We start from the raw sequence: 144,179 nt of genomic DNA on the forward strand, positions 1-144,179 counted from the left end.
GTTTGAAAGAAATTGACAGCCACTCAACTGCCCCCCGTACCCCCCAAACACACATTGGCCCACGTGGCCAATTACATCTACCCTTTCATTACTGACCAACCAGTGACAGTCCCCATAACTTTGCCTGCCCTTACGGATATGCCGCCCACCACACCTGCCACAGCCTCCATTAGGCCTCACAGTGCCACTGTATCAGCATCAAAGGCACAGTCGGTGCACGGGTCTTCTTTTCCCCTTCCTTCCACCTCCTCCTTTCCACTCACCATCTACTTGACACACGGAGTCAGCCTCTAGCCTCACCCCCTGCTATCTTCCTCCGCTTGCGGTAGCCTTTACCAGCAAGGCTCTCCAGCGCACATTGCCATGGCCGCACAACCCCTCAGTCCTGTCACCCTTAATGTCAATGGCTTCATCTCTGATGTCAAACATAAAAATATTTGGTCATTCCTAACCTCTTAAGATTCAGACATACCCCTCTTTCTGGAGACCCACCTTTCAGCAAAGAAACTCAAGAGGGGTGGGGGTGGTTTTTAGCGGCCAAAAATCAGCAGGCCCAACACCTGCAGGGTCCAGTGACGCTGTAGACCGCTCCAAGAAATGCAGAATGGCAATACTTATTCGGAAATCACGTCCCTGTGCAGTTCTCCAAACTTGGTTGGAAGAGGGTTGGTACGTGTTCACCAAACTTAGGGTTGGCACAGAGTTGCTTAGTGTGGACTCGATGCCCATAACAGCGACAAGTCTGATTTTTCTCCGTCTCAATCGCCCCCATCATAGAACTTAAAACTTCTCACATCCCACCCCATTCTCACCCCCCACTACCCTACATGCGCCCCCATCACCACTAACATACACCCATCCTCCACCCTGCACTCTCCGCCTACCACCAATACCCTCTTCCTTACCAACAACCTCCCCCCTATGTCATCCACCCCCAACCCGCCCATCCCCACCACCAACACATATCCCACACTAGAGTACGTTCTGGCCTCCCTCCACCAGCTCAAAGAAGACATTCACATCATCAAACAACTACTCTGCACACACTCCAGTCACTCCTCACCCACCACCCTCCTCAAGCTCAAAGAAGACATTCACATCAAACAACTACTCTACACACATCCCAGACACCCCCCACCCGCCTACTCCACCAGCACCACCCCTCCCAACAGGACCTCCACCCGGTCGGCTGACTCTCCTACTCAACGCCCCTCACACTGGATCTCAATCCCCGTTCGAGATCGTGAAAACCATCCCCACCGCTCCTGCAACCGACTATCGGACCTGGACACAGTCACCCTCCTCCGCTCCTACGACCCAGCTCCCCATAACAACACATCCACCACCCTCCGCGCCATTCCAACGATTCATGCAAACCCCCTTAGACCTCCCACACTGAACAGAATTTCTATCCTTAGTAACCTGAGAAAAGTCCCCCTCTCTCTAGAACCCCCCTCCACCTTCCAAGCACCCCGTCTCAAATGCACCCTCCTCAACTGCAGATCGGCCTCTAGGCACTCCTCCGCAATCACTGATCTCATCCTAAAACTGGACCTTGACCTAATCATCATGACGGAAACCTGGCTAACTGAATCGTCTACACCTATAATGGACATACTGGTTCCCCCCAACTACCACATCACTAGACTAGACAGGGTTGGTCAAAAAGGTGGGGGTGTCGCATGCATACACAGGAGTAACCTCTCTGTCCTGAAAGTAACCTCCCCTTCCCTACCCTCCCCAACCTCCTATGAATACATCTGCCTCGATATTATCAGTGAGGGCAAACCGATATGCACTCTTCACGGCATTCACCACCCACCAGGGGACAACCGTACCTTCTCGCAACAAATCATGGATTTGATCTCAACCAATTCTGGTCGACAACTCACACAAATATACCTTGGCGACTTCAACCTCCATTGCAATGATCATAATGACGCAGTGGTAAATAGTCTTAAAAATTTCCTCAACGCCCTCGACCTCACCCAAATATGCGACAGCCCGAACCACGAGAAAGGCTCTATCCTTGACCTTATCATCTCCAAAGAGGACTCTATCCAACTTGAATCTATCCAACCCTGTGACTGGTCAGATCATCATATTGTCACATTCTACATCAAGGAAAAAGTCAAATTGAACCCGGTTCAATCCTTCAAGCCCAAAGTCTGGAAAAGAGACCTGAAAAAACTCAATCCAAACTCGCTACCCCCCCCAACAGCTGCAACCTCCTACTTCCTCCTACCGGCGTCACGGATGTCCAAGCCTTGACTGATCACTATCTCAACGCTATGACCTCAATAGTTAATGAAGCTGCACCTATGCAGCTAAAAAGAGCCTCCACAAAAATGTCCAATCCCTGGTACGACGGGAGTCTCAAGGACAATAGACGGGCTATGCGAATGGCAGAGCACACCTGGAGATCAGCTCCCTCTGCACTGCACCTAAAAACGCTGAAGAAAAAGAGAAATGCCTACTTCAGGAAAATAAAACGGTCTAAATCAGAATTTTTCAGCCGGCAGCTCGACCAAGCCAAAAATCATCCGAGAAAGCTGTTTGAGCTAATCAGAACACAATCCAAGGAACAACCCCAACCACTCAGCACTCTGGACAAAGCACCCTCCAGTGAAGACTTCGCCTCTTTCTTTATCCAAAAAAACGATAACAAAGAATGATCTCCTCATTGACGTAAGTCTTTACTCCAAACCCCATTGCACAGCACCCACTGAACCAAAAAACAATGCCACATGGTCATCCTTTGCCACCTATTCAGAAGAAGAAATTGGTAGACTGCTCAGCACTGTGAAACCAGCCAATCACCTCATGGACCCCCTTCCTGCTAACGCTGTCAAAGACCTTACCCCGTCGCTCCTCCCACTCTGGACTAAAATTATTAACAGTTCACTTCAACAAGGGACCATCCCCGACGCCCTTAAAGTTGGACAAGTCACACCTCTACTAAAGAAACCGACAGCCGACCCCTCTGATCTAAATAATTACCGTCCCATTACCAATATTCCGACTCTAGCCAAACTGTTGGGAAAATGCGCACAAGTACAATTGACTAAACACATTAATCAGTTTGATCTACTCAACCCTTATCAATCAGGCTTCAGAGCAGATCACAGTACAGAAACTGCTGTGACTCACATAATTGACAACGCCCTTCAAATCCTAGATCAAAATGATACCTGCCTCCTCATCCTTCTTGATCTCTCATCTGCATTTGACACCGTCAAACATGAGAATTTACTCGAAATATTAAACACAAGAATGGGTCTATCTGGAACTGTGCTCAAATGGTTTACGTCCTTTCTACACAACAGAACGCAGAAATTCAAGAGTAACAACATGATGTCTTCGCCAATACCTGTATCGCTAGGCGTCCCACAAGGATCCTCCCTTTCCCCAACTTTGTTTAACCTAGTTATGGAGCCTCTCACCACCTTGCTAGAAGCATCCAATGTTCACTTCCACATGTACGCCGATGACACCCAACTGTATCTCAAATTACAATCACCCAAAGACATTATGCTCTTGAATTCTATGATCAGAAGCATGGGTCAAATCCTTCCTGACCGGGAGGTCTCAGACCCTCAGCCTGGGCACTTTCAGAGCCCCTAGGGAGCACTCACCCTGTGGGGTCCCCCAGGGCTCCTCTTTATCCCCTCTTCTCTTCAAACCCTATCTTCGACCCCTTCTTTTTTCTTTGAGGCAGTGGGACGTCACAGTTTTTAATTACGCGGACGACCTGCAACTCATCTTTCCTCTCAATTCCCCCTCTGCTATTCCTAATTTCCAGGCAGCAATGTCCCACATCCTTCAGTGGATGTGTCAAAACCAGCTCAAACTGAACCCTGGAAAGACGGAGCTCCTTCTTCCTGGCAGGAGCTCTACCCACTGGGGTCCGCACTTTTGGCCAGCAGAACTCTGCCCGCCTCCCACCCCCGTGGCCTCGGTGAAGAGTCTCGGGGTCACTATTGACTCCGGCCTTTCTCTCGGGCCCCAAGTGGGGACGGTGGTCTCCTCCTGCATGTTCCAGCTGCGCAGGATCAGGAAGGTGGCTTATCTCCTCACTCCTGAAGCCCTTGTGCAAGTGATCATGGCCCTCGTCCTCTCCCGCTTGGATTTTTCGAACTCTATTTACCACAGTCTGCCTAAAACATCTCTCTCCAGACTGCAATCTGTTCAAAATCAAGCGGCGAGATTGGCCCTTGGGATTCCGAATGGCAATCCGCCAAACCCCTTCTCTTTAAACTGCACTGGCTCCCTGTCATCTCGAGGGCAGCCTTTAAGATCGGCTGCCTCACCTTTACATCTCTATCTGGCTCCTGTCCCGTTTTTCTGAAATCCCTCATCAGGCTCTACTGCCCATTACGTAACCTGAGATCTTCTCACCTCCACCTCTTGTCCATCCCCCCCCATCAAACTTTGCAGATCTGGAGGCCGGAGATTCGCATTCCTGGCCCCTAAACTCTGGAACTCTTTTCCCCTCTCTCTCAAAACCTCTAATTCTCTCATTCTCTTCCGCAAATCCCTAAAAACATGGCTTTTTCCTCAATCCAGCTAAGTTTTTCTGTTCCCTCTGCATCCAACCAGCGCCAGGAAACCCACGCTGTCAGTGCGCTTTACAAGCACCCCTTACAATACAATACAATACAATACAATCCTGGATGGCCGCTAATCATCTCAAACTCAATGCTCTTAAAACAGAGTTCCTCTTGATCTCACCTCCCGCGAAGATCACTACTGCTCAAATTTGGCTTAAACACCTAACGGCACTCAATGTTCAGCCCACCATCATGGACTCAGCAAAATCTTTAGGCATAACACTTGACACCAACCTCAACATGCAGGAACACATCAACAAAGCAACTAAGGGTGCGAACTTTCAGATCAATACCCTAAGGAAACTCAAACCCTTCCTTCCAGCCAAAGATTTCTAAACTGCGGTACAAGCACTAGTCATCCCTCGAATAGATTACGGCAGCATCGCCCTCTGCGGTCTCCCCCTAACTACTACGGCACCCATAAGAGCATCTCTAAACGCAGCAGCGAGACTCATCACTGGATCAAAAAAACTCACACATTTCCCCTGACCTGAAATCGCTGAACTGGCTGCCTTTTGAAGCCAGAATACACTTGAAAATCGCCTGCATGACGCACAAGGCTGTCCACCTGAGCTCACCCGGATACCTCGCTCAGAAGCTGACGATCTCTGGAGGCTCCAGAAACCCTAGAGGCTCAAACAATCTTTTGCTAAAGCCCCAAAAATTCCGCAAGGAAAAAACCTATAAATGCTCCTTCTCAGGAATGGCACCCAGGATTTGGAACTCACTCCCCCCTGAAACCAGGCTCATCTCCTCCACCATACTTTTTAAGAAAGAAGTAAAGGCTATCCTCATGGCTAAATACACTTGAATTATCACTAGGGAAGATTTTTACAAACGCTGAACCATTCTGTTCTACTGATCATTTTGCATTTTGTATGACTCGTGTTATTGACTTACCTGATTGTTTACGCTGCCACCTATTTTTATTTGCATTACCATTGATGTATCTATCTGACTACGCTCCTACATTTACCCTCCCCACCCCAATTGTTATTTACTTACATGTTGTACCCATCGTCTGTAAAGCGCTCTGATATCAGCAAAGATCTTGTTCGCGCTATTTAAAACATTCAAAATAAATAAAATACCAGGAGGCGATTGGAATAGCTCTGGATGCTGTCCTCGACCGCACAGGTCTCATCAATACCCATAATAGGGAGAGGGAGCTCCTCTAAGACCTTTGCAATGATCAGGGCATTCTCGACATTTGGCATCTCCTTCACCTTGCAGACAAAAAAAATGCGTTCCTTTCTGTGGTATACAATTCCCACCTAGACTACTTCCTTACCTCAAAACCCAGTAATCCCAACAGACCTTGAAAAGCCCATCCAGAAACCCGGACTACTAAATACTGCGAGTTGCAGGCTAACTGCCGGGAAACTAGCCTGGTGCCAATTTGATCTCCAGGAGTGGAAAAACATTTCCCAATGCCCTCCAATGTATACTCGAAAGGAACCTCTTAGACTTCCCATTGCTAGTATTCACCAGGGGGAATGGGAGTGAAAGAACAGACTGCCTCAATGTTCCTGGTGCTGCTCTTCAACACACCTCACAATTCTCAATGTGCGAGCTCTCTTTAGGGGGTATTACTCGAATTGACAAGCACCTAAAAAGGAATAACGTGCATAAACAATTGTCATACATATAACTTTCCTCAAATACTATAACTTTGCTTTAACCATACAAGAATAATTATGCAACTTCATTCATATAACCTTCAAGAACTAGCTCCTCTTAATCAGTAGTTGCGATATGGTCCATAGCCTTTTTCCTCTAGTCGACATTAGGCTCCCTGTCGAGAAAAGGGTCACCTTCAAACTCCTTACCCACACCTACAAATCCCTCATCAGACCCAAATACCTCAACGAGAGCATCCTTCCACATACCCAGGAGGAACCTTTGCTCCTCCGCCCTGGCTGAGGTCCCCATCATCCTCCGAAACAGAACAGGCAGGAGAGCCTTTTCCTACATCGCATCCAAGACCAGACGAGCTCCCCGTGAACATCAGACGCTCCCCGATCCAGCACACGTTCAGGAAGGACCTAAAGACCTGTCTCTTAGACTGATCTGGAGCTGCCTCCCAGCGCCTGGAGACCCTCATGGACGAGTAGAGCGCTTTATAAGCCCCTGATTGTTTAACAAGCTCTAACTGTGATGTTCTGACATTATAAGGACAATTAGTTTTGCAAGAGCTAAAATCCCTATTAGATTCTTCCATGCAGGCAACACTTTTCACTGTAATTTAGGAGAATAAAAAACCTTATGTTGCGTTCAGAAAATACTTTCACTGGATATTGTCTGTTGTCAGCTTTAATAACCACAAGTACGTATTTGAACTCAGAAGACGAAACACTACTCTTCAAGAAACGTTTACGATTGAAGTGTGCCGCACAAGCTTTACGCAGGCACGATGAGACCTGGATGGTTGCTCGAATCAATGAAGAGGAGCAGAGCACTATTTGAGGTCTTGGCAGCCATGTTGGATTCCTGCAAATATTTGATTGCCCACTACATTCAGGAGATGGCGAAGGAGAAAATAGCCTAAAGGTATTAGGAAATCTCCAAATTTGGGTACTGATGCATTTCCCTCTAGGGCACCTGATCCAGTTTATGTTCCCAACACTCCCCAGAGAGAAGGCACACCTGCAGTCTTATATGACCACTTACCTCTCAGACATAATTGTTCCGTACAATCGGCACAACTTCTTTTGCCAGCAGCCACGACTGGCAAAACAGCACTGGATCGGACTTGCATCTGATAAAGTTGGGAACACGGTCTTCCCGCAACCAGACAGGGACACCCAACCCCTACGGTAACTACCGCCTGTTTCTCTCTGAACTCCAATAAGATACTTTCCAGTGTCTTAGCAGCCCACCTCAAATGTGTTCTGACACTGATCCACCGTTCCCAGTTATGGTTAGTCTAGAGACCACTTACAATCAGTAAGTAGCACACTTTCTCTGGCTGTCCAAGGATTCATCACAGGCAACCCTGGCCCTTTCACTGGACGCCGAAAAGGCGTTTGACCAAATGTAATTATTTGTTCTGTACCCTACAAAAGTTAGCCATGGGTAAGGACTGAAAAAGTTAGATGGTTCTATACCTCGCCCACACCCCATATCAACTGAAGGTGTTTTTCCATCAGGCAAATTCCCGGTCCATAGAGGCACCCGCCAAGGCTACCCCCTCACAACTGCTGTTCCTTTTCGCAATGGGCCCACTGATGGCAGTCATGCCTCGTACATCAAGGGGATCCCCATCCAAAATGTACCATCAAAACTTTAATATGTTGAGGATATCCCGCTCCCCCTTGGAGACTCCCTCCGGGCAACCAACTTATGTTCCCAGTGAGGTGCATTCACACAAGCACCGTACAATTTCACAGCGCCTCTGCAGGAGTGCACAGCATTTTACGGCACAGGGAGAAAGACTTCCCTACACCTGCTCATTTTTAGGTCTCACCTACGCAGTGCGCATGCACTGCATCGGAGGAGAGCTTTAGAAATCTATTAACTTTTTGGGCCAAAAACGTGCATACTTTACATTGCTTTCAATGGTAACGTGTGCACGTTTGGCGATGCCCTTGCAGGAGCGAGCTTTGAAACCATCTGTGTATAATTAACTTGAAACTAGATGGTGCCCCTGCTCGCTCCTGCAAAGGAAACGCTTTGTGTGCTCTCAGCCGCACTCTCCCTCCCACCCCTACCCCTCCCCCTCCCCATCAGCTGCATATCTCGCATCCCACACCATTTTGCCTGCAGGAGCGATCAGTTCCTCCTTGTTTAGATAGAAAGGGTCAGCTTGCCCGCATTACTGAGTATATCATACGTGTTTTAATTAATCGTCCCAAAAAATATTAAACATGAACTCACAGCTTAGTGGCCTAAAAACTGATCCTGGCACCGGAATATTTTGATTAACTCCTCTACCTCGCTACACCTCTCTACCTCGCTACACCTCTCTACCTCGCTACACCTCTCTACACACCTCGCTACACACCTCGCTACACCTCGCTACACCTCGCTACACCTCGCTACACCTCTCTACACCTCTCTACACCTCTCTACACCTCTCTACACCTCTCTACCTCGCTACACCTCTCTACCTCGCTACACCTCTCTACCTCGCTACACCTCTCTACCTCGCTACACCTCTCTACCTCGCTACACCTCTCTACCTCGCTACACCTCTCTACCTCGCTACACCTCTCTACCTCGCTACACCTCTCTACCTCGCTACACCTCTCTACCTCGCTACACCTCTCTACCTCGCTACACCTCTCTACCTCGCTACACCTCTCTACCTCGCTACACCTCTCTACCTCGCTACACCTCTCTACCTCGCTACACCTCTCTACCTCGCTACACCTCTCTACCTCGCTACACCTCTCTACCTCGCTACACCTCTCTACCTCGCTACACCTCTCTACCTCGCTACACCTCTCTACCTCGCTACACCTCTCTACCTCGCTACACCTCTCTACCTCGCTACACCTCTCTACCTCGCTACACCTCTCTACCTCGCTACACCTCTCTACCTCGCTACACCTCTCTACCTCGCTACACCTCTCTACCTCGCTACACCTCTCTACCTCGCTACACCTCTCTACCTCGCTACACCTCTCTACCTCGCTACACCTCTCTACCTCGCTACACCTCTCTACCTCGCTACACCTCTCTACCTCGCTACACCTCTCTACCTCGCTACACCTCTCTCTCAAAGATGGCTACAGCATCTACGTGGGAGGCAGTGGACTAAGTGGCAGCCGGAGCCTGATAGCACTGCTTGTCCTTTTAATAATAAAAAAGGAAGCATTGGCATAGCCAATAGGTCTCCCCTTTGGTACCTTATATGTGTTTAGTTATCCAGTACAATATCCTTGGCGCAACACCACCAAGAACCTAATGCATACAACACTCTCCCATGTGGATAGAATTTGCACCCATATGTCATTGGTGCTCATGAATTCAACATTTATAGGATACACACTTGGGAAGCTTTTTGACAACTATCCATAACTATTCAACACACGCCTGCCTAAGACGTCACAAGCACGTTGGTGTGGGTGGGCATGGGAGTGGAGATAATGTGCTGCATGGCTAAACACTTAAGGTCCCAAAGTTCGAGACCTATTGGCTATGCCAATCCTTGTTAAAAAAGCAGCAGCATAGAAGTAAGTTTTATTTTTGTGCGTGCTGGAGAAGGAATCCAGTTGAAACAAGATCCTGCTGGGGTCCCGTCAGTATTCTAAGGGGGCCCCCCCAAGGTGGCAACGTGACGAAGCAGTTCTTTAAGTAAATATGTTAATGCATTTTTGTCTCTCTGCGCTTGGTATCGTTTTTGCCCGCATTTCTGTTCCGAAATAATTTCATCACGTTTGAGCGCTTGTTAGCGTTAGAGCGCGCATTGCTACATTTGAAGTTTAATCTATTGTCTAAAGCGGCGATTGTGTTTGTAGGCGAAGCGTCTCCTTAGTAACTTGATTGTTTGAGTGAAGCTTCGGCTGTGCCCCACTTTCGTTTTCTCTCTAGGCGGCCATTTCGACTTGTTTGTTGTTTTCACCCGTGTCTCCTCCCAGACCCCGCCTCCCAGCCGACCCTCCCACGCTCCGCCCCCTCCACACTTCATTTATGCCTGATGCTCCAACGCGCAGCGTCCACGCGCTGCGGCCGCGACGAAGGTGCACCAAAGGTAAGCCCGTCTACGACCGTCCGCGCCTGGATCGCGCCCAGTGCCAGACCCCCTGGTCCTCGTGAAGTCCACCCCTCCCGCATTACTTACGATGCCACCACCCTCCTAGCCCTCAACCCCGGCCGATCCCTCAACTGCGTCCAAGCTGCTCCTGGCCACACCCATGGACCCTTTTCCTGCAACTCCTGCAAGTTCGACGGCACCAAGAACTACTCCTCATCTACGAACACACAACAGATATCCGACCCCAACCACCTACAATGCATCCTGCTCAACACCCGATCGGTCCACAGGCACGCCATTGACCTCTGGAATCTACTCGACACCATCTCTCCGGACGTCGCCTTCCTAACAGAAACATGGATGAACGCCACTTCAGCCCCAGACATCACCATTGCCATCCCGAAAGGCTATAAGATCATTCGCAAGGACCGCACCGGCCACACAGGAGGAGGCATCACTATCGTCCATAAGAAATCCATCCGCATCTCAACCAGCTCAGACATCAATCTCGCCAACTCTGAACACCTTCACTTCCAGATCTACATCAACCCCAAGACCACACTCAGAGGCACCCTCCTTTACAGGCCACCAGGACCCCGCGCACAATTTAGTGAAGACATCACGGACTTCATCACTCCACACGCGCTCCCCTCCGAGGACTACATCCTTTTGGGAGACCTCAACTTTCACCTTGAAAAGAACAACGACCGCAACACCACCACCCTTTTGGACAACCTCGCAAACCTCGGACTTAAACAACTTGTCACTACCTCCACCCACATCGCAGGTCACACACTCGACCCTATCTTCACCTCCAGCAAACATGTTTCCTTCAGCCACACCACAGCTCTCCGATGGACTGACCACAGCAGCGTTAACTTCACCTACAACAAGCCCACATCCAACAACCACCCCCAACCCACTCTGCAAAGAAACTGGAACAAAATCACCATCGACCAGATCTCCTCATCGCTTCTTCAAAAGCCCCCCGCCCACTCCTCAAACCCAGACCAAGCAGCCACCAACCTCACCCAATGGTTATCCAACAGCGCCGACATCCTAGCACCACTGAAAAAACGACAAATCAAACTAGGCAGCAAGAAGACCTCCTGGTTCAACGATGACCTTAAGAAATCTAAGAAACTCTGTCGCTCCCTTGAGAAGGCCTGGAAAAAAGACCCTAACACCAGCACCAAGGACGCCTTCAAAAACGCCACCCGCATACACCACCAACTAATCCGAAATGCCAAGAAAGCAGCCTTCAAGGACCGTCTAGATAATAACGCCCACAACAGCAAGGAATTATTCAACATCGTCAAGGAATTCACCAACCCCTCAGCCAACTCCAACGACATCACCCCCTCTCAAGCCCTCTGCGACTCCCTAGCCTCATTCTTCCACAACAAAATTGCAGACATCCACAACAGCTTCGACAACCAACCCGGAGACCAACCCTCCCAATCCCCTGCAGGAACCCCACCCCACCTGAACATCCTCAATGACTGGAAGCCAATCTCCACTGAGGACACCATCCGTCTGATGAACTCTATCCACTCAGGATCCCCCACTGACCCTTGCCCTCACCACATCTTTAACAAAGCAGACTCCATTATTGCACCGCACCTCCGAGACGTCATCAACTGCTCCCTCAACTCCGCAACCTTCCCGGAAAGCTGGAAACATGCCGAACTCAGCGCCCTCCTGAAGAAACCCACAGCTGACCCCACCGAACTCAAAAACTATCGCCCTATCTCACTCCTTCCATTCCCGGCCAAAGTCATCGAGAAAGCTGTCAACAACCAGCTCGCCGCATTCCTCGAAACCAACAAATCCCTCGACTCCTCACAGTCTGGCTTCCGAGCCAAGCACAGCACCGAAACCGCCCTCATCGCAGCAACAGATGACATTCGAACTCTACTGGACAATGGAGACACAGTCGCCCTCATCCTCCTCGACCTCTCCGCAGCCTTCGACACAGTCTGCCATAGCACCCTTCTACAGCGCCTCAAAAACATCGGAATCCAAGGAAAAGCACTGGAATGGATCACCTCGTTCCTCTCCGGAAGAACCCAGAGAGTCCGCCTTCCACCATTCAAGTCAGAGGCCACTGAAGTCATCTGCGGCGTACCTCAAGGGTCCTCACTCAGTCCCACCCTCTTCAACGTTTACATGAGCCCCCTCGCGGCCATCGCACGCCAACATAACCTCAACATTATCTCCTACGCCGACAACACTCAACTGATCCTATCACTCACCAGAGACCCTAACACGGCCAAAACCAACCTACACGAAGGAATGAAAGAAGTAGCCGAATGGATGAAGCACAGCCGTCTGAAACTGAACTCAGACAAAATAGAAGTCCTCATCTTAGGTTCCTCCCCCTCCACCTGGGACGACTCTTGGTGGCCAGAGGCCCTTGGAAAAGCACCCATCCCGACGGACCAGGCACGGAACCTGGGCGTCATCCTGGATTCCTCACTCTCGATGAACAGACAAGTCAACGCCGTTTCTTCATCTTGCTTCAACATTCTTCGCATGCTCAAAAAAACATTTCGCTGGATCCCTACCGAAACTAGAAAAACAGTCACGCACGCTCTGGTCACGAGCAGACTGGACTACGGAAACACCCTCTACGCCGGCACCACCGCAAAACTCCAGAAAAAACTACAACGCATCCAGAACGCCTCAGCCAGGCTCATATGACATCCCGCGTAAAGAACACATCTCTGATCACCTGAAAAACCTCCACTGGCTCCCCGTCAATAAGAGGATCACTTTCCGGCTCCTAACCCACGCACACAAAGCACTCTACAAAATCGGACCCGAATGCCTCAACACACGACTATCCTTCTACACCCCCTCCCGCCAGCTACGATCCTCCAACCAAGCCCTTGCCACTGTACCCCGCATCAACAAAACCACCATGGGAGGTAGATCCTTCTCCTACCTAGCAGCTAAAACTTGGAACTCACTTCCCACTGACCTTCGCCTTACTCAGAACCACCTAGCATTCAGAAAACAACTCAAAACGTGGATATTCGACAAGTAACTCCCCACCCTTCTTCAAGCGCCTTGAGACCCTCTGGGTATGTAGCGCGCTATATAAATCTTTTGACTTGACTTGACATGTCAACAGGCTGCAGAGGAGACACAGGTTCACTGGTCTATGGGGCCATCAGGCTGATCTTTCAGGCATTATTTTTTTTGGGCTGTGGCCTGTTTTATGGGTTGGCGGGCTGGTTTTTACTGTTGATTTTCCTAATATTACAAGCACTGTCTGCAGTAAAGACAAATGCATGGTGTCCCATACCTTGTAAAACACAAGTCTTTACACATTCACTTTTTTAGCGGTCTCATCCACTGATGGACCGCTTGCTGCCCACTCCAAACTTGAAGGCATATGCATGGCTGCAGTAACATGCATTGGCAAAACCAATAGGTTTCGACTATGCAAGATCTACTGGCTTTGTCAATGTTTAATTAGATATGCTGCACAGCAGCACAGGTTTAACGTAAAGGGAAAAATAGTGCTATGCCGCAGCCAGCATTGACTGCACCATAGCAATTTTTTCTCTAAAACATGTTGCATAGCAGTCCATGCTGCTATGCAGCCTAGTTACAAAAAAAAACCATTGACAAATCTAAATAGCTCTCTCAGGTATGCAAGTGCTATTCAGCTTTAAGCCTTTGTGGTTGACTGGAAGTTGGATGGGTGCACCCGAGGTACTTATCCTTGTATTCATACATCTGGAAGGGATGTCTCCCTTAACGTTGACCAGCTCATAAGAGGAAACCATCGCTCACTACACAAAATGACTCGTGGCTTCTACAGGTGGTGAAAATGGTAGTGGCTCCCTGCTTCAACAATGTCCTGGGCATGCTGCCAATCCTGATGCACATCTCTGTGCTCCACTCTGAGAGGGTAATGGAGTTTTTGTGTGGGGGGGAGGGGGGAGTGAGGGGGGGGGTGCGGTACGACCCCACTTTATTACCTATGGCCAGAGTAGGAACCTGGCCCTACCCCACATTGAAAACTACCATATGGCCCTGCACCAGTTGTCTTCCATGTGGCCTAGTACTGCCAATCAAACTCGCTAGATGAAACTGTAATGCATTACTGTACAGAAGCACCAGCCTGGACATAATCTATTGCTACAAGAACCCGCGACGCAGCCTTTAAACCCCATTATACAGGCTGTGTTGAAGATTTGGAACCATGTTCACAAACTGCATTAGTGTCACGTAAGACAATACCTCCATGCCCGCCTCTGGAACAACGCTGCCATACAAGTAAATGGCAAACCTATGCTCTGGGGCATGTAATGAAACACTGGTACAGTCTCTTTGAACGACCTCAAATCAGCATGCAAGATGGAAATATTTCAGGGCCTCCGGGAGAATTCCGCCTCCCCCAGTCTCAGCAAGGGTGCTATGTGCAACTCAATCACTGTTTATATGGAGTCCGCGTGCCTCCGCAGTGGCAAGTCCCAGTCTCCCTTATAACACAGTAGTTGAAAAACAGGGGCTCCTTCAAAAGTGTCATGTCTGGCTTCTATAACCTATAACCTTCGTGCATAGGAGGTGCAGGGAATGCAGATGTTGGATAATAAGTGGCAGAGACGACTCAGAATAGAAGGAAGAGCCCCCACCAGACATGGGAAATGCCACCCCTGCCCTGGGACCAATTTGGCACCAGAGCAGGTGGGAAATTAGTTACTCCAGAGGCCTGTTTCACCCACAAGCTAGCAAAACCCCTAATGTGAGCTACCTGAAGTGAACAGCCAGAGAAGAGTTACCATCTTTTTTTTTGGAAATATGCACTTCTGGGTCAAGGATATGCCCACTCCTCACAGGAAGTTGCTATAAGGGGGGTGGGGAGGAGGAGAATAGTTGCCCTAGTGGTTGGTAGCCCATTGGCTACTACCTCATACTCTAGTAAAATGCCTTTAAATTGAGTATTTAGGGGTCCCCCCGACACCAGGCCCACAGATTCGACTTCCAGGTAACTGAACAGGAAGAAGAGAAAACACGGCGAGAACCAAGGACCTAAACAGGAACTGGCACCAAACCCTGCTTTGCTGCTTGCTTCTTAACAATTGCAAAGACCCAACTCAACCTGCCGCTGTGCATCCTCCCAAACACTTGAAGGATAGTCCAGCAATTCAACGAGTGATCATCTTCCTTGGGGTGGATGAGACTTCTCCCTGCATCCGCAGGAACAAACTCTATACATCAATATTTTACACCAACAAGGGTTATCAGCACCCCACCATTTTCTTTACAAAAGGCATGTGGAACTCATTCCGAAATAATAAGTCACAAATGATTTAGGAGCGCAATGTATTTTTTTTTTGGAGGAAACTGGTACCAACAAACATGCGGGACCGCGATGGGTTTCAGATTTGCGCCATCTTTTGCCTGCCTCTTTATGGGGTGGTTTGAGGCAGGGCATATCTGTGGACCATCCGGGGTCGCTTGGCAGGATTATATAATGTATTTTGCCAGATATATAGAGGATTGCCTTTTAATTTGGACTGGCAGCGTTACTGACTTGCACCACTTTCTTGGACACCTGAATGACAATTTGTTCAACATGACATTAACAATGACCATACAGCGAAAATTGTATTTCTTGATGTGGAGCTATATGTCGAAAATGACAGTATTAACTGTAGAATGTTTAGTAAGGACACAGCGTGTAATTCTTTGCTGCACGCAGCGAGTTCTCACCCCAAGACACAAATTAACTCTATACCATAATGTTATAAGAAACTTAGGAACTGTAGCAAAGATTTGGAATTCCATGACTGTCCCGTTGATATAGAATGGAGATTTCTAGAAAGGGGGTATGACAAACAAGTTAAAGCAAAGAGTGCGCATATACTAGCTAGAAATTAAACCCTCAAGCCTCGGGCAATTAAAACTACGGATGAACAAGCACCAGTGAGAATGATCACCAATTATTATCCATGGTCAAATAAAGTTTTCAATATTTTGAAATGCCACTAGCACTTAACAGACTCAGTTGCAGAGACACATATCAAAACATCCGAGTCTTGCAGATCATAAAGGAAAAACTATGCGCAATATGGTAAGTCCAACTTACCCTAAGATGAACACATGGGGTTTCACATGGCTACACAAATGTAACTTGGTATCATATAAATGCGGCAATTACAGAAATTGTAAATTTGTCTTGACTGGAATATGTGACTTCCAAAATATTGGATCTAGAAAGTACCATATGAATCAACAGATTGCTCCACTAAATATGTGGTTTACATAATTGTATGTAAGTGTTCTAAAATTTAAGTAGAGAGCATCATTAGGTGCCTAAAAGAACGCATTTCTGAGCACTTTAGAGAGCTCTGGAATCTGGGTGAGAGATATCCTATTGTGAACCATGCGATAGAATGTGTAGAAAGTAAACAACTCATTTAAATTCCATGGTTTGGAAACCAAGTGACCCAAGGGGAGGGAATCAGGAATTGAAAGTACGTCAGGCTGAAGCACGCTGGATTCTTAAGACTACATGCTGTAGAACTAGGAATCAATATCGATAAGGAACTGCAGTATTTCTTAGGTACTTGATTCTGTTTATAATCAATTCCCATCGTTCTTTACATTATTATATATATATATATATATATATATATATATATATATATATATATATATATATATACACACACACACACACACACACATATATACATATATACATATATATATATCAATATGTTCTGTATGGCAACTTTTGTGGGGTCTCTGAATTCTTGAAATACTTTCTTTAATGTTGTTACATTAGGTTTATCTGTCAAGATTATATGACTCATGAGAGGTTGTATACCTCCTTGGAATATCTACGCTGTGTGTTTTAAAATGGATTTGCAAGTTTAAATGTTATACTCTATCAATATATTGGCCCATAATTGGGACGGATAGGAGGGGTTTTCTTTACTCCCTCCTCTGCACCAATTCTTTTCCTACAATACTTGCTCTCTAATTCTTACTGTGGGAGATGGATTCTTTGCTCAGACTAAATGCGGATACACTTATAAGAATGACACAATGATTATGAATGGGTTCTTTGCTCAGACTAAATGCGGATACACTTATAAGAATGACACAATGATTATGACTGTTCTTTCTTACCAGGTCTCCCGAATGGTATAGTCATGTCTACAACTGTTCTTTCCAGTCATAGAAACAGGACTGGTGGGTTTATAGTCGTCTTCCCCAATTTTATAGTCAGTGACTTCCCCCCATAAAATTAATTCATTTTTAATTATTCCCAGTTACGGTATTTCAATAATATTGAGATTTTTACAAATTAAGTTTTAGGTCGCTTAGTTATTAATATTTTGTGGCTTTTCCTCAAATTGTCGCTCGTTTCGGGCATGGATATACAGTGGCCAATGTTGACATGTCTAAGATGGCGTATGTTGATTTACTTGCGGAATAGGTTGCGCGTCGGTTTAGGCGATTCACTCAGTTTACCGTCTTCAGTTTTCACACGATTTGAATAAAAAAAGGCATTTTAAGATAGCGCCAGTGCTACACACCACTGAAGACACGAGGAACACTTTCCCTTATCATAATGCCAGATTAAGGTACTTAGTTAATATAGGATACTAAACGGGTTAGAATTAATTTATGCACTACAAATAAAGTAATTTTCATAAGAAAGAATTATTTTTTTTAACTGATATTATTTAGGATATTACAGTTCTCATTTACTGTGTAATTAGTTCATGGACTCTAATGTCAGCGTTGGCAGCCTGATGCAGTGTGTTTTAAATACTAGATACTGTTTGTTTTGCTTTTTTGTCAGGATATATGGTCTATTGCGACCTCCTTTTGAATTTATGGTTCTGCTAACAACTGGCCTTTTACACTTGGAATTGCTTCCTTTGTTGGATTTGGATTATAAGGTATTGCTCTTAAAGGAGATGTTTACAGCTAGAACCCAAGTTTTAATAAACATTTAATTTTTACCCTTCCTCGTAGATGTACTAGATTTTCGGTTTTATGTAAAATTGTGACTGCCGGAAGGCAGCTTCCTACATAGATGCTCACCTTTTATTATCCACAGGAGTAAGTCAAAGATTTGATAGAGGTTTGCAGAGAACAGTTCAATCATCACTGGACTACATTGTTTTCAATAAGTCTCATGAAGTCTATCAGGTTTAAAGATTAAAATAAGACCCGTTTGAGAGCCCAAACTGCACTCTGCTCCTTGAGATTCGAATCTGGGGAAAAAACAGGTTGTGATGTAGGCAACAAAGATAACTATGTCTATGCAAATGTGAAGTATGTAAAAAAAGCGGGCACAAAAAAAATAAAAAAAAAAGAGTCCAGAGATGATCATTGGTCTCAGTACTTACAAATGAAACTGCATGATTTATTTACTTGAAACTTAACACAACTGCGTGGGTACAGCCCAAGATGCTCAGACACCCACCCATGCAGAAACCACCACTCATATGCAATGAATCGTAACGTTTCCCCAATTGAGACTCAAGTCCAACAGAATCCTCCAGATAATAAAATGCGAAATCTTCCCGTCAGGTTTTAATGTTGTTCAAATAAACAGATCCAAAGATGGCTAGAATTCCCTATTTCTTTCCAAATTAAGACAATCAAATCCGGCAGTGTTGACGTCCTGTTTGTTCACTCCTGTTTTCTCCATCGATGCTTTGCTCATGGTCTACAGGTTGTGATCCACAGATTTAAACAAAAAACATTCCATACTAGACATGATGTAAATAACAGGAAAATCTCCATATGTCTCCCCACAGCCACATTTGTAAAATACATTGCCAACCATAAAACACTAGCCATCCATATGAACGTTATACTCGGAAGGAAAAAGGACAACAATGATGTCACAAAACTACTATGGTATTCTGCAATGATGCACCCTCAGATTAGGCAAGTCCAAAGAAATGACAACTACTGCCATATATAAATATATGTATACACACATTCATTGTATGCACATACATGGGAGCTGGGGGGCACACCTTGCTCTGAGGAGAGTTGCAGTATTGAGAATGTCAGTGTAGTTTACAGATGCCTTTTAGTCTTCAATACCTTCTTAACTTTATGACACTGCAAAGTGAACAAAAATATCACAATAGCGGCTTGAGAAAAAAATGAGCATGGCTTAATTTTGCACTTCACCCCGAGTAACCTCCTTGGGAGCTCGTAATGGATTTGAAATTTGGTTTCAAGGTCATCCAAACCTGAAACTCAAGTTAGGCAGCATAGTTTCATCTTGGATAGCACATGAGCCCTGGAAACAAACACCAATCAAGGGCTGATAGCAGGTTTGTAGAGGGGCAAAGAGCTAAAGATTCAACAAACTGATTGCCATCCAAAATGTTGGTCTTGCAAACCACAAAAAAATAAGCAATCACAGAAGGCAATTGTCACTCAAATGTTCAGACATCCGTAGACTGGTTCACCTGAGGTGTGCAATGCAAGCCATGCTCATTTACTGAGCGCTTAGAAACATTTCTTTCCATAAACAGTGGGATTTTAATCAAGACAATATTCAAAAGTGAGAGGAGCCATGTGGATTTAAGTCCTTGTCTAACTAAAAGGAATATGTTTTCTTTACCAAATAACACACCTGTGCTGTCCAACAAGCACAATCGATCCACCTTGGTGGCAGTGAATACTAATAAAATTATGGAACTTTCAAAGCCTGGGGTAGGGGCCTCCATATGTGCTGTAAGCCTCATTGCTTATTTGAAGTAATACACAATTTACTTCACCAGGCAAGAAAAGACCAACACTGGAAGAGATGCAAGGTCCGATAATGTTCCATGAATTAAAACATTACCTACAAGAGATTTCAGAAGCAAAGCGGACGTCTAATTGTACGTAAATGGAGGGATCGCAATTAAAACAAAAACAATTTTAAAAATGCAAAAAATGCATTTCACCATCTATTAACCCTTAAGAATAAAAAGTCACCATCCTTTAACCCTGGCAGCATGCAAACATTTTAATGTTCACATAAAAATGAGCTCTGTTTTGCATTGTAGTTCATAAACACTGAAAATTGGGAGATTCAGGAGGGCAGTTTTGAAAACAATGGTTGAGATCTCAATAAGCACTACATTAACCTGAGCAGAATCAGAATGTGGCTGGTTTGATTTCTCTTGCCTCCTGGCCTGGGAGTAATACTTTCAATGGTCGCTAAACAACTGCTTAGCCTGCACCAACCTATCTACTTACAAAAGCAGTTTAAAATATGAGGGGCAGCATCAGGGCCTCCATCTTAAGAGGCACTGTAGTGTTACACATTGAATGGGATGACTCACTGCAAGATTAATGCACGGCTGAGAGGAATTACTAAAGGTAACAGGCAACAAGCCATGAAGATTCCGGACCTGTGCATTTTAAAACAACGCAAAGAGATGTAAGGCCGGTTGTCACCCGGGTCCATTAGCTTTCAGATATCTCTCAGAGGTGAGGACGGTGAGAAGGGATTAGGCAAGGAAGGGTGAAAACCCATGATTTTACGGTTTCTTCAATAGCATTGTGGTGCAAGCACCCGATTATTGTTTGACGTACAGATTGCAAACCCCCTTGCAAAAAAAATAGAATATCCCAAGTCCGATAAGCATACTGCCAAAACAATATATGTTGTAAAGAAAAAAAATCCAAGCTTATACAATAAGATCCCTTGTCCTTCAGTCCCGCCCCCCCCTCCCTCCCAGGTACTCGATTCACAGTGTCGAGTTATCTTTTCATTCCCGCCTGGCTTTTGTGCAGCGTTGCCCCAAATACTTAGGGACACAGTCTTTTTTATTTATTTTTTTAAGTTCTGTAAATTTCAGTACTTCACTCCTGGAATAAACTCCTTGGCATCAGGATTCAGATTGCTTTTGCTCTGAAAAGAGGAAAGAAAAATCAATTAGCTAGGTTGAGTAATTCTACTACAAATCTATTTCTTTGTATTTTTTAATAGATGCATCTTGAGAATGTTTTATCAAGCAATATAATCTATGTGCTAACAATTAGTAAACAAAAGTAAATTTTCTTTAAAATAATTTTGAATCCGCGAATTCTGTATACACATTCCAGCTTGATATTGAATTATTTACCCTTGCAAAGTTGTAGGTGTGATGGTGAATTCTGGGACCCTAAAATGGAAAAATGTTCAGTTTGAGATGGTTTGTGTAGTAAAAAAATACAAAAAGGAAAAAAAAAACTGATAACTTGCTCTTGTATCATCTGATCTTATTACCTTTTGCTCATCTATATTCACATAACTAATAATAGATTTGGTCACTCATTACTGTGAGATCAAGACCAAGCCACTCCGGACACCAACCTCACACCTTCCCACCAAAATGGATGTGGAAAGGTCATATATAGCTTAACCCAAAGCCCCAGAAATATAGTCAACACGATAACTAAGAACTGCTGCCTTCATGGGGCCAACGTAGTCGTATATGTGGACCTAACATGTATAAAAAAAAAAAGACTGCACGAAAAAAATATCTTGTAGGCTTTAAAATGGGTGCAGGTTTATATAAAAGAAAATGAACAAAAAAAGAGCAAGCTATCAATGTCTTTCGACTTCAAACTCTTCTAAATAATCCTGGCAGTCTATTAGAAGCGGGCTATTTCGAGGCTAGGACAAATACTACCATTCCAATTCTTGCCGTTAAACTGTTTCAGAATCTGTAGAAAGGTTCAAATTTAGTCCATCAACACCTCAAGGAGGGGATACTGCAGATCGAATCTAAATTACACAACCCAAATAAATGATGATCCTTTATTTGGGCTAACAAGTTGCTTCCATTATTCAAATCATTAGAATCAAATACTGGCTTTGTAGCCAGGCTTCCTATTGCAGGCGTACTAAAGAAAGGCAGTCATTAACTTGCTGCTAAATACGACCGGATAAGATACAGAGGGGAAAATATTTGCTAAACTACTATCATGTGATAGTAATTCTGGATAGAACAAGCCATTATGTCCTCCCTACCAGACAGGTCACAGACCACATTGTGAAACCACTGTCTTGGCGTTGATAATCCCCACTATTTAAGGGAAGCAGTGTTATACTACTGCTGTGTGCCTCTCACTCGGGTTCTGAGTGATACTACAGAGAACTCCAGCTTCACTCGTTCTCTATTTTTGCCTCTACGTTATTTAGCTGGTGCGGAATACCATTTACTCTATGCTAAAAAGTATGTGATATGTATTGCCACTGGACAAGGAAAGCTGGTATACCAACAGAACTACAGAAAACATTTTGATCTGGAAAAAGAAACCTTAGCATAGCAATTCCAAGTAAGGCCGGTGTGCTGTTTAGTTCACGATTTACACCAGGCTACCTATGTATAGAAAGCACACACTTTGCTATATAGATGTTTTGGAGCCAACTGGGTGACTTCTGATAAATGATCGGACACATGTAGGAAAGGGCCTCTTTTTGCATGGTCACCCCCCACTTTTTGCCCGATTCTAATGCACTTTGACCGAATGTGCACTGGGTTCCTGTGGGGAACATCCGGAAAAAAACACAGCCAGAGCCAAATGACCCGAACACCACAAGCATAACCACGCTTGACTGATAAACGCATGGGCCTTAATCACACGTATGAGCGTTTAAGGCCGATACTTTTGGTAAGGGGGCAGGTTTATTGGGTTGGGGTGTTCAGAGGGGTAGTTTTAAAAAAAAATAAAAAGGGGGCAGGTTTTTAGGGCTCAGAGTGGTGTTTGGGGTACTTTTGAAGGCTAGGTTTGGGAGGGTTAGGAATAGGGCTGTTTTAAAGCTCAGGGTGGGGGGGGGCTCTTTTTTTAAATTGGGGCAGGGTTTTAAGCCTCAGGGCAGCGAAAGGCTTTGGGGTGGTGTATGATATGGGGCAGGACTTTAGGCCTCAGGGCAGGTGGAGGGAAAGTGAGAGTTTCCAAGGCAGGCTTTGGACCTCAGTGTAGGGGCGGGAGTTCATAATATAAGGCAGGGCAGAGTAGTGATGAAGTTAACCATGCATAGCACCTTACCATTCATGGCTTTACCCCATAATTTTGCTGTAAAGACGCATTCACGGTTCAGGCTGCGTGGTAGAGGCCTATGTAGTTTAGCCATGCGTGCCTCAATAATACAACTGGTTCCTGCTAACTAGGTTTCCAGTGCCTGTGTTCTTTCCCAAAACTGTACCTCTGTTTCCACAAGTAGCACACCCCTGGCCCACATACAAGTCCTTGTGAAAGGTACCAGTGGTACCAAGGTCACTGTGACCAGAGGGTCTCTAGGGGCTGAAGCATGTATCATGCCACACCAAGACCTCTCACCAAACCCATACACAGTCCCATTGCAGCCAGAGTGTTTTGGTGCATCTAAAAGAAGTCTCGACCTGGCAAACATCCCTGTGTGTAAGTCACTCCTACAGCAGGCCTTAAGGAAGAGTGCCCTATACCTCTTGAGGGAATAACTGCATGAGCAGACATGCACTAAAGTGTCCAAGTACATGCTTAATATGGCTTCACAAAGCATTTATAATGTCGGAGTACATGGGCTGGGAGCTCGTCAATACAAGTTGCACAACTCCATGATAGCTTCACCAAATCCCAAGATGTTTGCTGCAAAACATCTCAGATTAATGAGTCCACACTGATGCCGGTGTTGGACTTATTAATAAATTCACTCGGAGGGCTCCTCAGGTGTCCTCTGAAAATCTACCTACCTACTAGCGTGTGCCTGACTAGTCTGTACCAGCGTTCCCCTTCTAGACAAGTTTCTGACCTCCTGGAGGTGGGAGCCTTGCGCCCTTGTGGGTCAGAAAGAAAGCCTGCTTAGGGTGGAGGTGCTTCACACCTACAACCGAGCAGGTACAGCATTGAAGGGCGGTGAGCCTCAAAGGCTTCCTGCCCTTTGTTATGCTAGCCAGGGCCTCTCCAGCTAAAGGAGATACCCCAACCCCCTGACTAAGCAACACTTTTGGCGGGAAAATTAGTAGGCTGGACAGGTGTCCCATGTCAGCCAGGACCACCCCTAAGATGTCCTGAGCTGAAGTGACCCTCCTCCTCCCCTCATTTGAAAATCCTCCATATTGTTTTGGAGGATCTCAGTCAATAGGATTAGGGGTATGCCCCCTCCCCAAAGGGAGTGGACATGCAAAAGGGTGTGTCACCTTAAAGGCAAGTAGCAGATTGGCTATTAACTTCCAGCCCCTGTAACACTCCTAAATTGCGTATTTAGGAGGCGGCGCTGAACCTTAACCCTTTGTCCTCTTCTTGTTGTGGAACTCAACCCGACACCTTACTTACATCTTCGCATGATTGCGCGAAGGATCCTCTGTTAACTCAAAAATTAAAACTGGTTCCAAGGCTAAGCTCCAGGCGCTCTAGGCAGAAAATGCTAAGTAACGCGCCCTTCTGAAGAGGAGGACCAACTTGCATACAGAGAAAGTAGTGATGACAATTTCCAACCCCACGTACTTAGGGAAGATGTGGTCCCTGCACATATCCCCCACCCACCTAGTTAGGGAAGATGTGGTCCCTGCACACATCTTTCCAAAAGTACTGCCAAGGGTACCTAGCTCCCACACAGGTGTGTCAGGCGCCTCAAGCAACATGGAGGACAACCTCAATGAGGTCATCCTTTTAGCAAGAATGGCTTGCAGAATAACCTTGGAGGATAGACTCATGGCTATATAAAGGGGAAAAACAGATTGGGCCTAGCATCCACACATGGGTGCAGTAATATAATTCCTAGGGACAGCGAGAACACTTATGACCCTAACATTCCCAAAGGGATTGTCATCACAAAATGATTCACAGCATTTGAGGGGCCTGAGCATGTGAAGAAGTTACACAAGGATAGACTCCTGACACTCACTGGGGCAGATGCTGAGTCCTATGACCTCATGAAGGGTACAGTGATTAAGGGCTTTGGACTCACCACTGAGGACTATAGAATTAGATTAGGGGGGTGGGGGGCTTAAAACACAGCAAGTCAGCCCTGGGTTGACTTTGTAGACTACTCAGTGAAAACACTAGGTGGCTGGTTAACTGGAAGTGAAGTGCGTGCCTACGTTGGGCTATATATTTTGTTTATCAAAGAATACATTTTAAGTAATTGCATTATCGAAAAGTTGACTCAGTATCTGGGAGACCTAGGTCTAATTTCTCCCCAAGAAGTGGGAAAGAAGGCAGACCACTGGGTCAAGACTAGGGTGACCATGAATACCACTGGGGGTGACCAAAAGAAACTGGTTACAAAACTTCCCCCGATGAAAGTGGGTGCACATCTTAAGGATAAAAGTAAAGAGTCTTCTAAAGGCCCCCAAAAACCTGCACAGGAGGGTGGGCACCAGAACTCTTCACAATACAACAGTGGGTACACAGGTAAAAACGTTGGATCTAAAAAAGGCCTGTGTTACAACTGTAAACAGCTGGGACACAAAACTGGAGACTGTCTGGCTCAAAAAGAATCTCCCCCTCTCACTGGTATGGCAAGTCTCCAGGTGGGATCAACAGTGGGCCGAGAGAAAATCAGGGTTCACACAGAAGCTATTTTGAGAGAATCTGCAGGCTTGAACACTTGGAAAACGACTTATCCCACATCCCAATAGCCTCTGGAAGGTCTTTAACAAAGCTCCTGAAAACAGAGGCCTTGCTCACCAAGAAAGGCATCTGACTTGCAGAACTGCGAACCCCCGCTTCCAAGGCCCAAGTCAAAGTGGCCCACCAAAGTTCCCCAGCAACTCATAGCCTACGTCAACAGCAGGCTGAGCCCTTCTGGACTCCACAATGATGCCTGAAGACAACACTATGGACCCGCGAGCCGCAAGAATTTTTTGACCTCATAAGACCCCTGCACCCGCAGCTCCCCCTGCCTTGGGGAACCCAACCAACGGTGCCCAGGTGACAACATCCAAACCTAAAAAAAAATAAAAAATAAAAACCCACGCCCAGAGCCTCAATTGCGGCGGGCCTGGATGGGTTCTGGAAACCCTCATGTAGTGTACAAATTTCTTCTTTGCAATGAAGAAATCTGTACAATACATATATCATATATACATATCTATCTCACAATCTCACAATGTTCGGGTCCAGTTTGGTACTGTGGGATATACTAATGGTGAGGAATCTATGGTAAGAATTATCCATTGTGTAATTAATTGCCAGCTTTTGCGACTTTGGATGTGCATTTGAAGGAATTGATCACTATTGTAGACTAAATTTAAGAACTACGGTATTGCTGATTATTAAATCCAATCAATGTCCTTTACATGCACGTAATCCAGGAAACAACTGTGAGGGGGATTGGGGGAGAAATCAAAGGGCTCAAGCTGGGCTTTGTGTTAACTCCTGCTCCTATTCAGCCTTTACACAGCAGACAGAGGTATCATCCAGCAAGTCCTATTTTTCACCTAAATTTCATACATGCACCATACACAGATTCAATTGTGCCAGATTATACTCCAAGATGCCTGCAACAGAAGCAAACAGCACTTCACCACTATGTTGCTAATGGTTTACACATATATGCCTGAAAGGCAGTAACAGTGGTGCTGGGTCAGGCTACAACAACCAGAAGCCACTAGATTTGCAGCAATCTTTCCATAGAACTGAAGTCTGTATACAACTATCTTGCCATCTGGATTGGGGGGTGGTGGTTTAAATTTAATTTGAACTGTTTGAAGCCATAACTTAGTTCATTAACCTATAGTTCTATGTGACCATGATTACATAGAAACCCCCAATGTCTCAGATTTTACTGGTAGTTTCTGCAAATTAATTCTGCTCTTGTATGGCCACTCCTTTCCCTGTCCAGTTAACCTTCTTGGCTAAAACATGCAGTCCTCTGCTATTTTCATCCTCCTCAGTCTACCTCCCATTTGCAACTCAAGATCGACTACCGTATCAATTCAATCCTTAAAACATGTTTTCTAACAAAGTAAAAAGTGTAATGTTCCTGAACATGTATGTCAGTCTATTAGCTCACGGCAAAGTATCTTGCTGAATCCTATATATTGGCCCACTTATCCCAATATACAAATGTTACATACCTTTAGTACAAGTTCTAATTAGTAGGAAACTTCTAAGATAGTCAAAAGCTTGAAACATCCATGCATGGAAGCACCCGGACCACCTTTCGGTTTATTCTTTCATGGAAATAACACTGCAGAATATCCATCATATCCACGAGATCCTTTATAATTATACACAAAGGAAGTCTATCAAATGGTATTGTTCTTGTGACAGACCATTATATGGTAGACGTTCCATTTTTAGCAGAGCTGCAGCATTTAACATGCGAAACATCTATAAACCATTGTGTACATGAAAGTAATATGCAGCCTAACAGCATTATATTAGGTTTAAAGTAAACCAAGACCCGTCCATTTAAAAACCTTTGAGGTTTCCATTTGCAAAACGCATTGTACTAGTAGGTAACTCGCAGTTTTTTTTTTAAATAAAGATATCTACTTCCCAAACATATCCAGCCGGGAAGGCAGTCAGGTAATCAAGGACTCCAATGAAAATTCTTACAATGCAGAACAGACTGCATGTAGATACATTTTTTGCTGAATCATAGGCTTTTAACTGAGGATCATAAATGCTTAACTAAAGTAGCAAGCTAGTAACATAAAAAGCAGCTGTTAGGCAGTAAAACATAATGCACGCTTTAGAAATCTGTCCTATAGATAAGGACTTTATTTTTAAAAGATTTAAGGTTTTCTTGTCCAACTTTATGATCTGCTTCAAAATCCGACCAGCCAATGTCTAGTTTAAGGCATGCACCAATTTACCTGTTGCCACCTTAGACGTGTCTGTCTGACATCTCTAACCCAGGCTGTGGTTACAGCCTTCTCAGGTGGAATGGGTAAGGGAGCGGTCTGATAATAAAAAGATACATGCCACTATCCACCTTGAAATAGATTTGCTAGTATACCAGATCTTGTCTAACGTGACCATGGTTCACTAATAAGGAATTACTTTTTCTACCCCCCTTGGTTTTATCCAAGTAGAGCCAGAAGACCCTCCTTAGGTCTAGTAAAAGAAGAGTCCTCTATGCTGGCGAAGACTTATTCGGGGGTAAAGCGGATGTGGAAATCAAATGCCACTTTAGGTAAGAAGGGAGAGTCCTCAAGTCCACCTTATTCGCATGAAAAATGGTTGAGTTCTACTGCCGATAGAACTTGCAATTCACCAACCACTCTTGCTGATGTGATTCAAAGAAAACTGCATTTTGTCAAGTTGTTGGAAATAAGCTCTGTGAATAGAATTAAATGGTTGGAGATAGACAGCACTAAGTTGAGCTCCTTTGGAGATTTTCTTTTACACTGGTGGAAAAACATTCGAGATCTTCCAGAAAATCTGCTACAGAGATTTTGCTCTATAACCAATTATAGAAGCTAGATGAACAGTGTACAGCAGCATTGAAAACGCTGCTTGAAGTCTACCATGGGTATCCTGACGGCAGCAGTTAGAACCCTGCTGCATAGATCTGTCTCGGACTTTAAATAATAAATAAATCACTCCAAGTGTACTTTGATGCACACAAGTAGGGTGCATAATGTTTAGGAGTGGAACATGTGACATTACAAATTTCACGTTCCTTCAGTGACTTGGCCCAAACCGACTTATCACTGGTACATAGGAAAGGACAAAGTAGATTATATACTTGACCTGTACCTGCTAGAGACACAACATTAAAAGGAGGTTTTATATTTAATACAAATCCAATTTGATGGTGGTCTGATTTTTGATGAAAATATATCAGAAATGAAACTTTTAAAAAGTTACTTAAACCCAACCTGAAGCTGCAGAATGCTAATTTGCATTAGCTCTCCAGCAACTGCCCAGCTGCTACTTTGCCTGAGTAAGGCGTGAAGGAGTGTTAAAAACTCCTGTCAGGGCAGACACAGAAAAGGGCCCGGAAGTGGGGAGGTCTTTTCTTCCCCTAGCAGGAAGACCAGCTGGGTTTGGCCCAGAACTTTTACTTCAAGGGGCGTTCCACATCACAAGCAAATGTTGAGACACTTTGAAAGCCCCCCCCCCCCAGCTTTTTTCCTCCCTAGTCAGACTGACACCAAACCCAGTGAGAGAAAAGCTATCCCCAGAACAAATTTGGAGTGACCAAAGAGGAAGGGACTGCTAATTACCCTGGACACACCTTTCAGTGGGCACACAATACAGGCTTTGCTCGAAGTGAAGAAGGATTTTTAAATTTGAGGGAGGGGCATAGTCTGATTGTTTACAGAAAGGCAAACCGGAACTACCGAAAAAGTGGGTAGGGCTGCCCCAGGAAACTTTTACCCCATTTATTAGGGGGTGCCCAGGATTCAGTCCCACCCACTAAATGGTGCCAGGCATAAATGGGGCATTCCTATGAAGTCTCTGCTCCAAACACTTACTGGACTTGGGGAAGATCAAAAGAGGCCTGGACCTACTCCCTTTCTCACTCTTAGCTCCAAGACGCCTCGGCATTCGAGCACTTTATAATCTGAAATCTAATCTAATTTCTGTGGCCCGAAAGGAAGTCTGAAGAATTGGACTCTGGTACCCAGGACAACGAAGTGAACTCCAAGGACAGTTGGCTGATGTCCTTTGTGGGTTCAGGGACAAAAGCTAGAAGAAGCCTTTTCTTGGCCGCACCCAACTGACCAGTGGCAACTGGAACTGGACTATGCTGTTCGGCTCTCATGGTGTCAGGCAGAGGCCAAGCGTCCTGAGTTCCTGGGGCACAAGACGTCAACTCTTGTGATTATTTGGGCAGGGTTCCTTCAGAGCTTCAAGGGGAGATGAGGGAAAAAGTATCAAAGCGTCAGTTCCACAGCATCTGACTGAATTTCAGCTTCACCCTGGCCTACGTTTCCAGCATCCTCAAAAAAACACAAGTTCCATTTGCATTCAAACTTAAAACTTTTAGACTGCTGGGCATTCACCGGTACTAATTCACTTGCTGTATGTGACCAGGGCTCCATTGCGGTCGGCCTCATATAAGGCCTATGCCCCAGTCTTCAGCTTCCACTGATTATCATTGGCACTTTGTGGTACTGTTTTCACTTAAAGCTTTAAAAGCTCAAATCTTCAGTTCTTGTTGGGGTTGTAGCTTTTAGTCTTATTTTACTCATACAATTTCTCCTTTTAAAACTGGTTGGGGAGTATTGGGTTTTGAGTGACTTCTACTGTATATGCACTGCTTAAATACTTTACACATCACCTTTGATTTATGCCAGACTGCTTCGTGGCACATCGGACACTGAACACGTTTATTTTATTTAATTAGGCCTTTGAAGTTCACCTCAAATAATCCACCTACCCTACAATCCTCCAGGCATGAAAAGGGGTTGTGAACCTTGCTTTGACCTCCAAATGCTTTACTGTTTCCATTTCAACACATAGGCGCTTGTGGACATATGTTTAGCTTTTTTAGTATTTCCCGAGTCAAACAAACATTTATATGGTCTTGGGAGCCAACCAGCCACATTCAAATATCAAAGGCTAAAGGTGCTAGATGTCTTAAAGTCTGGTCAAAAGATCTATTCTGCACGGTAATAGTTTGATGTAATCAAAAGGGCACTACAAACCAAGTTCAGCTCTGGTGCCTGGATGTGAAGTTGGTGCATATGTTGCTTTGTGTCATGGTGAACTGATCAAAGGATAGAGTAGCCCATTCTTTGAAAAGGTCTTCCACGGCTCGGTCAATTAGAACCGATTTGTGGTTTTCCTTGAGAAGTCAGCTGAATAAGTCTGCTTCTTGATTCTATACTCGAGCTACATAATGATAGAGATAATACTCTCGTCAGGGTCCAATGCCACAAGGTTTCTACTTGCAGAGATGACGAACTTGGGCTTGTTCCTTCTAGTTCGTTGGTATAAGCACAGTGACGTTTACTTCAGTTTGAATCATTATGTTCTTTCAGCACAGAGAAGGAAGAAAAGCTTTGAGTGCTCTTCTTTCAGTTCCAGGAGATTTATGTGATAGTTTTTTTATGTCTGTCCATAGTCCTTGAATCGTCAGTTTCATGTAGGTTCATCACCCGGATAGAGATGTATCCGTTCATGTGGAGTCAGGTCTTTTAATGAACGAAACTCAAAAAAACATTTGACTTTTAATCACCAGGCCAGTGAGGATAGCCGAGATGTGAATTACATCTTTTTCAAACCATTGATCTTTGAGGCACTGTTGGAGGTCTCATACAGAGTCTTACCTTTGGTACTATGTATATGCAGGATGTCACTGCCCCCAGGAGTGCGGTAATTTGGAGAGCCATTTGATTATTGTTATGCATCAGCTTCATGCATCTTTATTGAATGGATAATTCTCTAAAGGATGCACATTTGTTTCTAGATATGTAAGACACTACCGGCTTCAGCACACTTGTTTATGTTGATTTAGAGATACTGAAAATAGCCTGGCTTGGTTTTGAATTCCTGTGCTGCTTTCGACGGAGTCTCTTAGTCTGTCAAAGTGGAGGGATAAGCAAGTACTGCCTTTCACCTTACTGGGCTGCAACAGCAGACGTGTGGTTTGAGAAGTAAATGGGGCAGACTTTCGGCCAAAAGACAGCACAGTAAATTGATTTTATCTATGCCATATAACCATGCTTTTATGTGCAGGGACATTAGAAGGACAAATCTCACTGGATCCAAGGGAGACACTCAGAAGAGAACGTATCACTCCTAGTCTATGAATGAAACGCAAAAAAAAACAAGCATTAGAAATGCAATAGGTCTCGCAGCATTAGAGTTAGTGCTTTTAGAATTGTTAATGGGTTTTTTTGTAAATCTTTAGCATGAGGTTGAGGGTGAGTGAGTGAGGTTGAGGGTGAGGTTGAGGGTGAGTGAGTGAGGTTGAGGTTGAGGGTGAGTGAGTGAGGTTGAGGGTGAGGTTGAGGGTGAGTGAGTGAGGGTGAGTGAGGTTGAGGGTGAGGGAGGGTGAGGGAGGGTGAGTGAGGGTGAGTGAGGGTGAGTGAGGGTGAGTGAGGGTGAGTGAGGGTGAGTGAGGGTGAGTGAGGGTGAGTGAGGGTGAGTGAGGGTGAGTGAGGGTGAGTGAGGGTGAGTGAGGGTGAGTGAGGGTGAGTGAGGGTGAGTGAGGGTGAGTGAGGGTGAGTGAGGGTGAGTGAGGGTGAGTGAGGGTGAGTGAGGGTGAGTGAGGGTGAGTGAGGGTGAGTGAGGGTGAGTGAGGGTGAGTGAGGGTGAGTGAGGGTGAGTGAGGGTGAGTGAGGGTGAGTGAGGGTGAGTGAGGGTGAGTGAGGGTGAGTGAGGGTGAGTGAGGGTGAGTGAGGGTGAGTGAGGGTGAGTGAGTGAGGGTGAGTGAGGGTGAGTGAGTGAGGGTGAGTGAGGGTGAGTGAGTGAGGGTGAGTGAGGGTGAGGGTGAGTGAGGGTGAGGGTGAGGGTGAGTGAGGGTGAGTGAGGGTGAGTGAGGGTGAGGGTGAGTGAGGGTGAGGGTGAGTGAGGGTGAGTGAGGGTGAGTGAGGGTGAGTGAGGGTGAGTGAGGGTGAGTGAGGGTGAGTGAGGGTGAGTGAGGGTGAGTGAGGGTGAGTGAGGGTGAGTGAGGGTGAGTGAGGGTGAGTGAGGGTGAGTGAGGGTGAGTGAGGGTGAGTGAGGGTGAGTGAGGGGTTGAGGGTGAGTGAGGGTGAGTGAGGGGTTGAGGGTGAGTGAGGGTGAGTGAGGGTGAGGCTGAGGGGTTGAGGGTGAGGGTGAGTGAGGGTGAGGCTGAGGGGTTGAGGGTGAGGGTGAGTGAGGGTGAGGCTGAGTGAGGGTGAGTGAGGGTGAGTGAGGGTGAGTGAGGGTGAGTGAGGGTGAGTGAGGGTGAGTGAGGGTGAGTGAGGGTGAGTGAGGGTGAGTGAGGGTGAGTGAGGGTGAGTGAGGGTGAGTGAGGGTGAGTGAGGGTGAGTGAGGGTGAGTGAGGGTGAGGCTGAGGGGTTGAGGGTGAGGGGTTGAGGGTGAGGGTGAGTGAGGGTGAGTGAGGGTGAGGCTGAGGGGTTGAGGGTGAGTGAGGGTGAGTGAGGGTGAGTGAGGGTGAGTGAGGGTGAGTGAGGGTGAGTGAGGGTGAGTGAGGGTGAGTGAGGGTGAGTGAGGGTGAGTGAGGGTGAGTGAGGGTGAGTGAGGGTGAGTGAGGGTGAGTGAGGGTGAGTGAGGGTGAGTGAGGGTGAGGCTGAGGGGTTGAGGGTGAGGGGTTGAGGGTGAGGGTGAGTGAGGGTGAGTGAGGGTGAGGCTGAGGGGTTGAGGGTGAGTGAGGGTGAGTGAGGGTGAGTGAGGGTGAGTGAGGGTGAGTGAGGGTGAGTGAGGGTGAGTGAGGGTGAGTGAGGGTGAGTGAGGGTGAGTGAGGGTGAGTGAGGGTGAGTGAGGGTGAGGGAGGGTGAGGGTGAGGGAGGGTGAGGGTGAGGGAGGGTGAGGGTGAGGGTGAGTGAGGGTGGGTGAGGGTGAGTGAGTGAGGGTGAGTGAGGGTGAGGGTGAGGGTGAGTGAGGGTGAGGGTGAGTGAGGGTGAGGGAGGGTGAGTGAGGGTGAGTGAGGGTGAGTGAGGGTGAGTGAGGGTGAGTGAGGGTGAGGCTGAGGGTGAGTGAGTGAGGGTGAGTGAGTGAGGGTGAGGCTGAGGGTGAGTGAGTGAGGGTGAGTGAGTGAGGGTGAGGGAGGGTGAGGGTGAGTGAGGGTGAGGGAGGGTGAGGGTGAGTGAGGGTGAGTGAGGGTGAGGGAGGGTGAGTGAGGGTGAGTGAGGGTGAGTGAGGGTGAGTGAGGGTGAGTGAGGGTGAGTGAGGGTGAGTGAGGGTGAGTGAGGGTGAGTGAGGGTGAGTGAGGGTGAGTGAGGGTGAGTGAGGGTGAGTGAGGGTGAGTGAGGGTGAGTGAGGGTGAGTGAGTGAGGGTGAGTGAGGGTGAGTGAGGGTGAGTGAGGGTGAGTGAGGCTGAGAGGGTGAGTGAGGGTGAGTGAGGGTGAGTGAGGGTGAGTGAGGCTGAGAGGGTGAGTGAGGGTGAGTGAGGGTGAGGCTGAGTGAGGGTGAGGCTGAGTGAGGGTGAGGGTGAGTGAGGGTGAGTGAGGGTGAGTGAGGGTGAGTGAGGGTGAGTGAGGGTGAGTGAGGGTGAGTGAGGGTGAGTGAGGGTGAGTGAGGGTGAGTGAGGGTGAGTGAGGGTGAGTGAGGGTGAGTGAGGGTGAGTGAGGGTGAGTGAGGGTGAGTGAGGGTGAGTGAGGGTGAGTGTGGGTGAGTGAGGGTGAGTGAGGGTGAGTGTGGGTGAGTGTGGGTGAGTGTGGGTGAGTGTGGGTGAGGGGTTGAGGGTGAGTGAGGGTGAGGGGTTGAGGGTGAGGGGCTGGGGTTGAGGGTGAGTGGGGGTGAGTGAGGGTGAGGGGTTGAGGGTGAGTGAGGGTGAAGGTGAGTGAGGGTGAGGGTGAGTGAGGGTGGGTGAGTGTGAGTGAGGGTGAGTGAGGGTGAGGGATTGAGGGTGAGGGATTGAGGGTGAGGGATTGAGGGTGAGGGGTTGAGGGTGGGTGAGGGTGAGTGAGGGTGAGGGTGAGTGAGGGTGAGGGGTTGAGGGTGAGTGAGGGTGAGTGAGGGTGAGTGAGGGTGAGGGTGAGTGAGGGTGAGGGGTTGAGGGTGAGTGAGGATGAGGGGTTGAGGGTGAGTGAGGATGAGGGGTTGAGGGTGGGTGAGGGTGAGTGAGGGTGAGTGAGGGTGAGTGTAAGTGAAGGTGGGTGAGGGTGAGGGGTTGAGGGTGATTGAGGGTGAGGCGTTGAGGGTGAGTGAGGGTGAGGGGTTGAGGGTGAGTGAAGGTGAGGGTGAGGGGTTGAGGGAGGGTGAGTGAGGGTGAGGGGTTGAGGGTGAGTGAGGATGAGTGAGAGTGAGGGTGAGTGAGGGGTTGAGGGTGAGGGGTTGAGGGTGAGTGAGGGTGAGGTGTTGAGGGTGAGTGAGGGTGAGGGGTTGAGGGTGAGGGGTTGAGGGTGAGGGTGGGTGAGGGGTTGAGGGTGAGGGTGAGTGAGGGTGAGGGGTTGAGGGTGAGTGAGGGTGAGGGTGGGTGAGGGTGAGTGAGGGTGAGTGAGGGGTTGAGGGTGAGGGTGAGTGAGGGTGAGGGTGAGTGTGGGTGAGGGTGAGTGAGGGGTTGAGGGTGAGTGAGGGTGAGTGAAGGTGAGTGAGGGTGAGGGGTTGAGGGTGAGTGAGGGTGAGTGAGGGTGAGTGTGGATGAGGGTGAGTGAGGGTGAGGGTGAGTGAGCTACATCTAATGACTTCAGAGGACTGCTTATAGACTGTTTAAATTACAACCACTGTCGATAGTAAGTACTATTGACCCTGATAACACCCTAATATATGTCCAAAGTCACAGTTTGGTAGGACTGGGCCAGACCAATGTATATGTTTCTATAAGTGTAGTCAGGACCATACAAGGGTTAGTTGAATAGCCTTGGCGGAAAACCCTGCTTCATTGTCTGGGAAGATTTTATTTAAATAGCTCGTTCCACATTTAGCTGTAACAACTTAGGAGAGAGCCTTCCCCACCCACATCAAGGAAGATAAAACCTGTAAACGGTGCTACCTGAAGGTAGAGCCCCTTTGCAAAACAGACATCAGGCAAAGAGTTATGCTGTTACTCTTAAATAGAGTGTTATGATGGAATGCACATTGAGCCCCCCGGCCTGGGGGCGTGAGGCGGGAGGGGCTTGGCTGGGCTCCAGCGTGTGTAGGATTCCGGCTTCCCTGCACGGGGGTCTCCTCTCTGCCTGCAGCTGAGGTCACATCCTGCCCTGCCCGCCGCTCCAGACATCCATACAACTCTGCCTCCTTTGTTGTGGTGCGAGCAGAGCAGGCGCGAGAGAGGCACGGAGAAACCCTGGCACTGCCAGCTGCAAGGGGCACGGGAGCAAGATCACACGGAGAGACGCAGCGGCGCCCGGGACTGAAGGGAACGGGTCCTTGTTGTTGAGCGGAAACCGAAAGAAGAGGTACCTCTGTCGGCCCCGCGGGCTGCAGAGCACCAAGAAAGGGTGGAGGGGGCAGGGGAGGAGGGGTCCGGGGAGGAGGGAAGGGCCAGAGGGACTTGATGGGAGTGGTGGGGGGGGAGGGGGTGTGTTTGATTATCTTTTTATAAAATCTTGTATCGAACTTTGAGAGGAAAAAAATAGACTTGAAACTTGTTTAAATCAATAACCCCCTTTGCACGATTTCTAGTTTTGCACAACATTCTAAACATCTGTAAGGGCCTGGTCGGACCCGCCTGCGCCCCCCCTCCCTGTGCTCGAGACCTCGGCCTGTGCCATGGAAGGAGCAGGCGGGGGGAGGTCGGAATAACAAAAGCTCACACGACAGCGTTTAAAGAGAAAAATTCCACCAAGACCCCAAACCCCCAAGGACGCCACGAGCTGCTTTATGTTTAAAGAGAAAAAAGTGGAAGTATTTCGGGAATCCGAGCTGCTGCTGGCGCATCCTTGGACTGTGTGGTCCGGGGAGGAGGGAAGGGCCAGAGGGACTTGATGGGAGTGGTGGGGGGGAGGGGGAGGGTATAGAGAGGGAGAGGAGGAGAGACAGGACAGGGGCAAGCAGCAGAGACACGGCGGGTAAAATAAACAAACCAGCCTTTCACCGTAACACGGCGGGCAGGGGAGGGGGCGGAGAGGGGAGAGGTGCGACACGGCAGGCAGGCAGGGGAGGAGAGTAGGAGGAGGAGGGGGGAGGAGAGTAGGGGAGGCACGGCCTAGCGGCAGGCAGGCAGGGGAGGAGAGGAGGAGGGGGGAGGAGAGTAGGGGAGGCACGGCTAGCGGCCGTGCAATCAAGTAGTGAGGGGGCGGAGCTGGGAGGCTGTGAGAGAGTAGGCAAGGCAGGCGGCTGGGGGCATGTGCACGCGCATTTAAGCTCAATGCGCATGCACATTGAGCTTAAATTTCTCGTGCACTGCAAGGAATCGCCACGATTCCTTGCAGTGTGGATAAAGAGCGGATAAGTCCCAATACTCTCGCCTTGCTCGATGCGCATGCGCATCGACAGGCGAGACCTAATAAGTCTATTGTGAACCAGAGGTTGGGTTTTAAAGGAAATAGAAGACAGAAAGTGATCCTTTTTAGGGATGAGAACCCTCACTTACCCGATGGTGACATACTTTATCATTGGGCTTGGGTTTTTACACCCTGCCCCTCACTCAGCCATTTGCTTATGGCCATCCCCCTATTCTAAAACACCTTAGCTCCTCTCCACCAACTCTTTGGTGGAGAGTCGTAGCCCACATATGGGACCTTGCGGGTCCGATGTGAGGAGGAGCCCAATGATGAAGCATGTCACCTTTGGGTGAGTGGGGTTCTCGTCCTTTATAAGGATCACTGTTGGTCTTTTTCCTAGAACATGCAACCTCCGGTTCACAAGACGTATTTTTTGTGAGTTTCACACATTAGGACAGCCAGCATGTTGAATTATTCCTTGGAAATAAACTTGTTGGCAAACAGGATATCTAATATCAGTTGATATTTTGGAGTAAACTATCAAAGGGCTTTGGGAAAAGACACTGAATTTAATATTTCATTACACGAACGGAGGCTGACATTATGCAATGTCTTTTATTGCAGTCTCCAAGCAGCTGCATATTTCATAATACAAAAGTTCCATAAAGAACATTGAAACAAGGTAAATGGTATGGCATGACAACAATCTGCCTCTTTTAAAAGCTGCTCCGAGCAGATGAGTATCTCCTCAGTATTATCTTATTAGATTTTAAACTTATGCTTTAACTCACTTATTTGCCTGACTTTTGATGGATTTTGATATGTTTCATGTACGATGTTTCATGTACTACTTGCGGGCTAACCACCTATTTTCCTTACCCTTCCTTACTGGTCTCCAATTTACGGAGGTCCCACCCCCTTCTAATCGCTTTCCTCATATTTATTGACAAGCCTTCCAATTGCAGGTCGTCAGGGAAGTTCAACACTTACGTACTTTTACAGACTGGCTTAGCGCGCCCGCAGCCTTCTTCAGGATGAGCCTGTGATGCGGGCAGTGCCTTCTCCTGCGAGCGCGCTTCAGAGGTGCTGACCCAGACGTGCTTTAATGATCTCTGATCCAGTCATCGGAGATTCCTTCTCCCGCCGATGCGGGCCTCACACGGCAGATGCCATTAAAGGAAAGTACCTTGGCAGCCGGCGCGTCACACGCTAGGTCTGCCAAGGGCCTTTCTCCTGCCGCCACGTCTAGCTATGAGCCTGGATGTTAATCTTATTAGAGGCTGGAGTCAAAGGGCAATAATACTCTCAGGCAACGCTAATGCTAGCATTAACGCTGAGAGGCGTAGATTAATTCTCTACAAGATTGACCCCAAGCTTTCCAATATGGCCGACAAGGAGCCATCTTCAAATCCAAAAGGACTTCTTTTCGGAGAAGAATTAATAAAGTCACTTGGAAAAAATGTCTCAACCTTTACAGTCCTAGACAAGGCCCAACAGAATATGAAAAGAGTCTTTAATAATAACCTTTTTGGAAGGGCCAGGAGAAGGGGCCTTTCTTCCGGCCGATTTAACCAGAGGCCCTATCAACGATAACGCAGCTTTGGTCGGGGATACCAGCAATTCAGCGGATCCACCTTCTACCCCCAGCGTGGAGAGGAACTTGTGGTTCAAGAGGATAGAGATCCCGTGGGGCATTAAACTCCAATCCACCAAGTAAGTGCTCATCCCCTCCTCCCCACCCTTCTATCCCCTTAAAGGTGAGAGGCAGACTCAAGCTTTTTTTCCAGAATTGGAAGTTGATAACTCAAGACCCATGCGTCCTGAACACAGTCAAAGGCTTCATGATAGATTTTGTTCAGGTTCCCTTTCAATCTTCCTTCCCAAGAGACATACCTCTTTGGAAAAACAAGAAATAGTGGAAGAGGAAATATCCTTATGCACAGGAAAGGTGCAATAATAGAAGTTCCTTTAGACACTTTAACATTCATAAGTACATTATTCCTCGTAGAGATAAAAAGGGAAAGGTTGGAGACCGTTAATAAATTTGAAAAGTCTCAACAAATTTCTAGTCTACAGACATTTCAAGATGGAGGCTATCCACCTCCTGAGAGACCTCCTCTTGAAAGAAGACTGGTTGTTCAAACTGGATTTAAAGTTCGCGTATTTCACAATTTCTATGGCCTTAATCCATCAGCCTTTCCTCCAATTTATGTGGAAAAATCATATTTATCAGTTCCAGGCACTTCCGTTCGGACTATCCTCCGCCCCATGGTGTTTCACCAAGGTTATGAGGACGGACGCCTCTTTCCTGAGAGAAAGAGGTAATCGCCTTATTATTTATCTCAGTGACATTCTGATAATGTCTCAAGACCTTCAACAGATTCTCCTAGACAGTCATGAATCTTCTAGAAAGTCTAGGATTTACGCCGTAGCAGTGAATGCCTTCCTGCAAGTTTGGTCAGGAATCAATGCATATGCCTTTCCTCCCTTTGCCATGATCCAGAGGGTCTTACAGAAAGTGAGACAAGAAGAGTGCTCTCTGGTCCTGAAATCTCCGTTTTGGCCATCCTAAGCATGGTTCCCCACCACTCTGGAACTAGCATGCGACATTCCCTTCCTAATCCCTTCTCTAGAGAATCTCCTTACAGATGTAAACGGAGATTCTCATCTCCTAACCAAACAGGTAGTTTGAACCTTCTTGCTTGGAAAGTGTAAGGAGATCTAACGAAATCTCTTGACTTTAGTCTTCAGCTGCAACTCTCCTTAGAGTAGAGAGTCTTGGGCAGCAGGCACCCACTACTGATAGAATAACATTTGGAAATTCTGGGTACTTTGGTGCCTGGAAAGGAATTTGGATTCCCTTCAGGCTCTTATCGTTGATGTGGTAAACGTTCTGGTCGAATTATTTGATAAAGGTTTAAGTTATAGATCTATAAATTGCTATAGATCTGCTATCTCCGCTGGTCATGCACTGGTCAATAGAAAAACTGTGGGTAAAAATGTTATTGTTTGCAGAGTAATGAAGAGCATTCATTTGAAGAGACCCCCGAAGCCCAAATATGATACCCTATGGGATGTGAACTTTATTCTAGATCTTTTTAACTCCTGGTCTGAGAAATCCCTTCTGAATAGAAAACTTCTCTATCAAACTAGCAACTCTTCTTTGTCTTATTTCTTGTCGTAGAGTGACGTCAAAGCCCCGGAGATCTCTAATAGGTCTTATAACATTTTTTGTTAAATTCGAGGTTTAAAGAAGAACCAAAACCATGTCTCATTCTATCTTTTATCGACCCTTGCCCAAAACTTTGCGTGTTGAGTGCATGAAAGTATATGATCAAAGAATGTCCAGTTTACATTCATTCGATGAGAAGCAACTACTTACTTTCTTTATTAAACCTCAGAGCTATAACCTCTACTTCCATTGCTAGATGGGTTAAGGCCGCCTTGAACTTGGCAGGTATTGATTTGGCAACATTTCAAGCTCATTTTGTTAGAGGTGCTATGGCCAGTAAATCTCTATGGTCTGGAGGCAAGTTAGATTATATTCTTAAAGAGGCCGACTGGTCGAACGCTAGTACATTTGCTAGACATTATTGTAAACCTATCGAGCATATGTCTAATGTTATATTACAAAGCTACCAACATGCATAACGTAGCCTCCGTTTTTGTAATGAAATTGCGATTCTCCTATTACCATGACTAGAGAATCTGGATTTCATTAAAGACACAGAGGCTGACATTATCCCACTCCTTAGTGTTTGGTGATTTATGATTTGTGTTTACATTTATGCAATGCTTCATTATTTGTTTACATTAATTCATACATGAAATGTTCTATTTTTTCTCTAGAGACTCTCATTACTTTCTTTTTCAGGTAACCCTTCTTCATAACCTTGGATGCCTTGTTCTGAAACCTTGTTTGGTTACTTTCCTCTTCAAGTCTCCGTTTGGATTCTTTAGAAGCCTTCAAGTTTTCATTCCGATACCTTTGAACTTTTTCTTTTCTCTTCGCCTGTTTTAAAAGAGGCAGATTGTGGTCATGCCATACCATTTACCTTGTTTCAATGTTCTTTATGGAACTTTTGTATTATGACAAATGCTGCTGCTTGGAGACTGCAATAAGAGACATTGCATAATGTCAGCCTTCGTGTCTTTAATGAAAGACAGATTCTCTAGTCATGGTAATAGGAGAATCACAATTTTAGCAGACAACTGACGTTTTGATGTCTTTCAGTGGAACTGCATTGAAACACATTGAATACAACCTTTGTTTACAGGTTATAATCCATCTGCCAGTTACCATCTTCCACTCCTCCAGATGAGATGCCTCCGCTGCCCAGACAGGAGTAGATAACTGTAAGGGGGTGTGTTAAGCAATCATGGTCTGTTGAATAGTAATTCCTCCCTGTAGAAGGTTATGTTTTAGGGCGAGAAGTCATCTGCTTTTGATACTGCTTATGGCACTATTGTCTTTGTTGTTGCTTGCCTCTGTTGCGGAAGCGAAGACAATCCCAGGGATTGAGCCCCTTGATGGAATTAATGGCTGTCTTTGGGTCAGTCCTGTTGCTTACAGGACTTTGTTCTTCTACACGAACAGTGTTTAAGGTCTCACTTATTTTTCCATCCTAAACAGCTCCTTAGTATGCCGTCCAAAGAGCACTGAACCTGAAAAAAGAACTTGCATTTTTAAGTGGCGCATCAGACTTCAATGATGAAACAGGTGTCCATGAAGACCTTCATGAAGAAACTTTGCTAGTAGAAAGTTGTGGCAAGCTCCGCAGAGTCCAACGCTGCACTAATGACGTAGTTGGAGACCAATGATGCCCCCCTTAAACATCACCATAATATCTTGTTACTGATGTTTTGGCAAATCTGATACACAGGATTTAATGAGGTCCCATATTTATCCCTGGTATTTGCCAAGAAGACCTGTAGCACTGGTATACTTTAAGTGTGTAGAAGCCTACCACACATCTTATGCCCTGCGGTATCCAACCTTATGCGCGCTCTCTCGCTCGTGGAGCACATGACTCCGGCACGGATGTTCGCTTTTGCGGACTTATGACAAGTTAAATTTGAAGATATTTGTGTAAAACTTAATTTTAAAAAAAACTATATATGCAACTAATATTTAAATTATGGCAACCACAGAACTTATCATAAAGTCCCACCTTTACCACAGCCTTGTCTCAAGCTCTAGTTTCTAGGGAGTGGGCAAAAAGAAGGGCTTATTTACAAGGTGACATCCCCTGCTAGCAAGAGAATCAGAACATATCCAGGCTGTTGAGTGTCTCAAACGATTTCGGAAAAGATGTGGCGCAGAAGAGGAGGATTCAAACCTGGGGGCACTTGTAGAACTATGCTGACAGATGTGACTCAAGAGCTAAGTGTCGGGAGGGATTGGAAGGTGAGGGGTGAGGAAAAGTCACTTGGGGGATAAGGAACAAAATAGGATGCCTAGGGTGCCCCCAGCATGACAAGTCTTCAAGCCTGCACATGAATAACAAGTAATAAGCAGCTGCTAACTGTTGACTTCCAAATTCATAAGATAGCTTGCTCATGAGCAAGGAACAGGGCTCTCATCTAGGTCTCCATTGTGCTAGAGAGCTACTAAGCAAGAAGACAACTTTGCAGGAAAGCAATAACAGAGTGTGCCCAATATAAGGAAAAGAGTTGCAAAAAACAGCAACCACCCTCAAAAAATATTACCCAAATCTTGCCTCGTAGATCGGAATTTAAAATCAGCAAGTAGATACATATACATATATATAGGCAATGAAAGACAATATGGTATGCTGTGACAGAACTGCTCCAAGCCATACTTAACAGATGTAGGAACATAGTTCTTAATAAGAATTTAAAGGGTACAAAGAGTAGGCCGGTGAAAGGCAAGTTGTTGAGAATGGCCCTTTTATGCAGGGTTATCCCCACACGTTTTGCTCCTTCCTCCCATTTTTACCTGACCTACTGTTAGTTTTAGGACTCTGGGCACTTTACCACCGCTATTCAGTGCTAAAGTGCATACGGTCTCTAAATTTGTATTATGGATTGGTGGCATATATGATTTACTGGGAAGTCCCTAGTAAAGGGCACGGAGTGTGCCGGGCCTGTAAATCAAATGCTGCTAGTGGGCTTGCAACACTGGTTGTGCCACTCATACAAGCAGCCCTTCAAAGGTAACTCAGACCAGCCACTGTGTCAGTACTGCCATGTCGACTTGTCAAGTGCACTCACTTGCAGGCCCTAACATTCCATTTTCTTACATGAGAGTCGCCACTAAGGTAGGTCCATGGGACCCCTGTGGGTGCAGTGTATGTGAAAGGTAGTGTGTGTGGCATGTCTAGATAGTGAAATTTTGCCAATTTCGATTTTTCACTATTGAAAGTCTGACCCATAGGAAAGCATGGGAGTTAATTTAGAACATCTTATAAATATAACTTCCCATTGGGACCAGATAGGAAAATAAAGTTTAGTATGCTTGAACTTTTAGTAAAGGTGATTTTTACATTCTGGGTTGAAGATACCACTTTGAGAAAGTCGGTATTTTATTGCTTAGCCATCCTGTGTGCCTCTGCTAGGATGTGTATGGACTGTGGCTTTGGAGTGACAGGGGCGGGGGATGTGCAGTGGCTCCAGAGTCTGGATGAGTCAGTGCTGGGCTGAATAGACCTGGTCTTCCTTTAGAGTAGTGGGAGGAGATTTCCTTGCAACTGAAAAGGCCTGGTCTGCTGTAGACAATGCTGTATCAGCGTCCTGCTGGGAAGCTGGGGCAGAGAGGACCAGACTGGTTTGGACTAACCACAGACCTAAGACAAAGGAATTTGGAGTATAAATATTGGGGCCCAGATCCCAGAACTTTAGAACTATTTTTGACCAAGAAGACTACCAAGAAGAAGAGCTGGAGAAGCTAGGAAAATAGACTTTGCTGTGTTGGCCTGCAACGGCTGCTTCTGTCTTGGGCAGTGAAAGGACTGAACTAAACTTTCTGCAACTAAGAGTTTCTCCAAAGGCCCGGGGTAGAGCTTGCGCCCTTTTGAAGAAGTCTCAGGAACAGCAACAAATTCAAGTTCTTCTGCCATCAGCACTGGGGACTGTGTGTTTTGTGCTGCAACAGAAGCAGCAACCAGACACAGTCTATGACGCTGCTGCAGACTCTGTGGCCTCAAGGCACTGCAGAGGGCACCGCTGGACTTTGCACAGCAACCCTGGTCTCACCGATGACACCACCTGACACCGCCACCTAGTGCTGCTTGCACCGCGACCTGTGGGCACCGCACTGCCTCTTCACGCCGTCGCCCTGGTATCCCCACAGATTCTCCACGCCGACAGGCACCACTGCTTGCACAGTAGTTTGATGGCACCGCTCGTAAGTTACATGACGCACTGCCCTCATCAAGCACAGAAGCCATGGCACATCAACTCCAGTTTGTCAGCCGACGATAAGAGATTCAGCAATGCCGCCGCTTGCACGTGACCCGACAGCACTGTGGCGAGCACCGCATCACTTCCCACTGCAGCCATGGTCTCACTGACACTGCTGCCTGCACCGCGACCCAAGGGCACCGCACGCCGCACTTCACACCGCAGCCCCGACGCCTGCCGGCGCTCCCAACTTCAACCACAAGGAGTTGGGATCTGCAACACATGATTAAGGGCCCAATGACCCCTGCACAGACCTCAGGAACAGACTCTTACGAATACCAGCCCTTCGGGTTCATCCAGAGGTGGCAGACCACCTACATTTCTAAAGGTACTGTTCTGCGGGTCTTCCCAACGCCGTAGCTGGCCCGCGACACCATGGTCAGCCGGAACGGTCTGGATTTGTTTTCACTTCGCTGTGACAGCCCCAAGACGGTGCCATCAACTTCAAAGGAACTGTTTTTTCAAGTCTATTTTGATTACTGAAGTTTTCTGATAACTGTTTGGTGGATTTGTTTTTAGTAATTTTTATCATTTTTGGTCTTGTTGTGGATATATAAAAATATTGGATACTTTTCTAAACTGGTGAGGTGTACTTTTGTAGTGTCTTCACTGTATTACTGTTGCTTATGTGAAAATGCGTTCTTTACATGCTGCTTCTAAGATAACCATGACCGCTTGTGCAAAACTCCCAAGGCGGTGAGCAGGTGTTATGTTAGGAGTGGGACTCCCTTATCCTGACTAAGGAAGGGTCCCAACTTGGACAGAGGTGCAAACCCTTGCCAACTAGAGACCCCCCAAGTGACAGCCAATAAATGAAGTGTCAGTGCATGAACAGTGCTAAGTGGCCCGTGTCCAGTAATGTTACTTTCCAATGGAGGAATGCAGTTATAGGGTGGAGTGAGAGGGAAGAGATCCACCTCTAATGGATGGAATAAAGATGCACTCATTCCCAAGAAACGTTAATCACCCAGAATGTGGTTGCAAATACTCCTGTGACTACACAGGCATAGTGTGTGTGTGTGAGCCTCGTAGATAGTGGAATGATTGGGAGGCTAGCAAAGAGATACTAAAAAGGTATAGAAACCCCTAAATGACCTACACAGACAATGGTAAAGAAGAGGAAATGCCCCAGGGTATCCAGTACTTTTCTGGAGAGAAAGGAAAGGATACCTCCTGAGAAACGCATGGAACACAGGACAGTGATAGTACTGAGAGCCAGAGCGAATAGTGATCGAAAGCTCCTGGCGCCTCAACTCATTGCAAAGCTTGTAGACTCTGAACAAGTCATACCCGAGAGCTTGCGCTGCATGAAGGCGCAGAAAGAAATGCCTCCTTGAGGGACATACTGAATGTTCTTAGGAATAGTAAAATTCAACTGGCACTCCTAAAACTGAATTAAACTTTCTACGAGAAGGTAATAGACTTCTTATTTTAAGGCTCACTGCAAAATTAGCAAAACAGCGCTGGGAGCGAGTCAACAACAAGTACACCAAGAAAGCACCGTACCACTCTTAGCTTTGTGTTTGGAGATTAGAATGTTAGTAAACAAATTACTAAAAAGTGCTGCATTGCCAAACCCAGTAAGATCAGTGGAACGATGATCAGATGCAAACTGGACCTCACTGAAGTTTCAAAATTCCCCCATCCAATTCATGGACAGGTAGAATTACAATAATTTAAATAAATGTACTCTCAGGTATGTTTCATCTATGGCGATCTCTTCCAATGCCCATTTCAGTAGGTGAATGTATGGCTCTATGGAAGTTTTGTTTGGGTTTCCATGGGTATTGTGAGAAGGAAAAATAAGAGAAACTGGATGTCTCAAGGTAACCAGGAAGTTAAGCTTGCCCTGACCACCTCAGATACTACCAAGCTGCCCACCGGTGCACATTAGTTGAATAGCGAACCACTCAGAATGGTCCCAGAGAGCAGCTTACAGGAAGAACTCGGGCAACTTCCATGGGTCCAGAGGGATGTACGCCCTAGAGTAAATAACTGAGAATACTAAAGTTGCCCTAAACATCAGAAACGTTAGCATGAAGGAACCTTAGTATATTGATACTCTGAGTACTTATGAAGTGAAACTACAATGAAGCACACTCACTTTTTCAAGAACTACAGCTACACCCAATCACTTCTTGACCACCCTGGCCATATGATGATAAACTTCAATAAGGGTCTTTGTTAAAACTATTTCAAATTTCAATGGAATATTGCACTCCAATTGGCCTAATGAACGGGGAGAGGTGTGGCCCAACAGCTAGAGCGACCGATCTCAAAGCTGGGGAACTGGGTTGGAGTCTCGGCAGGGAGGCTCAACATCCTGCGATTCACGGCAAATCACTTCATCTCCCTTTGCCAAACACAAAAAAATATTAATGTGTCATTCTATAAAGCAACTGAGGCTCATGTAAAGCTTTCCGAGATATAGACAGATCTATAATGTGTGTTTCTGATACCAATTACAGAACCTGTAATAAGCGTACTTGGTCAAAAAGAAGCCAGAAAGAACATTTATTTGGGGATTTACGCATTACACCTGGTTCTTATAGATACTGGGATGCCCCGTTTACGAAGGCACTTAAACGAACAAACTCTTTCAAGGCAATGATCAGGTTATCAGCCAGCAAAATTACACATACCCATAAATTAGAGTTGAAAAAAAAAAAATCTAATTTTAAGGTGGTCTAACTAGCATTACCACACTGCTAATCTTTTATTGCAATGATTTACCTGAGGGAGTAACCAACAGCAAAACTGACTAAATTAATCTGCGAGACTCCATGTAACAAAATGGGAGTCTACAGCCTTCAACAAAGCAACAACTCACCCGAAATACCTATAAGCTTTAATATTAAAAGCATTTCACGATAAATACCTCAGTCATACCTATTCATAACAAATGCATCAAACCTGTTGTAGCGGACAAACTTTAATCAATTATGCCCTTTGACCTGATCTTTAGCGTGTGACCATAAAATAGGATGGCTCCTGTATGAATATGTCGCGGTAGGTAACAACGCGGTTGTTACAACGACGGTGTTCCTGAGCATGGCTTTATATCGCAAGTCGTTCCTACGACTTGCGCTAGAGGGCGCGCTGGACTTAGGAATAGTATAAATTGCTATTCCTACTCCAGTTAGCGCAACAGCAGGGAATGTGTTGGATTTAAAATCCAACACATTCCTTGGTGTTGCACGCCACCTAGCGCAAGTCGTAGAAACAAGTTGCGATATAAAGCCACGGGTGGTAACAAGGCGGTCATTGTAATGACTGCATTGTTACCTCCCTGCGTGGTAACAACCGCATTGAAACCGCTGTTTCCCCTCCAGTACTGCAAATAAACTGGCAACCATCAGGCATATGAACATATGATTACAAATACATTAAAAGAATACAGTTAGCAAAACCTCCATGAAGGGGCCTAACGAGGACTATCACATTGCAACTCTTCAGCAACCAACATGTCAATGAGAGATTCCAAGTAGCAAAATATCTGCATGCAGCCTTCAATACAAAGTGAGGACAATCTACCCTTCAAGGGCTATTGGCTTTAACAAATCAGTTTCAGATATGCTACATTCGTAGCAACTTTCTATAACAAACATATAAGACCCATGGCATTGGTCATAAACTGCCCCCAATACACACAGTTAGAAACTTATAGATCTACACAAATCTACAGTTGGAAAAAATAGTCAACTCTTCCTAAAAGGATCAAGCACAAATCTTCTACGAGCAGGGTTTGTAGGAAAGTGGGAGCAAGAAAACAAAAACCTTTACCTTCTACGATCTGCAAGAATCCTTGTAACGAAAACCCTGTCACAGACGTGAAGAGTAATATTAACCCACTCTTACCTTCATATTGGACTCAACATATGATTTTTACAATAAGTAAGTTATGCTCAAGTTTGTAATAAATGTTCATAATAAGAATATCAGATCCATAGCATCCGATATAACATTTTCCTGGAGAACCAAATATGCCTGTAGCCTTGATCACTGGTTTGTTACTATAACTGTAACTGTATACTGTATTCCGCAAACATTTTCCCAAAAGGCAAGTGCTGATAAAAAAAAATCATAAAAATTACACTTTGTAAGAGGATAGAGGTAGCCAAACAATATACACCTTCCAAAAAAGCATAACAAAGATTTTCAAAGTGAACATTTTCTACCATGAGAATTTGTTAGTTAACCAATACCAGAACTCCTCGGTTATAGTAATACGGGATACCAAACAGCAAGATATCAGCCCACATGTTTCAACAGTGTACTGACAATCTGCCCTTTAAGGTCTATTGATGAACATAAAAAAAACAAGATTATCTCTTGCCTTTGTCATAACTTTTCATTTAAACAGATTGAGTTACCACCATAACCATCTCAATCTTCCTGTATGTTTACATAAGCTTTCCCGCATGCAATACATGCACTCTTTCAGGAGCTCACATTCGGCAAAATCTGTACTTAAAAGTAATTAACACTTAGGCGGCGGCAAAGTGCCCCTTCTCAGTAGTGCTTCTTAAATTACCATTTCTGTTGATCATATAAGGGCACACAAGAGCTGTGCTGTCAAGCCAGACCTGAAAGGGCATCTTATGAATAGAGCAAACAGTCTTCCTAGGTCCTACTGGAGAGTCAAACACTAAAAAGAAATGGATTTCTTTGGATTAATGCAACAGATTTGCACACTTCAACCACCACTGAAACAGTTTAAAGGAGCAGAAACTACTCCGCGAGTGCGACAGCTTCTATGTTTTTTTATTTTATATCCAAATTGCACGTAATCAGTATAATTAATTTTGAGTGTTACAGACTTTGCTCCTGTACATAGTACCGGTGTTAAAGATTTACAAGTAGGTTCTGATTTAGGAGTGCAAATAAGTTATCTTGTATGTTACTGAAAACACGCAATCTACTCTGGCTTTACTCAGTCACCTAACAAAGAATACAATTGGAGTACCAAAAAGGTGAGGTAGAATGATGTTGCATGGGAAGACAAAAATAACTCCCGCCATACTGGGCATAGTCTGTGAAAGTACTAGAAGGGGGTAAAAAATTCCATTCGGTTGGCAGAATTTTAAATCAACTCAGAGTTACTCATGTATCACGGAGTTCTGGGGCACATTACACACATCGCTGTGCGGCAGAATCTTTTCGCACATATGCCAAAGCGGTAATTTGGCGAGCGGCAATGACATCTGGCACCCCGAGCATGTTTTTCGGTCACTAGGCGGGCATCCAAGGATATTTTTTGCAGCTTGGGTGGTTGTGACCGTTTGCAGTCAGATGCTGCTGCTAGAGTACAAAATCTATTCAAGCAACAGCAAAGACACTTGTACCGACTGCGTGGTGTAATTAGTGCAGATTTCTCAGCACAAAACACGCTCCCAGACTATGGTGTCAGTTTCACTTTCATCTACAATAGGCTGCATATCTATACAAACATCTTCATCTTTCACATTTAAAAAGTGAAAATTAAACTTTTGACAAGAAGGCTGGGGTAAATTTAATTTGAAACATTTTTAATTTTAGAATGGTTTCAATACTATTGCTATCCACTTGATTTATAAAACATGCGGTGTAACATTTACTTGGTGAATTCAACTCTTGACTGTTCCAGGAACGAATACAAGTGTAGTACTAGATCCATCCTATCCTTCATGCTATGGAAACCCGTTTCTGATTAACAGATTCAAAAGCTCTCCACTGTATTATCAACCACAGTTTTATTTTTTTTACAGAAACTTATGCTAGGAGATGGCTGTGCACATCGCAGAACATTATAGTGTTAGAATGAGAGAGTAGCATGCCTTTAAGTAACTACTCCGGAATCTCGAAGGGTAGGTCCTCTGTGCTGCGCGACCTTGGAGTCATCAGGGACGCCAGTGAGTGCCCGGTGTCTCCAGAGCGGCAGCCCCCACTTACCTCCACCGCAGTCCCTACTCATGAGGAACCTGACTGCAGATGTGTATTCTGGTGTGGGTATGGTTATAAGTTTATACACCTTAATACTCACCACCCCTCCTGAAGTACAAAATACAGTATTTAGGTTCTGCCGAAATGCCACGATAGATGTGACAAATTAGGCATGAAACCGTTATCCTGACTCAACTCTTGATGAGACCACTGACAATTCAGCAGTAAGAAGCATCACAGGTTTTTAATAATAACATGGAACCTCCACAATGAAGCTAACTTAGTGAGTTCCTTTATTTATTTTTAACTTCGTTCACCCCACACTCTACTCACTTTTGTACATACACCAGAGATCCAATACGCCCCCACTTTATCGAACGGCACAACCCGCAGGAGAAAGATCTCCAGCAAAGAGACCCCATGTGGGGCCTGTTGGGCATTGCAGCACTGACCCAACGAGGGACATCCCTATGATGAAGCACGACACCCTCTGGGATGTGCGAGGGGGCCTTGTTCCTTATTGGGGCTATTCCTATTCCCCCTCCTCCCCCGCCCCATTCTGTACTGATCCCCATCCCTTCTGCTAGGAACAGCACATCTAGTTCTTGATAAATGCCAGTAAGTAAGCCATTCCAAATCTTAATATAAGTGACATAACGACTACCAGGGGTTTTTATTCGGCCAACAGGCTTTTACAATCTTTCTGAAAATCCAATCAGTACCCCTTCGATGCTCATGACGCGCTCAGCACGTCATGAGGCACGGTTGAGCTGTGCTTATGACGAGCTGAGCTCGTCATGAAACCATAGTATTCATAAAGTTCAGCACAGGAGGGGAAAAGTCACAGCAATCAAGGTGTTAAAAGACTTCACCCAGAGGCATCCATAATGCAGAAATCAGGATGACCCCAAAAAAAAAAAACATGCACCTAAAAGTATTTTGCACAGTGGTGGCAAAGTAATTTTCTCTTTTCTTCCACGTGCAGTGGTAATAGCAGGCCATAGAATAGGATAAATAGCATGCAAGACTAGCATGGGAGGGTCACCATCATGGTGAAGATTTGCTCTTCTCCGGACTAAAGGGCGATAAGTGCCACAGTGGGATGGGCACCAGTTCAAAGCTTACATAGATGCCCAAAGCATTCGGTATTAAACTTGAAGTAGCTCCCATAAAGTAGAGCACCCAGAAAAGGTTCTCCGAACAGCTGCTTCCTACATGCACACTAGAAAATTACTGATTACAAGAGATGGCATTCAAGGCTAGGGTGCACCACCCACCTGCCATCAACTTCAAGGGCTATGAGGGGGTGGTTGAAGACTTGGTCCAAGCCTGCAAAGTGGATAGATTACCTTGTAACGATCATTACTCCATGGGTTTCACCAAGTACCGCAAGCCGTATGCCAAGTTCAGATACCACCATCCTGCATTGTGCTGCTCAAAGCATCAACTGAGTATGAATAATCAATAGCACCCGACTTAGAAGGGCTAAGGCTTCATCTTTTGTTGCAAGAGGAAGTGCAATACCAATTGCAATGGGACTAAGAATGTGTGAGGAAACAGAATAACCACACCAACCGTCATCTCAGTACACAAACAATATGTAAAATTCCCAGCCCTAAAGGTCATCTTCTAGGCAATGCCAGCGTAATAGTTGTGTGGAGAAGTGTGGCTCAGGGGTTAGAGGTGGCAGACCCGGAATCTGAGATCGGTCCTGGACCAGGGTTCAATTCCCCGCCCCAGCGGGTCTTGGGCTAAAAATTCCACGGACTCGATAATTCTCGTCTCGGTGCCTCCTCGACTCATGGGTTCACACTCTGCGACTCTGGGCAATAGCTTGCTTAATCTCCACAACGGCCCCTCGCGGCGGGATGCCTGACTTTCACCCTGTGGACACCCTGTCGGGGCTTCTCACAGGGGAATACCAGGACGGGTTCCCTAGGCAAGCGCCAGGATGCCCTTTGTGGTGACAGGTTGCGCTATATAAGTATACCTACATTTACATTTACAATAGTTCAGGATAAGACAAGGACCATCACAGCAAAAAAAATAAACACCATTGCCAAAACCAACAGTCCGACCTGTGGAAACATGTATTTTGAAAATGTTTATTTGCAAATATATGCAAATTAATTTACTTTTAAATAAAAGTAGAAATGTTAGCGTAAAGGTGGTGTGCATGCAAAATAAAAATAACCAAAAAATAAATAACCAAAAAATAAATGCAAAACAATGTAGGGTAAAAGAAAAAAAATATAAGCAGAGATTGGCCTATCAGCCTAGGCACTGAAGTAGACTTTAGGTGGATGTGGATTTTTGCACAAGAAAAACCACAGTCCCTCAAAGTGATGATAGCCAATGGCTGGAGTGGGCTGACATTTCCTATAATGTACATTGTAGTTGGTGGAACAAAATTTGAACAAAAACAGACCAATGGATGAAGAGAGGGGATATATATATATTTTTTTATTCACTTAAAAAACCATAGGTTTCAGGCCTTATATAGTTAGAAATTAGCATTTAAACAAATAATGAAATTGCTCCTATATAGTTAGTTGTACTAACTATATTTCGCGCACCGGCAATCCACTGCTGATGTCACATATTACATCATTCATGACATGGTCAGAGACATCACTGATGACATCATCCAGTGACTGTTTCTGTAAAGTTTAAATAGGTTTTACTTATTGAAGAATGAGTGGATGTATAAGTGTCTGGATGAAGGATTTAGTAGGTGCGTGACCGACTGTGAGTGATTAAATGTGTCTTACTAAATGCATGGGTTAATGACTAAACTGTCTGAATGTGTGCATCAGAATGTCTGTTGTGGTGTAAGCTGCTGCATGTGTTGATCAGTAGCTATATGAGTGGCTATTGGGTTATTGATTGGTTGCCCAAGTATTTGAATGGGAGAGAGTGTGTGGGTGGCTGGGAGGTGTGTGACTGTGCATAGATGTGTGAGCAGTTGATTCACTAGGTGTATGAGTTCAAGAGTGCATGTGGAAACAGCTATATGGGCGGTTGACTGTGCATGGGTGTGTTGGTGAGTGAATGGATCTCTCAGTGCTACATGTCCAAGTAAGTACATATGTAAAACACAGTGCCTGTGAGAGTTGGCATATATAAATGACTATATATGAGAGCCAGTGAATGTGCGAGTGGCTGTATGGATCATTGTGTACTTGTATCAGTGATTGTATCAGTGATTGTATCAGTGATTGTATAAGCGTAAGTATGTGTTAGTATATGTTTGAATAAGTAACTGTATAGTTGAGGAAATGGAAGTGTGATTGATTCTTTGCATGACTGACTAGGTGTGTGAGTAACTCCATGGATGAGTGGCAGTGTGTGAGTGTCTGTATAGGTGTATGAGTGCATATGATAGTGTTGTATTGATGAGTGACTGTATGTATGAGTGATTCTATGGGTGAATGAGTGAATGTGTGTAGACCTAGGAATCAGTGAGTGCGTATGTAGTAACTGGTATTGGTGTGTCAATGGTTTCAAGAATGGTAGTCTGTATTTAACACTGGGTGTATCAAAGGTTATATTAGAGTGTGAGGAGGTGCATCGTATTATCACATGAATGATATCATCAGTGAGGTCAAATGAGATGTCAGTGATGTCAAATGAGATGTCAGTGATGTCATTTGAGATGTCATCAGTGATGTCACTGACCATGTCATGAATGATGTAATATGTGACATCAGCAGTGGATTGCGGGTGCGCGAAATATAGTTAGTACAACTATATAGGAGCAATTTCAATGGTTTTTTAAATGCTAATTCCTAACTTTATAAGGCCTGAAACATATGGTTTTAGGTGAATTTGCAAGGTTTTTTAAATGCTGATTCCTAACTATATAAGGCATGAAACCTATGGTTTTTTAAGTGAATTTGCAAGGTTTTTTAAATGCCAATTCCTAACTATATCAGGCTTGAAACGTATATTTTTTTTCAATAAATTTCAAAGGTTTTGTAAATGCTAATTCTATTAGCGGATAACGTTTATATATGTTATTATCCTTCTGGGACCACATGAGCAGCTATCTTGTTTCTCAGGAGAAGTGAGGCACAAGAGAGCACTAAACAAGAGTGGAAAACGCGAAAAGGGGGCAGGGTTGAGACCCCCTGACCCCTTCTCAGGGGGTCCCAGAAGAACCACCAAGTGCAAAAAAATGTTATTTTTAAAATCGTGGAGTACGCGCACCCCGCGATTTTTTCCAAATTTTTTTTTGCCCTTGAGGGTCCTTTTGGGACCCCCTGAGAAGGGCTAGAGGGTTGGGGGGGGGTCTCCACCATGCCCCCTTTTCGTGTTTTCCACTCTTGTTTTGGGCTCTTGTGCCTCAGTTCTCCTGAAAAACAAGATGGTGGCCAACACTTCCTGGTTTGGACAGTTTGGAATGTTGACAGTCGACTGCCAGCTAATCAGAAACTCGCTCGTGCACGTAAGGGTACGCGCACGTATGGTAACCATATGGAGCGCGTACGGTGAGTGCATATAGATATATAATTTGCTCAAATTCAATTTTCTCAACAACTACTGGAGGGATTTTCACCAAATATAGAAAAGGCACTACTGCATACCTGTCCCTACCATTTTGCCAAGTTTGGTGTAATTCAGTTCAGCCGTTCGGGCTGTAGCCGTGTCTAAAGGTCCCATAGAAAATGCCATTTGAAAAATTTCAAATTCAATTTTCTCAAGAACTACTGGAGGGATTTTCACCAAACATAGCAAAGGCATATCTGCATTCCAGGCCCTACCATTTTGCAAAGTTTGGTGTAATTCCATTCAGACGTTCAGGCTGTAACCGTGTCTAAAGGTCCCTATGGAAATTAACACGGGGAAAACCCGTTTTGGGACCTCCTTTTTTCTCGGCCCCCGCTTGACGAATCCCCCCCCAAAACTTTCAGGGAAGGAGCGGAGCGAAGCAATTTTAAGGAAAATTACACGCAAATTCCTCAATCGGCGCCAAAGTTATTTCCAATAGAATGTTGGGGCTTTCCTATGGTAACTAGGTCCTAACTATATATACCTACTGGCGACCGCCAGTAGGTAATCTATCTATCTCAATCTTAAAAACTGTAACTCGCCTTCACTTCTTTCTGTTAACGAACAGACAAGCGTGGACCTGATATTCAAGTGCAAATACTTATTTCGCCGCCATTACGCGTTTCGGGAGATCCCTCCCTTGATCACATGACAACTCTTGGGCATTTTACATCGCTTTTTTAAGTGCAAGTGCAATGCAGCCATTACATAAACATAGAAGACATTCAAGTATGTGCATTTTCTCAAGTATTCCCATTTTTCTAGGTCACAAACATCAAACAATGTAATAATGACCTCAGAATCTTCTAATTCCTGTGAATATATGAAGGAATCTTAAGTATAAAATTCAATACCAATAATATCAGCATAAATCCATAAATTACGAGTTTCAAACTAAGTTATAAAAATCATTGTATAAACCCTATCCTAGTGCTTAATTACAGTCAGTGCAATTTATATCAAGCGAATGACTCAATAGACTTAAATGCTATGAAGTTTAAAGTGCAAAATAGTTTCAGGGCATAAATACATTACAATTTTTAGGCTGATCAGACCATTATTACCCGTAAGTATACAAATATACTTTCTACCAAAAGGATTTCTAAAACCAATCCTCAATATCATAAATATATAAATATCACCATCCTAAAATTTCTTCTACAAATTAAAATTTTCATATCAGGTGGAATCAATAAACATTCTATATCATTGCACATACAGGCCTTCATTTCAGTATCAATAGACATTAACTCAAGGTTTTCAACTGGAATATGCTGACCCACATTCTAAGAAAGTGTACAAATCTTCACTAGTATTCCGCCCCTTGGGGGGTCTTCGAATCAAATTGTAGGATATAAGACGTTCTAAGGTCACCTCTTTTCTGCAATGTAACAGTCTCAATTACATAGTATTTCAAATGTTTAGGGTCGCTATTATGGCTAAGTTTGAAATGCCGTGCAACTGGGTAATTCTCATCATTGTTGCAAATAGCGCGAATATGCTGAAGAATCCTCTTATTTGCTGGTAATTTAGTGCTTCCTATATATTTTAAATTACAGCTGCAGGTGAGCACAAACTGCAAAATCAAATTTGCACGTGAGGTGTTGGTTAATTTTACAGGTTGCAGGGCTAAATGCCCTGCAACCTGTCGGGTGAGATCCCGGCCCAATGGAAAGTTGCAGCTGTAATACCCCACCAGAAAAAGATAATACAGGACCCCACAACTCTATGTAATTTGTGCCCCATTTCACTTCTTCCAACCCTCTGCAAACTTAGCAGAAAGATTTGTAAACAGGCTGTACCCCCTATCTAGAAACCTGCCTTTACGCTCCCTTTGCTTGCTGTTACAATCATCCTCTGCTGCAAATCCGTTGAATACGGAGTATCTCTCTGTATGGAATGCTCTTAATTAAATGGGACGGCTGTGCGCTGGAAGCATGTAGGAGTGTATTTCCAGATGTAGGCTTACGTTACAGGGTAGTAGTTAATTCATTTTCCTCAACCTGGATTCTTACTTCAAGGAATGTGACCATTTCCTTGCTTATCTCAGCTGTAAAATGTAGGTTAACCGTCTAGTGGTTCAATTTTTCAATAAACTCCGCAGCACTTTCAATATCCCCATTCCACACTATAAATAAAACATATCTACCGCAGCCATGGTACCACACTTATTGTAAGTTTGCTCATATTGTTGCCCGTGGACCAGCTCCTCCCGCCAGCCCATAAACAAACAGGCATAGCTGGGGGAGAAGCTGGCATCCATGGCAACTCCCGGAGTCTGCTGGTACATCTTTCCATCAAATAAGAAAAAAGTTATTTTCCAAGCAGAATAACATTTTGAGCAACATGTTGGAATGTGGAGAGTAAATAATGGGTCTTTTCAATAAAAAGAAATCAATTGCTCTCATACCATCTTTGTTCTTAATACATGTATACAGACTGGACACATCAAGTGCTAACAATAAATAAGTAGACTGCCATTTTATATTCTGTATCTTTTTCAGAAAGTCACTTCTATCTTCCACATATGATTTTAGACCTCTGACAAAGTCGTGCAAGAAAAAGTCTACATATTTCGAAAGGTTTTCTACGAGACCATCACAAGCAGCAATAATGGGACACCCCGGCGGTTTGACCAGGTTTTTTTTATGGATTTTCGGTATAAAATAAATTACCGGGACAATAGGATGTTCCTTCTTAAGATATTTAAATTCTTCCCAATTGAGTAGCCCAATACTTTTCCAGGCCAACAAAAGCGCAAAACAATGCCTCCCAAGTGTCCTTATATTTTGTCAGTGGAACCTTTCTGTAGCACTCATAGTGGTTCAGTTGACTGTATGCTTCCTCATAGTAATCTTGTAAAGGCCCCAACACCACATTCCCGCCTTTATCTGAGTTTCGAATTATAATTTGGTGGTTGTCCTTCAATTTGACAAGCTGCCAACATTTCCTTTCATTAGTAATTTTCCTTTTTGAATTCCTGGTAACAGTATCGAGTCTTTTTACTTGTGCTATCAGCTGCTCGTTAAAGACATCTATTGAATCCGTGCCACGATAGGAACAAACTTTGATTTCTCTTTTAAAGGAGTTCTAGGCTTGACATTAGCCCCTTGGGACTTGCGCTGGCTGCGCATTATCTTCTCTCCATACAGGTAATTCTTGGGATGAACAGGGAAGTTCTCACACCTTCCCTCTCTCTTTTCAATTGTTGCATATCGTGTAGCAGCTCAATCTGCCCCAACAAGGCCTTGGAACCCAGGGCTCTGTATTATTTCGGTCTCTTCCGCCCCCGCCGGGCCCCCATTGTTGATGAGATATAGATATAAAAAGGGAGATATAAAAAGGAGACAAAGGCGCCGAAACAACAATAGCGGCCATCTTAGGGAAGGCAAAAGGCATAGCGCTCTAGCGCTTTAAGGCACCAGTATAAAGGAAGACGGACATGCCTCCGCGCAGCAGACGCAAGCAGCAGGCGCGCCTTTGTCGCGCCGAAGTCAAGCCAAAGTCCAGCCCGTCTACGCTGAGGACGGGCCAGAGGCCGGACACGATGCTTAGGTAACTAGTATTATTCATTTGTCCAGAGACCGCTTAGTCTCATTTAACAAGCAGCAAAAGCACTGTCATCAGGTGATTAATGTAGACACTTGGGTGGGCCCTATTACCTGCTGTGGATGTAAGCAGATATTAGAACCCTTCCAAAGATCTAAAGGGAAAGGGGCACCCAAGACGATAACTGGTGGACTCATAAATGCAATTTGCAAGAATGCACTACATATACATGACCAGATAGTGGAAGGCCGAGCTCGATTGCCTGTTTATTACAGAGACGTGGCTAAAAGAGTGGTCTAATCCGGATATTGTACATGCTCTACCTTCTGGGTTCCTAATTCAGAGGCTGGACAGACCAGTGCAGCGAAGGGGAGGCTTGGCGATCATCTACCGAGATTCCATGACCTGCACGGTTTCAGAGCTAGGTAATATCAAAGGAGCAGAAAGTCTTGGTTTCTGCCTCCAAGTCTACGATTCTTACAACTTTGCGGGAGCGCTGGTATACCGCCCACCGGGTCAGCCTACTCAGTTTTTGGAAAGCGTGGGGGAAGTGCTGAGTAACCTAACCCTTAAGTTTACCAATTTTACTCTTTTGGGGCACTTGAACCTCCATCTGGACAATACTAGTGATCCGAGTGTAGCGTCTTTTAAAGATATAATACATGTCCTTGGATTAACCATCCGTTGCCTAGATGCTACCCATAAAGCGGGCCATATATTGGACTGTATTACCTCCAACTTAGACAGCATGAAGGTCAAATCTCCTCTGACGCAAATTTGGTCAGACCATAATTTCATTGCATTCAGCTTCATTGTAGATAGCTGTGTCGCGATAAAGACACGCGCTCAAAATAATGGAAGGAGCACGCCACTCTGGGGTAAAATTATAGATCACCCGGACTTTCACAGTTGGGTAAAGGAGAGCAAGCCCATCTTGACAGGAAACACTACCATAGATAATCAGTAGTTTGAAGAATGGATTAGTGAAATAGGAAATAGAATGAAACCTTCAGGTGCAGAGCCTAGACCCCGTCCAAAAAAGAAATCTGCGCCCTGTAACTCAAGACATATTAAAACGCATAGGGAAGTGAGAACATTAGAGCGCAGGTGGCGTCGTAACTACGATCGTAAAGAACATAACATGTACAAAACAGCAAGGAGGAACTATCACATCTTGATTAAGCGGGCGAAGGTGGGTTTCTACACGGCCGCTATTGAATTGACCAACAACAAGCACAAGGAAATCTTCAAAAGTGTGAATAATTTTAGAAATCCCATCTTCCTCACACAGGAGATTCCTCCATCTCCATAGCCAACTACTTTGAACAAAAAATACACAACCTCACAAAGGACTTCCTCCCAGCCGAATGAGCGGATCCAGAGAAAGTGGCTGTGAAGGATACTGAGATGGCCTGTTTAGAGATTTTCTCCCCGATTACTTTGGAGGATACTCATCAGGCCATATCTCTAATTAAATCAGGATCCCCTTTTGATCCGTGTCCACCGGTTCGGTTACAAGCCATGATAGAGGAGGTCAATCCCATAATAAATGCCATCATTAACTCGTCACTCCTGACGGGTGAGATCCCGGCCCAATGGAAAGTTGCAGCGGTGAGACCACATCAGAAAAGGATACTACAGAACCCCACAACTCTATGTAATTTGCACCCCATTTCACTTCTTCCAACCCTCTGCAAACTTAGCAGAAAGATTTGTAAACAGGCAGCTTACGACATTCTTAGAAGGAAATAACATTCCATACTAATCAAGCAGGGTTTACAGCCCAGCACTCTACGGAGACTGCCCTCCTGTTTACAACGGAAACCATATGAGCGGCCTGAGATCAGGGCAAGAAGGCTGTCCTGATCCTCTAAGATTTATCTGCAGCGTTTGATACAGTGTTACATGCTATTCTTTTGAACCGCTTGGCATCGGCAGGCATAGCAGGAACCGTATTAGAGTGGCTAGTTCTAACGCACAGGCGCCAAATAACCACGCTGGGGCAGTTTTGCTCAGAGGAAAAGGCACTGAAGACGGGGGTACCACAGGGCTCAAGTTTGAGCCCTACGCTGTTCAATCTTTATATGGTCCCCCTGATCAAGTTAATTGCCTCCTTTGACATCAGCACAATTGCGTATGCTGATGATATGCAGCTGGTCTTAATTCTGGATAAAGACATGGCGAATGCAGAACTAAACCTCAAAACCCCATTGTTCCTAAATTTAGACTTTCAATGAAGGGACGGAAATCCCTGGCAGTAATTGGCGCGAGGGCATGGGACAAACTACCTGACCAGTTGCGTCAGATGACAACCGAGCAGGGTTTCAGGAAAGCCCTCAACACTTGTTCTATGGCCTTTCGGAGCAAGCTTGCAAAGCATTAGGTTGAATCCCATATCTCCTCGGGTTGGATAGTTCAGCTGCAGTATATCTAGGCAGCTGACTCCGAGTCTTGGCGCCAAGATGCTCCTTGGAGTGAAAGTGCACTATATAAAATGCTATATTGAAAGTCATTCTCTGACTAGTATATATATATATATATATATATATATATTCAGTAACCAGCCAACTTCTCTCTGTGACTCCCCTCATAGTCCAGAGTCACTTGTACTGCCGGACTGCGTTTCGATATAACATCTACCTTACATAGGCTTGCTAAAAGGTAGGTGCCAGAGATGCTCTTCTTTTGTAACTGCCTTGATTTAATTGATTAATTACCATCAGTTGGTTCCTGCTTAGTGCATGTATATTTTCAATGGTATCATGGGACTGGTAGTCTGAATTTTGAGCAGTCTTTATCCCAAAGTGGGTTTCCGTGCACTTTCCATTATAAAAGCACATTTCTTTCCTGTAGTAGGAATTCGGGATTTTGAAGGATAGCCTTTATTAGCCATAAGGCCGGTTACCCCCGCACAGTTGGAAGAGTTTGCAACCACAGCCCCCCTGTGTGCATCATTTTCACACCCCACCCTCATAGGTACTTCCCACGAGGACCCCAACATGCCCAGGGCCACACGCAGCTACCCATTTGGGGATCACACTCATGGCAGCCACCCACCATGACCTACAATCCCTGCGTATCCTTTCCTGAAAAGTTAGTGGTCTCCTTGACAAGGAGAAGAGTGCCACGGTCCTGAAAACCTCCACTAGCTCCAGACCCTGCGAGCTCATGTTGCAGGAGACCCATTTGTTGGGTGATCATTGCCCATTTCTCGCCGGACAGGGATACGACAGAGTAGATCATGTAGAAGTCCAGCGGAATGGAGATTATCCTCCGCTCCCTCCAGTTTGTTCCGAGCCAAATAATCTGTGATCCCCAGGGACATTGGCTCTCAATTTGGGCATAGCCTACATACCTCCAGTGGTCCCCGATCCCTGTCTCCACGGCCTCGGAAACTTAGTATCTTCTCTACCGCAGGGCGTCACAGTGGAGGGAGGTGATTTTAATGCAGTCATGAACCCTGAATGGGATGTGTCCAGCATCCCCTCCCCTCAACTGATTAGATCCGCTAAGAAGCTCATAACCTGGGTGTCCCGTCGGGGACTCAGGCGTCTGGAGAACGTGGCACGCTCTCCTACACCAATACACACATACATCCGCTGCCCATGATACTCATGTAAGAATTGATAGGCTGTTCATGGCCCGGATTGCAGACAGATTGCAAATGCCCACAAGCTTGCCTGAGGTCTCTAGGACCATTCCCCGCTACTGCTAGGCACAGGACGTTCCATTGGCACCCTTCGCCCCCATTTACCGCCTAAATGCCTTGTTTTTACAGGGTAGGGACTACAAAAGAGCCATCAAGGGGGAGTTGCGCCAATACTTCATGCAGAATGAAGATCAGTGGCCTCTCTGGCCACACTCTGGGCAGCCAGTAAGACGATGATTAGAGGAGTGTCCAAGGGCTATGTTAAAAAGAAGTACCAGGCTGGAGACTATTGTCTCGCCCATCTGGAGGCCCGTGCAGTACTCCTGGAGGGGGCCGGGGGCGCCACAGCAGGAGATATCTAGGCCTGCCAGCTCAACCTCACTAGCAAAGAAAGTAGACCCATTTCTCTAGACTAGGCCAAGCAAATGTGGAGATTCTCTTCAGTTCGGGTATACGGGTGGGGAGACAAAAATGGGAAGCTCCTCTACAGGCTAGCAATCCTCCCCCTCGCCAATAGGACTATCCCCGAAATAGTGGACATGGACGGCAGCGCGCATCAGGCACCGGAGGCAATCACCCAGACCACTGCATCTTACTACAAGCAGCTTTACTCTACTGCCCAGACCCCTGTCGCAAACTTTAGTTCGAACTTCTTAAGAGATGTTCCACTTGCTAGACTATCCGAAATAGAGCCCCAATCTCTAGAGCAGCCCCTTACACTGAATGAGAGACAAGGTCATCTAGTCACTGGCCACAAAGAAAACCCCAGGCCCGATGGGTATCCAGTGGAATACTATGTGGCCATTAGGGAGCTTCTGACCCCAGACCTTCATGCCCTATACGCGGAAGTGGTGGAGAAAGGCAGCTTCACACGTGACAGTGATTATAGTGGCAATTCCCAAAACTGATCCTCCAACGAATGCTCGGCATACCGCCCAATCTTACTCATCAACACGGAGGTTAAACTATCCGGCTCAGTCCTAGCATTTCGGCTCAAGGGGGTAATCACAACCCTCATACACCACGATCAATGTGGGTTCATCCCACGTACAAGCATGAGTCACTGACGTCTACAGATAGCTCTGGCCCACCAACACTTCCTCACTCCGTACCTTGCTCTCTCATTAATAGACTGAGAAGGCCTTTGATACAGTGTATTGGAGATACCTGAATGCCGTATTGGTCCGTGCAGGCTTCGATCCGTACTTCAGAGGGTTTGTTAAGGTGCTATATTCTAACCCCCTCGGCCCAGGTCATGACCAACTGTATTTTATATGAAGGCGTTCCACATAGGCCGTGGCACAAGGCAGGGTTGTCCACTTACTCTTTGCCCTAGCAATTGAACCTCTGGCCTGCCTCATTAGATCAGACACCCAAATTCAGGGATGGCTAGGAGCTCATCCCCCGAAGACCGTATAGCCTTGGATGCAGATGATGTGCTTCTCTACATGCCAGACCCTGCGCGCTCAGTCCCCCGCTGCCTACAGATCCTCAAACTCTTTGGGGGAAGCCTCCGGTCTGAAAATCAACCCTGCTAAATCCATACTGGTCCTGCTGCACCCTTCCTGAGACTGCATTAACTGGCAAACAAATATCCCAATCAGTCGACTGACTTTCCAGTACCTGGTAGCTTTACACCAGAAACGTGTGTGGTCCCTGAACCTTGCTCTGTTGCTTAAGAGGACCAAAGCAGAGCTGCGGAACTGAAACTCTTCCCCATAATCCTATGGGGAAGACTACGCTGTACAAGATGATCCATCGCCGTTTACTCTACGTCCTACAAAATATCCCTCTGCAACTCCCAAGACACTGGTTCCATACCTTAGATATGTCGACCTCGTTTCTTTGGGGCAACTCGAAGCTGTGCATGGTGTTGGCTCACTGACAAATTGCCCCATATGATGGGGACATGGGAATGGTAGACTTGTACCTGTATTATATAGCCACATGCTTACTAGTTGTCAATGAGTGGAGGTCAGGAGGGTGGGCAGACCTCGCCTACCAGTTGGAACTGGACGAGTTTGGCCTCCCACAGATCCAAACAATGCTTTATGGCTCTCCAATCCCCAAGAGTATTCCCTCCATCACCAGATCGGTCATCCGTGCTTCGTTACACCAGTTGGGACCATAAGTTGACACTGCAAACACCCTTATGGCAGGGCAAGTGGGTGGGTGCGGTGGCGCGGCTACAGGGATTCCAGAAGTGGGACCTTATCAGTATCTCCCAGATTGGAGACGTCTCGCGGTGGATGGCAACTCCGCACATTAAGACCTCCAGCACTTTTACTCACTTAACACCAAGCAATTTTACAAATACCTCCAGCTCCGGCATGCGCTAGCGCCTTATATACCCAAGGGAAACAAGTTCCCAGAGTTCAGCCCCCTTGAAGCGAAGATACTCATGGGGGAACTGGGTCAAGGAGGTGTCTCCAGATCTACAAATCCCTCATCATAAACTCCACACCTCGCTAGACCACTTACGAACCAGATGGGAGGGTCGGCTGGGCCCTATGGAAGTTAACGATTGGAGGGACGCTGTCATGGTCCCCCGAGTGATCACCATGTCAGCCTGGTTGAGACTTATTCAGCTTTACTACCTCCACTGTGCAAACCTCACCCCCCTAAGATTACAACAAACCCGCTGTCTGCCTGCCCAGAGTTGCCCCCGTTGTGCAGAAGAACCCTCAGAATTATCATAGGACTTGGTCCTGCGCACCCGTAGCAAATTACTGGTTGGCAGTGGTTGGCGAACTGAATAGAACATTGGGGTGGGAGGTGCCCTGTACACCCCAGGTTGTTCTCTTGGGGGTGCTAGAAGGTATAGGAGGTTCTAGGGCAGATAGGACATTCTAGGGTACGCCCCAGGTGGTAGTCAAAAGAGACATTGCTGCCAGATGGAAGAACTCCACCCCCTACAATAGCCCAATGGAGGAGGGGCGTAGACTGGTGTGCCTCGCAGGAAAACCAGTATACCTGGCTCGGGGATGTCCAAAGAACTACAAATGAGTTTAGGGCAAATGGCTGAGGCTGCTGGGTTGAATGGGAGGGCGGGGCTGAGGAGGTCTTTGAACGGGAACCAGCACCAGGCTACACACAAGTGCATCAATGAGTTGTATACGGGCGTGTGGAGGGGCAGTCTCAGTGTGGTCCGAGTTATCCATCCACGATCCTGGTACAAATGTTGTCGAGTCTTTACAGTATGTGTAATACCTAATAAAAAAGAAATAAAATAAAAAAATAGAATAGCAGCTATTCCAATTCAAAACGGCAGGGAAAAAACTCCTCAGGGGGTGATTTTCACAACTGTAGGTAGTTTCTATTTGGGCATATGGGGTGGTATTAGCGTTCTAGTCACAATCCATCGGGATTTGTATAGCGCAGCTCTATCACTCGGAGGTGTACCTGGGTGCAACATCAGACTAAAGGTCAGAAACTAGCAAAAAGAGGCTAAAAGACGGCAGGAGCAAGCAGAAAAAAAAATATAGAAGAAAACAAGCAGAGGACACAAAATCGAAGGCAGCATAGGGTAGTAAACTGCGGGCAAGCTGTACAGGAGGACTGCTGCAGGGGGAGCTGGCATGAAGACCTGCTGCAGAAGTTATTTCTAAAACATTCTCAATGTGAATCGTGTGTGGCGAAAGGGATAGGTGTGGTTTTCTTGATAGCAATTAAGAAAATATTTCGTAATTCTACAACAGAGGATTTTGGGACCAACAGCTTCCCCTTTAGAACCCATGGCCATTGTTTCAGAATAAGAAATACTACTGCAGTGGGAGTTCAAAGAAATGAGGTCGCTAAATGGCCTTTGAGCGCTGAGACTCCTTGGTCCGACTGGATTCACATCTCTCCGTGGCAGGTTTCTACTTACCCAAACTCAGATGGAGTTTTGAAAAACAGAAATTAAAAAAAAAATGACCACTAAAGAAATCAAAATAAAAGCTCTAATAAAATTCTCTCAAAGACCAAGATAGCTATGTGAAGTCTTTCTATTTAAGCAGGACAGAAGAATTACTTTTAAGATGCGCTTTTCAAATTCAAATATCCCCTACTGGATCATAGCGATTTAGAAAAGTAGAAAATCATTCTAATTAGAACAGTATCATTGTGCAATACCTCTACACATGTTTAACCACTTACAAGGACTCCATTTTATGTTGGGCTAGTGTTTTAGGATGCAATGACGATGTGCATTAATAATGTAATTCCATTTACCAAAATGTCCTCAGAAACGCGACCATCGTTGACCGTGAGACCATTTAACTGTTGCTGTAGCTGCCCTAAACCTTGCGGCAAGTCACGGGACGGAATGAACCAATCCTGGTCTTCTTCATCAAGCATTTCTTGGAAACAACGATCAAGGAAATCCTGTTCTTGCAGCTCTTCCTCCACCTAAAACAGAGTTCAACACATTATACTGAGGATTCCATTACAAAATGTTTTCATGCAAAATATCAGATAACAATTCACAGCATACATCAATGAACAGCTTATCTTTCTCCGAAAAAATATACATATAATACGTATCAACCGCGCAGCTATATAGACAGTACTCAAAGAAGAACAAAGTAGAGACCCCAAATCTTTTCCCATGAACGGAATATCTGCATATGAAATCAAAAATAAGGATGGAAAAAAATATACTGCTGTCTTTGTCCGGTGGATAGGCATGCAACAGAAAGATAGAAAGCCACTCTTTTAAATGATTTATACAGGACAGTAGTAGCCTAAAATCAATTGCAAATGGCACAGCTCAACACTTACTATAAGATGGTCCCACCCATTCAGGCAATTTTATTCACTAGGGAAAGCATATTTTCCACTTGCCGTACTTCGAAAATATGCAATATTTAATTTTAAGAAGCGGTTTCATAATCAATTCATTACAGCACTGTACATCTCAATTTGTGCCCAGGCCTCCACTAAATTGTTTTCATGTACGTTAAGAGGAGCCTATAGAGCAATGAAAAAATGACTTTTTACCCGAGTGGTTCGTGATATCACATTTATTTTAGAAGTCCTTTTAATTTGAGTGGGCAGAAATGAAAGTTATCTACTCAGGATAAGCCAATGTTATCAAGAAACTGCACCGAAACCCTGATCCAACTACAGTGACCAGCATAGCTACTAATCCACACGTCCTTTCAAAGATAGGGGGCCAAATGTATAAAGAAAAATGGGAGATTTCCTAGCTGATCAGAGTCAGGGCTGCATCCCAGATAGCAGTTTGTTCAAACCAGATACATATACCATCTGGCATTTCTATACAATGAAGCAGGGAAATCCACGAGGAGGTGTACATGTTACTTGTGTTTTTAAATCTGTTAACTGGACTCCAAATAGTGGCAGCATTAAATAGTTTCACCTAATAATGAAATGTACAAGATCAAACTCAGAATGGCGGAGAGGCCTCACCGCTAATATGGAAGCAGAAGAAAACAGGATTTGACGCTAACTTGGAAATGATGGACCTCATAATAAGATGAAGTGGAGTAACCGAGTAATACGCTAGGTCCCTAGTTCGAAATAATGTGGTATTCAGAGATTTTGTCTCCCAGAAAAACCTCCTTGGGTTTTTATCACTGAAATTTGGTGCTCTGATTCTTCTGGCCCAGATCTGGTAGAGGCAGTCCCAGAAGGCTATTCTCTATCCAGGATGGACAGGATCGGGGGTGGGCTGGGAATCCTTTTTAGAGATACTTTTACATGTCGTACCGAGCCTCTCTCTCTGCCCTCAGATACATTTGAAGCTCTGCCTTTTACCTTAAATTTTCTTCCCTCAGCTTCCTTTTCCGGTATTCTTTGCTACAGACCTCCCAGCCCAAGAAATACCTTTCCCCAGGATATTCTTAAACTCATAGAGCCTTTTGTTGACAAGCCCCACTTTAGTATCTTAGGCGATTTTAACTTTCATTTAGAGTCTACAGATACCAAGGACACTAGGGCACTAATAGATGGCTTAGCTGCATGTGGGCTGGGCCAATTGGTCATGGACCCTACGCACTCTGCTGGCCATACGTTGGACGGCATCTTTACTAATGATGCCAGAATTATGACCGCCACACCCATCCCTCTTTCCTGGTCCGACCATCTGGCAGTTCCCTTTTATTGTAAAGTCAATCCTATTCTACCTAACAATCCTAAGAGTAACGGGTGGGAGACCAGAAGGAACTATAGAGAGATCAATGATGATACTCTAGCACCCTTCATGGACGCTCTTAGTTACCTCTCTCCATCTGATAACGTGGCTGCCCTTAACTTCTCCAACGTCCTTGCCGGCGCTATAAACACCCTTGCTCTGGCCAAACGGCACTACTCACCCGAAAGAGCCCCTCTCAGCCCTGGTTTTCTGATCGCTTAAGACTGCTGCGGCAGAAGTGCAGGAAACAGGAGCGGGCCTGGCATGCTCACCCTGATCCACCGGGAAAAAAGCCCTTCAGAAAGCTCTACTTAGAGACTATAAGAAAGCCATCATTGAGGAAAAAAGGCGCCATTTCACCAATCTTACGGCCTCCCTCAAATCATCAATCAATCAATCAATCAGTGACACTTATAAAGCGCGCTACATACCCGTGGGGTCTCAAGGCGCTGGGGGGGGGGGGGGGGGGAGCCGCTACTGCTCGAACAGCCAGGTCTTCAGCTTCTTCCTGAAGGAGAGGTGGTCTTGGGTCAGGCGCAGGTCGGTCGGGAGGGAGTTCCAGGTCTTGGCGGCCAGGTGGGAGAAGGACCTTCCTCCTGTAGTCGCTCTTCGGATGCGGGGGACGGCGGCGAGGGCGTGGTTGGCTGATCGGAGGTGGCGTTTGGGAGCGTAGAAGTTGACTCGGCTGTTGAGGTAGCTCGGGCCTTGGTCGTGTAGGGCTTTGTGTGCGTGGGTGAGGAGGCGGAAGGTGATTCTTTTGTTGACGGGGAGCCAGTGAAGGTCTCGCAGATGTCCGGAGATGTGGCTGGTTCGTGGGATGTCGAGGATGAGTCTGGCTGAGGCGTTCTGGATCCGCTGGAGTCTCTTCTGGAGCTTGGCGGTGGTCCCGGCGTAGAGGGCGTTGCCGTAGTCCAGTCGGCTGGTGACGAGGGCCTGGGTGACGGTCTTCCTGGTCTCGGTGGGGATCCACCAGAAGATCTTCCGTAGCATGCGTAGGATGTTGAAGCATGCCGAGGAGACGTTGTTGACTTGCCTGGTCATGGAGAGGGAGGAGTCCAGGATGAAGCCCAGGTTGCGTGCATGGTCTGTCGGTTTGGGTGCGGTGCCCAGGGCGGGAGGCCACCAGGAGTCGTCCCAGGCGGAGGGAGAGGAGCCCAGGATGAGGACCTCCGTCTTGTCCGAGTTCAGTTTCAGGCGGCTGGTCGTCATCCACTCGGCTACCTCTTTCATCCCTTCGTGCAGGTTGGCTCTGGCGGCGGCGGGGTCGTTGGTCAGGGAGAGGATCAGCTGGGTGTCGTCGGCGTAGGAGATTATGCTGAGGTTGTGTTTGCGTACGATGGCCGCGAGGGGGCTCATGTAGACGTTGAAGAGGGTGGGGCTCAGAGATGATCCTTGGGGGACGCCGCAGATGACTTCGGTGGCCTCTGACTTGTACGGTGGTAGGCGGACTCTCTGTGTTCTCCCGTCGAGGAAGGAGGTGATCCACTCCAGCGCCTTGTCCTGGATTCCGACGTTGCTGAGGCGCCGTACTAGGGTGCGGTGGCAGACCGTGTCGAATGCCGCGGAGAGGTCTAGGAGGATGAGGGCCGCTGTTTCTCCATTGTCCATCAGGGCTCGGATGTCGTCGGTGGCGGCGATGAGGGTCAAGGGACCTTTTTAATATAATTGATGCACTCTCTGCACCTAAAACAGCTGACCCTACCATCGAAACACAGGAACTCTGTAATATTGCGAGTTTCTTCCACTCCAAGATTGCCGACATCTATACTTCTCTTGAAACTCGCAATCTTGAGCTAGATGTCAACGCAGTAGGTTCCCTTTCTCTACCTGCCTCTCCCTCTTGAGAATGTTGATGCTTCCTCTAAACTACAGCTTACTTGTTTTCCTCTTTTGACTCTAGAAGAGCTCAACCTCCTTCTTGATGCCACCAAGTCTTGTTCAGAACCTTGAAGACTTGCAGAGGGTCAGTCCTCCCTCCTCTTTTGGAGGTTATGAGGTTATGAACATGGCCATCAGTGAGGGAGTCTTCCCCTCATCTTGGAAGACCGACATTGTTAAACCATGCTCAAAAAGCCCTCTTTGGACCCTGGAGTTCTTAAAAATGATCGTCCCATTTCCCTGCTCCCAGCCCCAGCTAAGATACTGGAGTCTCATAAATCGAAACCGCTCTACTTTTATTGAAGGTTCTGAACTCTTAGATGCCTCCCAACATGGGTTCCGGGCAGCTCATAGCACCGAATCTGTCCTAACGGTTGTGATTAACAACATCCGCATGGAGGTTGATAGGGGACATCCTACTCTGCTAGTGTTACTAGATCTCACAGCAGCGTTTGACACTCTGTCCCCGTCAATCCTGATCTCCAGGCTCATGGACATCGGAGTAGAGGGTACTGCCCTTAGCTTAATCTCCTCCTTCTTACATCACAGGGAGCAGAGTGTTAAAATGGGCAATTTTCTCTCCGCCTCTCAAAAAGCCCAATGTGGGGTACCACAGGGCTCCTCGTTGAGCCCATTATTATTCAACATCTATGTTACCCCACTTGCCAAGGTGGTGAGATCCTTTGGTCTTGAGGTATTATCGTATGCCGATGATACCCAGATCCTGGTATCTATTACCCAGTCGGCCAGTGACTGCATCCAATTTTAGAGCATGTATGGAGGCAGTCTCCCAGTGGATGGTGCGTAACTTTTTACAACTGAACAGTGAAAAGATCGAAATTATGGTCTTTGGAGGCAGTCAAGATCTGTGGTCAAAAGACTGGTGGCCTTCCTACTCTTTCCGCCAGGAAACTTGGGTGTCCTAATCGACCCCGTTCTCTCATTCGATTCTCAGGTAAACAGAACGGTATCTACTTGCTGTGCCATCATTAGAACACTGAGGAAGATTTCTCCGTATTTATCTCAGGCAGCCCGAAAACAATCCACTATTGCCTTAGTTTCATCTAGGCTAGACTATTGTAATGCCCTATATAGTGGCATTAACAAAAGCTCCATCCACCGCCTCCAAATGGTGCAGAATGCCGCGGCCAGGATGGTCTTGAATCTTCCTAGGCTTGATCCTGTAACCATGGCCAGAAGGGACCTCCATTGGCTTCCGATTTCATCTCGGATTTCCTTCAAACTTCTTTGTCTAGCTCATGGTGCAATTCATGGCTCAGAGGGTATTAAGTCCCTTTTACGCGTCTATACCCCTCAAAGAACTCTCCGCTCGGCCTCTAAGAACATGCTCTTGGTTCCTAGATTTTTGAAGGCTAAATAGGGAGGTAGAGCATTTTCAATCTTGGCTCCAAAACTTTGGAACTCCCTCCGGAGCTCTCCAGCCAGTCTTCTTTTGTGGTTTTTAGGAAGCACCTGAAGACCTGGCTTTTCTCTGGGGCATGTTAGCGGCTCCGCCCCTAACGGTATTTTGATTTTGCAGTTGGTAAATTGGACTTCTGTGTGTCTGTCTTTGCGCCTTGATGCCCCTTGGGGCTAAGTTCACGCGTTATAAAGCGCCATTCATTCAAGTAAAACTACATGCTCAAATCTAAGAGACTAACGTATCAGGAGCACTGTGCTCAGATAGGCAGCAAACTCCTGGCACTACATACATTTTCCCACGACAAACAGCTATCCCGCAAAAATTATCAGGTCTTGGCAGTCGTAAGAACTTCACCTGATATTCCACTTCTATGGAGCATGATGCAGTCTTCTAAGAAACACTCAAAATTCCTCATTTCCTAAAGAGGACCCTGCTGGAAGAGTATCTTGCTAAGAATCATTACCAAATGTGCAAAAAAAAAAAAAAACAGGAGACCAAATATCTATTCTGTTTGTTTTAATAAAATGGCATTGTGTGTTACGCGGAATATCAAAACAGCTTCTCACTGGATGAAAGGAAGGAGCGCATTAGGTGTGAAACAGTCTAGATCAGATGACAGGATTGGAATAAGGGGATCCTTTGATTACATTTCAAGCTAAAGTAAGGTGCTTGGCAAGAAGTAGCTCACTGAGCGTTGATCACTCGGTCACCAAACTACGGAAACAAATGAATCACCTGAAGATAATAAGAAGTCATCTCGACTGCAAACATCTTGTAAACACTAGTTGTACAGATGTCCAGCCTATAAAAACTGCAGCCACTCTGCATCTACGCCTGTAAACTACACCATCGATAGGAGATTGGAATGTGGAAGTTTGGAGAGCTGCAATTATCAATGGTGGCCATCACAAGATTTAGGCTAATTGAGCAGTGTGGAAATACTTTGCAACTAGAAACTGATTAAGGTTGTAAAGACCAATCGTGAGCCTGTTGCGCCTAGTGCAGAGGGCACACTGGAGCTTGGAGTAAAACCACAGGCTTTCATTGTTGCCCCAGATTACCCAAGAAGGTAATTTTCAATTAGTTACCGGAATTTGAGAGAACCTCCCCAATCTTGAAAAGGTAAACATTCTTGTTGCTGTTAAGTACCTACTAGTCCAGAAACTACAAGCGTCCATGAGGGATGCAGTCTTACTCCGACTAGGGATGCATTTACCATTTATTTTTTGACCCTCTAAGTAGAAGTTAGCCTGATTTCAGGAACACATCTTGAGTACCTGCAAAAAGGCTTGGATTTCAACAAAACACCACTCTTGTTAGATACTTCATGTCGCCCTTGAAACAGCTCAACTGTTTTGAAACACTGAAAGTAACAATGTTAACTATTTGAAACCTTTTCTTGAGATTATGTAGTCTTAGTTGTCACTATGCAGCATTTTGTGTAGTTTGGCTGTTTAAAACCAGCATCAGGCAAGGGCATATTATTGACAGTTTTACTGAAGGACCAAAGTTACTCCTCCTGGGCATTTTTACCCCGAGAAGCTCAACTGAGCAATCAACACTCCAGGAGGTGGTTGGAAGCTCAGATAAAGTGTGACAATAGAAAATACTTTAACTTGCCAATAGCACCTGCCCTTAAAGCCAATGTTAGAGCTTGGGTCTGAACTGATAATGGACTCTTTAGCAAGAGCTATTCTCCTATAAAAGGGTTTGAAAGGTAAGCAATGGATGCTAATACTTTGCACCATGACCAATATCTTCGTATGAACCAAATATTAGTGCTATACTGGTACTAAATACAGTATGAAAACTAATTTCTTAAACCAACGGAAAAAACGTGGTGAATTCCTGGTGAGCCTACTATCTTGTTAGAAAGTCCAGATTGGCACTGAAGTTCAATCAGTCTAGCTCACCTGCTAGTTTTACTCTCTGGCTAGGACCAAAGGTACTAGTGAGAGGGTATTTGCTAGGCGGATCCTTGGATGCCTTTTTTTACTTAAATGCCTGTACTTTGACCTAAATGGGACCAGAAATGCCAATAGATCTAGTACCATAATGCTTGCAGTCTTTTTCCAACAGTAAGATGCCTCCTACAGACAATATAGCAGAACCCAAACCAGGATTGTGAAGTCCAACTGGCCCAGGGGCTGACAAGAAATAGTTAAAGGCACCGTGGAGTTTAATTGCGGGTCTGAAACAGCGCACACATACCCGCACCCCTTCCAACACACCCACGCCCCTCCCAGTTTAAGTCATGTTCCATTGCAGCTCACACCATAATGGGTTCTAGTTTTCTCCTGTACAGCTTATTTGTAACAAAGAGTTCCTGCATACCCAGATGCACTAATATAGGTAGGTCTTTCTTTTTCCTTTTTTTTTTAACAATTGAGCTATGTGCAGGCCTCTTCAGAATAAAGGCAAAATCCAACTGGCGACTGCAGTTCAGCTCATCATGCAGTCTTGAAAACTTGCATCCAGGTTATCATGTCATGCAGCCACAAGGCCTGTTCGCTCCTTAAAGATAAGCCAGGTCTGGAGAAAAAATTGCAACTGAATACATTCTATCCTTATTTCACCATCTTCTCCATCACTACACTCTTGTGCAAGAAGCCCCTCAGTGCAGAGGTGTCTATGAATGAAAATAAGAAACGATGTAAGGGTATAATACTTGGATCTCTCGTAGTCAAGTTAGCTCCTCCAATTCTAAAGAAAAATATTTTCCTCTCGGACAAATTTAACACATTTGACGAATCAGACTAATGTCAGTGATGATGTATACTAAGTTCAGACCCTGCTAGGTATGCGGCCCTTTTGCCACAGGAAATAAACAAGCATTTGCAATGCAATAGGTCTCGCAGTTGTGAGAGTTTGAGCTATTGGCATTGTAAATGGCAATGCCTTTTATTTACGTATTGGTTTTTAAAACATAAATAAAAGGCATTGTTATTTACAATGCCAATAGCTTAAACTCTCGAAAAATGCCAGACCTATAGCATTGTAGAACACACTATTGTTTCAGTAGTGACATTGAATCCACCCATTCCTAAGGTCCACATTGTAGCCAACTACTTGATCTCCCTGTATTTTAACAGTCTGAAGGACGAATCAATAAACTGCAATTCATTCAAAACAATAGAGCAAAGATGAACACAGACTCTGCTGTAGTTCCCCACACCTCTATTTACAATGTTCTTCTCCAAACCTCATTACACCACTTTGCAAGGTTGTTTTCCAGTGATTTGAATTAATGTCTGAAAAACTCTTGGTAAATGCAGTCCAATGTATATTTTTGCACCATGAGATTTCATCTCATTAACAGTCTCATAAATAAGTATTGTCAAAGTCAATGGGTCCGGCTTTAAAGTGCACACACATACAACTACAGGCATTCACAAATGCGCTTTGTATTTCTTGCATGACCAAATGCAGTTTAGCACAGTAAAGTCAGACCTACAGACTTGCCCAATTTAGGGGGGAAATTGCAAACAAGCATTGGAAATGCAATAGGGCTCGCATTGAGCCATTGGTCATAAAGGATTTTTTTTATTTGTGTTTTTTTTTTTAAATAGCTAAATCGCTTTGTCATTTACAATGCCAATAGTTATAACTTACGCAAATGTGACACCTATAGCATTTGTAATGCAACATGCTTTGTATTTACGTGACTTAGATGTATTGATAATACAAATAACAATGGCGTTTAATTTTTTTGAATACTTAAATAAATTTAATTTGTAATGGCAATAGCTTAAACTTTTGTGAATAACTTGTGAAGATTGTTCAGCGTTTTTTATTGTGACGAAAATCCAAGAACAGAAGTGAAATATTAACATCTTTTTATGATTTGTAATAAAGCGTGAAAGCTTGAAAACAGCTTGAATCATTGAAAGAACATATTTGAACCAGTGATGCTGGGGCGGCGCCGAGCGATGGTGGGTGCGTCGGCGGCGCCGAGCGATGGTGGGTGCGTCGGCGGCGCCGAGCGATGGTGGGTGCCTCGGCGGCGCCGAGCGATGGTGGGTGCCTCGGCGGCGCCGAGCGATGGTGGGTGCCTCGGCGGCGCCGAGCGATGGTGGGTGCCTCGGCGGAGCCGTGTGGTGGGTGCCTTGGCGGAGCCGTGTGGTGGGTGCCTCGGCGGAGCCGTGTGGTGGGTGCCTCGGCGGAGCCGTGTGGTGGGTGCCTCGGCGGAGCCGTGTGGTGGGTGCCTCGGCGGAGCCGCGTGGTGGGTGCCTCGGCGGAGCCGCGTGGTGGGTGCCTCGGCGGAGCTGTGTGGTGGGTGCATCAGTGGAGCTGTGTGGTGGGTGCATCAGTGGAGCTGTGTGGTGGGTGCCTCGGCGGAGCTGTGTGGTGGGTGCATCAGTGGAGCTGTGTGGTGGGTGAGAAAGCTCTAGTAACGGGATTCAGGATGAATGCATTTCTTTGAAGCAAATCGCCAGCATGTGAAAGGTGTAAAATAGCAATCAGCATGAAACAAAAATGCCAGCAAAAGACTTTATAAAATTCTGTGTGGCCCTGATATAATTGGAGCTTTTAATTATATCTTGACCAACAAGCGTGCGAGATGGTTAGGATGCAATATAAACAAGCCCTGGCCGTGCAGTGAATAATTAGGGGAGGAGAAATGCTGGTTGGGGGAAGCTGGAGATGCCTGAGGAGGCTGGTGGCTTTGATGTGCACTGCAACAAATCGCAGAGATGGTTAAGCTCTGTTTAAGCCACAATATAGCTCGCCAGCTATGCGCATCAGCAGGCGAGCCCTAAAAAGGATTTGTTTCCTGTGCAGAATGCACATAGGAGATAGACAATTTGATCGTTCAGCGTACCTTTCAGATGTATAATAGTTAATCATCCATTCTAATTAAACATTCCAAAGGAGGCAGATGAAAGGCTGAGTGGATCCGCCAGGATTTGAACCTGTGACCATGAGGTCAAACACAGCCCCCTGCAGTGGATACATTAGTCCAGAGGTCTTCAAACTGTGGGGCGCGCCCCCCTGGGGGGGGGGGGGGGCGCCGATGGGCTCCCAGGGGGGCGCAGATGCCTCTGCAAGTATATGTAAATGAAGATGGCCTGGAAGGGCAACGAGGTTTATTTGCTGCATTTCCAGGCTGTCTTCATTTACTTGGAGCCGAGAAGTGTGAATGGCGATCAGAGTGGCGTGGGGGCGGGGGTCAGTGAGGGTGCTGGCAGGGTCAAGAGGTTGCTAAAAAAAAAAGCACGATCTAGCCTCCAAGCTGTAGCAGTGTAGGCTATTTTTGTATTTACACGCTCTGAAAAAGGTAGAATGTTAGCTCTGTGTGCTTTATTTTTTTCTATTGTAGGGTAATGTAGTAGTTAAAAGGGGTCTGAGATTCCAAGGTGTCACAGAGGTGAAGTCTGTTTAGTGGGTCCAAACAAGCTATTCATTGCCTAATAATCTTCATAGGTGCCCCTTAATGTGGTGCAGCTTTTTAGAGCAGATTTTCCTTGGATTTACCACACTCGCCTCTGTATTTCATTGGAACTGGCAGAGCTGGCGCACATTGGGTGCACACCGGGGTAACTTTTGCTTGTTTCCTACCACGAGTGAGCTAGCAAGGGGGGTGAGGGGGGCCGTGGATTGTGAGGTGGGGGGGGGACGAGAATCAGTTGATTTAGAAATATGTGAAATGCAAATCGCTCCCTCTGGAAAGCAATGCTGAGTCTGGTGGCTTGGTGGACTAGTGCATTCTCTGCGAGGGCATGTGTTTGCCCTCACCCCCCTCCACCTCCCTTTTACTCATACCTAGCCTCCTACTGCTATGAGCTCCAAAACAAAAACAAAAAATTCAATCCTTCCATCTTCTAGCCATCCACTATCCTTTTCAATCCAAATAACAAGAGTAACATGTCTACCACTCAAATTAATTTCATATTTCACTATACTAATTCACCAGTAATCCTTTATGGCTTGCAGGGAAACGTGCTACTGCCGAAAAAGCACTACAACACCTCATGAGGTGTAGCAAGCGCTATATAAATACAAACCTTTTTGCCTCTTCTACCCCTTCGCTAGCCTTCTCAATCCAAATCACTGACTAACAGTCCACCACTCAAATTATTTCATTCTACTAATTCACCACTAATGCTGTATGGGTTCCAGAGTAGCGTGCTACTCAATTAAAAAAACACTTAGGCACCCCCCCAGGGGTAGCAAACAGTATGTAAATGCAATTACAATACAATACAAAGGGTTTTGTGTTTTCACAGTCATCTAAGTGAGCATAAAATAATGTAACAACAGCTTAATATTTATGTGGAAAACGCTGCTGCAGCAGTAACCCATAGTTCCTGTTGCCCTGACGTTAAGGGACTTAACCAGTTAATGGCTGGTAAGAAGGCTTGTTTCTCATTAACCTTCTGCACTACCACCACTCCTTTCACTTTCAGGCAGAGTCTCCTCAAAGTCAGCATCAACCATTCAGGGGCAGTTTTTTTGTGAATGCGGAGTTCATGGGTGGCAGGTAGGCCAGCAGGGTTTCATTCAGATGCAGAGCTCTAATCCTCTCAACACGTGGGGCCTCACAGTAATGGTCTATGAGACGGAGGAAAGGATTGAGATACTAGATATTTTCAAAGGAAAGGCCCAGGATAGGGCGCAATGTATGGGGGCTAATTTGTATGTTTCCAAATGGCCAGAGAAAGTTTCTTCAGAAAGATACTCCAAAGAAGGGGCCAATATAAGTGGTCTCTGTTTTATTTTTTTAAAGGGCCATTCATTAGTGAAGCTGGAACTGCTGCCAGGTGTATAAGTGGCCACTGCTGGTTATCATTAAAGAAGCAATTGAGGCCGGACTGGGGTCCAGCTTATTTTCCTTTCTAGCATTAGGACCGAGGTGATGGTCCGTCATGGTGGGGAATAGGTAAAAGATTCAGAGGCTATTGCCTGCTACTCAGGACTGCATTTATGATTAGTGCAGCAGGTGGGGTTGCATTGGGGGTCCAAGAGTGTGAGGGGCTTATAACACCCCAATTATGGGGATAAGTATGTTTGGGATAATACATGTTTTTGTTTGATGCATTTGCTGTTTTATAAATCTCATAGTTAGTGCGGTTTATAAGCTATAGAAAAAGTACTCCTGAGAGTATGTCATAAGCCCCGACCCCTGCACGCAGCCATGTCCCTCCTGCTACCCCAATCCTGGCCATAAATTGGGGGCGGGGGGGCCCGACTTCAAAACATTTTACTTAGGGGGGCTCTGAGCAAAAAAGTTTGAAGACCTCTGCATTAGTCCATTAAACCACCAGGCCCGGCATATGACCTATATCCGAGTTTTATCTGATTAAATGAACCTAACGTGCGTTGTGTGTAGAAACTTGGAACCCCTCAGAAAACAAAATTGCCATAGGGAAACCCCAAGAAATCTACATTCCATTCCAGTGTTGCTTGCATATGCAATCAGATTTGTATAACCCCCTCCACCGGGAAAATATGAACCATTAGCAAAGGAGGGCCTGTTTCTTACGTAACAATATTCTGTCTGTGCAGGTGGAGACAGCTCACACATTTAAGTTTTCGTTTTCAGGGGCTTGGCTTTTCACATAACAGCATGAACTGAAACAATAATACATTGTTAATTTCGTAGCATGCTGTAAAAGGTATCACAATACATGGGATGTGATCTAGCAACTAAACTGCCAGCGTTGAAATCTGGACACCTAGTCCTAATAATGGCTCTGGCACTGCAGTCTGTGATTCTGGGCATTTTCTAAATATCTCTATGTCCAAATTTGTGAATATGCAATTGTGAAAAGCAAACGTGCAAATCCCCAATGGACAGAGAACTGTTACTACACAGCTAGGGCTGCACAACAAATACTACAAACACCAAGCTGGTGAAAGCGCAGCAGTGCGGGGGGAGGGAAAGTTAAAGAGCTTAGCCGCGTGTTTGAAAGGCTCGTCAAGGCCTCAGCAAAGCGCTCTGACAGCAGCAGAAGCTACTAAAACAAGCAAGACAGAGTGAGGGGGAAGGCAAATGGAAACACTGCAGGTGCCCAGCTCCCCCGCCTTCCTCACCTCGCTCCGTGCTCAGTGTCTCCTCAGGCCTCGGCAGCAGCTCCGGTGAGAACAGAGGGTAAAGCGCTAACAACCCCACCGCCCGTTGCTCGGAGGCGGCAGTAGTGCTGCAATCGGTGGTCGGGCTCACCACTCAGCTGTCCTTGCGGCTCTCGAGGCACTCTTCGCATGCATGCACCACCCTCCCAACCAGTATGGGTACATCGGCAGCATCAAAGGACAACATGTGTTTGTACAACACACTCCTGTCCTGTAGGGATACAGTTTATGATTCCTCATCCATATAGAAAGATTACTCAATCTCTAAGGGATGAGCCCGTAAGTAATCCTTTAATGGTTGCCAAATAGGTTTCGGGCACGCAGTCGGTGGCTGCAATGTGGCATACCTCACTCGTGATGTCGCAGTCTATCAAATCACGGATCCAGGCCTTCACAGTGGGTGTATGCGCACTACTAAAATTTAGAGAGGCCTGCCGTTTTGAAACCAGAAGAAAACGTGACTCCTACAAAGAAAGTGATGCAGGGTGAGATACGAAGCTTAATGTACAAACCAGCCCACACAACGATGCCAACAAACATTTCAACGTCAATTGTGTGGGCCACGCTTTACTTGGTCTTCTCGGTGTCATCATTTTGCCTCTTTACACTAAATTACTCTGAAAAACAAGACGGACTCTGCCTTTCGAGACGAGACACAGGAAGCCAGGCAGCACTGCCTGGGACTTTCTGCTTGAGGGCGGGGCCACCAGCACAGACAGGAAGCTACGGTAGCCTACCCTGCGCTCCTGTGACGATGAGGGAGCCAGCATGTTACACCAGTGGGGCTCCCGTGCTAAGGGAGAGCCTCGCCTGCTGCTGGGCCTGGACTGCTGCCGCCAGGAGTATGGGGAGAGAAGCGGAGGGAGCTCAAGGCACATTGCCGGTGCCTGTCCCCGCGGGACGAGAGGAGCCTGAGAGACCCAGTGAGTGGGGAGGGGGCTGTGTGTGCGCGTGAGCCCGTGAGTGGGGCGGGGGGTGTGCGTTGCTGTGTGTGAGCAGGGGGGTGCGTGGTTGTGTGTGCGCGTGAGCCCGTGAGTGGGGAGGGTTCGTGCGTGGCTGTGTGTGCATGTGAGCCCGTGAGTAGTGGGGGGTGCGCGTGTGTGTGTGTGTGCGCGTATGTATGCGTTATCCGCTTCCTGGCATTGTGGGACAGGAGATTTGCACAGCATGTGGGTGAAAGTGCGCGCTCACGTTGGGGAATCTCCTGCGCGCGCACATCCCCTGTCTCACATTCCCAGGAAGTGAGTAACAATAGATGCTTCGCTGGACGCAGCTGCGCTGCTACACCAGCTCGACCTAAAAAGGAGGTGAGCCTCATTTGTGGCGAGGAAACTTAGTGGACAAATGAATTGCTGAATACTGCCTGTAATCCACAACAGACAGTCTTTTATTAAATGTTTGGTAGAAAAGTTGGAAGGTAGTCTCCCATGACTAATTCCTGGACTCGGACTCACAACGATAGGTAAACCAGACTTATCCCTCGAGCTACAGTAAAACAGTATGCAGTACCCATTACCACAAATGGCTGATCCTCTGGTATCTTGCACTTTGACATTAAAGCTGTTGATGAAGACTGCACAGATGGTATGAAAATAAATCACCAAAAATAAATTAAATAAATGTTGGCATGAAGTTCAATAAAAATAACTAGACATTAAATTATTGCTTCTTGCATGGTCACTGCTCTCAGAAAAAAAGCATCCCAATGTAGGCTATCAAACTATGAGTCTCACTTCTGTCCGAAGTAAACTAAGGATCAGCCATCTATGAACTCAAACTGTGACTATATCACGCGCAGTAGGTCGCATAGAGATCTCCTGTTTGGAGCGGAAACATCTAAGACGGCAATTGGAAGCGGACAACGGATATTACACAAGCCAACAAGTGAGCTAATGTTTACACTCCCCTTAACCCCTGCCCTGCTCATGACGAGCTCAGCTCGTCATGCAGTACACTGGTCGTGTGCTCATGACGAGCTGAGCTCGTCATGAACAATGGGAATCAAGAGAGGCCAGCATCCAGGAGGATTAGCTGTAGCATTCAAGGTGTTAAAAGCTCATTTACGACTGAAATAGTACTCTTACGAAGCCAGATTACCTTCATACTTTTGGATGTTAACAGTCAATCACGCACAACAAAAGCACACTGCATTAAATGAATAGTTATGCAGCTGTTTTCTATACTTTCTTATTCACTTCCAATGTAGAAACTTCCGCCGGTTACTGGAGTGCAGAACTCCAAGTGGAAGAGTAAGCAAGCATTCCTCAACAAAACCTGAAAGTAGTCAGACAAAGAAACCTTTGTACTATTTTTTGGGTTTAGAAGCAGTATTAAAAGTCGAACCGAGGGCATTATTATACTTTAAGCATAAAGAACTTCTTCTGGGCAGGTGGAGAAGATTTTGCAAAATGTATTAATGCAATCCAGGCAACAGGAAAATTCCCAGCACCACAGAGAGGGGAGAGAATATGGCCCAACGGCTAGGGCCTGCTACCTCGTGGCTGGGCAACCGAGTTAGAGTTTCAGCAGGGTCGCTAGACATTCTGGGCAATTCATTAAATCTCCCTGTGCCTAACAAAAACTAGTCTTGCTTGTTATAGGCATGCTGATTTAAAGAGCTCTTATACCTGCGGGTGTACACTTGTCTTCCCTAAAAGCGGACTGCCAGGACACTTACTGCCAGCGGGCGCCGGCGCGTGATCCCCCTCCGACATACACTTCCGGTCGCCGGGGAAGCTCTACATATGGAAATGCCTTGCTATCCACAGCCCCCATGTTTGCAGCAACACCTGTTCATGGGACTCACCACATGCCTTCTTAAGTCCTAGTCAGCAAATCTACTAAAACCCACACACGGGTTCTTGGGGTAAAAGCATGGAAGACGCCTCCCTGTCATCTCTGTCTCATTCATTCAGAACTGCTTCAGAAAATGCTTGAAAACCCAGATTTTTGGAGCCGCCGACTCACTCTGCCTTTCACTGATCTAATTCATCCACAGTTGTGGTAGCAGCATCATATCATGTATGTGTCTGTATAGCGCCAAGATACCCCTACGTAGTGCTATTTGATCTTCACAAGTAATATATACAATAACGCTCCGCTAAACACACTATGGTATAAAAGAAGATTACAATAATAACAGAAGTCAACATCTGCCAGCTCAGAGTTCACATTTATCCAAACCGGAAGGCTCGAAGGCGGATGCTGCTCAGCTTGGACTCGAAGCTCTCTTTCACACAGGCTCACACCCTCGAGCACGCGCTCAACTAGCGGAGCCGTCATGACGCCTTGTACTTTTATGTTCAATCTTGCACATTCATAAACGCTCCTCCTTTCACTGACCCCAGAAGGATGAAAGGCTGAGTTGGCTACACCTGAACAGAACTCGAGGCACACAATATGCGCAGACTTTCGGAAACCCGGGTACGTCGTCACCTGCTTACCTTGAAATACCAACATCAGACCAGGTACAATCTCTAGAAAGCGACTGGAGGACTGGAAAGACACACCAAAGGAGGACAGGAAAGACACACCAAAGCACGACAGCCACAGTTGAAGTCTCAGTGCGAGTCACAAAGGCACCCAGCCCTAAAAATGGAACATGAACACACACCTTCTATCCACTGCAATGTACAGTATCGAAGCACATAACAGCGCGTCATACCGGACCACCAGCAGACACACAGAGGACGTGGCAAGCCGCCTAGCCGGACAAATGTCCTGCACTGTGCAGCGAACAACAATGACTATTTGAGGTCAAGGGCTGCACGCTTTGGAAATCTTGGGATTTTAACGACGATAGGAACAAGGACACGGACAGCGGGCGGGCACAAAGACACGGATAGCGGGCGAGAACGAGGACACTGACCTGTCCGTGAGGAGGCAAAGTCAGCCTGTTTATCGGCGCCACTCGCCCCTCTGCAGACTTCCCCTGCCTACCAAACAGTCATGTGAACTGTTCACGAGGCGCGCGTCTTGATCAGATTCTTTCTGCAGCTCACGCGCATGACCTAATCCTATCGCAAAATGCTGCGCGTGGCAAGCTCTCGTCTCCACTCGTCAGCTGAGCCGACAGCTATAGTCTTGCGGCGAGAGCGTGCTTTCGCTAGGGCGAGACCTAATGAATGTGTCCGTGTAACATAACTGGTGCTCATGTAAAGCACTCTGGTACCTCCGGGTCTCGTTTGCACTATATAATGAAAAAAAGTCAACCAAAAACATTAAATTCTATATTTTGAGGCTGCACAAGTTTAAATAACTAGGCTTAGAAAGATGCAGTTAAACAAAAGCCAAGTTATGTAAATACCTACAAACAAAAGGGTACACGTTGAAGCGTCCAAGGCCACACAGCATGGCCTTTAACTGACTAAAAAAGTGCATTAATGTCTCATGAGAGAGTTACACAATCAATTTCCACCATTTTAGAGTCAACAGTGCTCTGAAAGAACTTGTTTCAACCTACACTGCCTTCGGGTACCTTCAGATGACAATCGCAATGCACACTTAGCTCGTGTTACCTCTGGCCTAGTTACGTTATATAAAAATAATGAAATGGCGGAAGATTTCACTAATAAAACATTGCAGATCTGCATGTCAATTTCAAGTATGAACCAGCACATTTGAGGCTAGCAATATTAGTATTAATTTGAACAGGGTGACAATTGCATAAACAAGTATTCTACACAATACCCTTCAGTTTACAAGTTGAAATCTTCACCTGTCGATTGAAGTCCTCTTCGTTTTCCATCCACATGTACTCTTCAAAAGGGTTGGATTCATTTTCGTCATGCCCGTTCACTACCTGGTCATCTTTAGATTTGTTGTTGGATGTTGTGTTGGGCGCATTTGAGCCATTCATCATTATAGATTCTAAAAAGAAGAGAAAGTTATTTAAAAAAATAAAAAATAAAAAAAACTTTGTTTAGGGACCTAGTACAAACTTTAAGGCGGTAGAAGCAATGAAGTGCCCAACTCACTTGTAAGCTCACCTCCCACTTGTTTTAAAATCAGGCACAATGACAGCATGCTAGAACCTCCTGCTACATCAGGTTTTGTTGTGAAAAGATGAGTGGAAAAACCTGTGTCAATATACTGATAAGCCAATACTTATAATCAAACTGCCCACAACACTTCACAAAAGCAGCCGAACCTGCACTACCCAACCACCAAATGCCTTTTATTAGCTTAACATTTTTTAAAAACTGAACCAAATTCTACATATTGAACAGGCAAAAAATAGACAATCAAGCACAACATTTTTTACAATAACGCAAGCCTACAAAACAAGGAACGCAAATTATGTTTTAGCTGGCAGAACTTTAGCTGCGTGCTGCTCCCCCAACCGTCCATCCACACACGCTCTCCCAGATCTAAACAGTGCAGCACAAGTGTAAGCTTGAGCACAGTAGAGTGTACATGTAACACTGAAAGGGGAGCGAGGAACAAGGAAAATAAGCATTGGCAATGCCACTAGGTCTAGTTTTTAACTGGAAGTGCTTTTTCAGTCAATGACCGGTGTAGGGTTACACAAAGTAATTGCAGCACTTGTGCATCCATTCAAACTGATTCAATCATTCACTACTATAACCACAACAAATGCACACGCAACCTTAACGTAAGCACAACAAAGTAAAGGAATGAAAGTAGAAGAAGAAACATGCTGCCACCTAAAACACTGCAGGCATAAAACTGCAACATAAGCACAGCAGCAGGTGCCTTCTTGCAATGGTGCTGTACATGGTCATTGTATTGAAGTTCAAGCCATGGCCGCCATGTTTAGAACCAATGTGTTGGCCATACTGGAATGGTAAACCAGTGGAACTATGGACTATGTCATTCCAGGACAGTGACCTGGTCTAGGGACTGTTACACACTGCAGATGAAATGAATTAACGGCAAACAGCGTGTTAGCACTGTTTGGGGAGCCGTAATATGCACTTCATTTCTAATTTTAGACAGATTGACACTGTGGCAGGCGCCGCTGTGTAGTGATAGTTAGGTCAGTTACCACAGAAAGCATTTTTTATTTTGCTAACAACTGACACCGTTTCATGAATCTTCACCAAAAAAAGCCATTTCAGCTCCTGCCTAGAAAGTTACAGGGTGATCAGCCAGGCGGGAGCCAAGAAAAAAAGGATTGGTTTTTATTTATTTTTTTTAAACACTGCTTTCCCATGTTAACACCCCCCCCCCAAGGAAATTTTGGTTAACGAGAAAAAAAACTGATAAGTTGAGTTTGTCAAATTTAGTGAAAGTAGGCTGACTACAACCTGAACAATGGTGTGATGTAGCTGTGAGTTGGAGGGAGGGTTCCCCAAAGGACCCCCCTGCCCACACCAGACTCGCTGGTCACAACATGGACAATATTCTGTGGCAGTCATTACAATACTTGCAAACATGGTACCCACTGAAATGCATTGTAGTGAATGCCAGGTTTTATGGGTCAAACTGGATTACATAAGTGTGATAAGATGTAAGTCACAATATAAATCATTTGTTGATGGATCCATGCCAATGTTGGAAAATGTGGTGTTCTAATGTGATTTTATACTGTGAAAAATGCAGAGCCTCTGTTGGAATTTTATAAACCATGTTTGAAAGAAAAATGTTCTCATGATTTTCTAAGATTATGGAAGGTGCTCCATAAACAGAGCACATTTTCATTCAGTTCACTCCATCTCTCAGTTATGTTAGAATAAAGTCTGATATTGAGTAACGCATGTAGTAGTCCCAAACAGCAGCCTCTCAGTGAAGTAATCCAATGTACTAATAAACAGCTACAATCCTAACATTGTCTTTATGACAAAAGTGTGACACCTAGAGCCATCTTGACGGAATCAAAGCATTTCCTTTAGAAAGTAACAAAATGAGGAGGCTCTTTTTGTCAGACAGTATAGATGGTGTCCTAGAAAGCTAAAATGAGGCAACCGTTTAGGACTTGTCAAATATCTAACGAATTCTGACTTTCAACATCAGCAGCGTCAGTCAACGCCTTAATAATGAGCTGCAGCTTCATCAGAGAGTTGTACTTAACTATTACTCCAACATTCACTTTTCAATACAAACGTGCAGCACTACTGAACACCATATTGTTGGAAAATGAGCTTTCAAGTTTAAAGCATTTCCAAAAGGGAAGGCTAAATTCAATACAATTTCAAATGTTAATGGAGGCCTTAAATCAGTTTAAAAGTTTGAGGGGAGATGGGTTTTTTTTAGTTTGAGGAATATTTATAGAGGGTAAAAAATTGTCTGCATAAGCACAGCATCCCCTTGCCACATCCATTTTCTTAGCCTCACCATATTTTCAGTCGCTTAACAGCTCCCTCGTTTTAAAAAAAAAACTAACATTTTTGTGGATATTTCATATAAAAAAAATAATGTTTAAAACCAAACACAAAGATTGAAGTGACATTATATACAGCTGCTGAAATAAGGTAGCAAACCATTGACAATGCCATTAGGTCATGCTTATGAATGCACTGTCAGTCCAGACCAAAAAAAGCCATGTACATTAACAACTGCCTCCTCCCACCTGTGATGCTCCCAGAGAAAACCTAATAAATGATCTAGTTATCCAAGACACTAATAGAATTACAATGGCGTGTGTGTGCTCCTGAAAGTTCATTCTAAGGCAGGTGGGGGAAAAAAAACAATCATAACTTCATGGAGAGCAAGCAACAGAAACTGCAATATAGTTCTGTTTCTGTACACGTTATTTTTTTCCTCAATGTAATTAGATGCATCAAGTACAATGGATGTGGGAGAGGGGAGGGAAGCTTGAAGCTAATGTCTGCACACCCTAGTAAAGTTACCAGCAAACTCTAGCGCTGGTGTGCAGCAGGTTATTTAAATCAAATCTATTTAGAAAGGGCCTGTGGCTCTCCAGACCTCCGCCCTTCCTCCATTTCACATGCGTGCCTGCCATGGACTTTTCTTTTACAAATCAGCAATGTGTGGTCTTCAGTTGGACCAACTAATCCGGGCCCGGTCTGCACTACAGCTCCCAGAATACATCATGCAGTTAATGAAAGTGAGCTGAGTAGAGTTGGTCACACCGAGTCACTTGGCAGGAAATATTGAAATGTTTCTTGTTAAGGCCTAAATATATTAATTAGATTTATTCAGCCTCAGTGTATTGTGCGGTGCACTTGCCACCAGAGTGTGTGAGTGTGTTAATTAGCAAATTCCTTTTATGCAGCGCGCGATCAGGCTCCAGTCTACAGTCAGTGGGTGCCAGTTGTAAAGTGTGTCACATTACAACACATTCAGTTACTCACTGTGCTAAGGTGACATAGGTCAGACCTCCATTGCCCGGTGCAGGAAGAGAGTGTAAATCATGATCTACTGTTACACTGACTTGGTATGCTATGAAAATGTGTTTTTACTGGAACAGTCACTTTGCTCAAATGGTTGCAATTCCATATATTTATGTTTCCCTCATCTTCACTGCTTGATTTTGCTCGTGAGAAAGTGTCAGTCCTAGTAGTCATTGAAATGTTACTCACAATTACGCTGAAATTATGAAAATGCCACACATAGCATTTTGAAACCTTGGCACACCAATGCAGAGAAAGGTAATTTAAAGAAATTTGCAATGGGGCATGAGGTGCTCATACTGCAGTAGTGTAAAGAAACAACTCTGGGGGTTTAAGCAAGGTCCGTAGGAACAGAGCAAGGGAGAAACAAACTCTGTGTGCCCAATTATAGACAAAAACCTGGAGCACAGCGCCTGCTCCTGTTCAAAGAGATTTTCATTATTATAAAAACTCATAACCAAATGGGAATCACTTATTCACTCTTAGGCAGCCACTAGTTACCAGACAAAAGACCACCACAAGAGAGCAAATACATTTTATTTTCAGGAAGTAAAGCAAGGAGTGCCTCATCCTCGCGGAATCTGTACAAACAGCACAACTGCTATCAAAACTCTTTTGCCTTTCAGGTCGTCCTATTTATGTTGAGATTGGGTTCTCAGCACTTGCGGTATTAAAGACTAAGTACCGTTCAAGACTGGATGTGAATGGCTGTAGCGAAAATCCATCCACGGATTAACCGTCTCTGTGGTGAAAAACAGGCACACCTGTCACATTGATTATAACACCACCAACATTATTCCATGTCATGTGTAAAACGAAGCATCCTAGTAAAAACAATGTGCGCACATTTTATCTTGGAAAATTGTGTTTTGGGCTGTGTAGTAAGCCTGTCATTTAACCACACTCACAAACCTGCAGTTTACTAAACACTTATTGTGTTGAAGATTTGCCGGATATGGCCCGGATATGCGAGAGGCGGGTGAATATGTAGTGTACTAGATTCCACAAATTTCTGTTTAGGTGGTCCGGGGAAGGGGGGGGGGGGGGGGGGGAGGAGAATAAAAGTTATATGGGGCCCAGTTTATATGTCATTAATGTATGGGGGTCCATGTTAAACAAGGTAACGGCTGAGAGAGCCTGGTGTGGGTTTCAAGGGTATATTTGAAAGTATGTTGTGGCTTAAAGCCAAAGCCCGTAAAAAAAAAAAAATAATAAAATAAACTTATTTGAGAAAAGCTAAAGCTGCCATAAACTGTACATCATCTGCGGTGGATATATAAGCACTTGCCCACGGTAAATAGTTGTAATATTGTGGTATAGACATTCTATAAGCTGAGCAATTTTATTTCAAGAATTTAGAAGCGTCCCACTTAGAGGTGGTTTATCACATACTTCCGTTGTAAGCACAGCTGTATGGTTGTATGCCCATCTCGGGAAAGTGAATAGTGCATACTTTACACAACTACAAAGCATGGTCTATAAGGACAGACCGATGTCTTTGCAATGGCAAATGTTCAACTTGAAATTGTGGGTCATGTGCAGTCTTATGGCATCACAATGATTACATAATATCAGATTTTGTCAATTAGGTCATTCAACATGTCACGAGTAATGTAATATGCAAGGACATACGCAGTGCATAGGGAGGTGCAAATTAGTTAGGTTTATTTGCCTGCCGGGATCTTTATAAAAGTGTATGCAAAAAAATAATACCCTATAAAATTCACCTGTTATAGTTTATTGGGCTGTCAGACCTTCCAAAGAGAATCGGTGTTTGTAGCTTAACTCTCTAACCCCTGTTTCTTCAGTTCTCCAGGCACTTTTGTTACTGTGTTTATACCTCTCATTTTGGCAACCCCTCACTGTTGCAGGTCTCTCTCATCATCCACCTGTTGGACTTTGGCTCAATCTGATGAGTTGCCACTGGGTTCACAGGTTCTGTTTATTCCCAATTCTCTCCACTCACTTCTGCATCTCCCATCTGCGCAGTGTTTGCAACACGTTTCATATGAAATCACCAGTCTGCAGCGCTCAACAAAATCCTAATTATCTATCTTTAGCCCTATTAAACACCCAACATGCCACATACATTTCCTGTTTGTACACCTCAGCAGATGCAATCATCTTTGTCTTCCACGTTAAAACTGAATCTGCAGGTTTTACTGGTTTGTTCATCCTCTCTGCAATCTACGATAGATGTAACTGCACCCGTATGCATCAGTGTCTTATGGATGTGGTTTGGGGTCTATGGCTGTGAAATAATCATTGGTATAAATCAATTCAAGACTAGTCATAGGCAAAGGACCATTTACTTTAAAAACAAAATGTTTTCACATGGAAATTTGCAACACATGTTTTGGGACTCAACACCTGCTTTCGCTTCTTCAGGGCAAGGCTTAAAAACAAGCTCTGAATAAAATGTTATCAAAAAAGGTCGTGGAGAGCAGTAGGCCATGTCACATATGAACCTATTGTCAATCAACCGCAAATTTAGAGAGATATGGCAAACAAATCTAGTGAATAAAAACAAATTCAGAATCATTAGCGGTCTATATGATCAAAATATAACGCTTTAATGTTTGATAACCATCTCTAAGAGGAACAAGCATTTGCAATGCAATAGGTCTCGCATTAGGAAAGTTTGAGCTATTGGTATTGTAAATGACACATTTTTTATTTATGTTTTGTTTTTGAAAGTAGCGAAATTAATAGCTTTGTCATTTACAATGCCAATAGTTATAACTTTCGAAAATGTGACACCTATAGCATTTGTAATGCAATATGTGTTGTATTTACGAGAAACATATGAGCTCCAGATACCTATCTAGCTCTGGTACACATCGGCAGAATTTTATCGAGCCTGGGGCTTTATTTAAAACAATTCCCCATATATACCATGGCATATTTCCTGCGCTGTGATCAGCAGGTCGTCGGGCTCTTCTGTGTAGTGCCGGCTTTGAATCCTCCACCTTTATGCTTTGTACGCCCTCCCCTGTATCTTCATAGAAGTGTCTTGACCCCTCACTGCCCCATGGAAAAGTTTAACAATTCTCACAATTCCAAGACCCAATTTGCCATGTTTTCCTTTGTTTGAATAACTGGGACGTTTACCATGTTAGATCTTCTTTATCTCAATGTCCATGTGAAGATACATTTGGTATCTAGCACTTCCTGTGTCAATATTTTTTTTATTAAAGTCTCAAATAGTGGGCGGAGCAATCTAAAATCGTGCGTCCATTTCAGTAGACCTACATTTAATCATATGCACAAGATGGGATGGAGTTAGGAGTCTCTATAACAGATCGAAGGGATCTATGTGTGAGAACATTGAGTTTTTTTTTAAATATGGCTCCATATTTGGTGAAACTTAACCTAAAATTGCCTGAAGATGCCGGTCGGTGCGCCTTTATCCAGTACATGTGAATCAAATTTAGTGTAAAACATGATTTAATCACTATTTTTGGAGCTGAAAATGTACTTGCAGAAAACTGCTTTTCTGCATTCTTGGGAAAAAACAATAACTTTTCGGGGGGCGGGATACAGTTGCCTCCCCGATATTGGAGTAAATTCCAAATGCCTGTTTTATGCTCCTGTCATTTGCAGTGTTTGTGATACGAGTAATCTTATGGATTGTTACAACGTTATTGTCTGCAGTTGTGAAAAAATAACAGCAGATTCACGCTGGGGATATTTAAAGCTCGTGCAAACATAATTTTGCTATAGTCCCCTCTTACCCTATGGATAGGCCGCTCCTACGATGTGCTATATTCAGATCAGCGAACGTGATGTATACAACCCACTCCTCATGTAGCTGCACTCACGCGTTACTCTGCGAACTCCGCCCGGCTCATGCTGCAGAAAGGCAGTTTGTTTCCCTACAGGAAATGACCTTGCAACGTGTACTCTGCCCCTCTCCTGACAGGAATCGGGCTATAGGAACTGTTCGAAACTTAAAATACATATTTGCCCTGGGGAGGTCAAACCGCCTTCTCGAAAAAAACAGGTGCGTCTTTGTGTTTAGGTTCCCGGTCAAGTAGTCCGCGCCCCCATGCTGGGGGCGTGTTTACAGTGCATGTGCTTATAGGGGTTGTCACCTGTCCTTGAAACCTTACCAGCCCTGTTTTTCCAGCTATGTCCCTAAAATAGTTTTAGGATGGTGCTTTCCTGGGGTTGGTATACGTGCCTATAAACAGCACAGCAGTGCTTGGTGGCAGGGTCCGGTCCTGCCATTCAGAGTTCCTGGCCTCCAAGAAGTGTGTGTGTGCACAGCCTTATGCGGGATTCTCACACAAGCTCTAAACTCTACTAATATGCCTGCACAGCGGTGCCAGGAGGCTGCGGTCGGCTCAAGCCTCACTGACTATTTTTATAATGATTGTTTATTTATTATTTTGGTGTTTTTTTTGTTTTGCGTGGAGTGGACATAATCACACAGGATGTTGTAGCATTAAGTGCGATGTGTGTTGAGCGGGTAAACGTTTGCGTCAGGAAATATAGGCTAGACGAGTAATATAAAACAAACTCACGACATTAAAAAAAAGCTTTAAAGGAGCATTGTACAAGCATATTCAGTTTCGCTTGCACATTTTTAGGTTTTGGAACTCGCCCACTGATTTTTGAACGGCAGGGAAGGGGAGCACATTTCCCTAAAACAAAAATGTTAAAGGGCGCCGCCGCACTGCCCGCGGCGACCCGGAAGCTCTTGCCCGGCCGGCCAATCGGCTCGCGGCCGACCGGAAGTCCCGCCTCCCGAGGTCCGCGAGCTGCCGGCGCATGGAGCGCCCTGCCGTCCGGTGTAGCCTGGGTCCCCAAGAGGGGGCCAGGGAGAAGGAGGAGTGTGGCGCCTGTTGCGGGGCTCCTCTGACCTGAGGGAGCCCCGATTCAGATGAGGAGACGCGCCGCGCCGTGAGGAGCCCCGCCGGAAGAGCGCAGTCGGTGAGTGGGGCCCAGGGCTGATGTGAAGTGCGTGCATGCCTGGGGGGGGGGGGGGGGGGGGGGGGGGGAAAGAGTGTGCGCGCGCGTGGGAATGTGTGTGTGCATGCGTGACTGATTGAGAGAGAATGCGAGGTAGGGGATAGTGTGCCTGTATGTGTGCCATATGCCTGTGTGTGCATGCGCGCGCCTGTGTGTGCACGTACATGCAGAGGGGTGGGGGCTGCCTGTGTCTGTGTGAGGGCTTTGCACCGCGCATGCGCAGCTACCAGACGCTCGCTCCCGAGGTGAAATCTGACCTCGTCAAAGCGCGCGTCTGGTAGCTGTCCACATTCCTAAATACGGGCCACAAAAGGTCTGAAGCAGACACTCCCAATGCTCACGCATTGAGAGTAGGTCTGCTCGACCTAAAAAAGGAGAAAAAAGGAGGTAGAAAGTAAGCTACTGATGTAACCAGGAAATTGCGGATCAGCCCTCAAAGAACAAAGATAAAAAACGTAAAATGTCAAAACCTTTTACAGGCCCCCCATTACCTTTTTCGGTCCTCCAGGCTCGTCACGGGCTAAAACATATGGAGTTTTTATAAATTCCTAAAGCTAAAATCTCTCCTCTCGATGAGTTCCATTAAACCCTGCAATAGTCTCAAAGATGTCACAGCAACTAAAGTCACAACACACCGCCTCTAAAATCTAGAAGATTCTTTACCCTAAGCCTTGCAAATCTCCCATGAAATGTGAAGTAAAATGAGAATCTGAACCCAACTCCAGCAATATCCCATTTGATTGGGAAAAAATAATTATCACCCTATTCTCTAATAAAATATCTCCAATATTGTCGCAAACCAAACTTATGCTAATAAAATGGGACATACTGGACACCCGAGAAAATCTTTAAACTTAATCTCAGTGAGAGCCCGACATGCTGGAACTGTAAATCTCACGTCTGCAATCTCGCCCACATGCTCTTCTATTGCCCTACCATACAAACATACTGGGATATGGTTTACGAATGTATTAGCAATACTTTCAACCTAGCCCCTCCAAATGAATTTTCCTATATTATACTAGGTGCTTTGGACCCTAAGATCGAAGATGTGAATGACCAATACTTGCTAGATCTCAAGCTCCCTTTAGCCTGTAAAGTTGTACTGTGTAAGTGGAAAAACTCCAAAGAAGTTTCTTTGAGAATGTGGCAAGAATGGCTATCTTTCCTTAGAGGAGCAGATAATGTCACACTTCATAACTCTCCATGGCGTAATTCACACAGGAAACTGTGGAAGTCCCATGATGCCTCACCCTTCTCATATGATCCCCCGTGAAAATCGACTTAAGTTCCCAGACTGTAATGAGTACTATATACTACATTTGCCAGGATACTCCTGTTCTGCATTGCATGTCCTGCCTCCACAACTATGAAAATGTACCTGCTTGACAAGACCTGTACTATATATTATATTGTATCAGTTTTTGAACTCTTGTAGGGGAAATGTGCTGTTTGCCCACCTGTACGTCACGGTAGGCTCCCATGGCTAGGCACTAACTTGTAGTTACTATTTATTCTGTATTTCTTATGATTTGTACTTATTGTTATTATCATCATTATGATTTGTCAGTACTTCTCATTTCGCTCATGTTTCCATTATTGTATTGTATTTTTATTAGTTATTTGTTCATTTCCTAAAACTCAAAAATGATTTGGAAAAAAAAAAGGGTAAAATGTGATGTGCAATGGTGGGCGATACAGCCTGAACAAGTGAGATGAAAAACCTGAAGCGGAGAGAAAAAACGTTAGAGAAGTTCTACGGGTCTGCTGGAAAGGGGAAAGCTATCAGTATCCAAGTAAAAACCCCATTACGTAGCAAGAAACCAATATTTCTTGAAATGTTAAACAGTTATCACAAGAGGTTACAATCATTGCATAAGTCTGCTTGTCTTAAGCAATAAAAATCAATCTTTACACAATTCTGAAATTTTGTACCATAAAAAAAGCCTTCTCTGAAAAGTTATTCAAAGTTGTTGAAAAATAAACCATTTGAACTTAATGGTAAGATACAATGCTACCAACCTTTAAAGTAAAAAAAAGTTGTGGTTATAATGTTTAGACCCGTTTAATATGTTGTGTACGTATACGGTTTTAGATTTCAAACTCATGGGGTCTTGGATGATGGTGAATAATCAGTTTAGATGAAACTAATAAAGATCTAAAATATTGTTATCCCTGTAGTTCTTAAAGGAGCTTTACTATTAGGTTAATAATGGGAACTGAAAAAAGTGTAAACTAATAACTATGAATTTGAATGCAATTGAGTTTATAGACAAAGAAAAAGGTAACTGGAAAATATGAGCTGCATTAGTTGAACTCTGCTGGAACTCAAATTATTTGTTTAATTATAAATAATTAGTATACTAATATCGTCTAATGGACAAAGGGGCATGCTTTGAATTCTATTAATGAAGTGGTGTTACTTCTAAACATTCGTATTAACCATTTCCTATATCCATTATGGTCTTAAGTTTAAACAGGCATAAGCTGCAAGCCTTTAGTTGCTCCTAACAAAACAAGTGGTTATTATTGGCTAAAGTCCTCTACCTATCTAAAAAGTGGAGATCCAAATAACCTGCTAAACAGTTTGTTTTTTTAAAGTGTCAGTTCTAGCCCCTGGTGTTAAGGACTCTGCCTGATTTAAAGTCTTTAAACATGTGTTTATCTAACACTATTCGTTTCACCTAATCGGAGTCTAAATACAGCAAAGTGGTACAGATAGAATTACAAGAACCGTTGACTTAAAACATAAGTGTCTGACATTTGTTCAGACAGTGCTGTGGGAGAGGAGCTAAATATATCGGAGCCTGATGCCTCCCAAACATGTTTGAGTGTGAATGAACTCTACTTAAACACCATGTACAGAGCCAGCAACAATGTTCTGCCACTTCGTCCCTTCTCAGGACAAGCAACCAAGCTCTGGAACTTGTAACAAACCAAGCTTTAGAACATCCAGGAGCATTTACAGTTCTGAAGAGATGAAAACATAACTGTTCCAAGTGTGACTGAATAAACACTCTGCACTGCCTATTAGACGATGCACATTCATTTACCTCACGAATAAAACAGGAATTTCGGGGATTGGGGTGCACTTATTACAAAATAAACAAGCAGTATCAGACTGAATGACACTCAATACAAACAACAGACAGTCTTCTAGGAAAATGCAAAAAGAACAATTGATGGGCAGAGCAAGGTCAAACATTCACCCCAGTACAGAGATATGGGCCTAAATCCATCGGTTTTTTTGCTCACCATGTCAATCCAGTGTGGACCCAGCCACATGCAAATCAGTCTTGACCGTGCGGCCAATGGGAACAGTCCAGCCCAAACTGCCAGGCCAGGTCCTCCCTGGACTGGAAACAAGCATCCTAGGATCAGTTTTGGGTTTTCGGCCCTCATCAGCCAGGAAAGTTTGACTGCAGTGGCATGGAGAGCACGGGACTCACGTCTGAGCATACCCGTCCCACTTGGGGTGACAAATGCAAAAAGAACAATTGATGGACAGAATGCAGAACAATGTCATACATTCACCCCACTAGAGAGCCTAAATCCATCGTGTTTTTGCTCGCCATTCCAGTTTGGACCAAGCCATATGCATGACATTGTTCTATATTCTGTCCATCAATTGTTCTTTTTGCAATGGTCTTCTAGGCAAAGGCACCAAGAATTTTGAACCACAACCCCTTCCAAGTAAGGCTATCTGCTTCCCAGTATGAAACGGGTGAAAGACCTGTTTCTGCTCCAGCTACCTTTGACCCTTAAAACATATTCCATTCTTAGCTACCTCAATAATAATAATAATCTTAATACCAGGAACCAAACTACTCAGCCTCAATCTCCAGCTCTCAACCGATGACCTGCTGGTTGTCCCTAGTACACCATACTGATGCTTCGGACAATCCACGCACTTCTCATCCACAATTCTTGCCCCCACGTGATGAAAGCTAGCCCAATAAAAAAATATCTAGGTTGTTTAGTGGACATATACGATAATGAACCAAACTAATAAAGAGCTCAGCAAGAGTCGTGGAAAGTTTACCACCTAGTTTTGCAAATGGTTATTGTGAGAGATTGAAAATCCGAGGTCCAGTCATACATTCAGGGCAAAATCGCAAAGAATGGTGCAACTATTATTTAACATCTATTTAAAAGCTCCGAAATTGATATTTAAAGCAGTGATACCTATCAATATAAAAGAACAACTTTATCCCCAACTGCAGCCCTAAGAAATCTACGTGTTTCACTACTTGCCAGTTAGTTTTCGATGAAAAATGGTCTCACCATCTGACAAGACAGGACGTTTCCAGATGTAGTATATGCAAAATTGCTTGCAAGGGAATTAATTAACAGGGATTTTTTTGTTAAACTTATTTTTAAACAGGAGGTTGATCAATCTTGACTGACAGAAATTTGGGATCAACTTAAAACAATTAAAAACCTGTTTCTCATCGAATTCAACACTTAATTAATCGACAAAGTGGTAACAACTCACTATAGAAAAATGCTACACGGGAAGTAGTTTTTATGAAAAAAAGTTTATGTATCAAATTTTCATTTCATGGGGTACAATTTCTTAAAAAACTGTGAGAAATAATCCACAATGTACAAGTGGACAAGACATAGATTAGTTGTTCTTTGAAATCCACTTGCGTTGTAGTCCACTTTTTGAGTTATAACAACGAAACTTATTCACTGTAACCAAAAATAACGTTGCATTGAATTAATCTGACAAAAAAAGAGATGTGGACTGAGAATTGTAAATATATCGATTTTTTAAGATAATACGGTAATATGGTTATTGTATCCTTTACAGGGGGTCACACTATACAAAAGATTGAAAGTCCTGAGGATTGCCTTGAGGATTTGTCAATAATAAGGCCGAAACGTCGACATCAGTCCACATCTCTTTTTTTGTCAGATTAATTCAATGCAACGTTATTTTTGGTTACAGTGAATAAGTTTCGTTGTGTTATAACTCAAAAAGAGTGGACTACAACGCAAGTGTATTTCAAAGAACAACTAATCTATGTCTTGTTGATTATTTCTCACTGTTTAAGAAATTGTACCCCATGAAATGAAAATTTGATACATAAAAACTTTTTTTCATAAAAACTTCCCGTGTAGCATTTTTTTATAGTGAGTGGTTACCACTGTCGATTAATTAAGTGTTGAATTAGATGAGAAACAGGTTTTTAATTGTTTTAAGTTGATCCCAAATTTCTGTCAGTCAAGATTGATCAACCTCCTGTTTAAAAATAAGTTTAACAAAAAAATCCCTGTTAATTAATTCCCTTGCAAGCAATTATGCATATACTATATCTTAGCCCAAGCTCGCAAGGGTTTATTGGGTCACCCACCTTCAATATACCTGTTTGCAGATGTAGGCAGAAAAATTAGCCTGGTGATACTAACTGAAAGACAGATGCAGATGGACACAAACAAGGCACTTTACTATTAGATTGCATCGCTCCTTCTATACTATAGGCACTCCAAATAAAGAGGTTTCTTGTACTCTATCCCACGCAATGTCAAGCTTCCAAGTTTATTAACATTCATTGGATTGCAAAAAGAGGCCAGTCTTAGGGGTTAAACTGGACTCGTCAGAGGCCAGTATTCAGAGAGGAGACACCGGACAGCCTAGCGCCTACAACAGGGTCAAAAGGTATGGGTGGTGCTTTGTTATGTGTATGGTCTAGACAGATCAGGGCAGGAGGAGAGTGTGGTCGGGTTGTGTGCTCTTGTCTAGCTTGAGATGGGTCAGGGGTGGGTGTCGTGCTGTGTGGTTCAGTCTCAGTTGGGAGATGTGTCAGGGTGTGTCTTTGTCCAGCCTGAGACGTCAGGAGTTAAGGATGGGGTCTTGTAATATGCTTTACTCTAGCCTAGGAGTTGTATAGGAAGGGACTGGGGGGTGAGAGGAGTGTGTGTTCCATTCTAGACGGTTGCTGGGTGAGGGGCCAGTGGGGTTGTGGTGTGTGCTTGTCGAAGCGGTCAGGAGGTGAGTGGGTTATGTGCTTGTCTACTCTGGGGTTGTCAGAAGGTGAGTGGTGTTGTGTGTCCTCGTCTAGGGAGGGGCGAGTGGGGTTGTGGTGTGTGCTTGTATCGTCTGGGGGTTGTCACAAGGTGAGTGGGGTTGTCACAAGGTGAGTGGGGTTATGTTGTGTGCTGGTCTAGCCTGGGGGTGGGGGGGGGGTCAGGAGAAGAGTTTGGTTGTGTGCTTGCTGCGTCCGGGGGTTTTCATGAGGAGAGTGGTGTTGTGTGCTCGTGTCAGAAGGTGCGTGGGGTTGTGTGCTTCAGTCTCGTTCTGAGGTTGTGTCAGGAGGTTAATGGGGTTGTGTCAGGAGATGAGTGGTGTTGGGTTGTGTGCTTGTCTGATATGTGAGTTGCCATGAGGTAAGTGGGGTTATGTTACGAGGTAGATGCGGTCTTGGTGTGCTTGACTAGCCTGAGGGTTTTGGAAGCTGGTGGGTAGGGTTGCGTTGTATGAAAGTTATGTTATTCTGTGAGTTTTGTGAACCCAACACCCTCCACCTCCCCTTTACTCATCTCAAACACCCTCCTACTGCGATGCGCTTTAAAAAACAGAAGAGAAAAAAACTCTAGACCCCTCCCTCTTCTATCCCTCCACTATTCCTTTTCCTCTCCAAATAATAAACTAACGTGTCCACTACTCAAATTCATTTCATATTTCCCTATACTAATTCACTAATAATCCTTTAAGGTTTCCCGAGTAGCGTGCCATTTGCCAAAAAAACGCTTTGCCGTCTCATATTGGGTCGTAAGCTCCATATAAATGCAATTAAGATACAATTAACAATAATTAGACAGCACTCTGGCAAGTTTGCATTTTTGTGAGATAATGTAAACATCTGCAGGTCACACAGGAAAACTACCAAGCTCACTGCCAGTAAGCTCATGCGGTATGCTTGAATAACTCACTAGGAAGCCAAATGTACTACTTGAGTACAAAAGCTTTAAGGTTCAAAAACAAGTTTTAGACAATTGTCCATAAAACATTCTAAAAAGTACACATTAATTAAAACCTTTAAATGAATCCCCTCCTCCTCACTGCACCATCCCCATTACATTTCATTTTTTAAATTCTGTTTAAGGAGAACACAGATTAGATGGTGCCTAAAACTGGAATCATTTGAAATGTGTATTGCCAATCAATTGCAAAGATTAGAGGCCTGTTCATTTTAATCTGAGCTACTGCCAAATACTTCACAAACATAAGTAGTAGGGAGGCTATTACTGAGCGCCAACATTTTCTTAAACAAGTTATTGTGCATTCTGACGTTACAATTTGAGTAACGAATCGCTCAAGCTGCAACGATCAAAATAGAAGCAATCCCTGAAGTAAGACTAGCATACAAGCATTAGCCTCAAAGACAAACTCGCCAAATTACTTATTAGCAGTTTAATGCAAACAGAGACCAAACCAGTGGCGGGGCATTTTACCTCGCCAAGCTGGTCAGCTAGAGGACATCGTACGTAGCAAGAAAAACTGGCTACACAATATTAGGGCATGCCCATGTTCCAGGTTACAAAGGTGATTGTTACACGAAATGTACTACTATAAACTAAACAGAAGTTTCACAAAGAGTAACGTAACGTGAAAAAATGTAGGCTATTCAATTTATAGACCTACTGCCCCATTGGATAAAGCTGTAGTCCAGTATTTACTTTAATAACTAGATAAGAGGAATGTGACCTTGTGGCTTCTGTTATGACCTATGTGGTGTCACTGGACACAGGCAACTTCCACTGCATCATACGCCAACATAATATTGTGCAATGTTAAAAACTCCTGCAGTGTCTGGGGAATGCTTTGGCAGAGTACACGGCTTACAGACACTTGTATCATGAGCTTGGGTTCCGATTTAACAAGGCTAAGCTGCAGCTGCTCCCAGGGGGCTTGCGGTTGACTTATAACACCCCCATCGTAGCCGACAAGACGTTGCGCGATGCTGGAGGAGAATGTATTATTTTAGATTAGCACAATGAAATCCAGAGGAAAACAGCACACAACCTGAAAGTTATATAACAAATCAAAGATAGGTATGGTCCAATGCACCTAAAGCCATGTCAGAGTAAATCCAAACATTTAGAAAGCAAATTTCAACTTTCCCCAAATAAAAACGAGTTTATTTTTATTTATTGGCGATTTCGATTCGGTGACCTCCTCTGTACAGTGCCGGGGTAAATGGGTTGAAAGGAAAACAAAGAAAGAAACATAGTAGTACCGAGATATTTAAGTCCTACCGTTAGAGAGGGGTGCACATGGACTGAATGAACAACATTGGACGAGTGTTGCGTACCTTCTAGGGCTACCAGGCCCTTATTTGGGAGTGAATGAAAGCTACATCGAGATACACCTCAAGGGTATGCTCAATAACCTCGATGACCTCAAAACCTTCAAATGGAGATTTGGAAAAGTATCCGACAAAAAGGCCCTTTCGAGTGTGAAGTCCATATGGAGGAACCAAGTAAGCAAAAAATCAGCAAATTTACCACTACAAAAATTCACATTAATAACAAATTACAATACTAGCTTATTCCTGGGACACTACAAGCTTCTTGGCGGGGGGGGGGGGCTGCGATGTTTACATACTGCAAGGAAATACTGTGAGGAGAAGAAAAACTACACAAATAGTTATGGCTGTCCCGTACCAGATGTGCTCTTATTATGCATTATTACCATCATATAGTTGGGTTTATTATCCGCATTATAAAATGGGAAACTGCAAATAAGAGGACCCAGTTACCCGACAAAGTGAGACGGGCATTTATCAAGATTCACTGTTAAAAGTAGTGAAGCGAGCGGTGGCACCTCGCCAGCCTCCTGGAGTCAGCAGCACAGCAGCCTGTGCGGACGTGTTACTGAGCCCGGGGCCAGCACATGCGAGATACAGGCCCCAGCAGCCTGCACAGCCGGGGAACAGGCCTGGCGGCCTCCACGGTACCGACACGTCAGGCACCGGCGGTTGGGGGGGGGGGGAGGGGGATAATATTGACTGGCAGGGCGCTACCACTCAAAGAAGGGGGGGCTGGAAAGAAAAGGAGAAAAACAAAGGGCCACGCGGTCACTCTGGCTCTGCACACCCCCCTCTTCCCCCCGGATCTCCTGTGAGAACGAGGCGCGAGAGCCCTACCCTGCAGCACTGTAAGGAGCGTGAGGCCGGACGCTCGTGAGGGGTGGGGGTCGCGAGCTACAGGAAGACAACAACATCACAAGGGGGGGGTGCCGGGGGCTGTGTTTACTTTATCCCCCGCCTGACACTTGGCCACGGGGGATGCGCGGCGCGAGCGCTTTCCCCCCCTCCGCCGTCACTCACCTGGTACACGCCGGCACCGCAGTCGCGAGCTGGGGTCTTCCGTGAAGCGTTCTGGCCCGTGATCACTATGGTGGCGGCCGCGAGCTCTCCGCTGCTCTCCTTGGTGTTCCAGCTTAGCGCCACACCCTTTCCCCCCTAGTTAGGCATCCACAAAACACTGATAACAATCCGGGTCTTTCGGTGAATTTTAAAAAATAAAAAAAAAATAGCACCAGAGGACGGGGGTCTCGGTTACTCGCACTACGGACGGCGCGCACACACTAACACGCTATATCCGCCGGCCCGCCCCCGGCCGCTCGCCATTGGTTGCTGAGGGGAAGCCCCGCTCTTGCTGAATGGCCGTGGCGGCTGCTCCTCAGGTCCTCGCCTGGGAGGGGGAGGAGACCAAATGCTGAATTCTTCCCTCCGATGCGAGCGGAGGGGGGGTGCGGGGCTAATGGGCGGTGTCCGCATGCTTCTGGCATTGTGACGGCTTCACTGCGCGTCGCCCTATTGGCCAACGTCGAGCGGAAGTGGCGTTATCCTGTTGTCATGACGTATAGAGGGGGGAAGCAGAGGGTATGGGACTAGAGAAAAGAACCTAGTGGCAATTTTGGCAAAGCTTTTTTCTTAGGTCTCTATGAAAGTTGAGATATACAATGTGACCCATCTGCTTTAAATATCAAAGACGCGAGTTATGTAAGGAAACGCCACGAATATAGTGTTAATAATGCTTTGTTAACACAAGCATAACCATGCGGCCCACACGATGAAGGAAATGCGAACAGACCATCAGCACGAATAAATATTCCACATAGAAACATAAGTTAAATATCCATTGAATATTCCACAAGTCATACATCATAATACACACATATTGTTATTGGTCTAATCATAAAATACAATCTGTAGGGTTTGTGTGCGCAACAGTAATATGTGTGAACAGTGGTTGACGTCAACAGGTTTCTCTATAATGTACACCTCTGATAAATACTGTTTACAACACCCCCTTCTTTAAAAATAAACAATTAATAAACATTAAAATCATCATATTTCTTTGGTACCTTTGTCATTCTGCCTGAAGTCAAAACTATTCCATCTTGAATGTTATGACCAGATGTACACGGATCGGTACAAGGTATGACTACCCTCATGTTCAAGTTGACACTCAGTTAAAAAAAACAAAGTTTATTTGGACAATTGTCCTTAAACAGATAAAACATTTAAAAAGCAATTCATTGTTACATAAAAACTTTAAAACAGTACATGACTTACAACTCATTAAAATGGGTCAAACACGGCTTGCGCTAATCGCAATTTATAATTTGTTTACCTTTTTGCATAAATCTCCCCAGTGCACAAGTAATATCTAAATTCATCATTTCTATTAGGAGGACACTTGCAGCAAGTCTATTATGTATAACGTATTTTTTTTTTAAATAGGACATAAGATCTCTTTTCGTGGTTCTAAAAGCTTTGTACAATCCACAATCAAATATGCATCATGTCGCATGTGGTTCCCAATATACACTTACAGTTTCCAATACTATCTATCATCACTGATTTTACTCTAGTCTTACAATGATAAGGATTCAATCCAGTTCTTAATCTTAGAACTTCTCTCCTCAGCCATCTATTCAGTAGTCTATCCATATAAGGGAAATGTGTATCTTTTCGCCAGGCCTGGGCCATAAACTGTACCGACTTTTTCGTCGCCAAATAATCTTGGTCCTCGGCTCGGGATACTTCATATCCTACCTCCCTAAGAGCCTTCCTTGTTACTTCCATTTGGAGAGTCACAGGACTTACATCCAGTCTCAGCAATTTACCAACCATCTTAAGGGAATTTCTAACTCCTTTAGCCCATGTTCGTTCACTCGTCAAGGCTTCCCTCTTACATCATTGAAAGACTTTTAGATCTTCCTCAGTGCCCAAACGCTGCAAGAATCTAACTAGGGCCATACAGACTGTAAACTTCCAAGAGGTTACACATGTTTCTAACCTTACAGCTTGCACCATTGAACATTTAGGGAGTGAGAATAGATTTTTCAAAACTTTTCCCTCCTCTACATCCCAACCATGTTTACCACCCAAAAACAGTAATTCAGCCCCATATAGAAATTGCGGGGGCACCATTGCTAGATATGCCTTAAGGACCGGCCTTTCCGATTTTTCTCCATAGCTTCCATTAAATTTCTTAAGGCCATTTATTGACGCTGCTGTCCTTGTTCTACATGCATCTAGGTGGGTTGTCCATTTAAGATTTTTCTGAACCCACATACCCAGATACCTGTATTCTTCTACAGTTTCCAACTTCTCAAGGCCTAGGATCAGCTATATCTTATTTCCCTTCTTCCAAAACATAAGATCTTTGTTTTGTCCATGTTGACTACTAACTTTTTTGACTTACAATACTCATGGAAACTGTTCAGCTTTCTTTGTAACCCGATCTCTGTTTGGTCAAAAATTACCAGGTCGTCTGCTTATAGGAGGCATGCTATATGTTCCCCATTTATCTTAGGGCTTGCCCCCCTTGCTCTATCTAAAATTGAGGGTAGGTCTGCTATAAAGTGTGAAAACAGTTGAGGGGCTAAAACACACCCTTGTCTTAGCCCATTTCCAATCTCAATTTTTCTAGATATACTCCCATCTGTATCTAAAATAATCCGTGCCCAGTTTGCAGTGTGCAGAAGTTGTATTAGGCTCAACAGTTCTCTTGGAATATCATAGCCAACCAATGTCTCCCACAGCTTCCCACGGTCCACTAAATCAAACGTCGCACGGAAGTCCACGAAGCAGCAGCACAACTTACCATTCTGCTCCATGGACTTCCCAGCAATGGACCAAAGTGCGAAACAGTGGTCGACCGTCAATGGCGCTCCTTAAACCCCCCTTGTTCTGGAGGTACAACGTGATTCATCTCTGACCACTCCTTTAGTTTTTCTAGGATCAATTTGGCGAATACTTTTTCGCCGATATCCAATAAATTGATTAATCTATAGTTTTTAGGAGAGTTAAGGTCACCTTTTTTGTGAATAGGCCTTATAATTGCGCCTCTCCAATTTTCAGGGATTTGGCCTGTGGTGAGTATCTCCTGAAACATTTTTGAAAAGAATAGGGCCCACCACGCCGGCCTCTTTTTTATTACCACCGCTGGGAGATTATCCGTCCGGCTGCCCGTGTCAAATTTAGGTTAGACATAATTTTTCTGACATTCTCAACAGAGAAATGATCCTCCATTTCTTTACTCACTCTGCACCATACAATTGGGATTAAGCATTCAGATTCATTCCAGTCCCCGTAAATTTCCCCTAAATATTTTGCCCACTCATTTTCAGGAATCACACATTTCAGGGCACCCCTTCTTTCAAGTTGACACTCGTTTGAGGCAAATTCCTATCTGTCACATCATCATTTTTCCCCATTGTGTTTCCATTGCTTATCGTGTCACCCCTATGACTTTTTTCTCATTTCTATGCGGTTCTGTTAAATCCCCAAAAGAATATTCTCCTCCATAGGAACTACTAGTTTCTTTGTCCAATAATAATTTTTCTTGTCCCGGTTTCAGTAGCACAATGTCAGTCTTACTCCAGCAGCCCGTATCCTTTAACAAGACTTCACTACTCGTAACTTTTTCAACTTGGAAATGTGAGATAAACCTAGATTTTCCTTTCTGTACCTTCACAAGTTTTTTAATTATAATCCAATCACTTATTTCAATAATTTTTTCTGTAGTTCTATTTACGTCATCATGATACTTTTTTGCAATTTTTTTGTTTTTCTTCAGTTTTCTGCAGGACATTAAGTACACTATCATCGATGTTACTGCATTCTTTTTTAGAATTTTATAGCTTTCCAAATTTAGGAGTTAATATAATGTCCCTCTTCATTCCCCTCATGAAGTAAAAAGGAGAAAATCTCACCACTTCATTGATAGTATTATTATAACTGTTCCCTTTGTCTCGGAGGAATTCTTGAACCGGTAAACAAGACGCTACAGCTAACTGTACACCCTCTTTCAAAAATCCTCCTCCTCAGTTATGCAACCTCCAATGGCACAGTAGGGACCGTTCCCTACTTGTCTCTGGCACCAGCGACCTTTCCACCCTCACCTGTTGGGCTACTGCTACCTGCACAACAAACACGCTCTTCAGATAACAGAGGCTGCAAGTGCCCCCTCAATGCCAGACCGTGTTTAATGTAATAGGCATTGCCGCCCTACGGGGTGCTAACATTCGATTCCTGCTTTTGCCGCCGCCCCCAAAACTGCATCCGCCAGTGACTCCAGCCCCCCACCCCCTTTCCTGAGGGCACCTACTTTTGTTTTGAAATGGGTGCATATGCTGCAATTAGTCAGGTCTGGGGTCAGATCGTCAGCCTCTTGGCACTCTGGGCAGCTTCTTTCTAATACTGGAGGGGTGAAAGAACAATAAAGCCTCATTAACAAGTAAATGGTCTTTCAAAGACCTGTGAAGTACTCCGGTACTGCTGTGTGTGTGCGCCGGAAGCTCTCTCAGCCCGGGCTGACACCTGAGAGTTTTTTTTACCGGCACCATCAGTATTTTGATGTCCTGCCCTGTACAGAAATATGTAAAATTACTAAAAGTCAGTAGTTTTATCCTTTATTTCTACACACTTCAGGAAATAGAAATTATTTTAAATGTGTTCTACAGCTGTGATCATGAACCATGACTAATAACGAAAGTAAAAAAGCAGGCAAGTGATTGTTACAAATGGATACATAAGTTTTTATTTAGTCGTATTTAGTATCACGTTCCGTCCTTTGCAGACTCTTAAAACAATAAATGACCGGTATGTTCCTAGGTGGAGTCCGACTTTGAGTGCAAAGCTAGGTCTCTCCCCTTCATTTTTGTGTTCTTTCTCCTGTGAGAATTCACAAACAGCGCACATTTAAAAAAAAGCTTCCGACAGTCTTCATTTCCCCCTTTTAACCTTCGCGCTAGGGGTTAAGTGTTGGAGTGCAGGAAGGTGTTGCCACAGCTGTTGGTGGGGTTCACAGGAGGGAATAGGGGCGCCGCAGATTTGGGAGGAGGAAGTTCACGCGAAGTACGGGGGTGTTATCCTGTCCTTCCATTGTTGGTGTCTAGGTGCACCTCCCTTTCTTCACTATTCACTGGTGCTCCGGAGAAGGCCTCCTCCCTGGGGGAGGTGAGTGAACTGCGAAGAGGGTCATTTTGAAAGAGGTGTGGAAGGATGGAGGGCTGGGTTTTGGGTAAAGGCATTCCACTCACTGACCCCCGAGGACATGCTCTGACCCAGAATCAGGCCGGAATACACAGCTCTGCTGGGGCACCTCAGTCCTCAAACTGATACATCAACCCGTACCGTTCCACCACATACAGCTCTCCAATGCCCGCAGGCCTAACTTGCCGACACCGGATATTGCAGTAATGGGGCATGCACGCACCTCTGCCAGTGCATTGCATTCCTGACCCACAGAAGCTGCTATTTCTGGACTGTGACAGTTAATAACTACAATAACATGACCTCGATGGCTGTAGGAGGCAGAGGGGACGGGGTTATATAAATTTCCCGCAGAGAGACCCAGATGATGTGTCTGTGATGCTGATTGAGGCAGCGTCTCTGTCTCCCTCAGGCCCAGCTCTGCTCGATTTTCCTCCTCTCTCGGTTGCTACATCTTTAACCTTGATGAGGAACCTCAAGTCGGGCTCACCATTAGATCCTTGCCCGGCAAAATTTCTGGCAAAAATGGCAGATGCCATAAATCCTATAGCCAATCCCATTCTTAATCTATCCTTGAGCGAGGGCTTTCTGCCTCAGACCTGGAAGCAAGCCATGGTCATCCCTCTGATCAAGAAACCCAATCTTGACCCAGTGGCACCCTCCAACTACAGACCAATCTCGCTCCTTCCAGCACTGACCAAGATCTTGGAAAAACACGTGCACAGCGTGCTTTCCAACTTTTTGGAGTCTAATGATCTGCTTCATGAATCCCAATCGGGATTCCGTTCCAACTTAAGCACCGAGACGGCGCTCTTGGAAGTCTCGGAGATCGTAAAAGAGGTGCTGGACATGGGAGGCAGGGTGTTGTTAGTTATGCTAGACCTGTCGGCGGCGTTTGACACCGTCCCCCATGAGGATCTCCTCACCAGGCTCCATGACATCGGGCTAGGGGGGACGGTGCTCAACTGGTTTTCTTCCTTTTTGGCCAACCGCCGCCAGACGGTCTGGGTCCCACCCGGATCCGCCGAGATGCCGCCATTGGGAGTCGGAGTGCCTCAGGGCTCTATTTTGAGCCCCACTCTTTTTAACATCTTGATGACCCCTCTGGCGACATTGGCGGAGTCCTATGGGGCCCGGATCGTCTCTTATGCTGACGACACTCAGCTCCTCTTCACCTGTCGCAAGGGTGAGGAGTTTGATGGTGAAGGGATCCGCGAGTGCCTTGGGGCTGTTTTCAGCTGGTTTTCACAAAACAGCCTCAAGTGCAACTCGGACAAGTCCGAAATACTATTCTTCGGATGCCCTTCAGAACCAGATTGGCGAGGATGGTGGCCTGCCGACATGTTCCCTCCCACACAGTCCTCTAAGTGGGCTAAGAACCTAGGAGTTAAAATCGACAACGAGCTTTCGCTCAAATCCCAGGTTTCTACTCTTACGGGAACTTGTTTTGGGATACTCAGAATGCTGCGCAAGTTCTTTCCCCTTCTTTCGGAGCAACATCGGAGGATCACTGTTCAGGCCCTTATAGGGTCCAGATTGGACTATGCCAATGTTCTATATCTGGGCCTGCCTGAATATCTCCTCCAACGTCTGCAGATCACCCAGAACGCTGCTGCGCGTGCCATTTTTGGCCTTCATCGTCGCACTAGCGCCTCTGATCTTCTTGTATCCCTCCACTGGCTTCCGGTGCGGAAGAGGATACTGTTTAAGACCATGACTCTTGCCCATAAGGCCTTACATGGCAATGGTGCCAAGTATCTTCAGAGGAGGCTGGATTTCTATCGACCTGCACGATCCCTCAGGTCAGAAACCTTGGCCTTGGCTCGGGTACCACGCATTAAAAAGGCTCGGCTAGGCGGCCGGTCTTTTAGCTTCCTTGCTCCTCAGCTCTGGAACTCGTTACCGTTGTCCCTGCGAAACACCTCTAATCTGCTTGTCTTCAGGAAAGACTTGAAAACCTGGTTGTTTGCTGGATAATTTTCCCCTCCGTTGTGCCCCTTTTCTGTTATTGTTATGTTTCTTGCTCTTTTCCATGGTCTGGAGCTCAAAGCGCCGGGACACTCCTTTGGAGTAGCCGTTTGCGCTATAAAAGTCCCATTTTAACATTAACATTAACATTAACATGTATTTTATTGGTCAAAGGTTTGTACTAGTATTTTCCCGTCTTTATATATAAATACAGATAAAGGAAAACTTGTTTTCCGTCTGTATTTATATGTAAAAATCCATTTCAACGAAAAACCAGGAGCCCTACTCATAATGAATCCATTCAGTGAAGTAGTCAGAAAGAACTATAAGAAACTTACAATTAGACTCCGAAACACTTTATGGACATGAAAAATCAATGGCAACATTATACCATGGTCCATTAGGAATGTTTACAAAGTGCATATCATTGTTGCTAGTCTTCCAATGTTTATCAACTCTTAAACACTGAAAATAATTATCAACAAAAGTATTAACATCAGGATCCATGCCCGATACCCACCAGTAATAATTTCGCAAAAGTTTGTTATTAGCAGTAGTTCCTGGGTGTTCCTATGAGCTAGGTTTATTAACTTTCCTCTAAGTTGGCAAGGTGGATTGAAGAAATCATGTCTTAACTGTAGGAAGGTACCTCCTGACTATGGTTGCCCCCAACTTTTTGCCCTGTGTTTTAGCTGGTTTTTGACATAGTCGACCTGGGACCCTGCCAATCAGGACCCCAGGCCTACTGCTCTCTCTGTAAAATGGATTCCATGTACCTTATGTACATTTCCAATTGGTACTGGGCCACCTTACCAGACCCTGTAACTTAGGACATAGGTGTACCCAGGGCCTACCAGAGGCTGAAGCATGTATTATGCCACCCCTGGCTGGCCTCCTAAATTTGACACAACTGGCTGCATGGCAGCTGGGGCAAAGTCGTGTAATCACCCTTTGCTGTAGATGTAGTATACCTATATCTAACCCTAAAAATGGACACACAGATTCCTATCAGACACTCCTATGGCAGGCCATGACAATTCTGAAGGCAGAGTGCTTGGAATCGTGTGAGATGGTGCTCTGGCATGAGCTGAGCCTGTCTGCAGCTTGCGGAACCAAGTCCTAATAGCTGTTCCATGATAACGCATACCATATACTCTTAAGTGCATTATAATCCTTGCGGTTAAATGCTATCTTTGGTATTGCTTTATCAAAACATGTCGAGTAAGGTGTCATACGAATTGGAATACTAACCCCTCGCCAATTCTGGCGACGGGGTTAGCATTCCACTCTTCTAGAGGGACACGACATGTATGTAACTGTGAACCCCGGTTAAAGTTAAACGAAGCCTCAGCTCCACAAAATGGATGCTGCCACCACAGACACGAGTCTGACCCCCTGCAGCTGGGAGTCCTTCCAGCGAGGGGAGCCTGGACAAAGGGTTTCCTGTCAGGGGCGGTGCTAGCACCATCCCAGACAGGGTTTTGTGTATCCTGGGTAGGCAGGGCTTTACAGGAAGGTGACTGCTGAGTGGCACCCCTGTGCTCACTACGCATAGGCCGGTCAGAACCAGCTCCAGGGGCACACCAGACCCTGGCCTGGGGAAAGTCCAGCATAGGAGAGGGGTGTAACCAACCCCCTTCCTAGTCCCACCCATAGGCAGGACCTAGTCACCGGGTCAGCCCCTTTTCTTAGTATAAAGATAGGAGCGGACCCCCTGTTCAAATTAGATCATCTTTGGAATCAAGACACGACTTTCTGCGAAAGGACTTCAAGATTTCTTCTTCAAGATTCTCCTTTGTGGCTAAGGAGTAGTCACCCTGCATCCGCAGGCACCATCCTAAGAACACTGCGGTCTGCTGCAAGTCCTTCCTCCGGAATCCGACTGCACAGCTCGACGAGAACCTGCTTCCCTGGCACCTCTGACCTCTACTCATCTCTACAGCAAAGCTGAGAACCGTGAGTGCGACGAGACCTAGAGGGACCGGCCATCTTCAAGACTGCACGACTTCTTTACAGCAAGCCCGCCGAGTAATCCACTGGTGAGTGCTTTGGGGTCCGAGAAGCCCCGACCCTGAGCAGCTCCAGCACCGAAGATCAGCCTCCCAGCATTTCCACGATCTGCGTGGGGCCCTTCTGCTTTTTGCTGCTCACCGCGTTGTTTGGCTACTAGCCCGCTGGCTTGTGGCCTTCTGAACGACGCCCGACGACATCACTGCTGCTAGTCTGGTTGCTCCAGACTGGCCCTGGCTCCCTTCCAAGAGAGGAGCACCCCGGACCCTCCTGGTCCACTCAAGACGCCATTTTAGGTCCACCGCGTGGGCTTGAATTAGCCAAGGCTTTGTTGCCCAATCCTGGGTCCAGCGACGCCGACAGCTTCATCCATCGTGGGACAGCTCGCTCCTCCATCCTGGTCGCCGTCAACGCCTCCTGGTCCGTGAGATCTGCAGAGCCCAGCGTCGCCCACCCACCTAGTCGAGGTGACTACCATCCGGTGCCCTCCTGGTGCCACCTGACTACTGGCTAGTAGTCACAAACTTGGTCCCCTCTGCTTTCAGGTGTCATCTATCTTCAAGATCCAGGCTTGGATCACTTCGAACTCTCTTCACTGGTCGCCTGCCAGCATCTTTCTTCCAGGCTCCTGGTCCGTCTACGAGGATTCCCGACGTCTTTTGAGACCTAGGCAGCTGCAGCCCCTGGGCTAGGTAACTTCGGCATTTCGGTGCCCCAGCATAGCCTCACTATCCAAGGGTCAGAATCCACTTTCGTTTTCCTCCTACCAGGTCGGGTTCTCCCGAGAACAATAACTTTGCATTTACTAGCTACCATAGACTTTGTCCCGCATCACGCGTGAGAGTGCACACTCTGCACCCGAGTCCCCTGGGTCTCCTAGAAGTAATCTAACGATTCTATAGTCAAGTCCTAGCGATTCCAAAGCCTATTAGTACTGTACTTACCTGCTAGTAATTTCGCATTCCACTTTCAGAGTATATGGTTTTCCGTGCCCCTCGGGCATTTGTATATACTGTGCTAACTTAAGTATTTTCGTAAGAGTTTTGTGTTGTGCTTAGTACCCTGTCCTCATAAAGAGTACAGGGCTGTTGTGATTCTAATAAATACACTGTTTATTTTCATAACACTTGTGTGGTGTCCTTTCACTTGGTGTTCAAGGGGTATATGTGTGGTATAACAGCTGGCTTAACACGCCCTCTCGAGTCTTTAGCCTTAGACTGCTCGTATCCACGCTACTAGGATAGCTGGTCTATAAGGTTGACTTACAACCAATCATCAATAAGGGTTGTTTGGACTGATACATAGTGATCACTAGAATAGTGAGCACTGCATATCAGGCCAACTTCTCACATTAACAACATACCATTTTCAATGGTAACTCTTAAGCTACCTGTAGGAAGCTCCTTAATTTTTTTTAAATTCCTTATTGGTGGCTAAATATTAGTCATATTCTCCATTACTTTTTGTAAAATTATATAGTCTTTCAAAAATGCCCCCTTCACTATGCTTTACAGCATCTCCAGCAGCTAAACTTTCATCATTTTGACTCTCTAAATGTAGTCTCGATAAACAGTTGGCACAACTTTTAAGACCTCCTGGAATGTGCCTAATTATGAAGTTAAATTCCCGTAGTTTTGCCATTATTCTTACAAGTCTGGAGGATGCTTTTCAATCCCCTCTACCACAACCATCCATCATGTTAATAAGAGGCTTTTGGTATGTCAATAATTCAGATTCCTTTCCCCACAGATATATCTTTAGTTTTTCGATTGTCCAATCTTATGCCAGGGTTTCCTTTTCTATGGCACTGGAATATTGTTCAGCATTCCTCAATCTTCTAGACATAACAGCCACGGTATGGTCCTGTCCCCCCCTTTTCAAGTTAAACACCGCTTCAATACCAACTGCACTGTGTCCACAGTAACAATATTTCTGCCATTATAATCGTAAGGATGCAAAGCTGGACCTGCCACAATATCACTTTCGGTCTCTTGAAAAGCTTTCTCCTGATCTTCACCCCACTCAAATCTTGTTCCCATTCTCGATAATTTCCTTAAGGGTTCAACTTTGTCAGCTAACTTAAAATAAACCTTGAATAATATTCACTGAGCATCTTAAATATTTTGAGTGCATCTCTATCAATTGGATTAGGCGCTTCTCTAATTGCTTTGACTAAATCCTCTTTTGGTCTTATTCCATTAGCTGTTAGCATATGCGCTAAATATTCAATTTCAAGTTGTAAAAATTTACATTTTGGTTTAGAAACAGTCATACCTCTTTTCCTTAGTATGGATAATACATTACTTAGAATTGAATTATTCTCCTGTATGGTTTCTGCATGTACTAAAATGTTGTTCTGAAATCTTTCTACACCTTTCCCATCTTTAAAAATTAGATCCATTAACCTCTGAAAAACTCTTGCATTGGAGGCGAAACCAAACAGTAAATGTGGAAAGCGCACTGCTTTGTTCTGGTCTACACCACTCTGTTCACCTTCAATTGGAGTGCGAAGAGTCGGAGGCAAGCTTAGTTCTTCATCCATTTATTACACTTAAGTGGGTACAATGTACACAGCTCTCAGATGGCATATGTAGACTGAACAAGGATCAACTTTTATTTTGCCATATTTATACACAACTCAAAGCAAAGCTTACGTGACTTCATACAAAATTGCTTAGCAGTGGAAATTCCTCATATCAGCTTGAGGTCAGTTCAAAAGTTGCATCTCACCAGATCAGAATTGAGTATCAGTTGAAAGACCTTCTAATTCTGTGGTCTATCAGCTACATGTCATAAACAGATAAGTAAATTAGAGGACAATTGTCATCTTTCAGCATGTCAGGAGAGTTAAACAAGTGAACAAAGTCTATCCTCTGACTAAAACAAACTTAGGAGCAAACAAGCTTTTCTTGCGAAGGGGAGTTTATTTTAGTGAATGACATTTCTAGGCCTATTATATGAAATGAATGTACTTTTAATTCACCCTATAATCCATTTCCTAAAATTAATATTCTCAGACAGCCCTAGAACTAATAATTTCATTTATGTAATTTCAATATTCATTACGTCCGATATATTTACTGTTGCTGCATCAGCATGGCATTTGTCTTGTGAATAGAAGTAGGTGCAGGTTTGCAAAACGATAAACACATTGTAAAACACATTGGTAGGCAATTTATACATAAACACAACCCCACAATAGCTTCTCCTACTAGTAACACTATAGTGTGGAGTTTCCAGCCCCAAGTGGTTACTGGGCCGCAAAACCATCCTGACCAAGTCCAATCTCCATTGCCCTGGTGTATTTCAGCCGCTAAGCGATGAAGCTTTTGTATAACTAAATTAAGATAAGGAGCATTGTCTGGTATAAATATTCAACACAAGCTGCCAATCAAATGGCATACTCCCCCTTTCTCTGCCAGCAATATGTCTAAAACAATACGATTTTGCAAAGTCATAAGGTGGTTAGCTTGCATCTCTACAGTAATATGGCCAATGTACTTTGGGTGCTATTTATGGTGGCTTCCAATATTCTGGTAAGGTGTCTCATGTTTCTACTATTTATTGCCGGACCCAAAGTGGGATCAAACCTTTTATTGCATCCACAAACTGCTGTGCTGAAGTATCTGTCTGATCTAGAGTATCCTTTACCTGCCTTCTGGTCAAATGATGCGTTTTATGGTAATTCCCTCGAGCAATATACATAGGGGGTGTGAGAAATGCCATATAACATGTTCCAGACCATGTTCCAGACCATCCAACCGCCATATATATACATTTTCTCCACACACATAATAGGTATTTTGGGATGTTACTAGAGATGGAGTGGTGGCAAGAGGTGGACAGAAATAACAAGATGTTGTTATGTTCAAAGTAACCGTGTTTCTGCAAGTGCTATTTCCTAAATCTATTGTTCCTAACCCTCTTACACAGAATGGTACTGGTGCTTGATATATTTGGATAGGGCGCAATTCATCCTTTTCCACCTTTCGTTGCTGGAATACCGAAACCCATTTAGTAGTATTAAATCTTTCATATTCTTCATTTTCTATCTGAGTACCATTAAACCTCAGCTTCCCATCAAACGCATTAAAGGTGTCATATGCAAATGTGTGGTAGATATGGTCTTCAAGTGCATATTTGTCTTTCTCACTTTAATACATGTATCGCCATGTGTTTTCCTATAATACTTCCGCCCATGCCTTGGCTGACCTCCCAGAGGAATAAGAAAAAGGAATAAGAGGCATTCTCCGATGTGTTATGGATGGTAACATTCCACAAACCCCGAAATTAGTGATATTTGTACCATTGTAGGTATTATGTAATGTTGGAACAAATGTATTCTGCTTATACGTTTGGTGGTGCAAATTCTTAAGAGGAGACAAGGTGGAGTGATCATGTTCAGATGTGGTAGGAGTAGGAGGCACTAGGCTATAAATAGGGTGGTATGTTTCAAGCCACCAAAATAGGCCCGACAATACCAATATCAGTAATAGAGAACATACAAGCACCACTATTTTCCTCTTTTTTGTCCAAAATTGCCGGGTTTGAGCAGGGGCATCATGAGAAAGTAGTTCTATTTCTTCTAATTAGTCAGAGGACATCTTTCCAAAGAGCCTTAATGGTAGGTACACAATTTTACCAATTTCAACCTAATTTATATTCAAATACCTGTTTCAGAAAAAACAAGGAGCAGAGCAATGATCAGTCAGAAACCGTGCAATATCAAAAATCTCAAACATTCACTTGCTACACTATCCTAGAGCATTAAGTCCACATTGTCTTTCACTTCAAAGCCTCACTGGCAAGCTTTATGTTCATGTAAGGACTTTGGCGGTCTTGACCACCGGCATGGGTTGCTACCTCAGCAGAGATAGTATCTTCAATCAAAGTCTGTAGTTCTTTTCAGCCATTGGCCGCAAATTGTATTGGGGCTGAGCAATGTCAGTATGCCCAAACAGAGTCTGTTCATCTGGGTCAGGTATGATGGCAGCAAGTTCTTGTTCCAATGCCACCACCTGACCATCCCCAAATGGCACTTGCTGAGGGATCTGTTCACATTAAAAACCAGGTACTAATTTTCTCACCCCCTGATCAGATGGCAAAGGAGTGGCGCTTTTTTTACATGGCTGACATGGATCCAGTGCTTGTGCCCTGTGCACTTAACAGCAGCCTGAGTGACGAGCAGAAATTGCACAGGACCCTTCGAGCGTGGCACAAGGATGGTTTTCCTCTGAAAATGTCGGGTGAAGACCCAGTCTCCAGGCCTCAGATTATGACCTGAACCGTCAAGACAAGGAGGGAGACTGGCCTCCACCTGTGAATGAATCAAACACAGTTCTTTAATCAATTGGTAACAAAAATTGACAAGCAGAGGATATTCAATTTCTGAAAACTTCCTAGTTCTAGGTACACCCCACACATTTGCAGGCCTCCCCATGACTACCTGAAATAGAGATAAACCCATTTTCAAGTGTTCAGTATTGCGTATTGAAAACAATGGTATGGGCAAAGCATCAGACCATTTTAAATTTGTCTCAGCACATATCTTTCCCAGTTTCCCTTTCAGTATTCTGTTATACCTCTCCACGAGGCCTACTGCCTGAGGATGGTGGGCAGCATGGAATGTTTGCCTTATCTGCAATCCTTTTCAGACCAGGTCCATCACTTTGCCAATGAAGTATGGCCCATTGTCGCTCCAAAGAACTCGTGGCAAACTAAATCTCGGGAAGAACTCTTCAAGAGTACCTTTGTAGTACGTAGGGCTGTGTTATCTCATAGAGGGTAAGCCTCCACCCATCTACTAAAAGCACTAACCACTACCAGAACATACTTGCACTTGCCTACTCGTTCCATCTCTATCAAATCCATTTGCAGGACTTCGAAAGGCAAAACTGGGGGTGCAAAATGGCCTGTCGGAACGGGGGTCCCTTTTCCTGGGATATAAGTAGTGCATATCATGCATCTTTTGGCAGGGGACTCTGCCACCCTGGTAATCAAACCATTGAACCATACATGATCTATCGTGGACACACTGCGTTTAGCACTGATGTGGGCCATGGTAACAATAGCATTAACATAACAATTTGGAAGCATCCATCTTTGCTTTTCTGACAGTTCTATCCAACATCCTGTCGCATCCTGATGTCCATTTCTTTTCCACTGTTCCTTCTCCTCTTCTGTAGCTTCTTCCTGTTTTTCCCTAACACAATCCAGAGTCTCATTAAACATAGGCACTTATGATATCCATCTAGCAGTCCCTACAACATACATTAGACTATACTCTTATTGGGCTGTTCGTTTAGCTGTTTCATTGGCAAAAGCATTTCCCTGTCCTATCTCTTCTACAATTTTCTTGTAGGAACTACATTTAACAATAGCAACTCTCTTTGGTAACATCAAGATATCCAATAACTTTCCTATTTGTTGCCCATGCTGTATTTTAGCACCACACAAAGTCAAAAAGCCCCTCTCTTTCCAGAGTCATCCAAATGAGTGGGCGACCCCAAAGGCATATTAGCTATCTATATTATTTTTACAGTCAAATCTTTAATTAATTCACAGGCTCTAGTCAGAGCTGTCAGTTCTGCAGCTTGGGCTGACATTTGTTGTATTTTACATGACCCAACCACAGTTTTCAAGGTAGTAACTGATAGGCTGCTGTACTAGTGCCATCGATTAGTTTGAAATATGAACCATCCATAAACAGTTCCCTTTGGTGGTTAGATATAGGGATATCCGTCAGATCAACCCTTAGTCTTCTCCTCAGTAATTAATATGCAATCATGCTTCTGATCTTGTTGGGACTCGGGGAGGTGTAGTACTGTGGCTGGATTCAAAACATTACAGCGTTTTAGAGTGATGTTTGGAGCACAAAATGTCAACTCATACCCAGTTAATCTTGCACTGATCAGGTGCTGGGTTTAAGTTTTGTTTATTAATTTGTCTACTGTATGTGGTACCATAACTGTCAAATTGTGACCCAAAACATACATTCCAGATTGCTTTACTGCAGTGGATGCAGCAGCTGAAGAGCGCTAGAAATTTGGAAAAGCTCTCGCCACTGGATCCAATGTGGAAGAGAAATACGCACATGGCCTATTCCTTCCCCCATGGGACTGGGTTAAAACAGCTAGACTGCAGCCATCTTTTTCATGCACATACAAACAGAAATCTTTATTATAATCAGGGTTATCCAAAGCCGCTGCATTACATAAAGCATTTTTCAATTGCAAAAAGGCAGATTCACACTCATTAGTCCAAGAAAGCCGCATGCATGCATCCTATAATGTCAAAGCAAGCAGAGGTTTTGCAATTAGTGAAAAACTAGGTATCCATTGGTGACAAAAATAAGTCTTTCCAATAAATGCATGGACATCAGATTGGGTCCGTGGTCTTGGCATGTTCTGGACCAATTGTATCCTATGTGGGTGCAGTGTCCTACCCCCCTTCGACAGCAGGTGACCTAAATAGGTAACCTCCTGTTGACAATACTGTAATTTGGAAAGAGAGATTTAATGCCCCAAGGAGGCTAAGTGCTGCAGTAATTTCACTGTAGTCTGTTTGCAACCCTCCTCTGTGTCAGAAGCAATGAGGTGGCCATCAATGTATTGTAAATAACACTGAGTCCTTAGAGGGGGTAAAGAGATCCAATTGTTTCTTAAGAGCTTGGCTATAAATACTAGGACTTTCTGTATACCCTTGAGCAGCTTAATTGAAAGAAAAGGAGCTCCTGTGCGGCCCTGAGGCCGGCTCGCAAAGATTCTTCCCGCTGCTCCATCCAGCCGCGAGTGGCCAAGATCGCGACCTGTTGGGCTGACCTACTACTGGGCACGCTCTGTGCTGCCTGGAGTCCTGCATATCAGACAGCCGCCGCTCAAAAAAGCCCCGATTCAGAAAAGGGGATGGTGATGGACAGAGTATCTGAATTAAGCAGAACACTCCTGCTCAAAAAAGCCCCTGCAGGAGGAGGAGCTACGACAACAACCAAGATGGCTGCATAGTCTCCCGACTCCGCTGACCTCCGTCCTATGCTCCACTATTCTGTTGATAATCCTGTTTACCTGAACCGGATCTGTGTGGGTGATCCGACTCACACTCCGGCGGTGTAATCCCGGAGTTTTTCCGCCGTCGTGGAGCGAAGATACGTCGAAGACTGTACTGAGGCCTAACCCAACTGGGAAGCCGGGGTCTCTAGTGCTGGCCCTGCCGGGTCCGAGTTGAACAACAACGGGCTGCTGATTGCGGTTGTGTCCGGTCTCTGGATCACTCTGACTTTTTTCGATTGTTTTGCTACCATCAGCTGCCTGGTGCCCTATAGCAGGTGAGGTGACGAGTGACGCACGGTACTGTGTTGTGGGGGTCCCTGACCGGGGGTCCGGCATTCACATCGCCGATCCCCCCGGGTCGGTGCCTCGCTGTGTACCATTGCTCGCAGACCGCTGGTCCCCCCTAGCTTATTCCTGCTCCGCCTAATCTTGCCCCGGAGAAGGCGCCTCTCCGTGGGGACCACCATGCCTGAGGACGAAAGGAGCTTAGCGGAGCAGGATCGACCTGGCCCGTCTTTGCTGACGGTGCTGGAGGCACTTAAGGCGCTTCAGGGCACTATCAAAGCCCGGACTCGCAGTTTGCTGTCTGCGATGGATGAAATCACAGGCTTGAGACTGGACCCTGACTTGACGCTTGTGACCCGGCAACCAGCCCGCTTTGCAATGGATGCTTCGGAGGTGAATTTAGACCCGGCGTTGGAAACAGTGTTTGCCCCTATTGTGGTGGATCTACCGGACTGTAATGTGCCTGGACACCCAATTTCACAGTTGGAACCTTTGATTTTGTACCCCTCTGAACATTTACATGCCGTCCCCATTACGGAACCATCTACTTTGTACTGTATGCTGTCTTGGATTGTGTCGATTCCCCTCCTCCACCGGTCTTTCAAGATGGCGGATGGGATGAAGCTCGGTCTCGGCGATGGGAAGGGGCGAAAGGGGTACCAGCCATCTACATCTGTGCGCTCCTGTTCTGCCGACTTTTGTGACATTTTGTGTAAAGGGCTTCCCTTAATTAACGACTCCAGTACATTTGATCGAAGGGGCCAGGGTTGAGATTCTTCTCTGGGTTTCTCGTTGTGAGATTGTGGTTGACGGGATTGTTTTATTGACCTAACGGAATCCGGGGCAGGGTTGGCTATGGTGGGGGAAGGAGACCGGGAGTCCGTAGTAATATGCCCTCCTCCGATCTCCCCTCTCGAGTGGGGTTTCTTTTCCTTACTTTTCTTCCCTTTTCTTCTATATTTCGGGCTCTGGTTGCTGGGCGACAGGCACGCTGCATGGGGGGTGGCCGTAGTCATTTGCAGGGGTGCAGGGTGGGGGGGCGTGGGGGTGGGTATTTCGTTTTTTATCTTTGTTCTATGGCCTCTTTTTCTTCTTCTCTTCTCTAGCCTTTTCTTTCTTTTCCTTTTCCGGGTTAGTGTAGTGGGTTCGGCTTTCTACATCTGTGCCTTTACCTCTCTGGGGCTTTGGTGCTGTGGGGCGGACAATAACGATGGTGTAGATATTAACAATGTGCTGGCTTATCCTGATGTCGCATGTCTTAACGCCGTTGATTTACATGTTAGCGAACTTGGTATGGACACATCGTTTTTCTGCTCGCCCCCCTTTTTTGTGATCCGAGACACTGTATGACACCTGATCCTTTCTATTTTATATCATAAAATGAAAACCTCCTATCCTGTTTCCGCATCGAACTGCATTTACAACCGCTGCGCTTAGTAATTTGAGTTACTATGCTCCCCAGGGACAATGACTCTGAAGTTGGATTGTGATACTGTACTGAACTGCTTAGCGGCCAGCCCTGGGGGTTGTAGGCCCGGGTCTGTATTTGAGTGCAAATGTTAAATAAAGGTTTTTAAAAAAAAAAGCCCCAGCACTCATCGACGAGGAGGATCAGATTGCAGCGCCCGGAATTTGAATTAGTGGCTCCCGTGCGGCCCAGAGGCCGTGCGCCGAGATTCTTCCTGCGGCTCCATCCACCTACGAGGGGTCACGGTAGCGAGCTGTGGAGCTGCCTTTCTATTTGAGTGCACTAGACACTGCCTGGAGACCTGCACAACCAATTGACGCTAGGGATCTATTCGGAGATAAGGCCCTGAGTCACGGAGGTCCACGGCACCCGCCCACGCCGCCTGGAGCTGAGGAAAGACGCAGCAGATCCCGGTGGACTCGGCGCTTGTTGTTGTGAATGGGGGGCAGCGCACTCTTCACCGGGGACTGTGTAGGCGTCACCGGTGGGGGCCTGGGCTGCGAGCTGTAGCCGGGTGTTTGAGAGCCAGGGGAAAGCGGTAGAGAGTGCTGGCGTGGGCTGGAGCCTGGATGACTGTGGTGCAGGTAAACTGTTTGGTATCACAACAAACGCCGGTGGCTGAGATCAATTACAGAGAATTGGGGTGCGACAGTGCTGGGGTTTCACTGGTACGCCTTTGTGACTGTTGGTGTTATACAAGTTTATCGCGCTTGAGGGGTGTGGTTACATTCCCCCTGTTCCTCGTTGCATGGAAATAACTACCTTTTGAGCAGGGATCTATATGGGAACTGCTATTTCTGGGGTGGCTTACCGCTCCACTGTGTAGGCTACATAATAACTGTGCTTTCAGTGCCTATCTGCCCACACTACAGTCCGCTATGGGTCACTTTAAATTCATCTTGAACTAATCCTGGAGAACTTATGCCTGCTCCCTCTGACATACGTGTCCTCTACAGATAACCCTGCGGTCCACGAGTTGGCCTTCATTGGGTTCATGATCTTCTCCCTCAGCCTCATGTTTCTGAACTATCTTCCCTGAATGATGACTGGGTTAAACACTGTTAGTTCTGAGCATCATCCTCTGCACCCAAGAACTTAATATGAAAATATCTCGATTGCTGATGTGCAGCGTACTATAAACTTCTGTGAATTGTAAAAAAATTATTCGAATTACTAACTGTGTGCTTCATATCCTGGATGGCAAAGCTTTTGGAATGGCCTGTGCTAGGCTTTTACCTTAGAGATGGGGCAAATGCATGGCCACTGAGAGAAAGCAGCCGATCCCCAAACTGACGCTGTTTGTTCCCATTTAGTTCTCTCTCTGTCTTTGTCTACTTCCTTTGCTCCTATCCCCTCTCCCCTGAATCTCTCCTCTTGTTTGCTACACCACCTAGCCCTCTGCCCCTTTGTGTCCTTTGACCAAGCACGCCTTCTCCCCTTGTTGGGAAAAGATCCAATATTTATACTCTGGAGTCTCAGCGAACCCGCTAAGAGAGTCCACAGCACCAAGGGAGCCACTCACAGTTGAGGTATGGTATGGCACCCCTTGCCAAAGCACTCCCTCTCCTCTTTTTGGGGAAGGATCCAGTATGTAGGCCTTGGTGTCTCAGAGACCACTCTGAGAAAGTCCACTGCGTATAGGAAGCCTCTATCGCAACAGAGATGGGGATATGATACCACTTCCCCCGGGATCACAGCTTACCGGACCTTGGACGCAGCGTTGACTCGTATACCGGTTTGTGTCCCCGTCACTCTCCCCCTCCTCTTTCCATGCTGTGTCTCTCACCCTCCCCTCCTCTTTCCCTCCTCCATTCTCTGTCTACTTCCGCGTGCTCCTACCCCCCGCCCTGAATCTCTCCCTTTGCCTGCTTTTTCCCTTACGTGTATGTCCTTCTTGTTTGTCTCGACCTTACATGTAACTATGTTGCCATGCTCTAATAACTGTGTAACATTTGTAACAATGTAACCATGGTCTGATACTCATATAAAGCGCTCTGATACCTCCAGGTCTAGCCAGCGCTATATAAAACCTTTAAATACATAAATAAAGGAGCGGAATGTAAAACATAAAAGGTACTGTTCTGGGGCAATAGGAACACTGAAAAATTCTTTTTTTTAAATCTAAAACAGTGAAATAATTAACTGTGGGTGGAATCATAGTAAATATTGAATTCATGTCAGGTACAAAAGAATACTGGGGAATCACAATTTTGTTAATAGCGCAAAGATCAATTACTAGCCGATCCTTATCTGGCATACCATCAGCGGCCTTCTTCAAAACAGCAGGTATTGGACTATTACATGGACTACCATCTATTTCCTTAATAATGCCTTTATGTATCAAATCAGAAATTACCTCTTTCAACCCCTCATCCCCTTTCTTAGATATTTTATACTGGGGATTGCGTGGTAAGGGGACACACTTTTTAACTGTTATCACAATGGGAACCTAGGAGAGCTTCGGCCAGCGCAAAAACATCCCCTATGAATCCGGACATCTATCCGCGAAAAAACTAACACCCAAGCCCCTTGTTTGGTATCGGAACGTTGGAGTCTTGATCGGATTGAATTTGGACCGGAACCGGCGCTGTGCTGCTGATCTGCGGGTGCAAGGTGAGGAGCCGCCCACAGCCGCAAAATCCAGATTCGAAGTCAGCCGCGCTGGATAGGGACAGAGTAAGCAGACTGCGTGGGCCGCCGCAAGACTTTGTGGCCTGGATCACCTGCGCAGCAGAAATATAGATGGAGGTGTGCTGAGGTGAGCTGCTGAGGTGAGCTGCGGACGGTCGCGGGTCTGCGCTGCGAACTGGTGTTGTGGAGGTGGCACACCCAGCTCGAGAACGTGCTGAGGAGAGCGGATTCAGGCATTCGAGTGGTAGTCTGAAGACCACGGAACCGGCTGTTCGGGGCCCGCAAGACCCGCAGAGATAAGTGCAGGAAGTGCAGTGCCAGCGCTCCTACAGAGATCAAAGTATTTGTGGGGTGAGACACATTGTAAGCACGACGTACCACAACTAATAATTGGGCAGTATAGCCCCTCTTGTGTATTTTACCCTGCGTTACCCCTGGGGCATGTACCTTGTAATACGGAGGGTATTCTGACCGCACCCTATTTGTGAATATGCCCGGGGATCGAAAGGGAAGCGCAGTTCGCTAGTTGGTCTTCACCGCAGCAGGGGCACATTGTGTGCAAAGCGCTCATACTCTCTCATTGTTTCCTCCACTAGCAAGCTCCAGGGCTGGGAAACCTGACATTTTAAACAAATGTATTTTTCGTGCATAATGGTCCTTTTGGTTCAGCAGATGGGCAGTGAAATATCACCATTTTAGGCTTATTCTTAAACCTCACCAGGGCCTTTTCTGCAAAATGGCCAAACAACTTAAACACAAATAGGACTACCCCCCTCATCACTTAAGTGAAAGAGACAAGAGACTACAAATCAAAGCATCTCTTCGAGGTGAGAATAGAAAGAGACAGAGGACTAAGCAACAGAGAAGATTGGGACAGGGAAAGAGGTATAGGACTACTCCCTAGATTGGAGCTTCATGGCGGCCATCTTGGGTGGGGCAAAGTTTTTCATGCACCTATATATATGGTTATATATACAACAAAACTAGTAATCTAAATAACCATAAAAGCAAATTAGCGCCAAGACTCCTGTCTCGAGGCCACCATCCTACTACAAGATTGACACAACAACAGAAGTTTCTAATAGCGCCTGGGACACCATTGCCACTAGTCTCTCCTGCCACACCGCCTTTGACACGCAATACCACCATTTGGGTGCCTCGCACACCGGAAGGCTCAGTAAGGTTTTGCTTGTTTCCTTCCTCTGCCAGTATATTTAACTGAGGGATGCCTTACCATAAATATCAGGGACATGTTTCAGTGCTGCATTCTGGAGTGTCACCTCAGGGGGGAGGTGGATGAGCCAGAATCCAACTTGGCTGCTCAGAACCTCTGTTTCGCTGGAGCCCCGCTTTCATCAACTAAGTGAGGCGCTTAATTCCCCACCTAAACAACTGTTAACCATCTCCGGACATCGGATGGTTGGGAGCGTCTGACGCTGTGGCCGCCGTTCCAACCAGTCGTAGCAACACAAGGATACTGGCGAAAATCTCACCTGGTGTTTTAACCTCAAGATGGCGCCTGAGAAGGAACGGACCTTCTTTTTGAATGATTGTGAAGCAGATCCATGGGAACTTTTACCGAACTACCTACCCCTTACCCCTCCCCGCTCTACACCTCTCCACTTTCCTGCTAGTGACCTCTGCCCTCACCTGTCCTAGCCCTTAGTCCCCATCCTGTTTATCTGTGAATTTTCCCTCGTCATTTGAGATCTAGCTATTCTGTCTGATGCCCGATAGAGCTACCTGGTTTAGCTATAGGGGAGACAGGTCGGGGATTCCCTCCTTGGACATCACCTACCCAGTCGGTCTTTAGCCAGACTTCCTTTCGTCTCTCCTGTCGTCTCTTCCCACATCCTCCCTCTATTTATTTCTCTCCTTCTCTCCTCTCTCAATGTATTGAGACTGAACTTATTTTTATTTATTTATTTAGCAATTTGTAGAGCGCGAACAGCTACCCCCAACGGGGGTGTCCCGGCGCTGAAAACATGTGAAGTCAGAGAGGGTCAGTCAGAGAGTTCCGCAAGGCTAGATCAGAGAGAAGAGCCAGGTTTTAAGTTTCCTACGGAACACAGACTCAGACGAAAGGAATCTGAGTTCCCCTGGAAGTGAGTTGCACAATCTGGAGGTGGCTACAGCAAAAGCCCTACCACCTGTGCGAGCCAGACGGAAGCATGGACAAAACATAAGGCGAAGATGGTTGGATCTAAGATCCCGTGTTGCAAGAGACAGCCTGATTCTGTGCCTTAAGTATGCCGGGCCACGACCATTGAGAGCTCTGAAGGCAAAGACCAGGGCCTTAAACTGAATGCGATATCTCACAGGTAACCAATGTAGTTTGGCCAGATGAGGTGAAATCGAGTGGCGATAAGGGATGTTACAAATCATCCGGGCCGCCGAATTCTGCACTGTTTGCAGACGGTTAATGAGATACGCAGGGGCACCGACATACAAACTATTTGAGTAATCCAGATGGGACGTAATTAGGGTGTGCACTACCAAAAGGTGTTACAAATGTGGTATCATCTTTTGACTCTTTTGACAGTTTTACTTGGTGGTATACTGACTTGAGATATATTAATGAGAAGAACTTGGAACATCAAGTAGCAGCTAACATTTCCTGAATTTTATTAAGAGATCTCAAGTCAACACAGAGCCTGATTTCCCTGGGCTTTTTTTTTTAACTACAGTAGCAGAAACACATTCTGACGAGTTTGTTGGTTATATAACTCCTTCATTGCACAATTTATCTAATAAAACCTTCAACTCACTCCTTACAAATCGGGGCCTCTGCTAAGGTGGGAAGTGTTTTATCACTATGTACAGACGGGGAACAGCGTTTACAATGCAACTTTTACCACGCAGTACCTTTACCACGCAACTTTTACAAAGCAAGTTGTTACAACGACTTGCGCTGGGGGGCGCTGTAGGATAGGGAATAGTTTAATTTACTATCCAAAACCTTCCCTACTATCCACGGGGACTGGAGTAGGAATAGCAAATTAAACTATTCACTATCCAGCGCCCCCCAACGCAAGTCATTGTAACGCCTTGCGTTGTAAAACCTGCGTGGTAAAGGCATGCGTTGTAAAAGCATGCGTAGTATACTTACTTATATAGCGCTCCTCATACCAGTGTAGGGTGTCAGAGCACTTTACATCATACATACTGTCATTATACAGAGACAACAAATCATATGTGTGTAAATAAGCCTTGAAATGTTTGATAGAATATCAGGCACTGGCGACCAGGGAAGGGAGGGCTCTCCAACTGGCAGTCCAACATCGACTCTACGAGATGGGCGACAGGGTGGGGTAACTGCTAGGGTGGTTGGGCAGGAAGGAAATGGAGTCGTGATGGGTAATGTCAATCAGGCACCACACATACCCCACCCACAGATATTGCAGTGGCCTTTGCACGGTAATATGCAAACTTGTACGCAGCTACATCGCAGGCGGACGTGGCGCAAATAATCCACTACTTGGATGCAATTGAGCTTCAGTTGCACTCTCGGGAGGAGAGGGACAGACTAGAGGAGGACCTCACTCTCGAAGGAAGTGACAGAGGCCATCGGCCGCTAAAAGTCGGGAAAAACCTTGGGCCCAAACGGACTCCCAGGAGAATTTTTTAATTAAATAGTATTTTGCTGGCAATCATACTTACTAAATATGTTCCTGACGGCAAAAGAAAAAGGGATTCTCCCACAATATCTTCGAATGGCCACTGTAGTGGTAATTCACAAGACTGGGAAACCTCAGGAGGATTGTGGGTCTTATGGATCCATATCTCTGCTCAACATCAAGACCAAAATTCTAGCTACCATTCTTGCGACGTGGCTCCTGACTGTCATTACCCCCTTGATCCATAGAGACCAATCTGGTTTCATGCCTAAGCGAGCTAAGCGTTTTAACCTACGACGCTTGGCCAATTGGATGGCCACTGTCCAGGGTCGGGAAAGCCCTCATGTGCTTCTTTAGTTAGATGACGAGAAGGCATGCAATACCATTCATTGGCCCTTCATTAGATGCACCCTGGAAAAGTTTGGCTTTGGCCCAATCTTTAGGGACTGGTTAGCACTCCCGTATAATACTCCTGAAGCCAAAGTCTGAGTTAATGGGGCAGTCTTGAAGAGTTGGTCGATTCAACGAGGCACTAGGCAGTGTTGTCCCCTGTCTCCCCTGGTATTTGCTCTTATATTGAAGTCTTTGGCCTGTGTGTCCCAACTCATCAAGGTCTAGGGGGTTTTATAGACGAGTCCCGCTTTTTAGAAGAAGAACGTATATCACTATACACGGATGATATTTTATTATACGTCACTGACCCAGCAGCGACAGTCCCCAAACTGGATATAGAATTAATTTGGGTAAATCTACCCTGTACCCCATAGATGGAATGGTGAAGCCCCACACTTATCCGAGCTGCCTTCGGCTATCCACAGAGGGTTCACTTACCTGGGACTCTATTACCACAGAGGTAGCAGTTAACTTAGAGCGCAATATTGGACGAAATTCTCTTGAACTTCCAAGTAGATGTCAAGAGATGGAAGAAACTCCCCCTGACAATTATGGGAAGGGCTGCAATGTACAAGATGACTACACTCCCGCAATTGCTATACATCTTGCAAAATACCTATTGTAAAATCCCAGAGACCGTGTTCACAACCCTCCATAGCGAGCTACGCTTTCTGTTATGGGACGGAGCTCATCCAGGAATAGCGTTACAAAAGCTACCACGAAACCCATACAACGGCGGTCTTGCACTGCCAGATGTCAGAGCCTACTACAGAGTGGCCCATCTCATTGTAATTAATGAATGGAACAACGTTCCAGGGGACTATCCCTCATATAGGTTGGAAAGATTACAATTCAGAGAGCGTACACAATTACACTTTCTCTATGGTGGCAAAGGTACTACTCGACTCCTACCAGCTACCCAATGTGTGCTGGAGGCATGGAAAAGTGCTGAGAAGCAAATGATATGGGATATGAAACCAACAAGGGAGGCCCCGCTATGGGATGGATCTAGACTGATTGAAATTAGAAAATTAAGAGGTTTTAAACAATGGGATTTAATAGGGATTTCAAAAGTAGGGGATGTAATGCAGGCAGGTACACTGGCCCCATTCGCCTGGTTACACGCCACATATCAGCTACATGACACTCAAGCCTATGCCTATCTCAGACTAACACATGCCTGGCAGGCGGAGGGACTACTGGACACACAGACACTGCCAGAGTATGCCCCATTAGAAGGCAGACTTTTGCAGGAAGAGATTCAGACTAAGGCCATCTCACTGACCTATAAAACACTGATTAACAAAATGCCTAACATACTGGGCCCTCTTCGAACTAAATGGGAACTTACCACGGGCCCACTAGAGGATATCGACTGAAAAAGCAGCCCTTATGCACCCACTAGAAGTAGCAATTAAACTATGACTACGGCTGATTCAATATAAAATTCTGCAAAGGACCGACTTTGACAGCGCACAAATTGATTCCATGGGGAGAGCAGATAACCCAGATTGCCTCAGATGCCACACACAACGGGGTACATTTATATACACCCTCTGGGAGTGCAGTAAGGTTCAAACTTATTGAAGCAGGATAATAGAGGAACTAAACGACATGCTAGAGGCCAACTTGAGTTGGACGCAAAATTCCTTATACTGGGAATCCCCACAGAAGTGGACCTGACAAGGCATAAACTCATGTTGGCTAATTTGGGGCTGGTGGTTGCCAAGAGGGACATAGCCAGACATTGGGGTGTTCACCGACTCCCTACACTCAAAGAATGGAGCGCAAGCTTGGATCTAGATATGGCTGCGGAGAGAGTGCCATATAAGGCGAGGGGCTACCCCCGGAAGTTTTGAAAGATATGGGCACCGTGGATAAAATACTATGGGTTAGCAACTTGGTGATGAAGAGGAGGAATTGCCTGTGAGAAGTTGGCCTGATATGTGATGTCCACTATTCTAGTGGGCACCCTGTATCAGTCCAAACAACCCTTATGGTGATGGTTGTAAAGTCAACCTTATAGACCAGCTATCCTAGTGGTAGCATGAACAAAGCAGTCTTAGGCTAATACTTCAGAGAGCATGTGAAGCCAATTGTTTTACCAATTATAATCCCTTCAATACTAAATGAAAGGACGCCACACAAGGTATATATTAAATATATATGTATTTATTACTAACACACCCCCTCTGCACTCTTTATGAGGTCAGAGTTCGAGATACAGCACAAGTTACTCTATAAGCATACTATAAGTTGCACAAATATAATTCTGCCCTAGGGGCCTCACGAACCATATACTAAGTAAGTGGTATAAGAACCACTTCAGGAAAGGTGAGTAGGCCTAGGGCCTAGGAAATCACTGTGGCTACACTGAACAACCAAAGGTTAGGAAGTAGGAGTCCCACAGGATGCGTCTGCAGTGTCTAAACACACACGCAGGTTACCATAGACTTTGAATGGGAACCTAAAAGTTACAAAGTAGTTGATTTCGGACACTTCCAGGTGGACTATGGGAAAACCCAGTTAAACTAGGACACTTGGATAGTTATTACCCACTGGAGCACCGGAGTACTCGACTTACCTCACCCAGGGAAGCCGGATGCATAGGTGTTCTTTTGTGTCGGGTTTCGTCGATCAATCCTATGGAGAGCTGCAAAAAAGTACTGCAAGCGACCAGGAGGAAAGTGTCCGGATGGATCCAAGGGTGGATCGGAGCAGTGAAGAACCTGAAAGCAGAGGGGACAGAGTCTGGGTCACTAGCCAGTGACCAGGAAAGAACCAGGAAGGAAACCAGCCGATGTCGCTATGCAATCAGGTGAGGAGATGAAGCTTGTCTCTGCAGCCACGTGGACCAGGAGGCGTCGACGACAACCAGGAGCTGGATACGGACTATCCCACAAAGGAACTAGCTGTTGGCGGTGTTGGTATCCAGATTGGACCCAACAAGCCTTGGCAAAGGCAATCCACGCAGGAAAGGAAGATCGGCTTCTGTTCAGACCAGCAAGGTCTGGGGAGCTTCCTCTTTACAGGAAAGCAGGAGCAAGCCCGGAGCAACCAGGCAAGTGATGTTGTTTCAAAAGGATGTCTTCAGGAGGGCCACTAGCCAACGGGCTAGCAACCGCAAAGACGCATCAAGGAGAAATGCAGGCGCAGGCCCCACGCACACTCGTGGAGTGTGGAGGGCTGAGCTTCGGTACACTTATTGCTCGGCGTTGGGGCTTCTCAATCCCCAATGCACACCTTCGAGAACATCTCAGAAGCTGCACAGTTAGCAAAAAGCAGGTACTGCAGGAGGTCCGGTCCCATGTCTTTCGTGTCCACCACGGGTCTCAGCTTTGCTGTGGATGTGGGTCGGAGTCAGAGAAGTCTGGAAGTCCAGAGGCTGCGTCGCTAAGTCTTCAGGTTCCGGCAGGAGCGTTGACAAAGCAAACTGGCAAATTACTGTTGGTGCCTGTTTTCACATGGTGGTCATTCCTTGACCACAAGGGAGATGTCTTCAGTCTTCCAGTCGAAATGGAACGTCGAAGGTCCAAGAGTTTGTTTCAGAGTTTCTTCCAGGATAATCTAATGTCTCTAGACACAGCTCTTAACTTTATACTAATCTAAGGGGCTGGATTACCTGATGGGTCCCACCCATGGGTGGAACCTGAGAAGGGGGTGGTTACACCCCTTTCTCTTTGTCCAGTTTTGCACCAGAGCTGGGGCTGGAGTGCCCCAGCAACTGGTTTGAACCGGGCTATTCATGGAGCACCTTGTGTGCTCCAGGCAGTGTCCGGAAACAGCAGTTTCCATTGAACCCACCCTGCCCCAATCCACTACAGGCTGTCTGGGGAGGTGCTAGCACCTCCCAAGGCAGGAAACCTATTGTCCAGGCCTTCCCTGCCAGAGTTTCGTCCAGCAGCAGGAGGTCAGACTCGGGTCTGTGGCAGCAGCATCCATTTTGTGATGGTGAGGCTCTGTTTAACTTTAACCGGGTAAAGCAGTAACTACATGTCTTCTCCCTCTAGGTGGGTGGAATGCTACCCCCGCTGCCAGGACTGGTGGGGGGGGGGGAGGCGGGGTAGTATTCCAAAGTGTTTGACACCTTACACGGCATGTTTTGATAAAGCCAAACCAAAGTTAGCATTAACCGCGAGGATTATAATGCACTTAAGAGTATATGGTATGGCTATATCATAGAACAGCTATAAGGACATGGTTTCGAAAGCTGCAGACAGGCTCAGCTCATGCCAGAGCACCATCTCACATAAAACCAAGTACTCTGCCTTCAGGATTGTCAAGGCCTGCCATAGGAGTGACTGATAGGTATATATGGGCTTCAGAAACGGGCTTCAGACCAAGACATGGCACCGAAACCACGCTCCTCATGGTCACCGAGGAATCCAGAACCATCCTGGATCAGGGAGGATCAGTGGCAGTGATCCTCCTTGACTTAAGCGCGGCCTTCGACACGGTCAGCCATGACATACTGCTTGACCGCATGGCAAACATTGGTATAAAAGATAAAGCTTTGTCTTGGTTTGAATCCTTTTTACAGGACAGATCCTTTCGGGTATTTGACGGAACATCCTCCTCTACCAGCAGACCTTTAAAATGTGGAGTCCCGCAGGGCTCCTCATTGAGCCCGGCGCTCTTCAACATATATATGAGGCCACTGGCTGAAGTTGTTCGTCAGTATGGAATTAAGATCATTTCATATGCTGACGACACTCAGCTAGTGGTCTCACTGGCACAGGAGGCTAACCAGACCTCGAAGGGAGGGCTCAAGAAATGCTTCGAGGAAGTCAAGGACTGGATGTCCTCCTCCTCATTAAAAATGAATGGGGACAAGACAGAGCTTATGCTTCTGGGCCCTGCCAACCCCAACTCCCTCGGCACTCTATGGCCACCCTGCCTGGGTTCCCCCCCGGCCCCAAAGGACAGTATCAAGAGCCTTGGGGTGTGGCTAGACAGATCTCTGTCCTTCGGCACCCAATCCACCAAACTAGCAGCCACCTGCTTTGGCCTGCTCAGAGTGCTAAGAAAGGTACTCCATCTTCTACCGTTGGAGGCAAAACAAGTTGCCATCCAGGGCCTTATCCAGTCACGACTGGATTATAACAACGCCCTTTACCTCGCCGCCCCAGAGTACACAATACGGAGACTACAAACGGTGCAGAACTGCGCCGCGCGCACTTTGCTTCAGATCCCTCGACGTCAATCAGTCAAAAACGGACTGAAAGAACTGCATTGGCTGCCCATTCCCCAAAGAATTCAATTCAAAGCCCTATGCATTGCACACCAGGCGTTCTGGAAAACGGGTCCCCTCATCACCCGTAACCTTGTGTCACACTATCAACCCACTAGGAATCTGCGTTCCAACCAGACCTTCACGGCCACAATCCCCAAAATAAAAAAATCCCGAACTGGCGGTAGGACTTTCACCTACAATGCTTCTAAACTATGGAACACCCTACCCCTCCACCTAAGGAAAAACCCCAATCTTACCTCATTTAGGAAACAATTAAAAACATTCCTCTTCACTGCCGTCCGATAACGCCCTGGCTACCTCCTCTTGTTCTGTTGGTTTTTAGCGCTTGGACGCCCCCGGGCAGCAATCGCGCTCTATAAATCGACATACAAATACAAATACAAATACAAATGTGTCTATATATAAGGGTAGATATAGGAATACTATATCTAAGCAAGGGGTGATTACAACCTTGCCCAAGCTGAGTGATCATCCTGTGGTGTCAGTTTGGATGGCCAGCCAGGGGTGGCATAATACATGCTACAGCCCCTGGTAGGCCTTGGATGCACCTATGCCCTGGGTACCTATGGTACACTATACAGGGGCTCATAAGGTGACCCAATACTCAATTGGATATGTACCTAAAGTACATGGAGTCCATTTTATAGAGAGAGCAGATAGTCTGGGGCCCTGAATAGCAGGATCTCAGGCCAACTAAGTCAAAATACAGCTAAACACTAGGCAAAAAGTTGGAGTAACCATATAGTTAGATATCCACCTTCCTACATTGCCCATACAAATGGATGGAGCGGGGAAAGAGTCTTGATGACTGTGTGACTGGACTTATCCTTGATGAAGGGGATTCAGTTAGATCTGACCCTAAGCGTATGTATATGTACTGTGCTGAAACCTAACCTCGTGTTCTCTTTCAGAGGAAATGTTGATATACTTTTTGCCACATACCAACTGTGATTGCCCAACTACCAGCCGGTATCGTGCATTCATGATTTTTTTTATTGTAAATTGAAATTATTAAAAATAAATAAACATATTTAAAAAAAAAGAAATGTTATATAGAACAGTGAGGATTACACGTTGTAGGAATGACATGTCATCCATACTAGTAGGCAGTATATTTAAAAAAATTGTTAGTCCAGAGAAGCACAAACTAGGGATATACCACAGTGGTTGGTTCTTCTATAAAAAAATGTATTTCTATTGAAATGAACCCCTTTTAGCAACATTAGGATAATAAAAGGCTGGGCGGAATACAAGGTTCTAACCTATACCATGCAGTTTGAATGGCCGTTCATATGTAATTGTGCCTTAATAAGATTGTAACTTATGAACTGCAAGTAACAAAAGGCTCTTTGTAAAAAAAGCAGTAACCCACTAAGCTAACCACATAAAATACAGTTTAGTGAACTGCATGGTACAAGTTCTTTGCAGCAAGCACATTAACCCTGTGCACCAGTTGCGGCTTGCAGAGGGAGTACTGCGGGCAGTGGGGCGGGGCGGGAGAGGAGCAGAGTGGGGGGTAGTGGAGTCAGACATATGACAGCAAGGAGTAACGTAAGTAAATAAATAAGAGAGCACAAGGTTCCCCCTCTGTCAGATTTGCGCTCGTAGCCACAGCCTCCACGCCAACAACAAAAGGGATACGGACCACCAAGTCAGCAATGATCTTGTTTATTTTAACTCCACAGAACCAAATCAGCGACGCGTAAATAAATAAATAAAACTATTTACCTTGCTCTCGCTGCAACGCCGAGTTGGTGGAAGTTCATCATCCTGCCATGTATTCACAAACATTCAGGATACAAGGGTGTTCTTCACTTGTGTGATCATCTTTGTCAGTGTCTAGTGCTACAATTCTGCCTTTCCCAATATGACATGCGCAGGCAAAAGTATGTCTTTTGCCACATTTTATACACACTTTGCCGATCGCTGGGGTGCTCCTTCGCGGTTTGGTTCCTGTTTCACTTTTCTGTGCTTTCCACTCGTTTTCAGTAGTTTCATTTTGTCAATGGTGATGATTCTTCCCAACTACATTTGGTTCAGTATTTGGTTGTTGGTGTATCTGATCTGCCATTGCCACTTCTTGAATCTTCACTGCACCCAAATCCTTCATGCAGACTTGATTTCTCAATTGTCTTCGCCAATGTATTTGCCTTTTTGAGAGTAAGGTTGCTTGCTATTCACTGTCAATCAGACAACTTTCTACTGGCACACTGAACTATGACTCAAGCTGGGATTAACTCTTCAGGCATTGGGCAGAAATTGACATTTTGTAGCTAATTCACAGACTCTTGCCATAAATGTATCTATACTTCCTCCTATCTTTTGTGACGAAGTATAGAATTTTTGCAGTGTCATGGAAATAGCAGTAGTTTCAGCAAATCTTCTTTCCAGTCTCATCTTCGCTTCCTTAAAGACATCTTTTATCATAACCTCTTGTGAATCCATGACTTGTGGCAAAAATGTGAACACTTGCCGTCCTTCTTTGCCTAAAGTGCTTAACAGTTGTGCCTTTCTGCAACCAGGAGAAACATCTATCCATTGATTCTAAATGAGAATCTATCGATCCATTATTCCCATTCAATGTTGGGAGTTCCAAGCTGTTCAAGAAAACTGGTTGGTATAATTATCTCTTGTGAGGATGTAATGGTCATATGAGGTCGGCTTGGGTGGTATTTTACCAATCGAAAGCTGTAATATTGTGCCTGGAGGCATAAAAGGTTTCTGTCACTTTTCTGCTTGGCATGGATGGCACTAGTTAATCTTTTTCTTAAAGACTTTGCTGCATAATGGCAAAGGACATCGTCACTTTTCTAGCTCACCCTGATTGGAACAATGCTAATTCTATGCTTACAAACTGTGCTAGAAAGACATACATTTGAGGTGATCAGTTTAAGAGTGTCAGTGCTGTTGTAGAGTGTTCCATATGAAGGAGCTGCTCTCTATCTAAAACATGGGGACTACCAAGAGTTCCATTCTTCCTGTATAGTTATTGTGAGAAAGTGGCTCTATATATACTGGACCAGAATAAGGTACAGTGTGTATAGAGTCCACAAACCCCAGAAGTATAACAGAGGTTAAAGTCAGGACTGACCTTACTCTCAAAAGTGGTAGCTTGGTCGAGCAGTAAGGCAGTACCAGAGGACAGTGTAAAGCATTTGTTGTACACACTCCGAGGACAGTGTAAAGCATTTGTTGTACACACTCAGTCAGCAAAAGGTTTCACACACTCAAGGACTGAACTCCAGGCCAATTGTTTTTATATCAACAGATATAGTTGTTTTATTTTTAGAACCAACAGGTATAAAAATAGACTTTTCTCAAGATGAGTACTCTCGTGTAATTACTTTGAAAAGAGGCAATAAACTTTGTGAACACAATAGATACAGGGGCTGCAGTTGGCAACACAATTCTAAACACACTTTAGCATTGAGCTCAATGGGTTTTCATCATATAAGTACAGTTGATTACTTTGTAGATTACTATGGTAGTTCCAGGACTGGATCCTAGATTCACTCCTGGGATCTAAGATGAAACCACTTTGGTAAAATCGTTTTAGTTATTGTAGTGATTTTTCAGGAATATAAAGCTGTTTTAAAAGTTCACACTTAGAAACTTTTCAAGGAAAATCTGGCAATGGTATCCAATGGGAGAAAATTCAGGTTGCAGATAAAGTACGAACTCATTACTTTTGTAATCCAGTACCGGGCTCCTAGGTCCAGCACTGTGGTCTCAACTTAAAACAGGTAAGTATTTACGTTTCAGTATTTCGTATGATTTTGAAGTAGACACTTAGAAGTAATTTCATAGAAAAGCAGACAATGGATTCCTATGGAGAAAATACAGGTTATTAGTAAGCCCGGTAAGGATTACTTTTTCAGTTCAGTACTGGGCTACAAGGTACAGTACTGGCTTCTCTCCTGAGCACAGGTGATTACTTCAGAATCCGGTTGATTTTATATGAATATTTTAAGTTTTCAAAAGTAGACACTTGGAAGATTTTTCAAGTCAAACCAGTCAATGTTATTCAATGGCAGGTGAGGTATCGGTTTCCAGGTGAGTACTCGACTGGTGAAGATAAGGTTCTGGGCATAGACTGAGGGGTCCCCCAGGGTGGGGTTGGCACAGACTGGCACACAACCTTCCTGACGTAGTTTTTCCCGCCAGTCTTCCCGCCAGAGTGGGGGTCAGGACTGGTGGGGGCCAGTTGCTGGGTACAGCAAATGGTCTGGAGAGGCTCACAGAGGTGGCATGCCTTTGAAGCTTCCCCCTGCCCATCCTGGGGGAGGAGACCTAGCACCTCACCCAGGATGTGCATTGTTTCAGGCCCAGGAGAGCGGGGGGCTCTCCACCCAGTGGTCCAGCATCATGTCTGCGGCGTGGCAGCCTCTGCAGCCACTCAGCCCAGACGTGGATTGTAGGTTAGGTTTTCAGGGGGCATCTCTAGGATGCCCTCTGGTGCATTTTACATTAAATCCCACACTGGCATCAGGGCGGGTTTAATGTGCTGAGAAGTTTGGTATCAAACGTGTCAGTCTTCAGTGTAGCCATTATGGTGCTGTGGAGTTCGGAATGACAACCTCCCGGCACCATATACTCTTAATGGCATCACTGCACTTACAGTGCCCAGGAATGGCCCTGGGTACTGTAGGGGCACAGGGCCCATGCACCTGTGCCCACACCTCTGGCATAGGGCACCCAGCTAGAGGGGTGACTGAAGTATGCCAGGGCAGTGGGTTCTTTGGGCATGGCACACAGGGATGTGTGCCATGTCGACTCTTTGTTTAGTTCACTCAGCCTGCAAAGGCAGTGTGTGGGTGTCAGGGTACAGGGCCCTTGAGGGTGGCACAATAAGTGCTGCAGTCCTCAGGGGTCTTCTCAGGTCACCATGCACTGGGTACCTAGGGTACCATTGACTAGGGGCTGATAGGTGGTCAGAGATGCCAATTGGGCTTTAGTTTCAACACAGTTTTAAGAAAGGAACACAGGCCTTGGGTACCTGGTTGGCAGGAACCCAGGGCACACTCAGTCAAAGCACATCAGCAGTTCAGAAAAAAAGTGGGGGCATACCAATGCAAGAAAGATGGCACTTTCTCACAGTTATAGGGCCCGAGTCACAGAACTAACTTAAGACAAAATCCTAAACTTACTACTTTTGGTATTCACAGAAGGCATTTAGTAGTAGTAAAGTTAGGATTTTGTCTTAAGTTTGACTTAAGACAAACTTAAGACAAACTTAAGACAGACTTAAGACAGACTTACGTTAGGATTTTGTGTACAAGAAAAACTGTCTTCATGGTCAAATACTTCAAATCTACAGATTCAAAAGTTCGAAAGGGGAATTTGGAAGAGAGTTTAAAACCAAAGGCAAGTTCCAAGCTGGTAAAAAATACTGAACCATAGCTCTTGATAGAGGAAACATCCCCAGAAGAATAATAGCAAGAAATCAATCTACACACACGCCTTCTCAAGCCTTTAATGATAAGACTGCTGTATTATTATTTTTTTCTTTGGACACTTTTATATTTTTTTATAATACTTTCTACCTGATCTCTATGCTCTGTGGCAGTAACTAAGGAATGAGGTCCTTGTGTTAATATGTATGTGTGTTGTCTTTTTTATATAAATAGTCCTATATTCATGTTCTTCAGTAGCTTTATTTAGTGATATTAATCAACCATATTAGACACTTTAGGTCCCTTGGTAGCTTATACATTTGGTCCAGTGTTGGGTGTCCTATTAGGCTGTTAAGCGGTAAAATGTTAAAACGTAAACTATTGAAAACACCTATAAATAAAGACCCCCATGGTTCAACTATTGATGGCTATTTATTTAAGGCAGTTAGTGCCATTAATGTTGAAATTAATAGGGCAGAACACCGCCTATCTCTTGAAGTGGGCAATGGTTCAGAGAACATATCAGCCCTGGAGGTAGATGTCATCCCAAATAACGTCCAGGAACCTACCCCTTTGGCAGGTCTAGAGATCCCTACTCATCCTCAAGATCTATCCTTGCAAATTGTGGTCCCCCAATCACCACTTCTTAGTGGGTCCCCAACACCGAAAAGGAAAAGGAATTGTAGGAAAGACCAGACCAAACCAGGCAATACTGGTTAAATTAAGAAACGGTTATCTTCATGTGATATAAGTAAGGTCCTCGGAGCAGCACGGGGTAGGAATAAGGAAACGTTCTTATGCCGGTGATTCGACCGCGCTGAACACCCTTCGCCTGCAAGCTCATGGGGCATTGAACACTCATGAAAAGAAGACCGCAATAGGTCAATATTTTTGGTATTCATTGAAAATTACCATGCTTCACTAGGGCCAGCTCATGCCCTGAAGCCCAAACAGTCAGCCTATTTTTGCTGTATTGTTTGTAGGACAGTAGGCATACCACTGTAGAACTGAGCTATCATAGTAGGGATCACTATATGGTCCTGATGAGTAAGCAGTAGGGGACTGCTTACGAAACATGTCGACTAGGTAGCAAGCTATTGCTCTACCTCACAATCCCCTTCTTAATGTTCCCAGCTAGATAAGCGAACAAAATGTATTTTTTCTACTAAGCCAGGGAATTTTTTACTTTTGTATTTTTTGCACTCACTTGTTAGGTCCCTACACTTCACCGACACCCCTACACCTACACATAACCTCTGTCACAACTTAAAGTGCTCCCGCGTAGTTCGTTTGGTCGTAGCACGCCCCGCCCCGTTATAGGGACGGGAAGACCCCGATGATGAAGCATGACACTAAAGGACTTTTTAGTGTGTGAGGGGTATTTTAAAAAGCACATAGTGCTCTTGTCTTTCTAGACCTAAGAGAGAGCCTGATATCTCACCAGACCCCATAAGAATCAAAACACTTAAAAATTACCACCTCTTCACATTGATAGAATCTCATTGTTTATATGATATAAGTAAGGTACCTGAGAAAATCCCAGCTGCAATTCCGATGTCTGATGAACAAGTTAATTTTATAGTATCCATTATAACACAAAAAATGGAATTAACCATCAAACCATTGGTTGATAAAATAAACAACCTAAATGTAGAGGTCATTAAACTGGGTAATATATTAAACAAGCACTGGCGTTGCCAATAGGTCTCGCAGTAGGAAAGTTGGAGCTATTGGTTTTGTAAATGACAAAGCCCTTTATGTTTTAAAAATGAAAAAAAAAATAAAAGGCATTGTTATTTGCAATTGTAATGGCTCCAACTTTCCTACTGCGAGACCTATTGGCAACGTGAGTGGTGTTGCGTGTGTGAGTGGCGTTGCCTGTGTGAGTGGCGTTGCCTGTGTGAGTGGCGTTGCCTGTGTGAGTGGCGTTGCATGTGTGACTTGCGTTGTATGTGTGAGTGGCGTTGCATGTGTGAGTGGCGTTGCATGTTTTATTGGTGTTGCATGTGTGAGTTGCGTTTCATGTGTGAGTGGCGTTGCATGTGTGTGTTGCGTTGCGTGTGCGAGTGGTGTTGCGTGGATGAGTGTGGTTGCGTGGATGAGTGGGGTTGCGTGGATGAGTGGCGTTGCGTGTGTGAGTGGCGTTGCGTGAGTGAGTTGCGTTGCTTTGAGTGAGTGGCGTTGCATGTGTGAGTGGCGTTGCATGTGTCAGTGGCTTATCATGTGTGAGTGGCGTTGCATGTGTGAGTGGTGTTGCGTGGGTGCGTTGCGATGCATGTGTGAGTGGCGTTGCGTGGATGAGTGGCGTTGCGTGGATGAGTGGCATTGCATGTGTGAGTGGCGTTGCATGTGTGAGTGGCGTTGCATGTGTGAGTGGCGTTGCATGTGTGAGTGGTGTTGCGTGGGTGCGTTGCGTTGCATGTGTGAGTGGCGTTGCGTTGATGAGTGGCGTTGCGTTGATGAGTGGCGTTGCGTGGATGAGTGGCGTTGCGTGGATGAGTGGCGTTGCATGTGTGAGTGGCGTTGCATGTGTGAGTGGCGGTAGTGGTGTTGCGTGGGTGCGTTGCGTTGCATGTGTGAGTGGCGTTGCGTTGATGAGTGGCGTTGCGTGGATGAGTGGCGTTGCGTTGATGAGTGGCGTTGCATGTGTGAGTGGCGTTGCATGTGTGAGTGGCCTTGCATGTGTGAGTGGCGTGGCATGTGTGAGTGGCGTTGCATGTGTGAGTGTCGTTGCGTGTGTTAGTGGCGTTGCGTGTGTGAGTGGCGTTGCATCTGTGAGTGGCGTTGCATGTGTGAGTGGCGTTGCGTGTGTGAGTGGCGTTGCGTGCGTGAGTGGCGTTGCGTGTGTGAGTGGCGTTGTGTTCGTGAGTTGCGTTGCGTGTTTGAGTGGCGTTGCGTGTCTGAGTGGCGTTGCGTGCCTGAGTGGCGCTGCGTGTGTGAGTGGCGTTGCGTGTGTGAGTGGCGTTGCTTGTGTGAGTGGCATTGCATGTGTGAGTTGAATTGCGTGGGCGAGTGGCGTTGCGTGGGCGAGTGGCGTGGGCGAGTGGCGTTGCATGGGCGAGTGGCGTTGCGTGGGCGAGTGGCGTTGCGTGGGTGAGTGGCGTTGCGTGGGTGAGTGGCGTTGCGTGGGTGAGTGGCCGGAAAAGAGCCGAGACTATAAGACTATTGTGTAAACCTAAATATCGTGCCTTTAATCATTGCCCTATTTTTCTGTAACACCTCAAATAACGTGCTATGATTATGGAACCTCTTGAGTGCCAGAGACTGGCAGCATCGCAGTAGTACTTCTGTCTCAAGGAAACAGAAGTCTGGTCTTTTGGAGCTCACTGAGCTTCGCACGTGAAGGAGCGTTACATCTTTACAATCAGGTGAGACTTTAAGAGCACCTGAAGTGAGCAGCCGAAAGTGCGCGTGCACTGATCACTTCGAATGCGCCCCTAATTTCGATTCAAATACCTTGCCACGATTACACTTGCAGACGGCTTTCTTATGACTATCGAAATCCAGATGCCGTTTAAAAAGAACAGCTGGCAAATGAAAATGCATGTGCATTTAGGAGTTTAAGAAATTCCGCTCCTGCTCAAAAGCCTCCCATCATTTTGGTTACGTTTTTCCGCTCCGATTCAGCGCTTTCGGGTCTTTTTACGAGTAACTGACCCTGCCTAATCCATAGGCAGGCGGAAAAGATATGTAATTAGTGTTCTGCGGGGAGGGGGAGAGAAGGGAAAAACAGAGCGAGAGGGGAGAACATGGAAATTGTTGGAGAGCTTAGTACAGAAACCGAGAAAAGAGTACGGAGAAGACAGACAACGAAACAAAGATGTGAAGAGGAGAGAACAAGAGGCAATCTAGACTACGTTGGAAGGAAAAATAAGTAAAGTGATGGAACAGCAGATGCAGACAAAGTGAGTGGAATCACAGGGGAGGAAAACAAAAAGGAGTGTGAAATAAACAGTCACGAGGATAAAAGGAACTGGCAAGAAGTCGAAGGAGGGGAAATTCGAGACAAATAGAAGGAAAAAGATGCATGGGAGTAGAGACAAAGAGAAGGAAAACGATGCATGGGAGTGAAGAAAAGAATGAAGTGGTGAGAAGAGAGGGAAGTGATGAGAAGAGAAGGAAGTGATGAGAAGAGAGAAATGAGATACACAGATAAAAGTCGAGACAGGGAGATGCGAGAGAAAGCAGAGACGCAGAGGTGAAGAGATTGGGGTCAAAGGCGAGACGTGGAGGGGGAAAGAACTGGAGAGGGGAAACAGGCGTGGAGCTGGAGAGAGGCAACGGCAACAAGCATTGAATAAATAAAAAAAATTAATAACAAGCGTTGGCAAAGCAGGCAAATCTTCCGTGCTGAAAGTGAAACCAGCCCTCGGCATTGCTGTGGTGGGGGAGGGGGGGGCGGGGGAGAGGCAAGCAGGGAAGACAAGTTAAACTAGGTCTGGCAGGGAACAGATGGCCTGGGCGTGAAGCAGGGGGCGGGGCAGCGCTGGGGAAGCCTGTGGGAGAGTGATTGATTACTTTGATGTGGGGAGGGAGGAGAGCCTTTTGCAAGCCTGCTGCCGATGCGCATGCATGTTTAATCACGTGGTTCACGTGAACTCCATGAAAACCGCGGGGCTGAAAGCCCGTGGTTTGAAGAAGATTTTCGCCACTTGAATTCTCGCTCTGCTCGATGCGCTTGCGCACATCGATAGGTCGCGAGACCTAAAAATGTTAGTGGACCTTTAAGGACAAAGGCGACTGATTCCCAAGGCGAGCGTAATCCAAATCTAACAAAAAAGGCAGTGATAGCCAATACATCTGCCAGTGTTACAGCTAGCACACTAAGTCCGATTAGGAGTACTGTAGATACAGAGACTTTTAATCCCACATCTATGGTTGCTGACAATTTGACTGTAAGAGTGGATAAACAGGCAGGGCCACAGTACAGTTTTCTACGGCCTGACAGAGCTGATACAGTTGTAAATAAAAATGTAATACACGTTCCGAATAAACACAAGGAAAGGGAAGAGCATGTAGGACCAGTAGAGACAACTATTAATTTACCGCCTGCATGTAGCCCATATGTGGCAGTTATGGTTAACGTACAACCGTTAGAGGCGGAACTAAAAGAAAGTCATGGCACCTTAAAAAATAAGGTGGTGCACTGGCTACACCAAAACTACGATTTCCTAGTGGGTCATGCTGACCAGATACTCCTAACCAGAAGGGTGAATTGGATAGGGCCCTCTAGAAAGACTCTGCAAGGGGACTGTATTATCATTAATTTCAAGAACCCCTCTTGGGCACGTATGTCTCTTGAAAGAGCAGCTACTAGCCCGCATATAGACCGTATTGCCTCGCTCTATCCCCTTGGTTACTTCTATAGACACTTAAGTAACTCATTGATTGGGGGCAGGAATACCATATCAAGTAGATACAACCTAGTAGCCAATTCACAATTATACCCTGTTTTGCCTAGATCTAATAGATTCCATATTCTAAGCA

The 144,179-nt window shown here is 45.3% G+C and overlaps 1 protein-coding gene across 2 annotated transcripts; it reads right to left on the reverse strand.

Annotated features, from left to right (window-relative positions):
• Nucleotides 1–18,678: 18,678 nt before the first annotated feature.
• Nucleotides 18,679–102,739, reverse strand: PAIP2B (poly(A) binding protein interacting protein 2B). Of its 2 annotated transcripts, none has more exons than XM_086960110.1 (4): nucleotides 102,442–102,739; nucleotides 84,532–84,683; nucleotides 66,517–66,693; nucleotides 18,679–21,214 (listed from the first exon to the last, which is right to left on the reverse strand). In XM_086960110.1, the coding sequence occupies exons 2-4, from the start codon at nucleotides 84,673–84,675 to the stop codon at nucleotides 21,158–21,160; spliced, it is 378 nt and encodes a 125-aa protein (XP_086816236.1). In that variant the 5' UTR covers nucleotides 84,676–84,683; nucleotides 102,442–102,739; the 3' UTR covers nucleotides 18,679–21,157. The 2 variants fall into 2 exon arrangements, with proteins under 2 accessions (XP_086816236.1, XP_086816235.1); XM_086960109.1 differs by lacking the exon at nucleotides 18,679–21,214 and adding an exon at nucleotides 21,351–21,467 and having other exon boundaries at nucleotides 102,442–102,698.
• Nucleotides 102,740–144,179: the final 41,440 nt, after the last annotated feature.

Source organism: Lissotriton vulgaris, chromosome 3_1 (assembly GCF_964263255.1).
Source record: "Lissotriton vulgaris chromosome 3_1, aLisVul1.2, whole genome shotgun sequence".
Classification (NCBI taxonomy): Eukaryota; Metazoa; Chordata; class Amphibia; order Caudata; family Salamandridae; genus Lissotriton; species Lissotriton vulgaris.

Excerpts from the sequence above, each read along its gene's own strand:
- PAIP2B (XM_086960109.1), bottom strand. The coding sequence starts at position 84,675 with ATGATGAATGGCTCAAATGCGCCCAACACAACATCCAACAACAAATCT. Across the intron at positions 66,694-84,531 it reads AAGAGGACTTCAATCGACAG|GTGGAGGAAGAGCTGCAAGA; the intron begins GTGAAGATTTCA and ends ACTCTGTTTTAG. Across the intron at positions 21,468-66,516 it reads GCGTTTCTGAGGACATTTTG|GGTCCCAGAATTCACCATCA; the intron begins GTAAATGGAATT and ends TTTCCATTTTAG.